The sequence below is a fragment of the Hypomesus transpacificus genome, chromosome 22 (genome assembly GCF_021917145.1).
Source record: "Hypomesus transpacificus isolate Combined female chromosome 22, fHypTra1, whole genome shotgun sequence".
Lineage (NCBI taxonomy): Eukaryota > Metazoa > Chordata > Actinopteri > Osmeriformes > Osmeridae > Hypomesus > Hypomesus transpacificus.
In genome coordinates, this window is record NC_061081.1 from 2800689 (window position 1) to 2908974 (window position 108286).

The 108286-nt window shown below is 47.7% G+C and overlaps 4 protein-coding genes across 13 annotated transcripts; 2 read left to right on the forward strand and 2 right to left on the reverse strand.

The window, feature by feature from the left end:
* Nucleotides 1-39171: 39171 nt before the first annotated feature.
* On the reverse strand, nucleotides 39172-78682 carry arhgef28a (Rho guanine nucleotide exchange factor (GEF) 28a). Of its 4 annotated transcripts, XM_047044436.1 has the most exons (36): nucleotides 78197-78682; nucleotides 75212-75266; nucleotides 69329-69476; nucleotides 68736-69131; nucleotides 65469-65655; nucleotides 64982-65171; nucleotides 64234-64330; nucleotides 62648-62691; nucleotides 62409-62472; nucleotides 59978-60057; nucleotides 59554-59849; nucleotides 59168-59354; nucleotides 58756-58891; nucleotides 57887-57973; nucleotides 57149-57191; nucleotides 55555-55656; nucleotides 54611-54734; nucleotides 53538-53679; nucleotides 53305-53360; nucleotides 52998-53058; nucleotides 52755-52899; nucleotides 52475-52587; nucleotides 52208-52348; nucleotides 51852-52102; nucleotides 51413-51538; nucleotides 51066-51183; nucleotides 50376-50630; nucleotides 49485-49561; nucleotides 48966-49144; nucleotides 48423-48514; nucleotides 48084-48269; nucleotides 47720-47964; nucleotides 46649-46696; nucleotides 45186-45695; nucleotides 43350-43644; nucleotides 39172-39873 (listed from the first exon to the last, which is right to left on the reverse strand). In XM_047044436.1, exons 2-36 carry the CDS (start codon nucleotides 75242-75244, stop codon nucleotides 39698-39700), a joined length of 5430 nt encoding a protein of 1809 aa, XP_046900392.1. In that variant the 5' UTR covers nucleotides 75245-75266; nucleotides 78197-78682; the 3' UTR covers nucleotides 39172-39697. The 4 variants fall into 4 exon arrangements, with proteins under 4 accessions (XP_046900392.1, XP_046900393.1, XP_046900394.1 ...); XM_047044437.1 differs by lacking the exon at nucleotides 57887-57973 and having other exon boundaries at nucleotides 78197-78681; XM_047044438.1 differs by lacking the exon at nucleotides 55555-55656 and having other exon boundaries at nucleotides 78197-78681.
* Nucleotides 78683-82840: 4158 nt separating this feature from the next.
* On the forward strand, nucleotides 82841-88613 carry ankra2 (ankyrin repeat, family A (RFXANK-like), 2). 6 transcript variants are annotated; one of them, XM_047045144.1, is made up of 10 exons: nucleotides 82841-82926; nucleotides 83262-83336; nucleotides 83411-83680; nucleotides 84100-84258; nucleotides 84901-84966; nucleotides 85080-85177; nucleotides 85824-85949; nucleotides 86120-86186; nucleotides 86282-86362; nucleotides 88035-88613. In XM_047045144.1, exons 3-10 carry the CDS (start codon nucleotides 83446-83448, stop codon nucleotides 88088-88090), a joined length of 888 nt encoding a protein of 295 aa, XP_046901100.1. In that variant the 5' UTR covers nucleotides 82841-82926; nucleotides 83262-83336; nucleotides 83411-83445; the 3' UTR covers nucleotides 88091-88613. The 6 variants fall into 6 exon arrangements, with proteins under 6 accessions (XP_046901100.1, XP_046901102.1, XP_046901098.1 ...); XM_047045146.1 differs by having other exon boundaries at nucleotides 83415-83680; XM_047045142.1 differs by having other exon boundaries at nucleotides 83262-83680.
* Nucleotides 88614-88747: 134 nt separating this feature from the next.
* On the reverse strand, nucleotides 88748-92842 carry btf3 (basic transcription factor 3). 2 transcript variants are annotated; one of them, XM_047045149.1, is made up of 6 exons: nucleotides 92711-92842; nucleotides 91665-91733; nucleotides 91316-91429; nucleotides 91015-91216; nucleotides 90347-90403; nucleotides 88748-89206 (listed from the first exon to the last, which is right to left on the reverse strand). In XM_047045149.1, exons 2-6 carry the CDS (start codon nucleotides 91731-91733, stop codon nucleotides 89160-89162), a joined length of 489 nt encoding a protein of 162 aa, XP_046901105.1. In that variant the 5' UTR covers nucleotides 92711-92842; the 3' UTR covers nucleotides 88748-89159. The 2 variants fall into 2 exon arrangements, with proteins under 2 accessions (XP_046901105.1, XP_046901104.1); XM_047045148.1 differs by having other exon boundaries at nucleotides 92657-92842.
* Nucleotides 92843-95204: 2362 nt separating this feature from the next.
* foxd1 (forkhead box D1) lies at nucleotides 95205-98195 on the forward strand. The gene has a single exon (XM_047045035.1). It carries the CDS (start codon nucleotides 96623-96625, stop codon nucleotides 97646-97648), a length of 1026 nt encoding a protein of 341 aa, XP_046900991.1. The 5' UTR covers nucleotides 95205-96622; the 3' UTR covers nucleotides 97649-98195.
* The last annotated feature ends 10091 nt before the right edge of the window (nucleotides 98196-108286 follow it).

Here is a 108286-nt window from a genome sequence, read left to right on the forward strand (position 1 = left end):
TGAAGCCTAGGTGATCTACATCCCACCTCAACAGGCTGTTATTTTCATTCTGCTTCAGACTTTTACCGCCACTTGACCTTTGACCCCTTATGCCCCCATAGCCTGCTGGTGCATAGCGGTTGGACAGCAGCAGTTCACTTGTAGCGTTTAGCTTGTAGCGGCTAGCCGGGCATGTCTGACTTGTGTTCCCATGCCTGCTCTTCTCCATCTCCAACTCCTGGGCTCCGAGCACGATAACGAACAAGCTGGAATTCCTCACCTGTTCTCTCCGTGTCGTAATGTTTCCTGCTACAAGTTCAATCACGCCTTGGGTACACAACCCTCCCTGACCATTCCCCCCCCCCCCCCACACACACACACACATAAACATACACAGATAGAATTCCTGACCGTAAGGGCTTAGATGCCATCTCCCTGCACTAACCAACGCTGTCTCAAACACAGCCGGCTCCCCTTGAGAAGATCCTCCTGGAGGAGAGAGAGCGGACCTGAGGTGATTATAGTCCTCTGCACTCCTCTGCACAGAACACCGGTCGAATTGAGCGAGTGAGACGCAATGTGATGAATATGTTCCACTCACAGATAGCAGTTAGCAGTGGGAGCCAATTCCATCCTAACTGGAGGAAACATTGCCTCGCACAGCCTGTATGGGTTCTTGTGACGATAAAGGATGCGCTGAGCGATGGGAGACTAGGGTTTGCAAGGGGCTGAATTGAACGTGTCCTGTGATGTTTGGCGATGCAACAATATGGATGAGATATTTACTTCATCTGTCTCCCTCTCTGCCTCTCTTGTTATTGCATACAGCAAGGTTCATCACCTGCCAAGGCTCCAACAGAGAGGAGCAGAGAGAAATGGAAAACTAAAACGTACGAGAGGTGTAAATGTGTGATGGATGAACAGATCGCAAAGTGTGTGTGTTTGTGTGTGTGTGAGAGAGAGAGAGAGAGAGAGAGAGAGAGAGAGAGAGAGAGGAGAGGGCAGAAGAAAGAGGAGTCGAGAGGCCTCTCTCTGACGCAGAGCCAGGGCAGGTTCCTGGGTTGAAGCATTCAGTAGTGGTGGACTTCACACAAGGCTCCAGTGTTGGGGGGGCAGGCCCAGGGTACAGCCCAGCTGTCTGTCCAGACCCTGTGAGATAAGCTTGAACCTCCTCCTCCCTCTACCATGACCCCCCCCCCCCCCCCCCCCAACCCCCTCCTCGGCCAATTCACACACAGGACATTGGGCCAGTGTTCAAGGCCTGGGGGCAAGATTGATGGGATAGAAACACTCATACATAGGAGTTCTCACACTCATACATACTCATGCAAGGGGACATACACTCACAGGCGCGCGCACATACACTCACACAAACAAAAAGAAACCATTAGGTGCCCTAACATCATTTCTTACCAATAGGCCTCTGTATACACTATGGTCTCCTCTAGCAAGATAAGCTCCAATGCAAAACCACCCACTTCTTATCATCAACTATATCGTAACAGTCATCACCCAACACCACATTGTATAATTGTGCTGGGCTGTTTCCCTTTCAGATTTGAAGATTTGAAAATGGACTCTTTTACAAAGTCTGTCCACTGATTTAAGAATGAAAAGAAAAAAAGCTTTAAGATAAAGGGATTAATTTGATCAGCCATCTGAATATCTGCACGGAAAGTCTGTCATGTGCTTTATCTGAGGTGTACAGGAAGCAGACCCACACAATCACACTTGCAGTCATGAGTGTACCACGCACATGCCTATGCTACGCACACACACACACACACAATCATGCTTCTCGCACACACACTCACAAAACCTGTCCACCTACATTCAATACTGTCAAGTTGGGAAAATCTAGCCCACAGTCAGGCAACGTTGTCTCTCCGACCTCAACGCCATGCATTTACATGCAGCCCTCCCTCCAAATACACAGACTTTTGAGGTATTCCACTCAATACAGTAGCACCCATTTTCATGCACTCCATGTCCTTAGCTTTCCACATCAGCTCATCTCGCACCGCTGCGTGACACTCCCCGCATCTTGAGAACACTATTTGCATGTTTTTCTCCAAAGACACGTATGTTCTCGCCTCATGAAACGACTTTGGTGTCACGCGGTTGGATGAATGACACGGTAATCACCACGAAGAGATGTCGCAGTGTCGTCCAATCTCACACCTTCCGGAACACGGGTGGGTGTGCGAATGCAGTGATTTTTGTGTGACAATTGAAGCCTGAAGATACTTGCTTAAACCATGACAAAATGCATTCTTCTCTCTGAGAGAATGCGGGCTTCCTGTCCTATCGGTATGCTGGAGGCAAACTGTGCATGCAAACCAGGTGTGTGTGCGCGCGCTTATGCGTGGGTGTGGGTGTTTTCTGTTGTTGGCGTGTGTGTTCTTCGACGGAAACATGTGTGAGCCCCTAACGTTATGGCCCAAGAATTCAACAGATGTTTCTGGAGTGCAAGCGCGGACAAGACGAGAGAATGCGCAAAAGCTTATCGGCAGAAATGTTGGAAACTCCCCCTCTCCACTGGGCGAGGCCATGGGCACAGCAGGGCAGGGAGGGTACCAGTAAACAAGCACACAAACAATCTGTTCTGATTGTGCATGGAAATGTGTGTGTGTGTGATGTCTGCGTTCATCTCTCTCTCTGTTGCGCAGGGTTCCTTATCTCTCATCGGCACGCGGGAAAAGCCCGGGAGAGCAGACGGCCCTTTGAAATCCACCCAGCAGGTTTGTTTATGTCGAGCACTTTCGTGTTTCAGGGATTACATCGTTTCTTTTCTAGTTTCCACTCCCCCCCCCCCCCCCTTCTGTCTCCCAAAATCCCATCCCTCCCTCCACCCATTCCTCCCCTCTCTCCCAATCCTCCCCTCCAGAAAGTGGAGGATGATTCTGGTCTGTTTCGAATGCTAATCATTCAGTGCATTCTAAAACGCTCTTTCTCTGCCTTGTGGCTGGGGATAAGGGGAAGTTAACACAACAATGACTTGGCTAGCAAGGAAAACGTGTGGAAAGTGTGGCAAGAATGCCTGGTGTATTCGACTGAGGCTTGATATACGCTCCAGATGTTCCTGTAGGACTGCATGCTGAAGCTAAGGCATAACAATACCATACAATACAACGCATGTGCATTTTGACAGCAAGAGGGTGAAGCGGATGACTCAAACTCAAGTAAAATGTCTCCAAAGAGGCATTGACAGGTCTCAGTGACTCTATGGTATCGAATTAGAGGCATTGTAAGGGTTTCTTATGTCAACGTTAAGAACGTTCAAAGCTTTTCGAGTGGTTTGTATTAATCCTTTGATTTCCTCCCAGTTCAGCCGCCTAAGGACTGCGGTCCTGAGCTGACAGAGATAACTGCTGTTCCCTGATCGACCAGAGGGGTCACTAGTGGGTAGCCCAAAGCCAGAGGTCATTAAAAGCCGACTGGATTCGGTCCACAGAAATACAGCCTAGATTGGCCACTTCAACCTTTAACGACCCCCATGACTGTAATTCCCCATGTACATCCAGGGTCATAAATAAACCCTCGTCCCTCTCAGTTCATCTCCCTTCCCATCATTACTCCCAACTAGCATGGGGTATATGCTATCGCAGCCCAGTGGAGAGGAAGAGAGATAATGATAAGTCTCAGTTAGCGTCTCCAGCCTGGCTCTGTTGGGGTCTTACAGGACTCAGGGAGTCAGGCTATCTGAGATAACGAGGATTAACTCCAATGCGAGTTGTGTGCGTGTCTGTGTGTGTCTGTGTGTGTTTGTTTGTAAGGGGTGGGTGGGTGGGTGGGTGATGGGTCACGATTAAGCCAGACGACCAGCTCTCATGAATGCATAGCGTGGCGGCTAACTGACCAGCGACCACTGCCAGGCTGATGGGTTAGCAGCAGCATTTGGAGTTAGCATGGCTAGCTGATGAGATAACACCCCCCAGGGCTAATGGACCATTTAGACTCAATGCTGTCTGCGAGGCTATTGTGCCTCGAATCAGAAACGCATTTAACAGACATTCATTTGAGAACCTGGAGAAAGAATATTGCTTATTGGCCTGATAAGGATGGGCAGTTGGATGCATACCTACACACACATTGCAAAGTAGAAGCCGTTAGCATTTTATGACATTCAAGCGGGGACTTTACAATGAATCTATGCTCCACTAGACTGACCAGACTCATCTTCCTGCTAATTGATCTGTGAAATGATTAGCGTTCAGGCACAGCCTTGAGCTTGGGATCTCAGTATTCCCTTGGACATCATTAATGTGGAGGGGGCCTACGAATATGTATTCATTTATGCATTTACTGTAGTACAGAACACCTTAGAATACACATACTCACTACTGAGTTTCAGGTAATATGGTCCCTAATAGAAGACAGTGTTGAAAGATAATTAAGAGCCCGTTTTCAAATATACATTTTACTGTGTCCTATAAAAAGAGAGAGATATACTACATGCTATCAATAGCATGTGCAATAGGCTGTACTACTGACAGTTGAATTGAAACTCATATCTCATGATCTAATATTTACATTTTGAGGCATTTCGTACTGTGTTTTTCCATCTGGAAAAATAAACATTTCCTTGTCTGTAAAATTCCCCCCTTTTACGGTATGTTGATGTCACAAAACAAGAATGTCAAAACATCTCATTCCGAGTCCTTCCGATCTGGAATCTCCCCGCACTAAGTTGTGAAAGTTGTCCTGGGATACCTTCATAACTGGGTCAATTGGAGAGTGTGGTGTTGAGTCACACTATATTCAAAATTATTCATTTAGAAAGTTTGGAAACAATAGAAAATCTGATGGTTCCATTGCAGCTCTGTGTCTTTGTCTTTGGGATTTCCTTCCTTATTCTGCTTCTGCTCTCCAATGACTCAGTGTTTATGGAGACAAACATTTCTGCCAGTTCCCAGTGGTGGTTTCACCGAGACAGAACTTCCTCATCCATCTTGTGCTGTTTTGTCTAAACTAACTCCCAGCCAAGACACATGTGGGAGCTGCTCCAGGCTGTAATACAGGCAGGAAGCCTGACACTATACTGTCTCAATATTGCACAACTCCACAACTTGTTCTCCTTGTTACAATATTCTCAAGTAAACACAACAATAGAACACATCTTGCCTTTACTGCTGTACCTTGATGTTACCACTGGACGTTGTAATAAAGACTAGAGGTTTGTGAAGCGTATCTTGGCAATGGATCTGTGAATCAAACTAGGAAAATGTACACGAGAGCACATCTCATGAACCCTCTAAGCTAAAGCTCAGTCCCCAAGTCAGGGGAACAACCTCATTCGTCCCCAAGTCCCCTCTTCTACTCTCCTCTGCCATGTGTTTTGGATGTTTCTGGTTCTATCCTTGTGGCGCAGGTGTGTCTGAGTACATGCCCTCGAGGAGGGAGATAGTAACAGTGCATTTCTCTTTGCTGTGGGCAGACAGACCCTCAGATAGCTGGAGCTCTGCAGATGTCACACGGCTGCAAGAGCCAAGATAAAAAATGGACTGGCCAAAACATCTCGCATGCTCTTTGCTATGTTGAAACAACCAAAACCATCCTCATCAATGTGAACATATCTTCATGATGTGATGCAGACCCAGTGAGGATGACTTTGCATTTTATTGATTTATTTGATCTCTGGAACGTCTTCTCGTAACCCAAACACAGATTGTTCTGAAGCTCAAAAATGTCAAGATCATTGCTTTGTTTGTTTTTTGATCATCTGCACACTTTGATCTCTCTCAACTGCTGGAAACGTAATGAAAAACGTACAAATCCTTGAAAATGCCATTCTCCTTATGAGCTCGTTTTATAGTCAGTTTTGCATGTGCAATTCTCAAAAACAAGAGAGATAACTTTGCCAAACTAAGTTGCAACAAAGACGGCGCTTTTTAAAAACAAATTACCGTCCCCCCTTGTGTAATCAAAAGCAAACATTCCACTCCTTCAATCCCCTTGATATTTCACTATTGAGCTGTTGGCAGTTTTTATCAATTCTTTTTCCCCTTCCTTTCTTTAATTCTGCCGAATTAGATGTCAAGGCTTCTATAATGGCCCCCTGGAGGCACAGAATGATGAGAGTCAGAAAGAGAGAGTGAGGTAATTACCATCCTGGGCCTCCACCAAAAGCACATTACCGACTTCAAAACCCCGAGCAGGGAAAGGCAAACATCGGGGGCACAAGTACCCCGTGTGGTGGGACTGACCCCAGCTCCCTCCACACACACCTCCCCACTCAACCCCCTGTGAGCTGCTGTGTTTACCCAAAGAATAGCATTCAAGCAGAGTGCTTTTTAAAAGCTGCCTCTTGTTTTCTGCTCCCTTGATCACCGTTGCTGATGGATGCAAATGGCTCATGTGGACTGCGTTGCGGTTTAGACGGAGATGGGTCGGGGACGTTTTCATTGGACCCCAGAACCCACTGGCTAGCCGTGATGTGGTCCTTCTGTGGAACCTACAGATGTTTCACACATAAGAACCATTTGCGACACGGTGTAGTAAGCTACAGTACGGTACTTTACTTTACGTTTAGTCATTTAGCAGACGCTCTTATCCAGAGCGACTTACAGTAAGTACAGGGACATTCTCCCCGAGGCAAGTAGGGTGAAATGCCTTGCCCAAGGACACAACGTCATATGGCACGAATCGAACCAACAACCTTCTGATTAATAGCCCGACTCCTTAACCGCTCAGCCATCTGACCCCTAACTGTAACAGTAGTGTTTTTTTTACTGCCTTTTCCCAGCGACTTGGCCATTGGCATCGTAACAGCCAGGGGGTAACTGTGAGCAGGTTGAATAGTAGAGGGTTAGGGTAAGGGAGGCAATTGTTAGCAATGTGCAGTGTTAGCTACAAAACGGAAACGCCTTTTAGTCTGTAACCTCTCAGTTCATTTTCAGCATCAAAGGGACGTTATCAGCTGGTGCAGACTGAATTGCCTTTGGATGTAATTGGGTAGAATTGGATAGATACAACCAACTAAATAAACCTTGACTTCATTATTAACCAGACGTTTACACTAATAGCCAGGGCCCCAGCGAAGAGGACCCTTTTGACCTGCGTCACATACACTGCTCCTCTATAGGCTATTATTGTCACAAGGCTGCACACACGTGATTGCCAACTGTCAGTCATTAAATCACGTATAGTTCCCAGTCATGGTAACAACAACTCATAGTCGCTAACATCATCAATTAACTAACCTCATAAAACGAACGACGACACTCAACTGAAACATGCACACAACATTAATAAAACATGAATATCTAGCACCCACGATCCCTTGCGCCAACAGCGTCAATGGAACAAACTACGCCCCCCCTTGGGTCGCTACAATATTATACCCGCGCAATAACTGATAAACATTTTTGATTGGCCTGCCCACATTTTAGTCTGAGGGAAGTCCGTTTGAATGGAAGGGTGGCCAGACCTAGCCTGACGTTGTCATACTCATAATTCTAGACAGAATATGAGTCTGAGAACTCTCCGTTGGGCTTTGACTACGGGGCGTGTTTCAAACAAGCCTGGAAAACAAATGCCTCTTCGCTCAATTGGATAGACCTACAACCAATCAGAGCAACGTAATATGTTGTTTGTTGAAAACGAATTTGTGACGTTGTTGATTACGTTACTGTTGATCATCTGTCCATCATCGTATAAAGCCCGCCCTGGCAATTTCATTGGTCCGCCCAGATTCTAGTTTTCTGTAGTTGGTCCCCAATACGAGACCCTCCAGACCCAACTTCCTGACCAAATTTTTTTGGGGGCGGGGAGAAGTTGGGCTGGCAGCCAGGCTAGGCCAGACCTATCTTCGAAAATAAAATATGGGCTCACAGACTCCTCAGGTTCCCAGACTAGTGTTTCCTAGCATGATGCTATAAGATCAGGCAGCAGCACAACTGTAATAGAAAACCCCCGCAGTCCAACACAACCACAGAATGCTTGGAACTGAACTTGGAAAAGATTGTTTTAGACAGTTAGCTATTGACATGTAACTTTGATTACTTCTGAATAGTGTATCTTCTCCGTCGTAAAAACGTAGACACGGGAGGAATACTGGGATATATAATACTGGAGGCTTTAATAGAAGAACTTGGCAAGATACTGACGACTAGATGCAAGGCTCGGTTATTGAAAAATTCTTCAACCAAAGGTGCTCTCGATTTTTTGACAAATTCAGTTGAATTTGTATTTGACGTCAAGAAAGCTTTCCAAAAGTATCTCAATGCCTCATCTGTATTGGTTAATCTTGCATCGATCCAGCTATGCAACCATTAAGACGTTGTTAGGATCGATAGCTCACAGAAAGGCATTCATCAGAAGCTATGATGAGATGATCTCAGACAGTTCTCCGCTGGATCTACCTCTCACTCTATCTCTGTCTCGCTAGGGTTGAAGGATCTATAAACAATGCAAACGTGACCATTACTGATAATCCGATGATGAATCCATCATATTCTTACCCGGTGATTAACTGGAGATTAATATGTCAAACCCACCAAGTTGCACATGAAAAATGAAGGTGATTGATTAAGAACCCCAGTTTGAGTATATCTCAACCCCCCCCCCCCCCCCCCCCTCTCAAACACTCTCTCTCACCTCTATCAGGGTCTCTCTATCTTTGTGTCTGACTCTCTCCAACTCTTTTCACCCCCCCCCCCCCCCTCTCTCTCTCTCTCTCTCTCTCTCTCTCTCTCTCTCGCTCTCTCTCTCAGTGAGATTGGGAGCTGTTCCAGTTCCACCTCGCTGATTTCATTTTCATTAGCCTGAAATTGGAGCAGGAACTGTGGGTGGCAGAATCTGCCAGGCCCTTGTCAACCCCACCTGACCCAGCTTACCCACCAAGCCCATAAAAGCCCCACCGCAGTTGGGGAGACCGCCACACCAACCCCCCTCCCAAGCCCACCACAGACTGGTGCATTGCTCTCTCTCGCTGGTTGAAAGTGTTATAATCCACTGGTAGAACTCCAGGAAATACTGGGAGCCTATGCAGTAAGTGGACCCCTCCTCCTCTTCCTTCCCCTCCTCTCTCTCTCTCTCTCTCTCTCTCTCTCTCTCTCTCTCTCTCTCTCTCTCTCTCTCTCTCTCTCTCTCTCTCTCTCTCCTCCTCCTCCTCCTCCTTCCTCTCAACCTGCCACTGTTTGTTCAGCTCCTCAACTTCTCATTTACTTTTGTTTTACCGGCTCTACCTCTTCCTTCTGCTGCTGCTCCTCCACCTTCTTCACCTCCTCCTCTTCCTCCTCCGTCTCTTCCACCTCATATGCCAGACCTGACCGGAGCTGGGCTCTCCATGTCTACCCTTATCAGAGACCTCCACTGGAGGTTAAACAAACTGGAACCAATGCATTTTTAGGGGGAGAAAATAGAGAGGCAGGCAGAGAGGAGGTAGAAATAAAGCAGATGTATGATAACAGAAGTTGGGTAAAGAGAAAAAGTTGGGAGGTGGAGTATTTATTTTATTGACACCATATTAAAAGAGACGAAGGGGGAAGTAGTTTGACAGGAAGCGATAGGACCTCTTTCTAATTTCCATGGTGGACATGTACAGATTAAAAAGGTGAGACAGTCAGATTGCCAATGTTGACACTTCAAGAACGCCAGCAAAACTCAATATGCACCGGATGACATTCATTATACGCTACGGAAGATTTGCCAAATGGTATTTTAATGAAAAACTGCCAATCAAATTGAGTTCTTCAAGTCTTTCCTGTACTATTATCCATGTCACATATGTATAGTAATATGGTCTTTAATTAGCTGGAATACATCTGGAGTTGGCAAACGTTGACGCTGGAAAACACAGACAAGGATTCTCTCGTTTCAAAAGCAGCAGAACACATGTGGGATATTCTGGATGCTTCTAAATTACATCCAGGAAGAATAGGCTCAGGTCCCCCCATCTGTGTAATCTCACATCAATAAACTGCTTCACGTAAAGCATGACCTCTCTCTGCTGGAGGGGGTCAAAGACCAAAGCACCCAGTTTGTTGTCTTTCCCACATCGCGTTCCCACCCATTAAAAAGGACCTTGTTCTCACTAACATGTGAACGCTGTCCTCACTGTTTATGTTGGAAAGATTCTGATTGGCCAATGGACAGGAAGTAGGCATGTGTGGGGATGTTTTGACTTATTATTTACTTATTATTAAATAAATAATTGCAATAGAAATAGAAATTACTGCAAGTGTGTGGTGCACGTGAATAACAACAGGAGTCCATTCTATTTGGGGATTTCATCATGGTGTGACTTAGATTCCTAACAAAAAACAAAATATAATAGCGTTGAACATTCTCGAATCCTTACATTGGCTCCCTGTGAAGAGAATTTATATTGCTGAGCACCTATAAATCATTGGTTTGGGGGCCAAAATACATCACTGTAACACTTTTCAAATATGAACCCTCCAGACCCCTCAGGTTATCTGTTACCTGCAAGTCAAAACATGGACAAGCAGGATTTAGATACTATGCAACAAATTGCTGGAATAAACTTCCAGAAGATTTGAGACTTGCTCCAACATAAAACCTTTCAAATCTGGATTAAAAACGTTAATGTTCACCATTGCTTTTGGCTATATTCCAAACGTTGCACTTAGATTTTTTGCTCATATAATGCTTAAATTCTTACTTTTATTTCTTAATTAAAGGGTATTTTTTGTATTTTTTTGATATGACATGTTTTTGTGTGAAGTTTATTGAGTCTGCCTCTTGTATGAAATGTGCTGTGTAAATAAAGTGCCTTGACTTGATTTATTTTGTCTTAGATTTTTGCTAACCGCTGCAGGACAAAGACACAGAAACACAGGCCCAGACCAGAAACACAGGCCCAGCCGACAGACACCAGGCCCAGACCAGAAACACAGGCCCAGCCTGCAGACACCAGGCCCAGACCAGAAACACAGGCCCAACACCAGGCCCAGACCAGAAACACAGGCCCAGACCAGAAACACCAGGCTTAGACCAGAAACACAGGCCCAACACCAGGCCCAGACCAGAAACACAGGCCCAGACCAGAAACACCAGGCTTAGACCAGAAACACAGGCCCAGACCAGAAACACAGGCCCAGCCGACAGACACCAGGCCCAGACCAGAAACACAGGCCCAACACCAGGCCCAGACCAGAAACACAGGCCCAGACCAGAAACACCAGGCTTAGACCAGAAACACAGGCCCAACACCAGGCCCAGACCAGAAACACAGGCCCAGACCAGAAACACCAGGCTTAGACCAGAAACACAGGCCCAGACCAGAAACACCAGGCTTAGACCAGAAACACAGGCCCAGACCAGAAACACAGGCCCAGCCTGCAGACACCAGGCCCAGACCAGAAACACAGGCCCAACACCAGGCCCAGACCAGAAACACAGGCCCAGACCAGAAACACCAGGCTTAGACCAGAAACACAGGCCCAACACCAGGCCCAGACCAGAAACACAGGCCCAGACCAGAAACACCAGGCTTAGACCAGAAACACAGGCCCAGACCAGAAACACAGGCCCAGCCGACAGACACCAGGCCCAGACCAGAAACACAGGCCCAGACCAGAAACACCAGGCTTAGACCAGAAACACAGGCCCAACACCAGGCCCAGACCAGAAACACAGGCCCAGACCAGAAACACCAGGCTTAGACCAGAAACACAGGCCCAGACCAGAAACACCAGGCTTAGACCAGAAACACAGGCCCAGACCAGAAACACAGGCCCAGCCTGCAGACACCAGGCCCAGACCAGAAACACAGGCCCAACACCAGGCCCAGACCAGAAACACAGGCCCAGACCAGAAACACCAGGCTTAGACCAGAAACACAGGCCCAACACCAGGCCCAGACCAGAAACACAGGCCCAGACCAGAAACACCAGGCTTAGACCAGAAACACAGGCCCAGACCAGAAACACAGGCCCAGCCGACAGACACCAGGCCCAGACCAGAAACACAGGCCCAACACCAGGCCCAGACCAGAAACACAGGCCCAGACCAGAAACACCAGGCTTAGACCAGAAACACAGGCCCAGACCAGAAACACCAGGCCCAGACCAGAAACACAGGCCCAGCCGACAGACACCAGGCCCAGACCAGAAACACCAGGCCCAGACCAGAAACACCAGGCCCAGACCAGAGACACCAGGCCCAGACCAGAAACACCAGGCCCAGACCAGAAACACCAGGCCCAGACCAGAGACACCAGGCTTAGAACAGATTATAGTTTAGTGACAGAAACAAATTCAATACAGTGGACAAGACCCCAAACACAGACCCAAGCCAAGGCCAAGACCCCAGCAACAGGCCGAGTCCCAGGCCACAGCTCAGGCTGTGAAACCCACACCTCCTGTTGGTTTATCAACTGACTAAGTGCCAAACATCACCTCATTTAAATGCAGTGAGTTTATGTTCCCTCGCTGGCACTCAGTAATTCAATGTCTCATTAGAAATCACATTCCACCTTCTGCTGGTGCCAGTCAGCTAAATCATCCGCTGAGTGGCGGGAGGGGGGAGGGGGGGGGGGGGGTGATAGGTTTGAATTGAGATCTCATCACTACGTTGCATATTGAGTCGTAAAGCGTTTCGTTGCTGGGCGTTTGCGATTCATAAACAATGATGCTTCCTCTTCCAGCATCGTTTTTGCTGACACGGTCGGAAGGCTGATGGAACCCAACATCGAACGTCTCCTTAGAATGATAAATATGATCACTGTGTGTGTGTGTGTGTGCGTGTGCAAACACAACCTCTTCCTCCACGGACAGTCTCTGTACACGCAAACATGGACTAGCCCAAACGAAACTCCCCGCGTACGACCCCCCCCCCTTTCCAACGCCGGCCCCCCGGCCCACTCCGTTACACCCCGGCCCCAAACAACACCGCGTTGCCATAGCAACCGCGTCAACACCAGGGGCCCTGGGGCTAGCGTTGTGTCCGGCCGACCGAGGCTTCTCATCGCCCCAGAGGGGGAAACACCCATGTTGACGTGTTGGGGCCGTCGGGTCACACTCCTCCTCTAATGACAGAGTAAACCCTCTCTGAACCTTCCAGTCACATGGCATCGGCCCTCGTTGTAGCAACAGACCCAGACCCTGTCTTGAACTATCTTGTTTACCAGAAGTGTCTGTGTGTGTGTGTGTGTGTGTGTGTGTGTGTGTGTGTGTGTGTGTGTGTGTGTGTGTGTGTGAAAGGTGTCAAACCTCCCAGGGCGTTGACACTACGCAGCTGTGCAGGCCAAACACAAACACTCCACGAAGCAAACGATGAGAACGTGGACTTACGACCATGAGAGGAGGAGAAGTGGACACAGAAGACCCCCAGTAAAACACTTTCCAGAGCCTTCCACTTCCCCTGCCAAGGAGAGGAGGTCTGGCGAGAACCTTCTTGGTTTCACACTCTGTGAAACCTGTTGGCTTTGTGTTCCACTTCACACTCATTTGTGTGTGTGTGTGTGTGTGTGTAAACATACAGCAGTTGTGTGTGTGTCTACGAGTGGTACAAGGCCATTATCACCTTCCTGTCACTCACTTTGGGAAGGAGCTCAGGAATGGAGAATCCTGGTGTGGTATGTCTCCAGGTGACGTTGGACCAACACGAGATGTTCACCACAGAGGAACGAGAAGAGCTCTTGTGTTCTGTGAGGACACAGGGTCAGGTGTGTGTTTGTGTGTGTCTGTCTGTGGGAGTGTGTGTTTCTTCAGTGGCTACCTGGGGAATAGAAGTTCAGTCTCTTCATTCCAACACTGTACGGTTTTCCATTCTGTCCAAATACACAATCACCACTGCCCTAAACCGCAGCAGCCTCTGCACTGTGGGCTACATTACTGAATGCAATCTAAGTGTTATTGAGTATACGGTTTCATATTTGTGATGGATGGCATTGTTGAGAGTCCTATTTTGTGTTGTGGTGGAGGGATATTAATCATGATTAAAGGCGGTTTAAATGCTTTCCCTATGCGGCGGAGTGATTTAGCCTCCCTGGTGGACATACTGTATATTACTGGAGGGACCTGCTGTTGCTGTTCTACATAATGACGCATTTACTCAATGTGCAGTGTGGGGGACACTGCATTACTGCAAGCTGTTAGGTTGAAAATGTTGCAAACCCTGCTCAAGGGCACACACACCACACACACCAACACACACACACCAACACACACACACAGGTTCACATTCTCACACAAATGCTTGTACACTTCAGTACACATACACACACACACACCAGTAGACCTACCAGTGTCACACACATACATCTGGGACACAATTCAAGTTCCCATTAAATTCTCTCCTGTGTGAAATAGCAGATTGATGGTACACACTCGTTTGGCTACTGAACTGAAGGCTCACACAGAGAATTTTTAACCACGAGAGCACACACAGAAGCACGGTTTAATGAGGTTATCCCCAAAACACACACATACACTGCACACATATGCACGCACACACACACAGGCAAACACAAAGTCGTTTTAATGAGAAGATGACAAGGGAGCAGCTTCAAAGTGACAGATCAATGGAGTTCAGCGCAAATTCGTAAGGGGTGTTTGCATATGTCAGTACATTGGCTCCAGTTAAGTCAATAAGGCACAAGAGATTTCACATAGACACACATCCCCATGCAGACCATACACACACACACATACAAACACACACATACACACACACGGCAACATGAAAGCTACATTTGATTCAAACCCCATCAGCAGATGCAACGGCGATTCCATCACTTATGGTTAGGGGAAGAACGGCTTGTTTGTGCAGAAATGTAATTACATCAACTTGAAAGGCCTCATCAATCTGTCTCATCTAACCCAAGCAGCACCCGGAGGTTAAGGTTTACCGAGTCGTTATTCAGTGTTTTTTAAACCGAGCCACTTTCATGACAGTAAAAGTGGAGACGTGTGTGAGCGATCCACACGTGCTAAGGCCCTCAGAGGAGGAGCCACGCTGTGCTGCTCATCACCGCTCCATCTGCCACAAGAAGCCAAACACTGGAGTGATGGATGCAGGAGAGGAGGAAGACCAACAAAAAAGTGACGTGACATGTGAGCTCAGCACCGAGCAAGTGGTAGAGAGAGAGAGAGACACACAGAAAGAGAGAGAGAGACACAGAGAGAGAGAGAGACAGAGAGAGAAAGAGAGAGAGATATAGAGGGAGAGAGGCACAGATAGAGAAAGACAGAGAGGGAGAGAGAGAGAGAGAGAGAGAGAGAGAGAGAGAGAGAGAGAGAGAGAGAGAGAGAGAGAGAGAGAGAGAGAGAGAGAGAGAGAGAGAGAGAGAGAGAAGAGAGAGAGAGAGACAGATAGAGAGACGGATAAAGAGACACAGAGAGAGACAGAGAGAGACACAGAGAGATAGAAAGACACAGAGACAGAGAGAGAGAGACACAGAGAAAAAGATACAAGAAGAGGGCCTTCTCAGCTGTGACATTGGTGAAGGTCAGTATTTAATGAGCTCAGAACTGTTGAAGTGAGAAGAGAACATTTCCCAGCTGTGAGACACTTCTGAACCACCACAACAACCAACATAGCTGACCTTCTCATACTGCAGACTGAAGGTCACCCACCAGGGTTGACAGGCTGGGTGTCAGGGGTTAGGGAACAAGGGTCAAAAACACTCCCATGGAATATTCCGGGCTGATATAAATAGACCCCATGACACCTGACACCATGGAAAATACCGACGTTTCCCAACCAAAACGCTTTCATGTTTGACTGTAAGATGCACTGCAAAGACTCGCAAAGACGGACATACCAGGTTCTTGTGAATTGTGTTGGTGGGTGTGGGAGCAGCTGAGGATAGGAAGTGCGATGTGTTTGGGATGAAACCCTGTCATGCACGCATTAGACAAATGCGTTTCAGTGAGACCACATGTTCACCACAATCTCCATGACATTACTCTACTCTGACTGGATTGTAGATGTAGTCGCCGTCTGGGGAAAATAACACCAGGCCTAATTTGTCTGAAGTGCTCAATTCAGTCTAACAGTGGAACTGTGTTTTTCCTTAATTGATATTCCAGGCCAGTCCTCTTTGTTTCTCTCTGTGCTCTGTGTGTGTGTGTGTGTCCGTGAGCCACGTTTGATCTGCCTAGTGCAGGGTAATTGCCGACCAGAGGGTGAGTTGGTTCGTGACACAAACCCATAACCTAGCGTCCTGTTATTTCCGCATTAACCCATGTCTCCAAGCCGCGCCTACCCCATCACCCGCACGCCGGCCTCGCAATCCATCATGCTCTACAGGATCACACTACCCTCCCCAACCCCCCCAATCCCGTCATCCAACTCACCCTACTTTACCCTCCTTACTCCTCTGAATCCATCACCAACTGACAACTGAAATTAGTCGAATTTCTCCATAAATAGGCATTCACATTAAGGGGTCGCTGGATGGCAGTGGACCCCTTGCGAGAGTGTGTGTGGGGGGGTGGGTGGGGGTTGGAAGTGATGAATGGCTGCGAGACTGGGTGTTGTGCGCCCACCCCCCTCCCTACCCTCCTCCGGGGCTCCCCCAGGTCACAGGGTTCTAAGGACCCTGTTTAACATCGCCTGCTTCTGGAAATGCTAAGCTGCGGTTCGCTTCCTACTCTGGGTTGGGACTGAAAGAGGAGGAGGGAGGAGGAGGAAGGGAAGGGGGGAGGAGGGGATGACACACAGGGTCAACCGGAGCCGCTGAGTCAGGCCGAAGTTTGGCCTCATCCCGCTCTAAACGTTCATCACGCCGTTTGATTCGTGAATTCTGTCTAATCTCCGTATGTAATAAGCATTGGGGATGATGCTAAAAAGGTCTGCCGTTTGCTGAGAGACAACACGTGGGGTGCTGATAACAACAGTGATGGAGAGATGATGGGAAATGTAGTTTAATGAGACCCCAGAAATGGAGAGATGCCCTTGCAGGTACTGTACCAACCTTACCTGTCAGACTGAGGCAGGCTGGCCAAGGTGAACCGAGCCCTCTGGGGGGGGGGGGGGGTTGCAGCATTAAACTACAGACCATGATCGTTAAGGAGGACTGTGTTGTTGTATAGAGGACAAAATGTCTCCAAGGTCAGCCTTCAGATGGAGAGAACTCTTCCTCCCCTCCTCACTCTTCCTTCCCTTATCCTCTCTTCCTTTTAGAGCTATCCTTGGCAGCATCTTTGTAGGGCATAACATTATCCATCCATCAATCTATGCCACTCTCCTATCCTACGCTCTCAGCCTGAACTTTTCCAGCCCACCCTCCTCTCTCTCCTTTTGTCTGCCTCACACAGACCCCTCTCGAACTTTACACCCCCCCCCCCCCCCCCAACCGCCCTCCACATTTTGACTGATAATCTGTCACAATCTTTAGCGAAGCCTCATCAAAACCTAATAAAGCCTGCCTTTCACACCCCCTCCCTGGCCCAGTCATTCCCCAAGGGGGCAGAGAGAGGGCCTCCATGCTCTCGATCCATCTTCAAGTTGCGAAGCGAAGTGAATAGTTATGACATCAACTTTGAGCTTGATTCATGTGCTGTAAGGAAGAAATGCGATGACGTCATTCCGTATCCCCACGGTTGACATCAGAGGCTAGGCAAACACGGATGACATCATAAGTCAGTCTCTGTGTCCATCTGGCCTCTGGTTGGTCACAGATATATCGGGCATGAATATACTGTATATCAAATATTTTTTTTACAGACGAATGCCTCTTGATGTTGTGTTCTTGATGTTTAATTCATGAGAAATCTTTTACTGCTGTGAATCATCTGCTTCTGATACGCCCATGTTTACTGGAACAATGATTATGGACGCACAGGCGAAATGTATTCTAAAAGGTCTCCCTGTAAAAACAACATGACATCATAAAATGTGGTTTAGGTTATTCACATTTTTCATAACAACTGCTTTGACTGGCCATGGGCCGAAAGCAAACACAACAAACGTTATGCTTCACTTCAAAGCCCAGACGTTGCAATATAATTGCAAGCAAAATATCTAATAAGGCCTGTAAGCATCCTGACTGGAATTTTTTTTTTACGAGCTGACTAGCTTGCAAAGCTGTTAAGACAGCGCTGGGGAGAGAATTTATATTGTTATTACAGTAGAAACTTAAATTCAAGGCGTTTCATAACCTTCATTTAGAAATCCCATTCCCCGTTGGAAATATCCTGCCAGTTTTATTAGCTGCCACCAGTGGCACTCATGATAAATATAGAGACCCAGAGTTCAGCCTATTAGGGCAGGTTAAACCAAAAACAAGATGGACACTCGTTCTAGAGCTGTGGTCAGTGGAGACGAAAACCTCGAGCAGAATGAAGGTGTCGGAAGTTAATATCGCAGGAGGATTACAAAGATAAATCTCTCATCCGCATTAGAGAAGCGAAGCAGAGAGGATAATAGGTTGGGAGGCTAGGAGGAGGCGGGGGAGGTTTGAATCGCTGGAAGACTGGGAGTTAGAATCGTATAGGCTTGAAGATACTGTCGAATATTATCGGCTGGGAGGATGGGGGTTAGACTGATGTGGGCTGGGAGGTTGGGGGCTGACGTCTCCTAGGTCTCGAGGCTGGGGGTCAGAACCTTCTTTTCGTGGGGAGCAGAAGAGGGCCCAAACACAGGAGAAAGCAGGCGGACAGGATCCCAAAACTCAAATGTATCCAGCGGGAACACCGGGCATCTGGAGGACGGAACGAGTCTGGAGGGCGACCCAGGAGGCGGGGCCAACGGAGCAGGGGAACAGAGGCTGGGAGGCTGGGAGGCTGACCTCTATCACTGAGCATCTAGAGCGGCTGATGTTGGGTAAGATGCAGGTCTGTCAGAAGAGATGGTTGGGACTGAGAGACTGAGGTTGGGAAGATAGCTTTCTGATGACTGTGCGTGGAACAGAGGTGCTTGGTTAGAAACAGCTCCAACAGTTGGAATGGCTTCAGCTCAGTGAGTTAACATGGTGATCCCAAATCACTCCATCAGGCAATATGCCATGCAATATTCCATGGGGCAGGGTTCTTTGACCATGTTCCTGGGAGTTTCCATGCTGTATGGTTTTCTCACTCAAAGACTAATCTAGCATATTTGATGCAAAAACATTTTTTTTTTCTGCAGGAGCTGAGCCCTCTAGGAACATGATTGGATAGCCCTGCTGTCGGACAACACCGATGAGGATCTCTACAGGCTCCAAGCAATTCCCCATAAACTCTACGGTCAACAGTCACAACGATTTTCCATATAAAACACCATCTCCAAATCTACATGTGGTCTGTGTATAACAGGACCAAAACTGGGGTGGTTGGATATAAAGCGAGGGTAGGGTCTATTCTTAACTTGGCTGGTGGTTCGGGAACTGTGTTGCCGTGGAACTGTCCGCCCACACATCACGAGAGGCAGATTCCCAGATCCTGCGGTGTGTATGGAACTGGAGGATGGACAGAGTCTGCATACAGCCACAGGTCATGTCAATAGGGAAAACACAACAAGACAAGCTTTCTGTTTAACGCTCTTTTGAGGCCACGGTTCGCTGAAATAGGTATACTTAAAAGAATTTCATATAGTTCTCAAGAGAGAACGTTTGAAATCCCATCACACACAAGTTGTGATTGCAGAGTGTGAGATAGGTTTGCAGACACTGGATGTGTGTTATCGTTTGTGTCTTCTGAATCCTTAAACCTTCCTCCTCTAAGAAGGCAAACTCGGATGTGTGCAACGCACAGTATTTCCCTTTGTTCCTCCCACATCTGGGCTTTCTCAGTCACACACCCTCGTACACACATGCCCAAACAGAACACACACACAGGCACACACACAAAGCCAGAGAGTGTTATGTCCCTGTACCGACATGTGTGGGTGGTTATTGTTGTTTGAAGTAGCTCATTTGAATAGGCAGCTCCTGGCTGAGCTTTTGGGCACGTGCCTTTTACTCACATCATCGACAACAATAACAGCTTTTTTTTTATAGAGCTAGCTTGACTGGGAAAGAGACGATGTTGAAAGCAAACCGCTCCTCCTCGCTTAATAGTTAATGAGAATACTTATCTCCAACAGAAGACAACAACAATCAACATGCACAAAACAAATGAGCGTTCACTAATTACCCTTGCCTGTGACCTTTCCTCTTACGACGGTGCTGTTTCCGATCAGCTGAGGGTTGCCCTTGAACTAAGAGGATCCGGAATGGTCCCTCCGACGGAGGAAATTGCACAATTTAACAACAACGTGCCCCGGAAGAAGCACTTACAGTCAATTGTCTTCAGGAAGAGCTGCAAATTTGTCTCGTTGTATTTGAGATCCTGTCACACCACCGTCTTGTAAGAGACCACAACAACAAATGTGTTATTGTCGCACTGTAGTCGAGATTGTCGTTGTGCTGTGCCTGGTGGCTGAGTTGTGGGTACTTCGCTCAATGCCTGCTAAACACAGAGATCCTTGACTCTGACCACCGAAATACTGTTATCTGTTAACGATGCACTTCTGATCCTTTATCTTCTACTCTACATTCAACATGTACTATTTATATTTCGCTTTGGGTGAACGAGTCAAATGTTCATGTCATGTTAATGAGCTGTGAATCGAAACGTCCCAACTTGTGGGCCCTTTCTGAGAATAGGTGCTGATGACATTTTCTTTAACATTTTTTTCCTCGAAAATCTTGCAAAGTGTCTTATCTTCTTTCAGTAAAACCAGTTTCATGCCACAAATGATGATAGCCTGAGGGAAACCTTCGACCTGGTGGTGACTTCGCGATGGGATCGTGAGAACGAGAGTGGCGACCTGTCAGTTGGCCTCGCCAAACCGCGTGTCCCGGGGCAAATCTCGAGCATTCCTTGAAACAAGAACGCTGGAAGCACGAGCCGGTTTCAGGTTCACCTAGTTGGTACACAGCATATCAAGTCACGGTACAGAGAGCGGGACATGAACCTCGGTGAGGGGTGCTGGGGGATGAGGAGAGGAGGAGCAGGAGACAGGAAGAGGAGAGGGAGAAGGAGAAAGGGTCAAACACAGGAAGAGGGGAAGGAGGGGGAGGAGGAAGCAGCGATGAGGAAGATGGAGGTGAAGACGATGAAGGGGAATAGGAGGAGGAGAAATATCAAAGCTTTGAATCTCTTATCAACAGGATCCCATGACCTGTCACTGCGGCACTGATCCTCCGCTTCATCTCGGGACAGCAGTTCGTCACATGAGAATTCTGGGAGTTGCTGTTGGGTTACATCAGGGCAAAAGTGCGCATACCTGCTCATTTCTCACTGGGGCACATCCGAGGGGGCTGCATTACATTCCTGAAACACTGACACCTCGTCTATGCCCCTGTTCCCTCTGAGTTCTGGAATGGAACATGGCCCAGGTGTACAACCCAGCCAGCCAGTCAGGTTGCTCTTCTTCAGTGCCCCCAGGTTTGGAACGGAGCCGGCACCCTCACAGGCAAACGCCTCTGATTGGCTGCGATTGGGTCATGCGGGAGAACTGTTTGTGATCTTTTATGCAGCGCCTCGCACAGATTGTCATGATGAGGGGGATGAGGAGAGGAAGAAAAGAAGAGAGGGTTGAAAGAACAGCAGAAGGGTTTTGTCTTATTATTTCATCTGGGGCCCTGGAGGCATACAGGTTCTCTGGAGGCCTGCTTCTGTCTGATCGAGGGAGGAGATCAGAGAGATTCTGCCGTGTTTTACTGGGCCGCCGGGGTAATGCTACTGAGCCACACAGCTCAGCGCAGGGCAGAGCACTGCTTGTGACGGACACACACACACACACACATATGTAATCACACATCTCTGTCTGCTTGATTGTGAGCCTGTGTGTGTGTGTGTGTGTGTGTGTGCAGGCCTAGCGGGAGCAGCTCTGAAGCACCCATGAGGGTGTGCCAGGCCTCTAACTGTCTGTTAGATTACAGGGCTGGGCGGAGCCTCTTTGAAACGAGCTGCTCAAATATTCGCAGAGGGAACGCTAATGACAGGCATGGGAATACGTGAATACATGACCTTCCTCATTGTCGAAGGTGGTATATGGAGCCAAACTAGTCCCTTCGATGAAATTATTTAGAAGCGCACACACACACACGCACTCACACACTCGCACACACACTCACACACACACTCACACACACAGACTAGCTTACGGGATTGACATAGTGACTTTGACAAGATGGACAAAAGCATAGATGCACACACACTCCCTCTGTTTCTCTCTCTCACGCACACACAGACAGACAATCAAGGTTAGCCAAGGAATGACTGCTATCTGATTGTGCCCTGCTATTTCTCCAGCCCCTCCCTTGATTTAAAGCTTGTGAAATGGGCATGCACTCCCCTGCGAGACAAGGCACGATAATAAAGTTACCCTCATATCTCATCTCATTGCCAGCCTCGGAAAATGGAATGGATTTATCGATAAATTAGTGACTTATGGATCCTACGTGAGTCATCACCTGGACTTGGGGCTGAAGCATCTCCATCTCCACTCTTCTGGGGTACGCCACGGGAACCAAGTGAACACATACACACACGCTCCGCTCAATCTCGTGAGAACCATTTTCATTTTCAAATGTCAAATTGAAGTCGTTGTTATTCATGAATAATCAGAGAATCCCAAATTATCAGGAGACAATTTGATTTCCCTCGTAGATTGTAGACTGTTTGGTAAGGAAGGTCGAGTGAGTTTGTCTTGAAACAAGGCAGAGCTGTAACATAAAAAGTGGTGGTGAGCTGTGAGACATTTCACAATAATATTTCAAAGGGTGGACACTTATTTCTCGGTGGGTAACGTGTATTCCTTAACTATTGGCCTGGACTAAATCAGAATCAGATTGACAGAGTTTAAGACCTTCTCTCTCTCAGTCAGTCCTGCCCCAGTTCCACCATCGTAAAGTACAGCGAGACTATCCTGTCCATCTCGACAGCCTCGTTAAAATTGAGGAGAAGGCCAAAAGATAACTATAAATTTGAAACGATCAACCTGTTTGTCTCTGTCCGCAGTGATAAGCCTGGAGATGCCTCATCTGGCGTGTTTCAGACAGAAACCCGTCTTCAAAGGAGAAAAGAAAAAAAAAACACCCGTCAGAAGTCGGTTTACACACTTTCTATGAAAACTCGATCAATAGCGCAGGGTTTTGTTTTTCAAAATGTTCTCTTCCTTCAGAGTACGTGTTCTGAGAGCAACAGTGTGAGTAAGTTATTCTTGCCGTAATGAAGACAAGATGACAGGGAGAGGAAGGGAGAGGAGGGATAGAATGGGGGGGGGGGAGGAGGGTGATCTCTGCTTCCGATTACTTGGCTGACACTCTACCTCGGGAACGAGAGAAGGAAGAGGGTAAGAGAGTACTAGAGAAAGAGAGAGAGGGAGAGAGGTCAATGTCTGTCCAACCTCTGGAGCAGAGGAGGGTATTGGAGAGAGAGAGAGAGAGAGAGACAGAGAGAAAGACAGAGACAGAGACAGAGACAGAGACAGAGACAGAGAGAGAGAGAGAGAGAGAGAGAGAGAGAGAGAGAGAGAGAGAGAGAGAGAGAGAGAGAGAGAGAGAGAAAAAAAGATAAAGACAGAGAGAGAGAGAGATGTGAGTCTGGCAGGTCTAACCTCATACTGCCAGAGGGGGGCAAGTCTGTCTCTGCACGGCTAAATTGGCTGTCACTGCAGTCACTACCACTCTCCCCCCCCTCCTCAAAACACAGGCGACAGGCCCGATCATATTTCACCCGTAATATGAACCAGGGGAAGGAGAGAGAGAAAAAAAAATGCAATTACTGCTCCCTTTTCATATGTCATGTCTGTCATGTATGAAAGTGAAAACACAGAACAGCTCTTGTTATAATGTCCTCTCTCCCCCCCCCCCCCCCCCCTTCTTACCTCAAACTCATTTTCCAGCTCCACCATAAGAGACTTGCAGTCTCACATTACAAGCCGCCACAGTGGATGATCTGAGGCGCTCTATATTATCGGCTATTACCTGCTGCTCTCCGAAGCCGCAATAAAAAGGAGCTCTGCACCCCCCCCTCCCCCTCCCTCCCCCCACTCCCCCCACCCCCACTCCCCCCCATGTCCAAGATCCGCAGGGAGGGGAATCACAGTGGCCCAAAGTTCCATGCGCTTCTTCCACTCTGGTCTCTACATCTCCTCGGTTCTAGCTATGCAATGCGACACTTCCTCATCCTCCTTTAACGCGTCCTTCTCCCCTTCCTTCTCCTCCTCCGCCTGCTCCTCCGCTCCTTTCCCACGTCCTCCGTCATCTTCTCCTCCGCCTCTCTCCTCCTCGACCTTTCCTCGCCCGGTGACCTCCAGCGTCACACCAGCCGTGACACTCTGCAGGCATTTATCACGTCAGGTGGCGAATGACAAAACAGCTCAGTCCAGTCGCCGGGTAATTTACGCGCCATCAGCCAATCATCCAGCTCTATGACACGGCAAAACAGATCCGTCCATGCGGGCTCCCTCAGCCCCTGTGACGGCGGTGATAACAACCTCCTCTTATCCCGAAGTGTGTGTCTTGTGTTTGACACTGGCAGCCCGATTGATTGACAGGTGGCAGGGATAACAGGGAGGGCGTCTCGGCCCCTTGTCTGCCCTGCTTTCCTCGTTAGCCACGTCGCTATGACACCGCAGCGGTGATCGATTGCTTGGGCTTGCCATCCTGGCAGGCCCTGCTAGGATTTACACGTCCACGCGCACGTCCACACACAGAGGAGAACCGGACAACTGCGGAGATTTGGAATGCTATCAACAGGGGTGGGGGGGGATGTTTGCTTGGTGTGTGGAAGGGGGCGGGGCGGGGGGGGGGGGGGTCAAGACTAGATTGCAGAGCATACAGCTTGAAGCACATCTCCCCCTTTCAAGAACTCAGGTACTGACAGTCTCTCTGTTCAGACCGGAGCAACCCAGATGTCACTCCTCTCAATGTGACTTTTATTTGCGTGAGGACAAAGAGGGAGAGCAGAGAGAGGAGAGAGAGAGAGAGAGAGAGAGAGAGAGAGAGAGAGAGAGAGAGAAGAGAGAGAGGGGAGAGAGAGAGAGAAGAGAGGAGGAGAGAGAGAGAGAGAGAGAGAGAGAGAGAGAGAGAGAGGAGAGAGAGAGAGAGAGAGAGAGAGAGAGAGAAAACGTCTCTCTCTGTTACAGAATGATGTATGACATCCACCCGCTGCATGCCCCTCATTACCCATGATGCCACATCATTATCACATGACCCTGCCCCTCTATACTGGCCCCCCCAGCATGGAGTCATGACAAGTTGTAATAAAAAAAAATAAAAAAAGCTCCCCCTCCTTCCTTTTTCATTCGCCTGGCAGCCTGACACTATCGCTGAGGTCATCAGCACAATACGCCTGTGCGTTAATGAAGAGGAGAGAGACAAAAGCTGTCAGTCAGCCATTCCAGAATAATGATTGTGTGCAGGCGTGTGTGTATGTGTCTTTCCATTTGCCTGCACTTCTACCCGCCTGAAGGCCTGACGACCTGGCTCTTTGTCCGTTGTATGTCTGTTCCTCCCTCCATCCATCCCTCCGTCCACCCATCCATCTTCAAGCGTCTGAGTGCATTACTCCATCATCCAGACAGATCTACTCAACAGTGGACACGCCAAGGACACAGCACAGCCAATCGGACCCCGGACCCCATCAGGCTGTCATTCCGTCCCCGACGTGATTGAGATGTGATTCACGACTGCCCGCACCTGTCAGCACACGCACACACACACGCGCACACACTTTGTACATGAGAACGTGCTTGGGGGTTGAGACAAGGCAGCGGAGGCCGGGCAGAGGCTGAGGCAGAGGCAGGGCAGGCCTGTGAGGGTGTTTATTCGATCACCTATAAGGCACGAACCAAACACACCAAACTCTTGGTTGGGGGCCATTTCTGCTGGTTGCGGCGGGGCCCGCTCAATAGGCCAGGCCTGGTTCCCTCTGTTCGGGGGAAGGGTGGGTGCGTTGGTCTCTCCTTGGCAGAGGGGGGTTCAGCCCTCTGCCTCTCTGCCAGAAGCTAGCGTCGCTCTGCTAACTCGTCCCCCCTGTGCTGCCCCTCCCCGTCCTTTTAAGCTCCCCCGATGAGAAATCACTCTCAGGTGTGCTCCCTCCAGCTGCGGCTCGTCTGCCAGCCTCCCCCCAGCCCCAGGGGAAGCTCTTTTTGTAGAGTCTGGTGGCTGAGCGGGTAGAGCATCGGGCTAGTCATCTGAAGGTTCCCAGTTCAATTCCCGGCCGGCGGCAACAACGTTGTGTCCTTGGGCAGGGCACTTCACCCTACTTGCCTCGGGGAGATTGTCCCTGTACTTACTGTAAGTCGCTGTGGATAAGAGCGTCTGCTAAATGTGGACTTGTGTGCCGTCGCAGGGGTTTATTGAACGCAAAAGCTTGTTTGCCCCCCGAACACACGCACCCGCCACAGACCTCCAAACCCTCACCTTTGGATGACAATCGCCCAGAAACATGCTGTTCGTCTGGGAAACCATCCACACCGTGTCAACAGGACGGCCTCGGTCTTCGAGTCCATCGCTGGAGGATTACGCCCGACCCTCGCAGTTGCAAATGTATTCAGGTCAATATTTACCCTTTTAGAAACTTGACGAGAGCAGTCGAACAGCCACACGATAAAACCAACCGCTCGGCTCTCCCTTAACCAACAGGGAGCCCTCGGGCTGTGAACATTTAATCCTCTCATGAAACGATTTCAGCAGCTTGCAAGCAGCTCATCAAAGTTTGTGTTTAAATGTTATTGTGTCCGGGATTCCAGAGTGTGTTAAATGTTGGTTTTTTTCCCCCTTGTTAAATATCACAGAGTGAACACTGCTGGGTGAGTCACGCTGTGGGCTTACACCGGGAAGGAGCCTGTAGACTGTTGACCTCTACCGCAGAAACACACACACACACACACTCACAAACATGCAGATAGACACATGCACACGTAGGCCCACCACGCACATGCACACCCACACAAACTCCTGACAGCTACTGTACTCTGAGTCATTCGCTATCGTACCTCCTGACAGCTCACACAAACCTTTACCTGTCAGCCCTGCATCACCCTCCGTAGCCTCTACAATAGCCCAAACATCCACAAACCAACACAACATTAGAATAGAACAGTCAGTTTAGGTCAACCGTGAATGTAACTTCCAATATCCTCCCTTTCACCGACGGTGCATGTTCTTACGTCGATGTCGGAACAGGCAATTAGAAGGACTCCTGTTCTCTTTCCAAGTAAGGACCCGAGCACAGAGGCAGCTGCATGGTAGGACTGTAATTGCCACATCGTGTCTGAATTTGCACTTCACTGCCTTACTGGAGTCTATAATTAAAATTCATCAGGGCACAGTGGTTGATGGTGGCTCGTGTGTCAGAAGAAAATTAGTGTGTGTGTGTGTGTGTGTGTTTGTAGATGAGACTCTGGGATACCCCACCACAAACACACACACACAGGTGTTGTGATGACTCTGTTGACCCATTCTAATGAGATCACAGAGAAGTGAGAATCAAGCTGCCTGAGACACAGTTCGTATCCTCTAATCATCTGTTTCATTGTTTTCGACACACTACCACACTGTCACACACACACATAGGCACACACGTACACACACCCTGTTCAGCAATAATGAGTGGAGCACATGCCCCGAGGTCTGTTCCTCAACTCAATGTGAGAACATGTTGCTCCTTGAGTTAGCCCTAAGTTCAGTCTCTACACAACTGTTGTCCGTCACACACCCCTTCAATAATGAAACCGTTTTCGAACTGACTTTAAATGAGAATTACAGTCGCGAGGTATGGGCTGCGTTTCGCCAAGCCAGGAACCCGGCTTTAGTGAAAGCTTCGTTCCAACCCCCCCCAAAAAAGGGGGGGGGGGTTGGAACGAAGTGTCCAAAAGTAGTATTACTAACACAGGTCATACAAGCTATATCTTTGAAAGCCTTCTTGAGAAATTTCAGAGTTTCAGCCTACTAGAATTGCATTGTGCCCTGTGTTCCCTGTGCACAGTACTTACACGCCAGTTCAGGGGACAACAAACCAAAGGGAACCTACAGAAACACACGAGGCCCATCCCCTCATCTCTTCTACCCCCCCCCCCCCCCCACACACACACAAACAAACCCACCCCTACACGCACACACAACACCCCCACCCATCCCCTAGCAGTAGCGACCCCCACAACGCCAGCCTCAACCCTCTCTCTGGCCAGAGGGGCTGTTCTAACTCCAATGACTCCACATTGATTCAAAGTCGTGAGCAAACTGTTTGTTGGCAGACGATGATTGCTCTCTTTGTTTCCGCGTGCAGGCGGAGAAGTCCACCGCTGGCTCATGTCCCTCAGGCCCAAGCAGATGGCCCACGCCAAGAACCCTGGACCAGCCTCTACCCACAATGCCCGAGTCACCGAGTTGTCACTGTGAAGCTGACAGACTCATCTTCTCCATTGGCCGAGCCACTTTTTTTTCTTTCTTTGTTTTCTTTTTTGGGGCGGTCCAATGTTTATTTTGGCGTCCCACCTGTTAGGACACACAAAACCTCTCATTATAAATTCAGACATGTATCTTGTTCTCTCCGTTTCTCTGTGTCTTTCTCTTTCTCTGCCTGTCTTCATGTCTCTATTTGAGTACCTCCAGATCTCTCAACAGAAGCCGTGTTTTGTTTTGATTCAAGGATGCAGGCTGCAGTCAACGTCTGTTGGGAGTCTACAGAAACATTCAACTAGCGGGATGGGATCCATTGTGTATTCATAGAAGCTACAGTAGCAAAGAAACGCGGAAGATCAAATCTCGTTCCAACCCCAGGAGGAGCAGAGGAGCAGAATGTGAAGCAGAAGATGGAGTGGATGGAGATCAGTGGGATTATGGATTATGTGTAAATGATTCTCTAGTCAGGGTAAATACATTGGCATTCCCTGTATTATCCCTGTGGCGCTTTCACGCCAATCAATAAAGTCTCCCTCCTTCTCTCGCTCTCTTCTTCTCGTTCTCTTTCCGTCTGATGCTGTCTCCGTCTTTCTCTCTTTATCTCTCTCTCTCTCTCTCCCACATTAGCCAGAGCAGAAGCCAGTATGTGTCTCCAGTATCGATCGCTACGCATGGCTAATGAAGCACCGTGAGTTGCTTATTCATGACCCGAGGCCTGTACAGGAGTCCACTGTGATGGATGGTCCACAGTGCTTCACACTCAAATTCATCCAAACATCACCGTCCCACTGCATGCAAACACACTGTGGCAGTTTAGATACTACTGTTAGATAACAAAAGCCAAGTAGCTCAGAGTGACATCGCGATGTGAGGTGTTTTTTTTGGAAGGTTGCGGTGCTCCTGTCTTTGTCTCCCGGGCAATCAAATAATATCATGTCTTTTCCTTTGTAAATCCTCTTTCAATCGTTTAATGAGAGCAAATCCTTTCAACTTGTGCCCTGGCTTGCTGGCTGACAGGAGTTATGAATACATCTGCTGTGAGTGAGTGTGTGTGTGCGTGTGTGTGAGTGTGTCAGGGCAGGGCACATTCTTCTGAGGTTGGTAGCAGGGGGAACAGCGTGTAGTAACTTCCCAGGAGAAGACAACTTCAAAGACTTCAAAGATTTGAAACGGCGGCATCGATATCAAACCTCCAGAGGATCTTTCACCAATCCTAGGATCAAAATCGGACTGTTCTGACCGAGCCGATATCCAATACTCCAGAACAACCCTTGTACTTCATTGTCCTTTGCAGCACAGTGATGCTGTTTCTCCCCCATAGTACTATACAACCACAGACAAGATTTCAGCATAATGCTGTTTTAGCTCCATGCTGTGGGTCTACAACCATAGAAGAAGTAGAACTACAGTATAAATCAGTTTAATCTCCATAGAACTAAACACAGCGACCAGTTAAACCACAGAAGACTGCTGTTCCCTCATCGTGAAACTACAACAGCGGAAGACGACGTAGTAACACGCATGGAATTCCTGGAGAGGAGTCGTTGGAATTACAAACGACAATTGCCAAAGTGTTAGCAATACAAAAAGAGATATGATGGGAAAACAGCCATTAACACAGCTCATTTGGGCTAATTCAACGCCTACAGTATCATCCTCATTAGAGGAGCCCGCTAAATGAGGCATGAAGATCATTTACTGCTTGATGTTTGATTAAGTGCCAATGAAGAGAAGATATGAAGAATATTGAGTGGGGGGTAAGAGATTTAGCTGGAGATGAACGGCAGGGTCAGCTTTAGATGAGCCGTGATGTCTGCATGTTTGAATAGTTACGAGGTGGAGGTATGTACTGATGCTATGTACAGGTGGGGGAGAATGAAGGAGTGTGTGTGTGTGTGTGTGTGAGGACATGGGGAGAGAATGGAAAGAGAGGGAATATTCTGGTGTGAAAACCAACAATTTCCGGTACCAAATGATGGCTCGAGGCAAGAAATACAGACACACACACACAGCCAGAGCTGTCAGTCCTTGTTGCATAACAGTGCTCGTCTATGAATAAGAGACAGGGTGTCACTCGTAGCAGCAGTTCTGGAAATAAGAACCGGGTTCTTACAGCAACACAATGGAACCCGGTTCTCCATGTTTGTGTGTAATAAACACTGATGTACTCTCATGAAAGATGTCAGGATTGATTATACACCAGGAACACTGACTGTCAGACTCAATGTCATTATTCTTACTTCTACTCCACATCTTTCCGTTTGGTACATGTCGTTCTTATCAAGGTTCGAAACTGACAAACGTGCCATACAGTTCACACACGCCACACGGCAACCTGGCGCGTGCACATCCTTCAGCGGCATACACGACTTTGAAAGCGAGCGACCGCTTTCATCCGAAGTGTTGTCGATTTTTTTAAAAAGTCCTTGCACATGAAAGCCAGTGTGCAAAACGAACAAAGGAGACGGGAGAAATGCATGACTGGGAGTTCCAAGGGGAAAAACAAAACAACATTGTTCAGACTCTCTCAGGGAGGATACAATGTGTGTGGGAGTGCTTTTAAGGCACTGTGCAGAGTTCAGAAGGTCCGTAGTGCTGCAGCTGAAACGTTCTCTCCGTATGAGGAGGAAAGCTTTCCCAGTAACGGGGTAGGCGTGTACGTTCTCGGGCGTTCGTGTGTGTGCGTGCGCGCGCGCGTGTGGTTAGGGCTGACCTTTAGGATTGAGGAGATTAAACTTGAGTAGCTTTTCGTTTCCGAGGAAGGGTCATTCAGACACACACACACGGACGGACGGACACGGGGTGCACCGTGCGAAGCAGTCTTCTGACTTTCTGGTAGACAACACCGGTTTGTCATTAAAGCAGTTAGAGTATTGACTACGAGGGCTGAGAGCTGATATCATCTCTTCTGTTGTACGCGGGAGGATGGAAGAGTGTACTCCAAATGGCTTTGGCTCACAGGGTTAACACACAGTTCCTGTCGATAGGACCCACCTGGGAGATGAGGAGGGCAGGGCCCGCGATGGGCCCACAGAACACCCTTGAGGACACATACGGCCCCAGTGGACACCTCCCACACACGACACACGTTGGTGGTTGCGACGCAGATCCCATTACAGGGACGTGTCAATGCACACCCAGACAACTCCCTTTAAACTAGCTTGAAAACACTCACTTCGTAGAATCAGCTGATGACCTGGATAACACTCATGCCATACTGTATTTGTCCCTAAGCCCCACCTCATCCAACACCCACAATCACACACACACCTGCACATTCCTCCTTTACCTCCACCCAACACGAACACACACACACAACACGCACGCTTATATATTCAGCTGTTAATCAAACTTCACCAAACACAGCGAGGACACACACACACAAGAGCGCACCCACACACACACACACACACACACACTGATTGGGAAGGACAAAGTGTTCAAATGAGGGCTTATTAGATGGGCTGGTGAGTGAGTCAGGGTAATGCGTGTTTACTATGGACTATTAGCTCGCTGTTCCACTGTAGGATCATAGGAACAGCATCCACCCTAATCTCTCTCTCTGTTACACATACTGTTGCGGAAATGGAGCCAAATCACGCCATTTCTATAAATGGCTCCATGAGGTTAGTGCTAAGGCTCAAACAGCAAATTCAATTTTGCCAGGTATTCTTTTGTTTGTATACAGTACACGGAGGTGATGCAATCAGAAGTTTTTCCTGTTTTTGTCCTGAAGTGTCTTTGTCACAAGTTCTCACCAACACATCAGTCGTAACAGCGGTGTGCTTTTCATCATCAGACTGCACAACAGGGGTCAACCAAGCTCAGCCACACGAGGTGTGTCAAAGTAGTAAGTAACTGTGGTCGTTGTAACAACATCAATCTGTCACCAGAGCAACATTTTCCACACGTCAAAACAATACTTTGGACTTATACGGCAATATATCAAATAGCCATTACCACACACACAAAAACACAAGCACACTTGCACACACACACTAAAACAAAGGCATACACAGTCACACACAGAGTACACAGATGTACATTTTCTTGATATTGGACAAACAACCAAACCAAAACCAACTGTAATTCCCCTAGGTTTAAAGGTAAACTGAACAGTTTGTTAATATTAACCAAAAATGCTGGAATTGCAGTTATATGAGTCTATGGGTTATATCAGAGCAAGACTGGTCAAAGTGTTAAAAGAGTTAAATGAAATATAAATTGAATTGCTAGTTAATTAAATCAATTACAAGGCAAACATCTTTTACAAAATGAACGTTTTGACTCTAAATGATAAGCGATGCGACAGTAAACGAGGAGTGAGACCCATCAAACAGAGACTCCGTCCTGCAGCTCCAGTCTGAAGCATGTGTGAGGCGGGGGAAGGAGGGCACACACACACACACACACAGGCACATGTTTTGTCACACACACACAATCACAAAGTCAAACCCACACACACACACACGAAACTGAGACCCACTGACACCCTCACCTGGATGTCACATCCCACATGTGCCAACAGGTTTCCTCTCAGGCCATCTCCACACAGGCTAAAGAGCCATCTCATCTCCATTCACAGCCACCAATCCACCAATTAAAAGAGCTATCTGAAGAGCAGCCCTCTGTGCTGACACAAGCACACCTCCCCGCACACACGTGCTCGGATCTCATTTCTTTCGCTTTTGTGAGCGGATTTAAAGTGCCTTGACCTTGCAGCAGCCGGTGGTCTCATGTTAATTCATATCTCTCTCTCTCTGTCTCTCACACACACACACACACACACACACACACACACACACACACACACACACACACACACACACACTCGCAACAATGAATATCCCTTCAATTCCTTTCTATGCATTTAGAATATAAAATGACCAAGCTATTTCTCTAGCTGGCCTTTTAGCTTTATCTTTCTAAACTGTCCATTCTTTACACACACACACACATTTATATACATGCACAAATGCACACACGCAGAAAGCAGGTAGCCTACTCCATTTACTGGAAAGAACCAAGGTCAACACAGACAATACATTGTATGAAAAAAAAAATATATATACGATGTATATTTGTCTAAATTTTTTGCTGTATTTGACATTTTCTATCATGAAAAAGTTATCTTTAAATTATATTTCTTAAAAACATATTTTACAGATTATACAGATTAAAACCAAAGTAAGGAGCCTGGCTTGAAAATTAACGTAGAAACTACAGATATTCGTGTAAAAAAATGTAAGGACTGAAAGTAAAAAGTTAAAATAATGAAGTTAAGTACTGATACCAGAAAAACCAACTTAAGTACAGTAACAAAGGATTGAGAGGGAGAAGAAGGAGAAGAGAGAGAGAGGAAGGAGAGAAATAAAGAAGAGAGAGAGATAGGGAAGGAGGAGACAGAGCATGAGCAGGATAGGGAGAGGTAGATGGAGGGCAGGAAGTGGAAGGCTGTCCTCTTTGAGGCTTCACAGCCTGTCGGACTAATTGACAAGGTGACGGGACAGGCTCTGGAGGATCAGAGACACTCAGGGCCCGATGATCTCTCAGGGAAGAGGTGGCGGAGGGTTGGGGAGTGGAGAGAGGGCGCGAAGGGGGTGACGGAGGGAGCGATTGAAGGAGGAGGGTGAACTAGGGAGGGGTGGCTGGAACAACGGGCAGGGGAGGGAGGGAGGAGGGCGAGGGAGGGAGGGAGGGGGAAGGTGAACAAGGTAAGGTTTAAGAAGAATGGGGCAGGGGAGGGAGAGATGAGGAAGGCACTGAGGCATGAAGGACAGGAGGAGAGGGTTGGAAGGGCAGGGGAGTACACCGTTGGTGGATAGAGAAGCCTAGGAGAAAGAGCAAAGCCAAGGGACAGCGGGAAGGTGGGAGACAGGGAGGGAGATGTACGCCGGGGCGATTGCGGGTAAGTGTTAAGTGTGTGCTGACTCAGAAATGAACCCTCAGGTCTAACCAACGCCCTAAGCTGTCCTCAGGGCTCGTTTGGGGCCTTGAAAGCCAAACTCGCATGCCAGTCAACCATTTCACACACGTCCTCTTTTCAAATGGGAATGAAAAGAAGAACGTCTTTGTTTGGGAAGGTTAATCTCTCGTACCCCAAAGCGACGCGCGGGAACACGCTATGATGCTTCAGCACACAGACGCCTCTCGCCCCTCACTCCAAGTTTCTTTTTTATCTCCCTCTCTATCTTCTGTGTGTACAATAACAATTCAGTTGAACCGCGGATTAACTGATTGCATGTAACATTTGAAAACTTGAAATCGTTTGTAGAGCCAACGTAGCGAGCTTGTCCATTCACGCGATTCTGTGATGCGGGCCTCTCTCTCACTCTCTCTATCTCTCCTTCCCTAATCTGTGTGTCAGGCCTGTCACCTGTCATCCAGTCAGAGAGAGGCAAGTCAACTTCTCTCTGACGCACAACACAGGACTTCCCTGCGGCAGGGCTAAGAGGGGATACTGACATGAAAGAGATGGAGGAAAAAAAGAGGCGGAGGCGGGAAGATTCGGAGAGGGAGAGAGAAAGAGGGCGGGACGTCTCCGAGAGACGTCGATCGTTACATCATATGTCTGGGAGATGACATGCCTTTGCTCGGAGACGTTTGTACTTTCTGACATCAAAGCTAGCGAATGTGTGTATCATTAGGGTGTTTATGGATAAACAGGCGTCCTTCACACAGATCTGTGTGTGTGTCCCTTTCAAGCCAGGGTCAAAGGTCAGGATCAGAGAGGTGGGTGTTGCCCACTAAGCTCATTTATGTCAGAAGTAACAAGATTCGGATGAAGGTCAAAACTCATTTCAGCTAAGATCTCTACTCTTTTCAATCCGTCCGCAGAAATGTACTGTTAATAATTGTTATAGATATTTTATGTCATGGATTTTGTAATATATGTATTCGTAATATCGCAAGTTCTCATTTGGGGTTGGACCATCCAGTTACCATTCTGCCCTACAGGACCAGGACTTGAAGAGGCCTTGATGATGGCTTCAGGATCTCCAGAAGTTTCTCTCAACGCAACTGAGAAGATATGGTGTATAGAGGAAATTTTCCGCAACAGCAACATCTTATGTTCCCAGTAGCTGCCATTTTAAAGTACAATGGATTCATCATGACAGGGTCAAAGACCTTTAGAGAGCTTCTCCATTAGAAAGTTGAGGTAAAGTTTGTTGGTTCTTTAAAGCTGACCCCCAAACCCAGCCTCAACATTCTTCATCCAAACAGCCCAATCCCCAAAGAAATAGTTTGTGAAAGTAATAAAAGTGAAAGATAAACTCGAGGAGGCAAAAAGTAGTTACAGTACACCCAAAGTAGCTCTTTCCGTTTCACAGAGCTAGTGTTTGTGGCGATACACATTTCAGATATACCGGGGTGAGTCTGTCATCATATTTCAGCAGGATGGAAATCCAATAACTTGTATATATGCGGTATATTGTTGGGGTTTCTCATAAAAGAACTGCCTTTTAATGGCTGTTATTTATATTTGGGTCGGACAGGTTTATTTTGCACCCCCACAGAAATCATTACCGTTCCTCCTGGGGATGGAAGGGCGAGGGGTGGAGAGGACGAGAGGTACGAGGAGTGGAGGGAGAGAGGGGCGGTGGTGGAGAGTAGAGGGAAGAGTTCAGATGGGAGGAGGGTAGGGAGAGTGGGGCAGGATGGAGGGTGAGACGGATGGGGAGTGGAGGGAGAGAGGGAGGGGAGGGAGGGAGGGAGGGAGGGAGGGAGGGAGGGGAGGGAGGGAGGGGAGGGTAGAGCATCCCCCTGTGGTGGATGAGTCAGCGCTAATATTTCTTCTCTTTATGGTTATTCCTCTGTGTCTCTCTGTAACCTTCCGAGGGGTCATTAAAGCTGAAAGAGAAAGAGAGTCGTATGAGACAGCGAGACAGAAAAAGAGAGAGAGAGAGAAAGAGAAGTTAACCAGGAGAACATTGCCCTCGTGCTTTCTTTTTACAAGATTCAACAACCATGAAGTTGAAGTTGTCAGCCATTGCACAGGGGTGGGTGAGGAGAGATCAAAGAGAAAGCTTACTCATCGTCCGAGACGATCGATATCCACGCCTACTGTACAGTGTACCTCCAACTAAAACCTAGAAAACAATCACCCGTTCTTAACGATCAATGAGGTCATATCTGTCTATGGAGACAGTGATTCAGATGTTGTATACTGTACAGCTCAGTACATTGGGTCTCACCAGTAATTAAGTCACATAGTGTTCCAGTGCTTTGTATGATGTGGTGTGTGTGGGGCGTGTGACATGGAAAACCCATCTGTATTAACACCCTAATACTAATACAGTGAGACACCAACACATGCACACACCCACATCTGTTCCCCCTTTCACCGCTGTTGCCAGACCCACAGCACCACGGCAGGTTGCCTTGGTAACGCCCAAAAGCCGGTCCCTTTGTGAGTCGCAATAAAAACGTTTACATTTCATGCAACCGTTCCCTCCGAAAACGTCGTACAAAAACGACACACACACACACGCACGTGCACCCGCGTGAACGGACACACACGCACACACACACAGAGGAAGCAGAGGTTAATCTCTGTGTGAACGTCGGAGGCCGGTTCAGGGAACGGAGGGAATTAGACGTTAATGGGCTACCTGGAGAACCGAGGCAGATCAAAGAACAGACTGAACAAGCTCATCAAGGTCAGACCAGACATGTCCTCCTCTCTGCCTCCTCTCTCTCTCGGGAGATTCCACCGAGGGAGGGAGAGGGAAAAGAGAGACGGAGAGAGGGCAAGAAAGAGATCAGCGACAAAAGAGATATATAGTACATACAGTCTACAGTGTACAGCCTGTTGGATGGAGGGTAAAGGAAAAGAAAGCTAGAGAGGGGGAGAAGAAGACAATATATCCAGGAGGCCAGGACCGCTAGACAACTGCCACAGAGTACGTGACCCCCCCCCCTGCCGCCCTAAAAAGAATGTCTCCCAAACATCCATTAAAAGAGAGAGGGAGAGAAAGGGAGGGAGAGGGAGGGGGAAAAAATACAGCAAGCTAGGGAAAGGGTGAAGGAGAGAGAGACAAAGACAAAGAGACGTCCGTGTGCTCTAGACTGACGCTGCTCACCAACGGTTCAACAGATTGTGCGATGCCTTTCCTCCCCAATGAGGAAGCATGAGACAAAGGGCTGAGAACACACACGGAAGGTGCCGGTAGACATCGACAGCAGGAGGTTCAAACCCGGAGCGAGAACCTTATGGAATGAGACGGATACCATTTTAGTGTTTACAATCATGTTTTAATGCATGATACATTTACGCAAAGATACAGGTGATCCATGCACAACACAGCCCAAGAGAACACGGTGAAACAGTCACATTAAAAAACACACAATAAATAGAAACATGACAAAAGGCACTGAAATATACGCATGAATTCACTATCACATCCACTAAACTGACATTCACATCTAAATAAACACACTTGTATTTCTAAGCTTGCTAACCTAGGACAGCAAATTAACCAATCCTACACAAATGTACAGCTTCTACCAATTGAGACATTGGTTATCTACCATGGTGGTCGGTGACAGTGTAGAACTATCTAGTTACACCTTAACCTGACTAAAGCAAAGCTAACTTTACAGGCAATGCCCACAAGGGAACATAACCCCACAGTCATATTTTATCCGACATGAATATTTAAGTGCAATATTTTAGATACAACCTTAATTAGGTGCAGTGCTGGGGGACGGCTAGCACTGTTACAGTTATCCATCTCCCGCTAACAACCTGCCACCTAGCAACCGTATCCGCTCTCATCAACATCCCATAATAAATGCAGCCGAAGTATGTGCTTGGAAATATATATGTGCCCAAATAAAAGTGAATGAGAACATCCGCCGGACAGTCCGTGTCAGAAGGGGCTCCTTTTGTCGTATTTGGTACGCTCGTTTAAAACAAACTCTTTAAATATTCATAACTTACAACCTTTTCGAAAGGGCAGTGCCATAGATTCTAAACTCTACCAAAAGTACACGACCTGTACAGCATGTCACGTAGAGAAGTTTGTCCGGTCGTCCTGCAGCCTCCTCTAGTTCGTCATGGTTCACTATGCGGTTTATTCTAGAACATCCGTGATTCTGGAGCATTAACGATACAGACAACACTGACAGATTGCTGCCCTCTCAGACTCCCCCCTCTAAAATAAAATAATTATCTTCCTCCAACAAAACAAAGTCCTTCAGATGGAAACAAATGATGGTGCGAGCTGAGCCGAGGTGGGGTTGGGTAGTGGTGGGGGGGGGGGGGGGCGGAGGGGGAGGCGCCCTCCTGACCAGAGCCCCTCACCTCATCCCTCATCACTAATGTGTTTGCCGCGTCCCTCTCGCCTTGTAAATAGAGCTTGTCTGATGAATGGGCGGCCAGAGGTTTTATTCTCCCGCCAGACCATCAGCCAGGGGAGGGGGGGGGGGGGGGGGGGGGGTGGGGGGGGGGGAGCAGGAAGAGAGACCAGAGAGCCAGACAGGGAGAGAGACCATGGAGAGATCGGAGCACGCCAGGCAGGGAGGAAGGGAGACCTGGGAGAAAGTGGAGAGTTGGAGGGGAGGGGGGGGGGGAGTCTGGAGAAAGACAAATAGGGACAGTGACCCGAGAAAGTCAGACAGGGAAAGAAGCTGGAGAGACCGGCAAGGACAGAGACTGGACGCCAAAAGGGAGAGAGAGACTGAAAATTGGCCGAAGGGGAGAGAGAGACTGGAGATGGGGAGAGGGAGAGAGAGACTGGAGAGACAGGAGGAGGACAGGGTAACGAGAGACATATCGGAGAAAGGGGTGAGAGCGAGAGAGAGAGAGAGAGAGAGAGAGAGAGAGAGAGAGAGAGAGAGAGAGAGAGAGAGAGAGAGAGACAGAGAGAGACAGAGAGAGACAGAGAGAGAGAGAGAGAGAGAGAGAGAGAGAGAGAGAGAGAGAGAGAGAGAGAGAGAGAGAGAGAGAGAGAGAGAGAGAGGGGGAAGGAAAGGAAATGAATGGCAAACGATAAGAGGCCGGGGAGAACAAAGCAACCTGATTCTGTCACCAGAGGCCTCAGGCACCCAGCCACCCTGTCAGTCCTGAGGTCAGCCTCTCCATCTCTCTCCCCCTCCACCTCTCTTCCCTTCCCGCGCTCTCCCCAAACACACACACACACACACACACACACAACCGCACTCCAACCCACGCACATAATGACTGCCTGTCTGGTCTAGAACTATCACAGTGGGAGAGGAGAGCCTGTTGAACGCCTGCAGACGACGTGCTCGGAGATGAGCGCAGGGGTCTAGCCACTGTCCGCCATCAGCCTGGGTGATGCATGGGGTCCCGTCAAATAACGTTTCTGGAAATCGAATCGATGCTGAGCTTCCAGGACTCACTTCCTGTTTTTTGGGGGGGGGGTCTTAAGTGAAACCGCCCAGTCGCTGCCTACACAATCAGAGGTAAACAATGTTTTCCTCGACGCCCTCCTCTTCCCCGCTCTCCGTCTCCATGGAGACTAGCGAGGTGAGGTCCAGCTGGGGGTCGCCGTCAGTCGCTGCTCCTGGAAAGTGGCCCACTCCTGTTGCCGCGGACGACCAGGCCTCCCTGACACATCTGTGTGTGTTTGCGTCTGTTTGAGAGGCACAAAGGGGGGAGACAAAAACAAGCGTTGGGGACCGTTTAAGACCAAGCAGTGGAGAGTCCCTAGAAGCAGTAATGGTTACCAATAACAGAGACATAACACTGTAACATAACTCTGTTAAAAGGTGGAACGGAGGTTAGCGACAGGGGAGGAGAAACGCTAGACTTTTGGTCACCTACGATTGCCCACGGGTAGACAAACTGCAGTAATCTCATCTTTACGGCTTTCCCCGTTAACCTCAGAACGGACTAGTAATATTAACCACCTAAGCTGCAGGCCCCACACACACACACACACACACAAACACACACCTAAACACACACAAAGGGGAACAGTTTCTGGAGATCCATCATCTCTGCTCCATTTGAAAATGTCTCTTTTGTCATCATTAGGACACAAGGAGGGAGAGAGGAGTGGGGTCTTAGAACAGGTGCATGGTCATAGCCTTGAAACGCAAGAGGAGTAGACCCTGGGAAACAGTGTGTGTAGGTGTGTGTGAGTGTGTGCGTGTATGTATGTGTGTGAGCATGCGTGTGTAGGTGTGTGTATGTGTGTGCGAGCAAGCGTGCGTGTTAGCGAGCGTACGTGTTAGCGAGCGTGCGTGTTAGCGAGCGTGCGTGTTAGCGAGCGTGCGTGTTAGCGAGCGTGCATGTTAGCGGAGAGCCCTGGTGTGGGCGGCGTCCAGCGTTAGGGCAGGTGTGCTGTTGCGGCCGGTGGTAATAGATGGCCGCCTTTATAAATCGGCCCATTGTGTGGCAGCAGGAATGTGTCTGTGTGTGATGCATTGGGCTTGCTTTGTTAGCTCGGCCCCGTTAGCCCCGCGCTAGCCTATTAGCTTTCAGTCAGGCCCCACACCGGGGCTGTGATAGATGGGGTAAGCGGCCCTCTGGACAAAGACTCACTCACTTATTATTATTTTTCCTGAATAGAATGACCTTCAGTGGTAAAGTTTATGTGGGGGGCTCACATAAACCTTACCACTGAAGGTCATTCTATTCAGGAAAAATAATAATATTAATGAAACTGCAAAAAAAAAAGAAAAAAAAAAAAAGCTTGAAAACTGTTTCAGCGAATATAAACAGATACTTAAAGGATGTAACATGAGGTGAGTTATTATTTGGACACAGAACTATGGCAACAGAAGGGCTTAGTGTTTGTGCTGCGTTCCATTGATCTATTCACAGTCTGAACTTCTAAACTGATCAGGATCTCTCCGTTCATCATTTTTCTTCCTACCGGGTAGTCTTCTTTGGGAGTCATCTCTTTAAGCCGCGATGCCGCCGTTGCTACAGAGGGAAAATGTGATTGCTTTCATCTGATCAAAAGTCGTCTCAGGAAAAGTTATTCAAACTTTTTTCTTATTATCACTGTGCGGAAACACATTATGGAAATCCAATGAAAGAAGAATGTGTGTGTGTGTGTGACAGTGCATGTCCCCGTTTGAGTGTGTGTGTGTGTGCGAAACATGTGCCCTCCCCATGTCTGCAAGTGGAGGTGGGAACCAGAATTGCGCTTTGTTTCCCGTGACTGTCGGAAGATTAGCATTTGAAAGAGATTATTCATACTTTCATCCTTCCCTCCATTTCTCACGGTGACGCATTGGCTTCCTCGATGAACAGTTAGCATCACTCAAGTCACCCGAGCCGTCGAGTGCAACGGCGAAAACACGGACCACCCCTCCACTGGGAAACGGGAAGGAAACTTCCAGAAGGACTGTAAGGTACAGCAGAGCGCTGACACCCAGAGGACAGGGAGTCTTCCCGGATGGGGGTAATGTTCCGATGACATCGAGATGACGTCGACAGGAGGGGAAAGCAGAACGGATGCCTGGATGGATTGAAGGGGAGGCGTATAGGAGACAGACGGACGCCAGAGTAGACGGACGGAGGGATAGGGGAGGCGTACAGACGTGCGGTGGATGGGGAAGGTGTCTCATAAACGGATGGAGAGATGGATGGATGGATGGACAGCTGGGAGTCCTGTGAGTTTGGGAAGGCATGTACAGGAGGGTGCGAGTTTGAATCGGAAGGCGAATGAAAGCCACGAAGAGACCTTTTGGACCCGAAAAGACGAGATACATCTCGCTCCCCAGGAGTAGTGCATTGTGAGACGGATTTCAAGGGACCGGAGAGAGGTGCGTTATGGGTAAATGTTGGGTTGAAGGCGACCCTGGCCTCGTCTCCGCCTCGTCTCGTTAAGCCTTGTGTCGTCTTTATTTTCACCAGGGCTCAGGACAGGTCAATACCTTCAGAAAGGTTCACATCCTGATCGATGGCGAACGATCGTCCAGTCTGCTACATGTGGTACACGGTGCAGCTTCAAAGTCCATGTATTGTACGTTCATATCGTTTCCATAGTTACCACAGCGTGCTGGACACAGCGGATTCCAGAGCATGTCTCTGAGTGGACCTGGTTGATACGAGGGGTTTTAGAAGAGGGTCGACTGGACAGGCTGAGGCCTGGGCATTCGAACGTGTGACATGCCCAGACCAGAGCGACACCCAGGCAGACGCACGCAGAGGAATATTTGAATGAATGTCTCTCATTCCGCGTCCCCTCCCCTCCCTCCCCTCCCTCCCTCCCTCCCTCCCTCCCTCCCTCCCTCCCTCCCTCCCTCCCTCCCTCCCTCCCTCCCTCCCTCCCTCCCTCGATGACAAGTCGTGCTGTAATGAGTTCTGTAATGATTTTCCCGATCAATGCTCCAATCAGTCAGCCGTCGGTGGCGAGATGTGATTCACGCGCTCTTGTCCGCCCCGCCGGTCGATAGATAGGGAACCCATTGATTTTGCGCTGCCTTGGCGTTAGGAAGGGGGTAGGGGTGGGGGTCCACGGTGGCTTCTGGCGTGGAGAGGTTGCGGTTGGGGTGGGGGGGGTGGTATTTGTCAGGAGACACTGATTAACTAGGAAAGAAAGACAGTCAAGGTTTCACATCGGAAATGGGGACAGCCTTGAGACAGATGGGCGGCGAGAGAGCGCGCGAGCGTGTGAGACAGAGCGAGAGAGAGAGAGGAGCGAGAGAGGTAGTAAAGGGCACAGGTCATGTTGACATTCCTTCCCTGAGAGCATAACATATGAGCTCACGCTGTGTGTGAAAGAGACAGAGGGACAGAGAGAGAGAGAGAGAGAGAGAGAGAGAGAGAGAGAGAGAGAGAGAGAGAGAGAGAGAGAGTGCAGGAAAAGAAGATAAGGGCCTGTGAAAAAAGTTGACAAAAGGTGTACAGTCTGTAAGGTGTACAGTACAGTACTGCCTGCCTTATGTTCAGAGTGGTTCCCCCTTTGAACTCCATGTCCAACACACAGCAGACTAGCTAGCACCCTTACAGTAGGGTACAATATCACACATAACGCCACCTGTTGGTGACAATATATAAACCCCCCAAAAAGGGCGTCAATAATGATATGGTACAGCATAGTGACACAGACGTTTCAATTCCACTGTAGAGATACAGTGGGTGTCCTCTTACCATTGGGTGTCACCTCAGTCCCTGGTCCCGCTAGTGGCCTATAGAGGTGACCCGTGCCCCGTGCCCAGCCTGGGGGGTCTGTGTGGGGCTGCAGGGGCTTGACCAGGGACGGCTGCCTGTGGCCGGAGCGCGCCAGCAAGCTGTTGAGGCTGTTGTGGGCGCTGGCATCGTCAGCGTAGCCCCTGGCGACGTGGCGGTGGCGGTTGTTGAGCGTTGCGCTGGTGAACGCAGCCTCATTGACAAACACCGAGCCGTCGCCTAGATTGCCGCCTGGCTGACCGGGAGGGGGGCAGTCCTGAGGGAGCAGAAACAGACGGCGTGGCGACGTCAACAAAAGCCGGAACGGGACTAGATCCACATCCGTCGTGAGATCCTTTTGGCGTTTTCGCCAAATAAAACGGAAAGAAAGAGACCGGAGGAGAGCAGAGCAGCCGAGGAGGATGTCGGTGGAACAGGTGAGCACAATGAAGAGTAATAGTGTCGTCGAGTCCGGTCTCGCCTAGCCTAGCCTAGCCCGCTCTGACCAAGCTTGCTCTGGCCTGACTCGCGGACTCGATGGATGGACGAACAACCAATTAGCCACAATGAACTCCTCTTGAGCACATTGTAGACAATGAAGATAACACTGGTAATTAGAGAGAGAGACCGAGGAGATGGAGATAGATGGAGAGAGACAGATATTTACGACAGCGAGAGAAAAAGCGCCTGTCTCTGCTCACTCTATACCCGTCTCACCCTTTGAAATGTCGCCTCTGGTTTAACCACGGCAGGGGAACACAAAGAGCACGCACACACACACTTCCACACAAACTTAGGCCGTCATCGGTGAGGCACAGCCTAGTCTACACCGGTCACGACGGAAAAGCGAAAACGTTCATACCTGCCTCGACATTGTGAAGCTATGAACGTACAGCAGGGCAGGAAGCAAGAGGAGGGACAGTCAAATTCTAGACCTCATATTCATCAACCCTCCCAACGGGCTGAACACACACACACACACACACTCGCACTCCTGCTCTTCACAAACACCCCCCCCCCTCCCCACTGCCTAGTACACGGCAAGGTAAAAGCCGGATTCAGTTCACTATTGACGTTTCTGCCTCAGCGTCTCTCTCTGCATGAAGAGGCAAGGGGCAGGAGGAACACTGTTCCCTTTATCCTCCTCTCTTCCTCGCCCCCTGCCCCTCCCCCCCTCTCTGCTGCGGGGGACATTTCACCATGCCGCTTTTCAAACAAAGTGTCGATTTGAATAATTAAAGTCCTTTTTGGAGGCGATTGATTGGTTTTCCACGGCGTGTGCGCCCCTGGTTTTAATTATTTTGTCGGAGGTTTTTATTCGCTGCAGTTTAATTATCATCAATCATGAAGTTGTTTATTAGCGAAGGGGAGCCCGCCGAGCACTAAGACGAATGACGCTGAAATTGCTCTCATTATCACGGGTCATATATCAAGGACTGGACTGCGCGGCGGCTCTGTGTGACTGAGAAGGCCACCGTAGCTCAGGCTCCTGGCACTGTGTGTGAGACAAGGGGGCTTTTCTCATTAGTGGGTGTACAGTACATCCAGGTCTACTGTGCCCTTGGTCCACACATTCCCACGCACACAGCAGTTTCGCTCACTCTCATACCGTACAATGGGAAAGCAGCTTTGGGAATGCAGGTTCCGTCAGATACTCGGCTTTATGGGGTCCCCGTGGACATTACAGCAACACACAATCACACGCACGCACGCAGGCACACGCACGCACGCACGCACGCTCCACCCACGGTGCGAAAACTCTCTGGACCGACCTCCCCACAGACCTCCCCTTTTTCCGCCGCCGCCCCGCGCACGCACCTGCAGGCCGTCCAAGGGGATGACCATGACGGGCAGGCTCCTCTGCCGGCTGTGCCTCCAGCTCTGCAGCAGCTTCTGCTGGGTCTCCAGCCTCTCCCGCTCCCTCTCCACGCTCCGCTGGCCCTCCCTCAGCCTCTCCAGGCTTTGCTGGTACTCCTCCAGCTGCTCGCGCAGCTCCTCCCTCTCCCGGCGCAGCCTCTCCGCCTCCAGGAGGCAGTGGCTCTCGCGCTCCTCCAGCCGGCCCTCCAGCTCGCTGTGCCGGCTGTGCCGCGCCTGGCACTCGCGCTCCCAGCGCAGGCGCTCCTGGCGCAGGCGGCCGTGGAGGCGGGCGGCGGCTGCCGCCTCCTCGCGCCGCTTCTCCAGGTTGCGCTGCTTCTCCTGCTCCTGCAGGGCGCCGGCGCGGGGGCAGGGCGGGTGGGGCGCGCCGGCGCTCCGCGGCGGCGAGCGTTGGGCCTCGAGGAGGAGGAGCCGCTGGACCTCGTAGCAGCTGTCCTGGATGGTCACGGCCGCCTGGGGGGGGGATAGGGGTTTGAGGGGGCTTGTTTTCGCAAGAATTTGCCCCTTAAAAAGGGTGTGTTCCACCGGCTTTGCGGTGTGGGTGTGACTGAAATCAAGGGCACCGAACGTATTTCCTATTAGCTGCTACGTTGAATTGGAGTTAGGACCGGGCAGAATTCAAACTGAGAGGACGGAGACCATGCAAATAAAGTGTGGTTCAACCGTCTCTGGTTGCATGTGCTCCCAACATGCCCCAGTTTTTTTTGTAAGGGGCATGTGAGTATTTGACTACAAAATGTAAGGGTATCATTGTGCTTTACTGCACAGGCACTTCGGAAAAGTGTGCACAGAAAAACAAAAACTACACTTACACACGCACACACACACACACACACTGTATGCACGTCTATTATAGAACGCTTTGCACGTGTGACTAGGTAGAGGAAGGAGGTATTTTTGAATATGAAAATGGGTCACTGAACATGTGAACGCACACACACACACACACACGCACAATGTGCACAACCACAAACATCCAGGATATTAACCCAATCTCGATGAAACAACATCCTAGGCACAGTGAGATAAAAGCAAGCCCTTGGTCTCCCACTAAGAATAGGATCATTGGGTTCCTCTCCGGCAGCTCGCATCCTACAGCTTCAGACAATGACGCTGATTGTTGGAACCCTGTTTACAGAAGCTGCGGTGCAGGCAGGCAGGCAGGCAGTCGCACACACACTAAGCCTTCATCTGCGGAAACCTGAGCACGCCTCTAAAATAGGAAGTGTTTGTGCCTGCCAAGGGCTGAGAGGGGTTGGCGTGGAATTTAAATGAGTACCTGAGTGGTGGGTGACAATGGGAGCTGAGGTTGTGGAGAGGGTTAGTGCATGCGTGTGCATGCATCTGTTTGTTGCTTGCCGTTTGTGTGTGTGTGTGTGTGTGTATACTCGGTGTGCTGTTCTCACCTGTAGACTGTACAGCAACTGAGTCAGGCTTTGAACACTTTGAGCAACCTGTTATTGAAGGACACACACATACACACCACCCATACACAAACACACACACACGCATCAGGTAAACAAAATGAATCATCAACGCCAGTTTCTGGTTTCACATAACGCCATATAATACCCCAGCCACCATCCTCAAAATATCCCAGAAATTCTGGCTCCTTCTTCAATCTACTTGACTATCGGAATACTTCCAGTTCATTTCTTCGAGGCTGTGCATCGCTTGTCTCAGCGATAGAGACGTGGTGTGTTCAGTGCTCTCTCCTCTCAAACAGAGCCTACTTCAGTCTATCGTTCTGGTGACTGTAAGCAATCGCGGAACTACAGCTCCACCTACAGGCCAGATGGTGTCACTACACTTGCCACACAGCACACAATCAAAACGACCTCGCTCTCTCTCTCGCTCTCTCTCTCTTTCGTATCATGCTTCTTCACCTTACACGCGGCACCGAAAGCTGCAAAGGATAGCACAAATGTAGCATGGGGGGGAAATTGGGGCATAACTCTCTATATCCATTTTTAATAACACGGCACCCTTGAGGATTCAATTGCCTCCAACTTCATTACGAGGTCATCAATAATTCACCACATTAAGACCGAAATGCAATTCTGATAGAGGATAATGAATTATTCACACAACTAGTGGCCATGGCGCCCCTGTGTCAGCGAGGCCATCTAGCGGAAAACAAGGTTTTGGGGAAGTGAAGGCTTGGAACAGCGACGTGTTCTGCTGAGAGGGAGCAAACAGTAAACCGAACACGACATCGCCAGCCGATCTACCACGGATACAGATTCCCAAACACAAATCCCATACCCGTCATCACCACACGACACTACAAATTGTTTGACGAAGGGGGTGCCTCCACAACCGTGACTGCTCCTTCAAGGGCCTGCGATGACCTCACGATACTGTCATAAAGCAGTAACTAAACGATCGCCGAGACCGTTTACATAAAAAACGAAACGTGATGAGAAATAGAGAGACGGATGTGCCGATCTGTATCCCAGACGGAGGGCTTTCTATACCTTGAGGTTGATGTTACCGCTGTCTGGTGTCTGGAGGTGGCTCAGAGACTGCAGGACCAGGACTTCGGAGTCGGTCCAGCCCCCTTCCCTGACCTCGTGCTCCCCAGGCGAGGGCTCTGGGTCCGAGAAGGGCCCCAGGGGCGAGGACGGGCTGCTGCCCAGGGATAGGGGCTCTGTCTCTGGGTCCCTGACGGGGCTGGATGGGGAGCACGTCCTGGAGGTGAGAGTGGCTCGCAGGCGCTCAGCTGGGGAAGACAGGGAGTTAAAAGTGGGTAAGATAGGGGGCGTGTGAGTGTGTGTGCATGTGTCGGAGCATGTGTGTGTGTGTGCTTGAGAGGGGCCCGCGCGCGTGCGTGCGTCTCACCCTCTCGGAGCGCGGCCGTCAGCAGCACCGCGGCCTGGGGCACCTCCTCTGGGTGGGGCTGCACCAGGAGGCGGGGCTTGGGATGAGGCTCCTCCCTCCTGGCGCTGAGGGCGGAGAGCTGGGCGTAGAACTGGAGCTTCTCCTCCAGGCTGGAGCAGATCTGCTGGTCCTGACTGCCCAGACTCTCTGGAGATGTCACACACACACGCACATACAGACACACGCACAGCGTGAACAGACACATCGATACACTCTCATAGATACATACACATGCATGTGCGTAATCACACAATCACAAACGCACACGAGCAGACGAAGAAAAAGAGCAGGAGAACGGACCCTGCAGCTTGGTGATCTTTTGGACGCGGGCCTCGGCGGCTCGTTTCTCCTCCTCGGATTCGCTGGTGGTTTCCTCCTCTTCCTCTGGACAGCTGAACACAACAGGTATGGGTCAACACTGGAGCCATCACCGTCCGCACACAGACAAACTTGACGTGCCTGCTTATCTACATCTCAACGCTCACCGTGTCTCTCTCTCTCTCTCTACATTTCTTTCTCTCTCTAACACTCTCCATTTCTTTCTTTCTCCCTGTCCTGTCGCCTGCCCTTCGGTATACCTAGCTCTACAACCCCCTCTTTTGATTTCTCTCTGTCTCACACAGCCACGCCTCTATCGATCTCACACACACACACACCTCTCTCAATCAGTGTCTGTCTCTCCCACACACCCCTCTATCTCTCTCCATCTCTCACACACACATACGACTCTCTCTCCCTCTCTGCGTCTCTCCCACACCCCTCTATCTCTCTCCATCTCACGCACACACACACACGCGCGCGCGACTCCCTCCCCCTCTCTGCGTCTCTCCCGCACACACCCACCTCTCCACCGCCTCCCTGATGAGCCTCATCCAGGTGTTGCGTTCCTCCTTGGAGGAGGTGTGCACCTCGTACATCTCGGGGCCCGCCGTCGACGCGCTGATCAGGAACAGGCCCCGCTCCTCGTTGGCCACCTCGCGCACGATCAGCTTCTGCAGCGAGATCACCGGGGGCTTCTGGTCCTGGGGGACACGGGGAGGGGAGGAAGGGGAGGCCCTATGAGGGTCGGCCATCTTTGTTTTCCGAGTCCTGCTGTGTTTACTTAGGATTGTTTTCAGGACTATTTTTTCATACTGTATAGGATTTAAATGTGAAAATATACAATGTATATACTGTATATCATTAATGGGTATTCATATCAGGAGATATGGCATCTCGAAAGGGGGTCATCATTTGACGAGCGGCTGTTATCATGCAGCACGACTAGTCTGTTGGAGTCATCGTTTAAGTTTTCTGTGCAGCTGAGAACTAAGTAGACCAAAGGGTGACCATGTTAACAGTGGTGATTCATGGTAGGCGTACCACTGCTGCAAAGATGTACTTCTGGTCTTTCTCCTGTAGGAAGATGATGATGTCTGTGAGCAGGAGGGCCAGGACATCTGAAGAGAGGGAGGAGAGAGTGCGAGTGAGTTCAGACACCAAATACAGAAGACGTTGGAGAAAGTACTAAACTTTCGTCTTTTTTCTTTCTTCTTCTTCGTTCGATTTTTTCAGTTTTATGGCAGGTGAAAACCAGGATTAATGTGCATTACTGCCAATGTTGAACAAAAAGAAACTCAAAGGATTTAAGAGGCGCTGGGTTATTTACACAGTATTATCATATTCATGTTTCATGTTTTTCATATTATGGTTATCTTCAATACTGGCATACCGCAACACCCCGACTTGAAAGTCAAAAACTCAGTGAAGGAGTAGACAAATCCAACAGTGACATGTTTTTTTTTCCTCCTTCAGCTGTGGATACTTTACAGTCCCTTTAAACAGTGAGTGAGTGAGAGTGGGAGAGAGAAAGAGAGAGAGAGAGCAAGAGAGAGAGAGAGAGAGAGAGAGAGAGAGAGAGAGAGAGAGAGAGAGAGAGAGAGAGAGAGAGAGAGAGAGAGAGAGAGAGAGAGAGAGAGAGAGAGAGAGACAGGGAGAGGAAGGGAGAGGGAGATCTATACTTAGCTGACACTCTTTACCTCTGGAACAAGAGAAGGAAGAGGGTAAGAGAGAACTAGAGAAAAAGAGAGAGGGAGAGAGGTCAATGTCTGTCCAACCTCTGGAGCTGAGGAAGGTATGGGAGAGAGAGAGAGAGAGAGAGAGAGAGAGAGAGAGAGAGAGAGAGAGAGAGAGAGAGAGAGAGAGAGAGAGAGAGAGAGAGAGCGAGCGAGCGAGCGCGATGGCATGTGCAGTTTGGGTTCCTGCTTGTCGGACCTTTGAGCCGCCCCGTGGCCGTCTTCCACAGCAGCGCCCCCTGGTGTCTGAGCGTGCGGCCCGGCCCCGGGACGTCCTGCCTGCGGAAAGTGGAGCCGTTCTTCAGCTTGGCCGAGCTGCGGTTCTCGATCCTGCCGAGCACGTCCTGCAGCCTCTGGTCCTGCTCGTACTCCCTGACCCGCAGGTCCACCGCAGCGATCACCTCCCGGATCCCAACCAGCGCCTGGGACAGGTCCGCCTGCTCCTCTGTCTCCTCTGACATGGAGAGAGAGAGAGACAGAGAGAGAGACAGAGAGAGAGACAGAGAGAGAGACAGAGAGAGAGACAGAGAGAGAGACAGAGAGAGAGACAGAGAGACACAGAGACAGAGAGAGAGAGAGAGAGAGAGAGAGAGAGAGAGAGAGAGAGAGAGACAGAGAGAGAGACAGAGAGAGAGACAGAGAGAGAGACAGAGAGACACAGAGACAGAGACAGAGAGAAAGAGAGGCACAGAGAGACAGAGAGAGAGAGACAGAGAGAGATGAGAGAAAAAGAGAGAAAAACAGAGACAGAGAGACACAGAGAGAGGCACAGAAAGAGAGAGAGAGACAGAGGGAGATCATACAGATAAGCATGTGTATCAAGAAAACAAAGACAGAAAGCCTGGTTTCTTCCTGGGGACAGCAGGGGGCAGCGGAGAGGCAGACTCACCCTGGGTGTACTGCAGTATACGCTCCAGCAGCACTGGGTACTTTGTGATTCGCTGGGTGACCAGCAGGATGCATTCTGGGATTTCTCTCCTCCGGGCCAGGGAATTTATACTTTGTTGCTGGAAAAAGTAAAGGGTTAAGGGTTGGGGTTAGGGTCAAGGGTTAAGGGTTGGGGTCAATCAGTCTTACACAGTAGCCATAATATGATCCTATTTGTGATTGTTTCCATTAGCAACCACCAGGTAAAGTCTGTGGGGAGTGGAGCGTCATAAATCCTCGGAAAATGATGTGAAAGTTCCAGAAGGATCCAAAAGGATGTCAGGTGTGTTCTAGAGGGGGGGGGCACACCTTGATGAAGAGCTGGAAGCGTTTGTTCTGCTGCTGGAGCTCTTTGAAGAAGCTGACCGCCTCGTTGTGGTGGCTGCAGAACTCTCCGTACACCTGTTTCATCCGCTCGGCGTTCTCCTCGGAAAACTGCGCGGGAGCAAAGCCACCATACGCAAGTTTAACTCCGGTATCGACATCTTTTTTTTTTTATATATACTGTATTTCCACAGTTGATGCTTTTGTTTACTGAAAAAAAAAGATGCAATTTCTCTATTACTGTTTGTAGTAGTTTGCTTTGTATTCTGGCGAAAATAGGACAACAATATAGGTCACGTCACAACAACAAAGATCTCAAATATGTCGTTGCGGTGGCCTGACTAGTCAAAGCGACAACGGATGCTTGTTTACTTTCCAATCAATTAAGACCGTTCTTCCGAGCATTGCGAAAAGCTCCGCCCACCTGCTGCATCAGGACGTCTCCTATGTGCTGGATGAGGTAGTTGCCGTGGCCGCGGGGGTGGGCGGAGCTACTCTGGCGTTCCCTCAGGGCGCTGAAGAAGCCGTGGTGGAAGAGGAGGAGCTCGTCCAGGCAGGGGAAGACCCGGCCCACCGCCTCAGCATCCAGCAGCACCTCCTCCCTCATGCCCCGCCGGAACACCTCCGCCATGACGCACAGCGTCTGCAGGTGGTGCAACTCCGTCTGCATCAGCTCTGCGAGGCGTCCACACACACACACTGTGAGCTTTCGTGAGCGACTGACCGTCTGCCTTCGTTCCCCTCCGCTGGCCCGCTCGGCTTCCCTCGCTTCCCTCTCACCGTAGATGACGTCCTGCCTCTTCACGACGCGCTTGTCCTGCTTCTTGCAGAACTTGTGCTCCACCGTCAGGCTCCACGACTCGGCCTCGTAGTCCAGAGCGTCTGCCGCCAGGTCGCTCTGGAGACAGGCGTCCACGCCGTCTACAGGGGAAAGTACAAACATCTCGCGTGACGAATAAAGTTTTTTTTTTTCTCCTTTGTCTTTTTACACTCGAAATCGTATTCCTGGCCGGATATGGCCCCTCCGGGCTTCCGTCCCTGCTGTACCTTCACCGAGGGAGGAGTCAGTGGAGGCGGAGGATTCGGTGGTCTGCAGCAGCTCCTCTGATTGGCCAGACATCCTCCAGCTGTCGTTCTCCATCTCAGGGCTCTCGCCGAGCCTGTTGAGACGACACGAGACATGAGTCACCACCGCCGTAGTCCTAAAAACTCCCCGTCGCCCTCCTCGCTAGCCTTAAAACGAATCTCAAGACAACGTTGCGGCTTTTCTAAAAGGGGACCTCTCAACCGCGCGCCAAACGTCAAACAGCGGGGCGAGCTGTCTGACCTGTCGGTGGCGCTCCTGGACAGGGGGCTGGGCAGAGAGCCCAGCAGGGAGGGGGCGGGCTCCCGTCGCTCCTTAGGCGTCATGACGGGCACGGAGGCAGAGGTGGGCATCGCCGTCGGCGACGGGCTCTCTCTCACCGTGAAGTCTGGGGAGAGGAGGGGCGGCGGTCACGCTTCAGGGGACAACAATAGCGGGGGGGGGGGGGGGGGGGGGCGGGGCTTGGAAGCGTGTCACGTGACTTACTCTGCGGGAGGGAGGAGGTCCTGCTCTTCGCCGTGGTCACCGCGTACTTGTCGTGGAGTTTCTGCGGGGCGGAGGGAGACAGAGAGAGAGAGAGAGACAGAGACAGAAAGAGGGAGAGAGACAGACAGAGAGAGAGATACAGAACACTGTGACTTTCAGGCACCAACATGTGAACAATGCATCTGGAGCAGTCGACACGGATATTATCCGAGACGTTTCCGCTCGCACGGCTGCCATTCACATGCACACACAAACAAACACACACACACACACACACACACCCATACGTGGGTCAGAAGGGACTTGCCTTCAGACATGGCGGGGCCGACTCCTTGCAGCCCTTGTGAACCAGAACGGTGCAGCCTGATGGGGACAAAGGTGCACAGTGCGCACTTAGTGGCTATCAGTGGCAAACCAGAGCGATACGACACCAAATTCAAATGACAGCGTTCTACTTTTGCGTTTCTATTTTCGACCTCAGTCAAAGGAGGATCGACGCGTCCGCAGTCGGCGGTCATAAAACGTGGCGGTGTTACTCACCGGCGCAGTGGAGCAGGTCCTTCCCCGGCGCCGGCTTGTCGCACACCAGGCAGACGGTGGGGCCGGCGCACGCCCCCGAGGAGAAGCGGTGGCCGTTCAGCAGCCGGTCCTTCCCCTCTCTCTCCTTCTCCTTTGCCTTCCCCTTGGAGAACCAGGCCAGAGACATGACAGGGGGAAACATTGTCAGCGAGCAAAGGCGCGCTTCACGCAGGAAACACGACGCAGGCGCGGGAGCTAGGCGCGAATGTCGAGACGGACGACGCTCCTGTCCCTGAGTGAACACACTACCTCACAAGAAGCACAGTGACGGATTCCACGCCTTTTTTTTCTCCCTTTCCTTCTATGCCTTCCCCGCCTTTTTTCCCCCCTCTACGCCTGTTAGGAAGTTCAGCGCTGAGGAAGTGGATGGGTGCATCAACAGCTCATAAGGGGGGGTGGGGGGGGGGGGGGGGTGGAGGGACCGACGGGGAGTTTCCAGACTCAGACCTGACTCATTCCCCTCCCGCGTCAGCGATTGAAAGAGGAGGGATTTCGACTCAAGGACTCTCCGCTCAACCTTCTGGAAGATATTTTCCCCAAAACATTTCCTCGTTGTTCTTCCGGAAAAACAAACAGGCCGTTCTGGATCGAGGGGCACGCTCTTCTGGAGGCCCTTTTCACTGGACATATCCTCCATTAAACGGCCTCAGGTGCGGCCTGGGTCTAAAGGTTATGATCCTCGCTCCATGACTAACAGGACGTGGTGCTTTACGATTGACTTTTACAACCCTTTTTCAAAAAGGCACGCCTATTGTATTGTGAAGGTCAGAGCGGACTTGGATCTCACACGCTACGAAAACAAACAAGCTGCTCGCAGTGTATGTGTGCGCGCAGAGTCCAACGCCGTATGGATGTGTGCGCGTGCGCGTGCTGTGTTGATACTGTTCTTGGATGTCGTACTGAAACAAACACTGTGTGTCAGCATGTTATTGTTCTTGGTTTGCATGTGCACACACCGTTTGGGGGGAAAGTGAAGGTGCGACATGTTTGTGTGTGTATGTGTGCGTGTGCACGTGCGTTGCGCTGGCGTTTACCTTGTTCTTGCTCCGTGTGCTCGACATGCGGCTCTTCAGGAAACTGAAGGTGCGGATCACTTTGTACTTCTCCGACTCCACTTTGGATGGGATGCTGTAGTTGTCCCACTCCTCCTCCTCGATCCTGCACATGCACACGCGTGTCAGGACGCCTGCGCGCATACGGCACAGTACGGCACACGCAAATCACATGCTACGCAGGTCGCAAACGGTTAGACGTAGACACACGCCGGTGACATTAGAAGACACGGAAGGGGTCACACTGCTGACAAACTGGCGGTCGAATCGTTAGTCGCATGTTTGTCTTCCGACAAAAGCTCATGAGTAACTCGGGGGGGTGCAAAGCTCAGGCGCGGTGCGTGTCGTCGACATGGCGGTTAGTGGGAAGTGTTGGTGGGGGGGTCACAGCCCACATGCAACAGGAAGCTGCATCGCAAGGCAGACGTCTCAGATATCAGACGTCTCAGATCAAGACTGTCTGTTCGAGGCTAGACAGACACGCCTGTCGCCCCGGGTCAGGATGCTGCTGGTCAGACACCCGAGAGAGAGCGGAGGGCAAACAACAGGGCAGGACAGGACCTGTCAATAGGACCAGACAGAGTGTTCTCAGTAGTGTTGTTGTGTGAAGATTAAACAATTACAGTCGGTTAGAGCGGGTGGACAAGGTTTAGTTAGGCACGCACTTAAACACACACACACACGTATGCCCTACATTCAGTGATCCGGTAGAAAGCCAATCATGGTTAATGAACATATACGATAGAGCATCTACACTGGGAATTTCAAAGGGGTTAATCGTGAAGAAGTTGTTTGTGTTGCATTATGGGTAGTGGAGTTCAAAGGGAGTGATTAGACGTTTACAGCCAAATGGGCATGGCTGGGGGGGACTGTAAGGGAAGTAGGTGGGCACGATGAGGGTTTTGGGGGGGCCAGTGCCCACGTACTCTTTGAGGAACTCTGAGAGGGTGAGGTGCTGGAGGGATTCTGCCAGCTCAACGCTGCCCTCGTCGTCTGCCGACTGGGCACGCTTCCGAAACTTGATCTCCCTAAAGGAACACAGCACACACACACACACACACCCTTCAATGTCCCGATGTGGAACGGCAGACACACGACTTTAGGATCAGACGCACGACACACCCGTTGACTTTTGCGAGGACACAGGCAAAAGCCAAACGCACTTTAATATCGACGATGAGACCCACACACAAACCTGTGGAACAATACAACACGCGCACACATACACACACAAATAACACATACATAAACACGCACACACATTTCTCCCACACTCTCCCTGTTTCCCCAGCAGGGGGGGCTGTGTCCGTGTGTCCGTGTGGTTAAGATGCCCTGCCAGCACATGAATGGAGGACAGGACCGAGCAGCTGGCACTTTGCCTTAAAAGCTCTCAAACAACAGGAGCACTCGGAGGCAGGAAGTATAAAGGATGTGTTCTCTTTGTTCCTCCCCTGTCTTTCAGAGGGCAGTAAAATCCTACTGGCCTGTGTCTCAATGCAGCGGGGGGGGGCAACTCCAAAACAAAACACGAAGCATTGTGTGTTCGGAATTTGTTTTGAACTGCGTATGGAAAACCAAAGCAACTGGGTTTTTTTCTTCCATTTCCATTTGTGCGTTTTTATTGGATCGTGATTGATGATCACACACACACACACACACACGTAGGGGTCTTTTGAAGCAGGTATCAGTGTCCGTGCGTCACGACCGGGCTATTCCGGGCTATTCCGAGCGACTGATCTGAAACCCGCCTTGAAGGCCTGACACAGACAAAGGAAGTTTGACGAAGAAAGACAAGCGTGAACTTCAGAACAACGCAGAGCCAGAACAACGCAGGGGGTCAGATGGCTGAGCGGTGAGGGAGTCGGGCTAGTACTCAGAAGGTTACCGGATCGATTCCCCGCTGTGTCAAATGATGTTGTGTCCTTGGGCAAGGCACTTCACCCTACTTGTCTCGGGGGGAATGTCCCTGTACTTACTGTAAGTCGCTCTGGATAAGAGCGTCTGCTAAATGACTAAATGTAAATGTAAAAATGTAAATGTAGAGCCCTCGCTCACCGAGCAACCGGGTTGCCATAGTGACCTCTCGCCGCTCACAGACCAGAGACAATATCAACGGGAGAGTCTGTGATATCATAAGGTAGAGTCACTGCTTCTCACTCTGAGAGAGCAACAGTAAAGACCAGGGGAGAGCAAAGGACCTAAGAGTCAGCAAAACAAGTGTTTACAGTATCAACAAAGGCTCAAATGACTCATCTTTCAAGATAACTTTCCACAGTGCGTGGAAAATACAAAGGCGGTTTTCCAAATGATACATTTGATTCAGATGAGCGTTAGACCTGTTGGACCATTCTTTGCAATCATGTCGGAATAGACATGTATATCGGACTAGAAAACCGTCAAGAGAAGGATTTGGAAGATTTCCAACGAATCCTGTACCTGTGCTCGTTACAAATGGCAAATCAACTCAAAACTCGTGAAAGGGAAAACTGGTGTGGTCCATGTCGGCGAATGAATGAGTACCTTTTATCTTGTGGAGGGTCAGTCAGACTGGTGGCTCGTTGTTCTGTGGACAGGAAGTAGAAGGATAAAACATCGACCACACGTGATAGAACTCAACTATATTAACCTTTACACCAACACATACTCTTAACATGACATATACATGGATATATTGTAAATTGAACATGGATTCTTTTTGGCATGAAGCCCCCCCCCCCCCCCCCACCCCACTTGGTGCTTTACTGAGCATCCTAGACAGCATCATCAGCCATTTCTATGTGAGGATTCCTGTGACTAAATACACACTCTTCCTGGTTCTGAATCGGTTCGAGAATTTTCACACACAGCCCATACAGTCAATCAAGCACTGAAGGACGCAAAACAGACACACAACAGAACACAGACGCGCCACAGACGCAACACGAGGTGGAAATTAAACGAGAGCGATAGTCCAGACAAGCAGACATGTGATCACTAGCTCTGCCACCCTTGGCAGAGGGCCGTGCATGGCCCACCCGGAGCAACCATGCTGTCTGTCCCCGTTTGATGACATCACTGCCAACACCCTCCCCCTTCTCACTCACTCACTCACTCACTCACACACGTCACTATGTGATGACACCCCCCTGGAAGGCCGCAACAGGGTTGCCCTGCGATGAGACGGAGACAGCCAAGCCAGCGCATGCAAGAGGTCAACACACACACACACACATGCCATGCGCAGCCTTATAGGCTGAGGACTAAAGGTGAAGTACTTACTACCGGGGTGGAGCAGAGAGAGAGATTTAGACAGAGAGAGGGCCTGCAGGAGAGATCGGCTGTGGCAGAGGTTGTGGAACACGCCGTCTACAAGGCAGAGTGGACACAGAGCTCACTGCAACTGGCACTGCGAGACCCCCCCCCCCCCTCCTTTCCTTCCTTGGGACAAGAACCGGTCTGACTTGAGCGGATTGGTGTCAGCTGGGTCGAGGAGCGCAGGCCTCCGAACCAGCCGCCCAGATGTAGATCAGGGGTGGCCTCAAGGGAGGAGGAGGGTTGGGTACACTGGGCAAGCGAGGTCACACAGCACCAGTTCATCAAAGACAGGCTAAGAAAGCTCATCAAAACACACAGTCCAGTTCAGTCAACATCTGATAGGTTTACTCTGGATTTGGAAAGTGTTGCTATTGGGTGTCGTCTTATCGGTGTGGTGTACTTTGGGTTTTGGTGAAATCGAAACACATAGCATACGGACGAATGCTAAATGATATCCATTGTGAACATATCAGGGTTGAGTGTGTGTAGTATTAGTGACACAAACGGTGTTGTCTTTAGTAACTTCATGAAAGAAGACAAAACTACAAGTCGAGATAAATGTTCACACTACCCCCCACCTCCCCGATGGCCACCACCGTATCCCCTGCCCCTGGTCGACTCACTCTCACAACAACACACGAGTTAGAAACAGGAGCAGGCTTCACACAGTTCAAAACAAGCGTTTTCCCAGGGAAGTATTCTAATAATAAAAAAATAAAAACAGGTCAAAACAAATGAGACGTTTTCACCGTCGCAAAGGGAAACCCCCCCCTCACAAGACTAAGTTAACAAGGCCGAGCACATTTTCCGACGGTCGTCGTGCCGACGCTGACCTGAGCCGGGGTTGGCCGCTGCGTTGGAGGAGGAAGAGGCGGAGGCGTGCTCTCGGGAAAAGTGGGCGGGGCGCAGGAGGACCTTGGGGGAGGAGTAGGAGTAGGAGCGCAGACGGATCCCCGGGTCGCCCACGTCCTGGAACGACACAGACACACACACACCTGGCCCTTCTAGAAAGCTCTGTTTGTACCCATGCTGCCTGCGAAGGGCTGAAAGACCTTCAATTTTTTCTCCCCTTGGGAGTTTTTCGGGGAGATTTTCCTTGTCTTCCTTGAGGGTTTAGGTTGGTTGAGGGGCAGTTCTATGGGCGTATGTGAAGCCCTCTGTGACATGCTTGCGTGTAAAAAGGGCTCTACAAATACATTTGATTTGATTTGAGGGGAGCTGCGTTGAAGTCCCCTGACGGGTTACCTTGGAGGGAGCCGCCTCGCCTGCCGAGGAGCTGGAGTGCGAGCGGGTGCAGGCCAGGTCGGGGGAGGGGTCGACGGCGTCCCTCTCGTCCCCGCTGCTCCGAGGGTCCGAGGGGAGGAGCGAGAGGGGAGACACGGGCCCCGGACCCTCGTCCTCGCTGTCCACCTCCAGGGAGACCAGAGTGGGGCTGCAGGGAGACGAGGGACAACGGAAAACGTCGACACACATGACAGACCCTTAGACACACACACACACATACCGAGAGGGCCAATACCTGCGGCACTGGATGTCAGTCGATCAGGGGATAAGCCCTGACCTCTTGTTTTTGAACGAACCCCTATAGATGTCAGTGACAGGGCAACGGACCAATAGGAGGAGACTTCTACCTGAGGTCACAGGGCTCCGAGGGCGTGGCCTCCGCGCGGTTGGTCGGGTCAGAGTGCGAGATGCTTTTGAGTCTGGCGAGGGCCTGGTCGGCGGGGGAGGAGGAGGGGAGGACGGGGGTGGACATCGCAGGGGCCAAGGGCTGGCCGTCGTCTGATTGGAGGTCGGGAGGTGGCGGGGGCGTGTCTGTGGCCTGGTGGAGGGATTCGGCGTGCACCGGGTCCCACGCACGGCTGTCTGTCCCAGAGCTGTCCCTGGTTACCCCGGCAACACTGTTCATCCCATACACATCATTCCCCTGGAGAGAAAAAGGACATATGGACAGATAGAGACAAACAGACAGACAGATAGAAGAAAGAGTTGAATTTGATGAGTTGAAGACTAATCTTTTCGAGAGAAAAAGGCTGAAAAAGACCGCCTCTGCACCTGAGTCATTGGCGCGCTGACCAATCGGGCGGGACTCCCTCCGTTGGTCATAGACACAGCAGAGGCCATCTGGCCCTTCACTGTAGAACACACACACACAGTGTCAGCACGGTTCATCTCAGTGTTGTCCTCATCTGTCCTCGTTCTCCGTGTGCTCTTCTTGTGTGCCGTCAAGCAGGAATGTGTTTTTATTGGCTGAGTGATTTACTGCCAGAGCTGACGTAGGATAGAGCAAAGCCCCTTTTGATAACGGTACATTCACCCTGATGTCTGTCACATGCCAAGACCCAGAGGACCAGGAACAGAGAGGAAGAGAGAGAGAGGAAGAGAGAGAGAGAGAAAGAGAGAGAGAAAAAGAGAGAAAAAGAGAGAAAAAGAGAGAGAGGGAGACGTTTCCAGAAACGGAGATAAACAGATGTAAAAAAGCTTCACAGAGACGGAGAGAAAATACTATGAGAGAGAGGCCAGGGGCTGGAGAGTTTGGGGGGGGGGGGGGCTGAGGAAAGGGGAGCGAGAGGACAGCACGACACATCGGAGAGAGAGAGACGGCAGACCACAGAGCTAACGATGCCAGATTGATGGATGCGAAAACGCAACCTGCAGAGACTGACAACGCTAGACTGTACGCCAGGGAAAAGAGATTAACGATTGCCAAACTCCAGATGCAGGAGCATTGCTCAAAAGAACGACAACAGTTCTGATGGAAGCAGCGTGCCACGGTGAAGACGGAACGGTTCAAAACAACTCCAGTTACTATATTCCCTAATGGAGCCGACCAAAAATATGACTACAACCTTGTTCTAGTCAGTGTAGGTAGGCATGTGCGTGTGCGTGTGTGCGTGCGCTTCAATGGCAGGCTGTAGAAAACCTCCTTTACGACCTTTAAAGGTTTGTTGTCATAAAACCCTTCATGGAGAGGCTCTGCACACACATCATGGTTAACCCTTGACTGCTCAGCGTCGCAAAAAGCAACAAAGCCAGGTCGGGTGGGTCTCAATAAAACATGATCCATGTATTGCTTTATTGAACGAACCTTAGAGTGCTTTTAGACAATGTCATGCCAGCTTCAGCTCTAAACAACGTGTCCAGTACAGAGGGTGCTGGTGTTCTGATGATATAAACACCAGTATTTCCCAATGCCGTGACATTAACAGGGTTGCCTTTGGGATCATCTCCAGGAGCCAGTCCTGCTGGTTGGAAGTTTGTTTTGATGAGCTTTCTTAGCCTGTCTTTGATGTCTGGGCTAGCCTAGCCTAGCCGGGCCACGCCCATGGCCTAATGTAGGGGAAATCCTGGGCATCACTCAGGCATTTCCTGTTCTCTGTTGCTAGCCCAGCTCACACAGCTGAAGTGATACTGGAAAACTCACTCTACTCAGCACATCACAGGGGATCTGTGCCTCGGCCGTCTTATCCCCCAACAGGCCTAATGCAGTCTGTTCTGTCAGTCCCTGTGTGTGTGTGTGTGTGTGCTGTGTTGTGTGTAAACCTAGCAGGTTTACAGGCATCTGTCTGTCAGCAGTACCAGACTGTAGTTGCTGAGTTTACAACAAACTCTCCATTCATAGGCTTCTCCCCTGACAACGCACAGGAAATTAGCATCTCCTGTAACCACAGCAACCCCCCTGAACCTCCCAGCATTCTCCACCTCACATATTCTTTTGCTCTACTAGTAAACCAATGTGTGTGTGTGTGTGCGCGTGCGTTGTGTCAGGAGCAATTCACCAGGTTACAGCGTGGGGATCCTCTTCAATGTCAGCTTTTGTAAGCCTATGACATTTGAGCTTGTTAACATTCCTTCCTTCACTTCAATCACAGAAGGCCACTGTCCAACCCACAAACTTGGGGGGGAGGGGGGGAGGGGGGGGGGGGGTAGTACAGCAGGGCAAAGGGGGGTGCATAGGGGGTGAGGGGGCATCTCCTGGTCGAGACCAGCCTGTCCCCATTCCCGCCTTTGTCCCAGTGACAGAGCAGATTCCTGCCGTTCACAGTCTGAGTCATTGTGAGGTTTCGGGGTTGGGAGGGGCGGCGACACAAACAAGCCCCCCCCCCCTCTGAAAAGAGGTCCTGGGAGGACAAAACCTCCATCAGCCTCAAAGAGACGCGGTTCGACCCGGTCGAAACACAATTGGGGAGTTTAAATGAAGGTGTGTTCCGGAAAGCCCTCTGTGTCGACAGCAGTTACTGCAGAGCATTTTCAAAGCGTACACCAGGGTTACGCGGGGCGAATCAGCAAGACGCTGGCAGACGACAGGCACATCCGAGTTGCAGTTCATGCTGTGAACAGCAGGGGGCGGGCCAAATAAAACATGCCACTGTGGTGGAGAATGTCTCTACCTGAAGCACGTACGCTTCCACAGGTCTTCAGCGTGACACATCCAGCAGGAGGAAGAGAGAGAAATAAATAAAGAGAGAGAGAGAGAGATACTCACTCGTTATTGATGGCTGAAGCTCCTCGTCGTCATCCAACGAGAGAACGAGCTCCTCTTCAAAAACCTGATTGGCCACCACAGAAATCACACGGCCGAGACGTGAGTCAGCAGGTGGACAACACACCCATGCGCGCATGTTCTCTCTTGCCCTCTCTGTCTGTACACGCGCGCGCGCGCAACAGCACGAACTTCGACGTACACACACAGACACAGAGGCAGGACCGGGAGTGCGTACTCACGTTGTCCAAAGCGAGCTGGTCCACCTGGAGCTTCCCAGGCCCACCTGAAAGCAGAGATACTGTGAGCCTAAAGACGACAGCGCCACAACACGCCTGACAGCCTGACCGACAGTGAGCAATCAGTGAGCCCACCACCCAAGCAGTTAGGGCATCACATGTGGGGGAGGGAGGGAGGGGGGCGGGGGGGGGTTGATTTGTTGTAGAACAGATATAGCATGCTCAGTCCAGCCAGGACGGGGGGGGGGGACGAGATCAATAGCAATGTACGCATCCCGTCTCCTCTGTTGACGCGTCGATATCAAGCCCATCGTCGCTATGGTAACCAAAACCGGGATGGGTTCAGACTGAAAACCGAGCGGTATATCTTGCGTGTGTGTTAGAGCAGCGTAGTGGTGTGTGTGTGTGTGTGTGTACTGTGGAGGTCCACAAACACACAGAGCTCTTTGTGAGGCAGGCTGATCGTTTGGGACACACTCCCTCTCTACTGGGAGGGATGCTTGCTTGTTCGTGGCAAAGCTCCCACACAGAGGTATAATCACTGGATAGACGCTAACACAGCACATACACAATCGTCCATGGAGGCAAACACATGACACAAGACATGCCGAGTTCGAAAGTGAGCTAGTTAAAGAAACATAGGGAGACAGAAAGAGAAAGAGAGAGAGAGAGAGACAGAAAGAGAAAGAGAGAGAGAGAGAGAGAGAGAGAGAGAGAGAGAGAGAGAGAGAGAGAGAGAGAGAGAGAGAGAGAGAGAGAGAGAGAGAGAGAGAGAGAGAGAGAGAGAGAGAGAGAATACAGATAAATATGGGCAGCACAGAGGCCTCAATGTATTCACAGACCCACAGTGTTTCAGACACCTCAAAAAGTCTGGTGTGTGTATGTGTGTGTGTGTGCGTGTGTGTGCGTGTGAGGACCTATAATCCCAGTCATATTAGGTCATACAGGATCTGGTCCATACATGACTGAGGGAGGCCCACGAGACGGCAGTTTTCCCATGCAGACTCTGGACACACACATTCCACACACTCTTAACATCACAAGCTGTCTTCATCTTGGCTGGCTCGAAGAAGCCCGACTGAGTGCGTGTGCTCTGAGTGTCTAACACGCACTCTTAATGCTTTTTCTGTCCTTTTTGTTCCGTTTTTGGCCACACACCTACTCTCTCGTACGCGTACAGCTTGTGTGCTCTGTCTGGTTCATACGGAGCACACCCACACACACGAAAGACGTGTGCTGGGCATGGTGTGGCCTGAGAGAGGGACAGATCTTCTCAGGCCAGTGCATCGTGGGTAAACAGCAGTGAGCCACCTTTTGTGTGCCTGAGGTAACTAGATCCTCATTAGGATCCTGGCTGGTACACAAAGCTATTTGTGGACCGAGGTGGACCTGTATGGAACACTATGACCACCCCCAGTGGCTCCTCCTACTTCCTGTTTGAAAGGGTTCATTAAGAACTCTTCCTTTTAATCTGGAAATGGATTTCAATTCGGAATTAAAAAAAAAGAAGTAAATTCTGAACTCAAAAAGTTTCAATTCCCCAAACAACAGCACGTGATATGACTGCATGGTCTGAGAGGCACCCTCACCTGTATGACTGTTCTCGTCTCTGTCTCTCATTGTGCTGTGGAGGAGCTCCTCTCGGTCTCTGTGGTTCAGCCGAGCCTCACCTCTGAGCTCGGTGATCTGGAACATGGAGGGACAACACGGTGAACATTCTTTAAACCCACGAGGATTCGTTTGACTGATGATGTCATTGATTCATTAGTGACTCGTTTGAAAATTCCCTTTGGGTTCAACTTGCTCATATGCTTTTTTTAAATGACATTATGAAATGGATTCAATCCAGAAACGGCAGCGAGTCTTGTGAATAGGAATATGACACATTCAAGAGGTATTAAAAGTATTGAATAAACTCCTCTCTTCTTGTGACATTTTCTTCAGGCAGCAACTCTAACAAAGTTCTAACAAAACTGTCATTGGTTGCAACTCAGTTACAACATTATTCAACATGTCCTCCGCACGGATCATAAAAATGTCATCCTTTCCGCGTTCCCTCTGATCATGTTGAAAGCGTGTGGGAGTATGTACAAACGTGACAACCTGTAATTAACTCCAATTGACTTTTACAATGCATGTTCCTCGCGCATGAACACGCTTATCCTGTTCACAACGGAATAACAAATGACTCCCACCTTTAGCTTAAGACACGTCTTCCGATGCATGATTGGATCAACCAAAGATTCCCATACGGGAGCGTCAGGTGCCACAAGTCAGCAGACCCGTCGACATTCTACAAACCCACTGACATCACCCATCAGACAGAGCCCTGATCACCTGTCGGGCGATGTCCTGCTCCGTCCATCTGTCCCTGAGGAACTCCACGGCGTCCAGAGCGCTGCCCGCCACCGCCCGCTGGGCCGTGAGGGTCAGGGCGTCCGACCCGGGACAGAAAAGCAGGGCCCGGGAGCTGTCGGACCACACGCAGGTCACCCCGACGGGAGGGGCCGCCGTGGAGATAGGGGGGCTGCCGGACCGGGGGAAACAAAGAAAAGGAGGGGGGGGGGGGGGGTTGGGTTGGTTTAGTCTCTGTTCCCTGCTGAAGCGGAAATAAACGTAACGCCTCAGCACTTGGTCCTAGATCCACACGCCTAGACAGAATGCTCGAGATGCATTATGGTTAGTCAGGACACGAGAACGTTTGAGCCAGTCTCGCTTCTCGAATGACGACCTTGGTTGGTCAGAAACACTCTTTCACTCTGTGTGTATCATCTTTTGACTTGGTGTTCTGTACGGGTTTGTGTTCTGTATGGGTGAGACTCACATGGCGAGCGCGCGGAAAAGGGCGTGGTCTTCCCTTCTCTGGGCCAGCTGAAGGGGTGTGTCCCCCTCCAGATTGGGCAAGGTCAGTGCCCTCTGACCCCTGGGCTGTCGAATAAGGAAGCGGGAGAGATGGAGTAGCCCGAGTCGGACGGAAAGATGGAGAAGGGTCTCTCTGGGCTGGAGGTCAGCTGGACAGGTAGTACAAAAAAGAAAAAAGAGAGAGAGGAAAAAAGAATGGAGAGAGAGAGAGAGAGAGAGAGAGAGAGAGAGAGAGAGAGAGAGAGAGAGAGAGAGAAAATGGCGAGAGCAAAATATTTAGCCAAAAAACAACAGCACCATTTAACATTTAGATAAAAGTCCCCCAGATGACAGGCTCCTTACTTTGACTGTTTCAAACTTAAATCATATTGACTTGCTCTACCGTTGACTAATCACACCACACGCACTGCTATTTACTTTCCATGTTAAACATCGTCTCCCTAGATATAAGTACAGTCTCGGCAGTGTCTAGTGTGTAGCTAACTGTACATGTTCAAACAAATCTATACTAATAACACACCAACTATTATTAATGATGTGCAGCACACGACATGGACGTAACACGTACGTGGGCCCTTCAGTCATATGAACAAAACCATAGAAGGAGAACATGAACACCTGATAAATACCAAAGACACACACAGCTTTTTCATAGCTGGCGTTTATGCGGGGAGTGTTCTCCTCTCGCTAACGTTTACTATGACACACACACACACTAATGAGAACAGGTTGAGCGACTTTGGTCCATGTGTTAAAGAGGGGGCAGGTGGCTTGAACAGCATCCAGCATCCACGTGGCCAGCCCTGGGTTTAGAAGCACACACTGGATGACTCGAACACCCGAGCAGGACACGTTGGCCTCGCCATCAATGATTCCCCGAAGGGCTGAGAAAAAGGGATAGCGTTACCATGGTAATCTGGTATCTCGCTCAAATCCTGCTGGAGAAATGCTCTCTCTCTCTCTCTCTCTCTCTCTCTCTGTCTCTCTCTCTCTCCCTGTCTCTCTCTCTCTCTCCCTGTCTCTCTCTCTCCCTGTCTCTCTCTGTCTCTCTCTGTCTCTCTCTGTCTCTCTCTCTCTCTCTCTCTCTCTCTCATTGTCACATTCACTCTGGTCCCTTCATCGCTTTCTTTTCTGTATCCTTACTTCTTGGTCACATTGTCTCTGTTACCTCCCTCCCTCTCTCCGGTTTGTGATTGAGGCATACTTGTGTTGAAAGGCTGTGTCAGCCGCACAATGCCACACGTAATTGGGACCCAGTTCGAATCACGACGTGGATGAGAACACAACCGTAACTGTGTCAGAGTTCAGCGGAGAGGAATTTTCGCTGACAAAACGTCCCGCAACATTGGATAAACCCGAGTGTCAACCCGATCGTTTTCATCTCGGTTTGTGTCAGTGAACATTGTCCAGTGTCTCAACAGGGGAGGCTGCGGAGTTAAGAAAGCTGAGCTGGCTGTCCTCTGATGGGAGGTGACACCCAGGCACACGGACAATAGGACACCTCTACAGTGAGAATTGATTGTGGTGATTTCGCTAACACAATTGGCCCTGCCGCTTACGCAAGAAGCTTGGGGTTCACTTGACGGCTGCCGTCGCGAGAAGAAACTCTCCCCACCTGTGCCCCTCCTCTCCATGTGGCTGCTAGCCAAAGCATCCCTGGTGAACAGAACTTCCAAAGCTGCAAGATGTACTTTCTGTGCTTGCATTTGTATGGCTGGAGGAGTACAAGCCTCATCTGGCCTTCTGCCAGCTGGTTCTGTTTGGCAGGGAGGTGACATTGTGCTGTGGTCCTGGTTTGTTGGTTGTCAGCAATTTCTTGCTGACTATTATCACCAATGCAACAACCTCTTTCATAGCCACTATTTGCAAATTTCGTGGGATTTTTGGGGGGGTGGGCATTTCTGAGATTTGGGGGGAATTCATGGGAACATAGAAGAGATGCAGACATAAATCATTAATATTGGTTTCATTAAACAGGCCATTAAACAAGTTTACATTATGAATACTCCACAACTAAGATACTAATTCAAGATAATATTCTTGTTTAACAGCAATATACTTGCTAATGTTGAAGAAGACTAGCAATACTAGCAAGCTAACAGGGAAGAAACTAGATATATTATGCTAGGTATAAATGTTATCAACAGATATATTCACCTCAGACATGAAATCAATCCTTCAATAGTGACAGTTTCTACAGAATTCCCATTAGATGGGGCTACATTAACTAGGCTGTTAGCACTCTTTTTGTATGTAAAAAGGTCTAAATAAAAGTTTACTGTTGCAATGTTACACATTTATTAAATATTAACTGAAATAAAATAAAAAATGATTTGGCGCAAAATCTCTCCAAAACGAACAACGACAAAAAATTCTGTGAATTTTCCACCCCTTTGTAACCCTACACAACAATGCAAGAAAAGGTATTTTCACTGGAAAACATACACCAACCATGGTAGTTGGTATGTGCAGGTGGTGGTACAGTGAGTAAGTGTTCCCGTAAGTCTACGTGTGTGTGTGTTCAGGACGAGATGAAACCAAGAGAGACAGATGGGACCAGAACACACCACTCAGAGGCTGAGCCATGGCACTGGGCTCATCCTCCTGTCCATCACTAATGGCTGTCATTTCCACTCCTCTGACCCACGTGCACAAATACATACACACACCTTGTGGAACACCTGCTCCTTTTACGATCACCCCTCGCTCGACTGGACACGCGCGTCGGGTGACACAAACATGTAGCTAGATTTCAGGACAGTACCCCTAACTATAAATATGACAATACTGGGACACACGAAACAAAGTTTCAACTTGTCTGCCACGCACAGCCAAGATTCTACTGAATATTACAATTGTCATTATATTTCCCTATCTAATCTTGGATAAAGCCTTTCAGACTATCTCCCTTGTCCACTACTAATTATAATCTATATGACTGATAGAGCTGAGTGGAAGATTTCGCTTTTTGAAGTGTCAAAAGGAATCAGAAGAGCCTGGTGAACCTGGAGCGACTCCAGATTCAGAGATTCAGATTCAGAGATTCAGTCCACAACGGAGTCGCCATCTTTAGCCTCCCTCAAACCAAATCTGCTATGACTAAATGTAAATAAAAATTGAATCACATTCCGATCCAATTAATCCTGAATATCGAGTGTCGACCTCTTGCCTGAACTGGTTTTGTGATTTAGAGCTGTTGTATTATGGGATGGGGAAGGTAGATGGTTACCTTCTCTTGGCTGGCTCCCCATGCTGCTCCACAGTGGAGGATGATCCATGTTAGCCATGGCCAGGGTTATCCTCTCGTCCATCTTCCGGAGCGTAACTTCATCCTCTGGGCTACATCCATCCACCACAGGCCTATCCTCCTGGTACCCCTGCCCAGGACAAGGTTCCCCCCCTGGGCCACCAGTCCCGTTCTTGGCTCCACCCTCTTGTGAGATAATCCGCAGGACCTCCAGGTAGCTTTGGTGATCAAGATGGTCGCCATTGGTCACCAGGTACTCCACCACTTCCTGCACCGTATCCTGGATGTATTTCAGAGAAGCTCTGCCTTCACATGGTTTGGCCAACCCTCTGGTGTGGCAGTAGGAGGACACAGAGACAGCCTCTGGGAGGTCGTGACCTTTAGAAGAAGAGACCTGTCAGTCATGCCTGATGTACTGTTATTTGGTTTTCAAATTAACCTTGAATTCATAGGAAAGCAAAAGAAAGGAAAAGCAAAGGTCAATGACCTTAGACGGTGTTCTTAGTCAATGACTTTGGTCAACACTCCCCCTCAACCGATTCCTTATCCGAGGCGACCGAGCCCGAGGGACTCACCTGGAACCGTGAAGCTTAGGGAGGCTCCATCCTCTGTTCTCTTGGCCACGGTCACATGGGTGAGCCTGGAACCTTCTAGAACCACATAGAACTCGGCCTGTTCTTCTGCATCCGGAACCTGCAATGTAGCACGGGCCTCCACCTGGCCCTGGAAAGAGAAAGGGAAAGAAAGAACAGGATAAATAACCTTCGTATCATACAGGCTTAGTCGACTACGATGCAGGGAGAGGTTGAATGGGCCCAAGGAGGTCAACAACAAGCCTAGCCATCCATACAACCAACCCAACGTATACCTCAGTCCCCTCATCAAGGCCGCCATTGAAAAGCTCCAGTCTCCACACAACACCAGAACAGAGTAGCTACATGTACAAAAAGTAACAGAACACTTTCCTGCTTGAGGGAATAAGGTGTGTCTGAAAGCCACCCCCTTTAAAAGGCCTTTTACTATTTCCAGTCTTTCTACAACCCTTCCTGTGCTTCCTGGACTGTGAGGGGCCCTTCAGACTTAATGGTGGAGAGAGGAGGGGAGGTGGGGGGGGGGGGGGGTTAAAGAAATAGAGCCCCACACTCCCACCCCAAGGTCCTCCACTGTGGGAATTCCCCACTACACCTTTCTCAGTCCCCGTTTTTCCGGCACCATCCATCCACCTCTTCAGCCGACACTCAGGGATCGGCATTTCTTTACTCGTACCTCTCTCGCCTCAGCCTTAATCCTGTTCCCGCTCCCTTTTGACCCCTCTCTTTCCTTAGAACTCGGTCCCCCCCCCCCCCCCCCCCCCCTTCAAATGATTTTCCTCGTAATCCTTACACCGGTTCTTCTCCCCCCCCCCCCGCCCCCCAACAACCTTTCACTTTCTCTCCCCTTCCCCCCGTGTCTTCCTCACCCGTCTCTTGATCACTCCTCCACCCTCTTTCCCTCCCTCCCTCCCTCCCTCCCTCCTTCACATGAGGGATTTGGTTCCCCCCCACCCCACCCCCCACCCCCCCACAATTAGTGCGGCTGGAGGCTTCTAAAGACGAGAAGGGTGGGACACAGATCACAGCGGCGACCTGATCCATGCATGAAAGGCGGCCAATCAGACACTGCTTGAAAAGGTGAGGAGAGACGGATGAAGGGAGGGAGGGATGGCGGGGAGGAGATAAGGATTGGGTCAAGGGCGAACACAAGGGAGTGGGTAAGAGGGATGGCTTGACAGAAGGGCAGGAGGGAAAGGAGTAGCGAAACGGTGGAGGGATGGAGATGGAACCAGGGACGAATGAAGGACTCGGAAAATGGAGACGCGGAGGAGGATGGAGGGCTGCAGGGATGGGACGTCACAGTCAACCTCACTGTTCCTGCTATGAGTGACAAGTGGCAATGATTTAATGGGGCGTGAGACCCCAAACAACATCATTAGAAGTGCAACAGGCCTCCAGTGGGCCTCGCTTATACCACACGACTAATCACCAATCCTGAGGGAGCAGGGGAAGAACTGGGAGGCGATACAACAGCAGAGCACTGTGTCCTACTGTACAAGTACAGGAAGAGATAAAAAAACAGGAGCTAAGTGCCAGAGTAGGAAAACCCCCCTTTAGAGAAAGAAAAATTATTATTAAAAAAACAAACTTTTTTAAACCATAAATCTCAACTGCTGTGACGCTATCAGAAGTCAGATGATTAACAGCCACCTAATCATCCACGTGGTCGTTAGGGAAGCAGGTAAAAGGAGAGTGAATGTCACAGGCTATCTCAGACAGCTCGAGAATAAACCTCTCCAGATAAGATAGCAGAACCACCCACCTGGTCTAAGGTTGACAAACACCGAGGCGACACTACGAGTCACAGGTGTAGCTGGTGAAGCCTGAAGGGGGAGAGGCTAGGAGGAGGGGGGGCAGGGGGAGTGGGGGGGGGGGGGGGGGGGGGTTGTGGTAAGGCATGCTTGTTTGTGTTTTGGAGTGAGCAGGTCACATGTCAGGCTGATTCATGGGTCTTGCTCCAGGGCTCCCTTGGCCTTATTATTTGACTCAGTGACTCTGTGACTGTGACACGGTGACGCAGTTGGATCGAGTGACATTTGAATAATTCACTTTGCGGTGAACTTCCATGGGAAAGGTGTTAGGGTTGAAGAGCTATTCCCCAATGTGCTCATTATGGAACATGGTCAATGACTTGATGCTTATCTCTTTCTCATACCCTACAGCGTATAGCTGTTGTGTTTGGCTCAAATTAATCTAAAAGTCTATTGTTTGAAATTAGACCAAAAAAGAAAGAGAGAGAGAGAGATAGAGAGAGACAGAGAGAGAGTGTGTGTCTGGGCTATCTGGTGTGATCTCCTGAGGGACCCAAACAGGTGACGTCATGGGAACCACATCTACCGCAACAACAACAACAGGCTGAACAACAGTAGGTCCAATGAATTAGGTACAAGACTGGTGTAGCCAAGAGAATGGAAAAACACAAAGAATATTGATTTCCAACCGTTTTTCTGTCCCTCTCTCTCTCCATACAGTCACATTTGTTTTTATTGACTTTGACTCACTGTTTAGTTCTTTCTCCCTCTCCCTCTCTCTCAGCCCAACTTGAGCTCATTAAATCATGCATTAGGACTACTGGTCGGGTTTCTTTGTGCACTTTGAAGTTCAATCAAACTCTGTAATCCTTTTAAGAAATAAAAACATGACTGCTACTGATGGTCCTTAATAAAAAAAGCTAATGGATTTATAGATGTGCTTTGATCAAAGATCACGTGGGCAGATTTTAAACAGTTTGCTCACCACTGACCAGGTTCTATAGGCACTGATAGAAAGGGAATACAATAACTTTCCTTTCATCTCACTTGTTGGTCATTGTGAGAGTCACCTAACTTGGTTCCCTGGAGTCTTTCAAGTATTCCAAAGTGAAACAGGTCACAGAGAAGAGGAAGACAAACCCGTCTAAACGCTCAGTGTGCCGGAACAGAATTATTGTACATCTGAGCCTTCAGGGTGGTTGTGTGTGTGTGTGCATGTGTGTGTGTGTGTGTGTGTGCCCTACGCTCTTCAGAGTCACATACCTCGTATTCAATTTAGTGGACTAATGGCACATTAATGCATTTCTGAAAAACTGTCACTAAAACCTGCGTCGCATCCATACCTCTTTCACATCACAGAAGACCGACTCTCAGGATAGATTCCTGTTCCATGACGAGCTTAAAGCGAGACCTCAATTGACAGACAAGCTTAATGTATGTTTAAGTTCAACCTTTACACCGCATTTACACCTCAGGACTGGTAATTGGAAGTTATCCCCACAGAGACCAACGTATAGGCTATGTATGCGCATTTGATCATGTTTGCTCACGTCAACCCCCTAACTCTCTCAGGCTTATCTCGTAGATACAAAGAAATGACGTACCGTGGCTTTACCACTCATCTCACTTTGGTCAAGCCAGCACGGCAAATACGATTACCTTAGTTCTCGGACAACAAAAGATTTGAATCATTAACCCACTCGGGCAAGATAAAAGGCGCCCTTTCAAGCTCATTCAGCAGTTCCCACCAACTCTATCAGTGCTACGCTGGCACCTGTTGGCCTTCTTGACTAGCGGCTGCAGCCCAATCAAACCCCCATTTGGATCATGTTCATGATGATGTTTATTCCACAGGTAAATACAGATGTTCTTTTTCCGTTTTGGAAAAACCTAGTTCTGCACCACTGTATGACAAACGCTCTATCCACGGAGGGAGCACATCAAGCTGTGGGAAGTTTGTAACGAAATGCTTTGAAATGCAGTGAACGTTCAGGCGTACCCCGGGACAATGTGTGAGACTTCTGCCATCTCTTAAAGCACGTCATTGCACTGATATGCAGCTTGACCTGTATAAAAGGAATGTTTTTATTGTCTTCAAACAGCTTCAGACAGCACACATTCCTTTCTTCTCACCCAAAACACAAACCAAAACTATTCCTTATAGCCAAAATACCATTCCAAACCCGGCAGAACATAAGGACACAATCTTCTAGCAAGTGATCTCTCAAAGCCAGAGTGGCACAGAGCCTGATAACCCCATACACACATTCACACACACACACAAACACACCCACACACACACCTGGATAAACTGAGGCTGACACACACATTAGTGATTTCTCTAGGGGTGAGAGAGAGAGAGAGAGAGAGAGAGAGTGAGAGAGAGAGAGAGACAGACAGACAGACAGACACTTGAGCTCATTCAAAAGAACTCAATAAATCATAGTTCTTTTTCCCCCCCTCCACGGCTCAAACCACAAACCACCTCTTCAGACACAGCCAATTACACACGGAGCGCTGGCTGCCGATGCCTACCACTCAAAACGACCATTTGTCAATTGTTCTGCGCCGCCATTTCTGATGCGAGCCAGACTCCGTGCCGTTTCTGCACAGGCCCTTCTTAAATCTTTTAACAGGCCCGTTACAATAACACTCTCTCACTCACACACACACACACACACACATACATCCACTTTGCAGTGCACACACACATCCATGCATAAAGCCTGGCATTGAGGCCTGGACCTCATTGACGAGGGAGTGTGTCGAGTTGCTGTGTAGTGACCCCATAGTGGCAGGGTGGGGCACACATGCCTGCACCAAGAAGACCGCCAGAAACCAAACGAGGTGTTACATCTCACTGATCGTACGTGAATATTAGAGGTTATTTATTGACTTGGTCTGCGCCTCGTTCCCTATGTGAAACCCCATTGGTTGAAGCCTTAATGACCTCTGGTTTTCCTCGAGGCTCGCCCAATCTAAACATGTGTAGCTGTGGGTGTGTGCGCAAGACAATAAATATACCAACAGAATTCGAGCAAATGGTGGCTGCAGGCACAGACTCGAGAGGTAGGTTGAAGGTAAACAGTGTTGTAACCAAACACGACTTCAACAAAGAGGGAGAGCTAGGACTGTCCGTAAAGGCTTCAATCTATGACTTCTCTAAGTTACGCGTGCGTGACTCTGGTGTGCAGTCACCTGCGGTCGGCTCACTCTCCGGGCATTCTGAAACAACCTTGAAAGAACGGAGAGCGAACGTCTCCGGGACCCCCTCCAGAACTGATGACAGAGCTAAACAAACAGACACTCTCTCCTGCCTGCAGAAATCTGGCAAAGATTCAGTGGACGGCCCACCCAGGCTCCGAGCCATGAGACGGAACACGCACACCTATACAGTATCCACTCAGACGGACGGAGACGCAGGGAAAGAGAAATCAAGACACAAATTCAATCAAAGAGAGTGAGAGAAATCCGATACAAATGAAAAAGAGAAATTTAAAGAGCTATTTTGAACTCAATTGACATGAGGCTCCTAAGACAACCACACTTTGATTAACTCTACAATAGGAAACGTACCGTATGGATTGACCCACTGAAGAAACATGACTTATTTGGTCCGGGCTTATATTCTCAGAGCCAATAAACAATAAATGGACCTTTCATTCCTGTAAACTCACTCTCCCGCTCCCTTTCTAGCTCCTATTACCAACCCCCCCCCCCCCCCCCCCAACACACACACACACACACTCACTCCTACATATAAGGGCAGATTCTGGCTGGGCAGGAGCATGCCTTGCCATCTGGTGTGCAGGCGGTGGAAGGGTGAGGGGGATCTGAGTGGTGGGGGGAGGGGGTCCCAGGGGACAACACACAGCAGGATACAGTTTCACCTGAGCCCCACTCCCACACACACACACACACACAAGGACAGCCAGTCAAGAAGCTGTAGAAAGAAATGGGGGGGGCGGGGGGGGGGGGGGGAATGGTAGAGAGGGAGTGAGGGAGTGAGAGAAAAGATGTAGATGAAGTTGAGATGTAAAAGACGGAAGAAAGATGGGAGACGCACGCACAAGAGCAAGGGCAACTTTTCTGCACGGGGAGAGGTCACACTTACATACAGAGGCGCCTCTCTGCGGTCCAACTCCATCCTCTGAGCATCTGATGGAATTCTGGGAAGAAAACAACAGCCACATACTAAGTTCTAGTACTTTCTGCAGAGTAACTTCTCTGCGAACCTGCCCAGCAATAACGCTACCAAGACATGCAGTCCCAAACACGAGGAAGAACTTGTCCTCTTCTGACATTGGTCATCCAAGCCACTGATATTACATCTGACCTGCTCTACTCTCATCGTTGAGGAAAACTGGCAGAATCACAAGACTCTATGTGTGACCCCGTCTAATCCTCTCTTCTCTCCAAAGTATTTGGGTACACAGCGTCTTAAGATGAAAGACCATCATCCTTGTAATATTCTTCTCTGGCATTCATGTCGTTTCCATGGGAAACTCGAGAAAGCTGATGGTTATCTGAGAAATCAAGACTTGTAAACTACTTTGAGTGTGCCTGTGTGTGTGTGTGCCTGTGCGTGTGTGCGTGTGCGTATCTGCAGCGACAGGAAACAGCCATGACTGTCTGAGTCCTGCTGCTGTAACTGTAGAGAGCCACGAAGTGCACACACACACACTGATCGGCTGTGACCTCACCCTGGTCTGTGAATACTGCATGGACAGCCCCACATAGCAGGGCTCAGTCTAGTCTCTGACGGCGAGAAAGCCAGCACTCAGAAACTCCCGTCACCATGACAGGTTGGCATCCCTGGCCTATTGATTTGATCTGATCATTTAGGTTGGAATAGGCTAGAATCTAGAGAGAGGGAAACAACATGAGCTACCGTCCTCCTTAGCTGGTCAGATGGCTGAGCGGTTAGGGAATCGGGCTACCAATCAGAAGGTTGCCGGTTCGAATCCCGGCCGTGCCAAATGACGTGTCCTTGGGCAAGGCACTTCACCCTACTTGCCTCGGGGGAATGTCCCTGTACTTACTGTAAGTCGCTCTGGATAAGAGCGTCTGCTAAATGACTAAATGTAAATGTAACTTAGCTGTTTGATAACTCTTGCTGCCAACATGTGTGTGCGTTCAATAAATCCACTGTTTGTGTGACATGAGTATATATTGGAGCGTGGAATGATCTGGAAAAAGGCTACACTATTATATCCAGCATCTGCTGATGTGCTTCCCAAATTTGCATGCTTATTTTCCTATGAGGAGCAGGGTTGAAGTCCAAACCTTTACACTCTCCCCACATTACAACCCCAATATAGGCTGAAGCCATTACCAGTTAGGTCCCAGGGGTTTATACCCCTGCATCCACAACTAAAATGTTTATGTCGACCAGGATGAGTGGGATATGTGTTCAGCATGTTTCTGAGAAACAAGGTAAAAAAAAAAAAAGTGACAGTTCTAAGGAAATACAAGGACGTAATCCGAGTTGATAGACCTGGGAGCCTTTCAATGGTTGAGCTAGCGAACAAGCTAGCTAGCTGGTTGGCATGTTCAAAAGGCAGACAAAACAAGTCCAAGGTGCGTGTGGGGGAAGGTGCAAAGATGAACATTCTCAAACATTCAAAGTCTTGTTTCACCCCCAGACTGCTTCATAAGTGGAGCCTTTAGGCTAGCTATAGCCAGAGATCAAAGGGTATGACGTGACAAGCTCCTGTAGCTTCGACATCCAGAATGTCTCGTCTAGTCACTTAGGTGTAGAGAGGTGAGCCCACGTGTGGTGACCCCTGACCTTCACCAGTGTCTACGTCAGAATAAATGACCTTGGCCACTGGCCAGAGACTCAAGGACACAGGCTGAGGAGACAAACTGACCGCTGACGCACAGAGACATGCACACACACACACACATCTTAAACATACACAAACAGAAGGGGAGAACACCATCAAAACCAGAGGAGGAGATCCCCCCTGACATATTTACCCATCTGGTCATGTGCCCCAAATATTTTCAGCCTCCAAATGTGTCCAAGTTCTCTTTTCTTGAGGTCTTTGGAGGTCACCTGTGAATAATCCTATTCCTCTCACATGGCCTAACTCGCTTCAGTCACCCACACCTGGCAAGGCTTCACTAACCACACAACTGGCATGAGGAGGCAATGTACTTTTCTTTCAGGGCAATCTCAAGGACATGGGTGTGGTGCCTGTCAAATATCCTCAGGAACACCCAGCTGAAATGTTCAGCCTAGCGTTGGAGGGTGATTTACGGCTCCTGAGAAAGTGATGCTTGGGTGGAATGACAACCATCCCAAGGAGCTGCCAAGAGCAGTACGGCGCTGCAATGTCTCATTCTCAGAAAAACGAAACCATTTAAAATCCAGATACCTGAGCAGCAGGTGAATCTTAAACTACAATAGATACAGACACGTCTCACAGACGCGCCAAGCATGTTTCTCATATCCGCTTATCAATTTGTAGCAAGCCAAAAAGCATACTGAGAGAAGGAGATTATTAAGGGATTATTCTCACTGTGCATTTCACACCTGAAGGGATTATGATGAACCCAATTATTCACGTTACGCCCACCCTTCCTCTTTGTCCAAAAGGACTAAACTTCTGGGACTTGGCCCCTAACAGGATATCAAGTCTCATACAAGGAAGTGAGTGAGCTCTCAGATAATAAGCACACTGGCTTATCAACGACTCTCACTAGTTTCAATCATTGATCCTTATCGTGGACTAACGGGAAAATGACATTTATTGAACAATTGAATATTCACTAACACTTGCCAGCACTATCATAAGAGTACGCTTATTGTTAAACAAAATTCTATTCTTAAATACTCCATATTTATCTTCCTGAAAACAGTGTTAACGCCTGTAACTTTCTGTCAGTGCTCATACAAGGCTTTTGAGTGTTTGAGCAGAAAAAATGATTCAGGTGTATTATTCATGATATCAAGAGACGTTAGGATAGGCTACATTAAAATATTCAACACAAGATTCAAAACAAGCATAAGGCCTACGGGATCACACACAAGGAGAAAAGGTTGTTTCTGTTCTAAACTTGTCAAAGCATGGCAACAAGTGTTTGACGTTACCTGTAGCCCGCGCGCACTGATGTGAAAGCTGCAAGTGACGTGCTGCACACAAAATAAACTGCGATACTTTCCACTGTGCGTTTCTTCTAAATGACTGATGGTTTTGGATCGCACATATTCGACATAAGACAGCTGTCAAGTCACTAAGCCTTTTGTTTTCAGCTCCGTCCGTCCATAGATGTGATGAGAGGCAGACTGAGCTTAAAATGTGCAACGACTGCCGCTCCGCTTCTGCTCTGCTCTGCTCGAGCCCCGCCTCTCGCTTGAGCGGTGGCAGAGCAGAGGTCTCCCTCGCGGAGGGACAATAACATCGTCACGTGTCCACGAACTGGTAAAGATACGAAGTTTTTTTTTTGCTTAAATATTTGGTTGACATGAGCCTTCAGAGGAGAGGTAAAATATTTAGTTCATCAATCATGTCTCGTAGCATTTGGAAGTACAGTTTTATTTAGATTGTATTTTATCAGGTTACCTACTTTCCACGTCACGTCTGTTCGTCTACCTATACTAAAACACTACACAGTAGCCCTCTGTCCAGAGAGCTTTAGAGAGGAAATGGCATAGACCAAATGTAGTGACCCACCCTTCCTGCCTCATACCCACTAACTCTGAAAGTGTGCAAATAAACAGAGCACGTCTTTAGTTTGCAGACATAAAGTAATCATGCATCATGGTAGTTAAACAGCCTGGTCCCACTGAAGCAAACCCTAACCCTGCAGCAAGCCACCACTGAGCATGGCGTGGAACACACACATTGCCGCGGCAGTTACTCTACTATATGAATGAAGAAATATGTGCAATGTAGGCCAGAGGAGGGGGCTTGGGCAGCTCCAGGATGACTGGACTCAGTTCACAAGGTAGCAGGTGAGTCTGAGAGAGTGACGCCATCTACAGGCACAGAACACAACAAACATCTCCCATAAGCATGGCTATTAATCATGAATTGAAATGAGGCTATATTGCCATCATGTGGTCAATATTGGACATTACATATGAAATATGACTAGAATAAAAGAAACAGTCTAATAGTAATTGTACTACCTCAATGATTTACATGGGACAGACACGAGGAACAAAAAGCATGAATATTTCTACGCTATGTGGTCTTTGACTGTACAGTAAATATGCATGACCAAACCCAACTGTGTGCATTTTCACTTGTGAGATCCCCCCCCCCCCCCCAAAAAAAAAATTGTATGGACTCACAGAGCAAACATTTTTTAAATATTTTCAATGTGATTATATAAGGCCCTGCCTCCTAATGAGAGAAGTCAACACACACACACAGGGCTGAATCCTGGAGATGGCGTGAGCAGCATGAGCCACGGACGCAGCGATGCGGAGGGGCCTTATCACGGAGACGAGGCTCCCATGCTCCCGGAAACAAGGCTACTGAGACCGACGGTTGCGTGTGATCTTGACATAGATATTAGGAGTGAGGAGATTTGCTCAGTGCAAATGACCTGGAAGCTTTTTATTCTCCGGACCCCCCGGTGCCTCCACTGCGGCAGGGAGAGGCCGCAACCCTTGACCTCCTCATTAGAGACTCGGGAAAACAAACAAACAAACAAACAACGAAAGCACAATAACAACGGCACAATGGGAGCCTTCTGGGGACATAAAGGCCTCTCTCGATGCCTAGCTCGGCTGTGTTGTGTGAGGTCACGTCATGGCCCACGGTCTTCCACGGCCAGACAGCAGGAGGCAGAGCCGCAAGCACGGGAGGCACAATGGACCTAGGCTCCATGAGCGGCCCCGCGGTGTCCCTGGCACCCGGGCTCCGGAGCCGACTGTTGGGGGTTTATGGACTGGAAGAACCGGCAGTACCATCCAGGAGTCTCCCACGTCAGCCCACATTCAGCCTTTTGTTGCCCATCCTTCAGCAACCCTCTCCAGTCCAACACCCCCCCCCCACACACACACACACACCACCACCCCTCCTTGTTCAAAGGCCCGGGTCAACCAAGGCAGCATCCTGCTCAAAACAGGTGTTTGAGATGGCATGCTGCCGCCCCTAGGGTTTTGGGGGCCCTAAACAAAAATAGAGTATGGGGCCCTTTCAATTGCCAATTATTTTAATGTTTTTTAATGTTTTTTGGGGTGAGGGGCCCTAAACCAATCGTGGGGCCCAAAACAAATGTTTGTTTATTGGGTCGGACCGGCCCTGCTGCTGCCTGAACGGCAATATAAAGCCTACCTTCTAATCACAGCAATCTGGTTACCTATGCTATCTTTTTGGAAAGGGACGTTCGTTTTCCAACATAAAAAACATCAACATTGCATAAATGTCTTGTAGGTTAGAATACCAACAGACCTGCAAGACATTCCCCTCACAGATTTGACAAAGGTTTTTGTGACGAGTCAAGAAATAGGTTAGCCTACTGTATGCTTGATGATTACCTTTTTCTAAGATGCCTAAGAAGCATTAGTCATGGAGGTCACATGTTTGCTTAACCTCCTGTGAGCTGTCACCTACTTTGGTTATGAATTACCGCCTCACAACTCTGCATTAGCTGGAGGGTAGCCTGGTCCAAATGTGAGGCAAGGCGATTGCTTGCAACATGAAAGGACAATTATGTGGGTTTTTTGTTGGTGAAAGCAGAAAGCAGATTAAACCCAGCAAACAGGTTGCTTATGCCAACTCCAGAGATTATAGGACTAATGAACTGCATAAATGGTCAAGGGATTTATCCAACAAAGCCTAATAATGTTGTTAGGAAATCGCCACTTTGCAGCTTGGTAGACATATGTCGATAAGCCTTACACAGTCACCTCAAAATAAACAAACACTGGAAGCCGTAGGGGGAAATCAAGTCAAACAAACAATAGATTTTAATCTATAAAATCTACCAACAGTTACAACACATTTCATCACATAAGGTTCTGAATCATAGCCAAAGGTTCAAGTAGGCTACAATGCCCTCCATGTTTGGGACAAATATTTGTTCTGGATTTGGACATTCTTAGGTTTTATTAAAGAGTATTTTCATACATTTTGATAGAAATTACAACACCATTTATACACAGTGCTCCCCATTTCAGGGCACAACAATGTTTGGGACACAGCAATATTATGTTCATGATGAAAGTCATGTGTAGTATATTGTTGCAAATCGTTTGCGTGAAATGACTGCTTGAAGTGTGTGACTCAAACATCATCAGATGCTGAGTATCCTCTCTGGTGATGCTCTGCCGGCCTGTGGCTTCCTTAACTTTCATTTGTACAAATCTGTTTTTCATTATGACAAACAGCAACAACACACTCCAGAGGTCAACAATAGCCTGGAATGAAGATGCAATGCGGAAAGCTATCTTATACCTGCAACCTATAAGCGCACCTGACTAGTCACAAAGTCGCCTGCGAATCCACTTCTTCTAAACCTTATGGTTTCTTGAAACGGGGTGTGGTGACTGAATAAAAGGTGTTGCAATTTCGACATGTTGAATGTTTGATACAAATTTAAAACTGTGGAAGACGGAGGAAAGTCACAAAAAAAAAGTATTTGTCCCAAACATTATGGAGGGAACCATATCTATAGCCTAATGCATGTGACATTCTCATGCTATGTATGAAGCTTTTGACTTTCAAACGTAAACACTATTACGTTTCAGGGAGCATAATACCCTGAGAAATGTGTTTGAGGACTATGAAGAGCTCTGTCGTTCAGGTTTTCTGTTGTCAAACTGTTCACTGTGTCTCACTATGTTGCAACCATAATGGCAACATTCATGTTCAACTAAAAACCTGAAAAGAAAAATAATTGATTGACAATCGATTGTTAAAAAGTCCAGAAATGATGATGGGTCAGGATTATAACAATACAGTTTATTAGCTAAATAGGGTTTTTAGGGTGCCATAAATGGGTTTGCACCATGAGTCGAAAGGTCTGGCCTCAAACTCCTTAATCTGGAAAAGATTCTGTAAAAACAAACTGAAAAAATAAATTATAATAAAAACAAAACTGAAAACAAGCACACAAAATGTTTTATGCTCCGTAGATCCCTCTATAAAAGGACTTGACAGCTGATTAAGAAATATTTGCCATATCCCCCTAAATCAGATTAGCATGTTGCAACTTTGACCAGTGAAGGAGAAACCCCTTCAACAATGAGTGATTCCAGATTATTCATGCAGAAGAAACCGTTTCAGAAAGAGGCATGGTGGTCAGATGGATGGACTTTGCAGCCATGAACAGCAGGCCTGTATAGGGTCTGAACTTGAAGTCTTGACTTTAAGTCAAGTGGTGTTCCTGTTTAACCTAAACATAAAACCTAAAACCTACCACAAACCTTTCCCCAGTACGGACTACACTGTTCCCAGTATGGGCTACACACTAAAACTATATGTTATTGAAAATGTATTGAATCGTTCGTTTTAACGGAATTGTATAATGTTATAACAACATAGTTATTGTTTACTAACGAGCTGCGTTTCCCATTGCAAGACAGAAGTGACATTATACAGTTATGAGTTATATTAGAATCATGGCGATAAAAAAACAAACACAATTGGTGACTATGCATTCAATGAAGGCTTTTGACGTCTATGTAAATTGTGATTGAACAGCAATAAGAATAAGAATCAGAACAATGAGAATCCGTTTAAAATCCGTCCCAAAAACATTGGACGGATGCACGTATTGCGCATGCGTTTTATAGTACAACAGTCAAAACAAGACGAGTCTACAAATCTGTGCACAACAACCCACAGTAAAGGTCATACAATATGAGTTGAGTATGAAATTATTATTTACTATATACAGGTTATTTATAATGATGGTCTTGAGTAATGGTCATTGAAAATGTAGTCACAAAATATTGGTTTATTGGTGACAGTCAGTGGCTAACGTAGTCTAGCTTGCGTGACCCGGCTAAGCTAACGCGTTAGCTCTAGCAAGCTAGCGGGAGATGTTGCTGCTTGCAATGTGTAAACGCTAGCTATCTGTTTGATAATGTCTGCTTTGCAGTGTTCTGGTCTAAATACAGTACGTGTTAACAGACTGATATAAGAAATTAAATCTAGATCTGTTTGCATGCTAACATAAGTGTATGTGTTCTAACCTAGGCTTGCATTGACAACACAGACAAGCTAAAGGATAGTCATCTGATGAGTAAACGGAGTAACCAGGCCACAGACAGAGTACGTTTAAAAAACAAAAAAACAAAACACCGTTCCTCTTGTGTGGCCAGTCATGGATACGGTCTCTGGCCCAGACAGGACTGCTGAGTGCCCTCTCGTCTCAGAGGAAATGGAGTGCGTGATGCCTGACATTACCACCATAAAGACCGAGCACCCTGGCACTTCGGACACGGACGACACCGGCGGTGCCCAGAACGTCGCAATGGGAATCAAGTTCATCCTTCCCAACCGCTTCGACATGAACGTCTGCTCGCGTTTCGTCAAGTCGCTCAACGAGGAAGATAGCAAAAACATCCAAGACCAGGTTAACTCAGATCTGGAAGTAGCGTCTGTTCTGTTTAAAGGTAAGCTATACCTACTTAAAGCCGGTTCATCTTTGAATTGTAGCCGCTATATGTTTGTCGTTGCTTCCTGTCCTAAATACGCAAATAATATGATGCTCTTTGTTAGTACTTCATCTTTGTCTTGAACAAAACAATGATTGTCTAACGACCAAGGAACCTTGCTCCATGTCACTTGTTTAAGGCACAGAGGAAATAAGAAACTTAAATGCCCCGAACGTAATTTTAAAAGCGGACACATCCGCTTTTAAAATACAACAGCAGGCTGTCACCTACATCCTACAACACGTGCGCACACACACACACAATACCAACAGCACATGCACAGACTGCCATCAACCAACTAATTGCACACAGCATGTGATGGTCAGTATGTTCAAACAGTAGCACGTGACTAACCTAAAGCTTTGTTTCGGTTTCAGCTGAGTGCAACATTCAGACCTCTCCTTCTCCAGGGATTCAGGTGCGCCATGTTTACACCCCCTCCACCACCAAGCACTTCTCCCCCATCAAACAGTCCACCACACTCACTAACAAGCACCGGGGCAACGAAGTCTCCTCCACGCCTCTGCTGGTGCACTGTAAGTACATGAGCGGACACCTCAAGGCAAACGTGAAGCTCTGTTATGACATGATGTGACATGGTGGAGCATGTTTGAACCCAGATGGGCTCAAGGCTGCTTGTAGTGCAGTTGAACATTCCTAGGCCCCGTTTTGAATGTCTAGAAATGTATCGTTCCTCCCCTCAGGGAAATTGCCCGAATGGACATAATCGCATGGTAAAGCTATATATAGAGGGAGTCAGATGGCTGAGCGGTGAGGGAGTCAGGCTAGTAATCAGAAGGTTACCGGATCGATTCCCCGCCGGGTCAAATGATGTTGTGTCCTTGGGCAAGGCACTTCACCCTACTTGCCTCGGGGAGAATGTCCCTGTACTTACTGTAAGTCGCTCTGGATAAGAGCGTCTGCTAAATGACTAAATGTAAATGTAATGTATATAGAGAAGCATGCTTTCACCTATCCATGTTGTATCAGAGGAGCAGGTTTTAGAGAGGAGGAGAGGAGAACACTTTTGTGCATACAATTGGAACCAAACCCTTCGGTTGTCCTACCATAGCTGTTGAGCCAAATCCCTCAGGTCTTCCTTGAATCTATAACTAGTATTAGAAGGAACGCTGCCTTCAAAAGTGCACCCATGTAGAGTATTTGTATCTTTTTCCTAGCCTTGTCCATCCACCAGCTGGCTGCCCAGGGGGAGATGGTGTTCCTGGCAAGCAGGATAGAACAAGGTGATCATCTTGTCTGGGTGCTGCTCAAATGACCATTGGATGTTAGGTCATTGCTTGTTCAGCATCTACTGAAGGTGTGTGTGCGTGTGTGTGTGCGTGTGTGTGTGTGTTAGAGACTGTGATCAACCTGCAGGATGAGGAGGGTTTCACTCCTCTGATGTGGGCTGCAGCACATGGTCAGATTGCCGTGGTGGAGTTCCTGCTACAGAATGTAAGAACAGCTACACACACAGAAAGGTCCCCAGCCATGGTATAGGAATACACATCTAACCTTTGTTATAGGGGCTTCACTAAAGTAACTTGACACAAAAACACCAAAACTCTTAACTGTGGACTAAAAGTTGCATTTGACTTCAATGCCATTGAATGCTATGAAAACAAATATGATAAGACATGTTAATAGTTAGAAATGTTATAATGAATTAAATATAGGAATAGTGACAGAGCAAGCTCATAGATTATGCATTTATGGATGGAGAGAAAAGATGAAAAGAGACACCTACTGTGGTCAGTTTTCATGTCAACACCACATGAAGCAGATAAAAAATATCAAAAGTAAATAAATCGCAGTGACAGTGGAGCCACTAAAAACATTTTGGCCATTGTGACTAAACAGGCAAATATGAAAAATGCAATTTTACAACAAAAAGACTATTACAATAGAAGTGAACAAACCAGGTACAAGAAATAAACTCAATCGATCTGCTGTAGTTCAACCTGTAGTTATGTTCGCTCGCCCTTAGAGTTTTAATTGGTCAAAATGAAAGACTGCCTTCAGATTTTTCAGTCATAAAAGAATGATAAAAGACATATGCTATGGACATGGCCGAGTTTTAATGCTATCGTTGTTTATCCAGGGAGCTGACCCAAACCTTTTGGCCAAAGGCAGGGAGAGTGCCCTGTCTCTGGCCTGCAGCAAAGGATACACTGACATAGTCAAGATGCTCATCGACTGTGGGGTCGACGTCAACGAGTACGACTGGGTGAGTAGGTCGACGTCATACGGTTTTCCCTTCCGATCGACAATGCACCGCACACACGCAGGAAACGGATCCCGCGTGACGTTTCAAGGAGTTAGAAATGAGATTGCATTGGCGCGTGTGAAAGCCTTGGCGGTCGGCCTTGTCGTGACGCAGCGTTTGTGACCTCACAGAACGGAGGCGCCCCCATCTTGTATGCTGTCCACGGGAATCATGTACGCTGCGTGGAAATCCTTCTAGGTGAGGACCTGCTGATCGTTCCCTCCAACACCCCCCCCACACACGCGCACACACAGACAACCAACAGTCATCTCTTTGATGTTTCCCCTGCTCAGAGAGCGGAGCCGATCCCACCATGGAGTCCGACTCGGGGTTCAACGCCATGGACATGGCCGTGGCCATGGGCCATCGGAATGGTAGGAGGAAACCCCGTGGATCTTTACGCTTCCCTCTGCTGCTCTTATTTACATCCTCAACTACAACCCCAATTCCCAAAAGTCGGGGCGTTGTGTAAAATAAACTACAAAAACGGAATACAATGATTTACAAATCTCATAGGCCCGTCATGTTATTCACAATAGAACATGGAAACGTGTCAAATGTTTAAACTGATGAAATGTACGATTTTAAGGGAAAAATAAGACGATTTTGAATTTGATGGCAGCAGCACGTCTCAAAAAAGTTGGGACAAGGCCATGTTCACCACGGTGTAGCATTCTATCTTCTTTTAACAACAGTATGTATCTGTCTGGGAACTGAGGAGACCAGTTGCTGGAGTTTTGGGAGAGGAATGTTGTCACTTTTGTGTCAGGAGTCTTGCTACTCAACGGTCCTGGGTCTTCTTTGTCATATTTTTTGTTTCATGATCCACCAAATGTTTTTAACTGGTGAAAGGTCTGGCTGCAGGCTGGCCAGTTTAGCACCCGGACTCTTCTATTACAAAGCCATGCAGTTGTAACAGATGCAGGATGTGGTTTAACATTGTCTTCCTAAAATATTCAAGGCCTTCCCTGAAAAAGATGTTGACTGGATGCAAGCAAATGTTGCTCTAAAACCTGTGTATATGTTGCGTTTCCAGATGTGCAAGCTCCCCATTCTATAGGCACTAATGCACCCCCATACCATCACAAATGCAGGCTTTTGAACTGATTGCTGACAACAAGCCGGTTGGTCCCTCTCCTCTTTAGTCCGGAGGACGCACGTCCAAGGTTTCCAAAAATAATTTCAATTTGTCTGACCACAGAACAGTTTTCCCACTTTGCCTCAGTCAATTTTAAATGAGCTTTAGCCCAGAGAAGATGGCAGTGATTCTGGATCATGTTCACGTGTGGCTTCTTCTTTGCATGATACAGCTTTAATCTGCATTTGTGGATGGCACAGCAAACTGTGTTCACAGACAATGAGTTCTGGAGGGGTATCTGAGCCCATGCAAGGATTTGGATTACAGAATCATGCCTGATTTTATGCTGTGCCTGAAGATCACAGACATGCACAAGTTATTTTCCCCATTGTCCCTTACACATAGAGATTTCTCCAGATTCTCAGAATAATTGTATTATATTATGCACTGTAGATGATGATATATTCAAAGCAATTTTACGTTGAGGAAAATTATTCTGACATGGTTCTACAATATGTAGATGCAGGTTTTTGCAGATTGGTGAACCTCTGCTCATCTTTACTTCTTAGAGACTCTGCCTCTCTAAGATTCTCTTGTAATACCCAATTATGTTACTGACCTGTTTGCAATAAACCTAGTTGGTTGCAAAATGTTCCTCCAGCTGTTCATTTTTAGTAACACTTACTTTTTCCAGCCTTTTATTACCCCCGTCCCAACTTTTTCGAGAGGTTGTTGCCAATTCCAAATGACCATATTTTTTCCTTAACATTTTGAATTCCCTAAGTTGCAAGTATTTGACGTTTTCAATGATTTCTTGTGAATTACATGACTTTCTGAGATTCGCAAATCATTGCATTCTGTTTTCATTTCCATTTTACACAGCGTCCCAACTTTTTGGGAATTGGGGTTGTACACCTTAGAATATAAAATGAACGTAAAACAAGAAAACCTTTCTCTTCTCTGTTCAGTTCAACAGGTAATGGAGGCCCACTTACTGAAGCTGCTGATGGGAATAAGAGAGTAACAGTGGCTTGTCTCCGAGCACAGGGAAGATACTGGTGTCTCTCCACGAGGTATCACTGGGTTTCTGGAAGGATGCCAACACTGGGGGTTTGGGCCCTGGACAATCGTGCAATGACTCAACAGACCTGCTGGCTTATCGAAACTCATGCTTGGATGGTTTCGATGAAGCTTGTCACAATGTGAATATGGATGAATTTCTAAACAAGGATAAACACCTGAGACATGTAGCTTAAGATATTTTCCGAAACTCTTTTGTCAATTTTTGTTTCTTGAAACGCCAACTTCGGGCTGAATATCAACATGACAGAGCTGATGTTGGGAATCAGTCCCAGGCAACACGTTTGTGAAATGAGTTGACCGACAACGTTCTCAGACCATGTAAAGTGCTGTGTGTGGATTCATTTTGTGTTTGCAGTAACGTTTTTTATTTTTTACAATATCTGAAGTGTATTGTATAATTGTGGTGCTACTTATTAAATTATAATAGATTCATTTAATTAATAAATAAAACTGTCTTTAACTTAGTGCTGTTTGAGAGGTGCTTTGTGGAGGAATCAGTCTTTTCACCGAGGCTATTGTCAGATTTTACTAGTTACAGATGCAAACATTGATACTGTGTGACTCATTTTAGGATATATTTCTTGATTTCAACACTTTATTCCTTAGATTTCAACACTTTATTCCTGATATTTCAACACTTTATTCCTTAGATTTCAACACTTTATTCCTGAGATTTCAACACTTTATTCCTGAGATTTCAACACATACAGTTTTGCTTTGCCAACATTCTGTTGAAAGGAGAGAAAGATACAAGTTCTAAAACCTTTAGGCAATAGAAAGGGTTTATTTCAGATACTGTGGTTATCAGCCAGGCTTCAGACAACAAACAGTTTGGTAACGGACTTAGTTCATCCCTTAGAAACGGAGACCTCACATGGGTACGACCTTTCTATGACCTGGACACGGACAACCCCGGAGCACCAAAAATATATAGATATATCTATATATAAACAGAAAATATATTCTGCCCCATCACCCAAGTGTTAAGCCTCTTCAACAACCCCCGTCCTTTAGATTGCCTCCTCCTTGGAAGCCTCATCAAAATTCTCCACCAGATCTGAAATGAAAAGAGATTTGACGGTGAGCTGACTTGAGTCAGGCAGGCGGGTTCATGAGAAACCAGAGCCAGGTGTAATTTCTTCCCTGACCTATCCCCATTCCATCTCTCTTTCTCTCTCCTCTGAGGGTGAGCAGTGCTCGCTAAGAAACTGAGGACCCCGCTGAACTGCCAAAAAGCAGCTGTGAAAATCTTGGCAGCTGGGATCAAAAAGAGGGCCCTAATTGCTCAATGAAATCTGATCAATCTACCCTGTCCATATTGGGCTCAGAGGGGGTTATGGGTTCAAATGGAAACAATTCAGAGGTTTGAATATAATGGGAGGGGGGGGGGGGGAATGACAAAAGAATGCAAAGTACAAAAATAACACGATGGCATAGGCTGTTAACCCTGTGTCATCAGGGCTTCGACTGGCCACCCTCGCAGAGAGTGGACGTAATCATTTGTTACGTTTGAAAGAACTTGGGTTACAGGAAAAGGAGAGCCCAGGGACAGGCAGATGGAATTGTAATGGCAACCTCATGTGTTTGGCCCCGTTCTCCTCACAAAGAAAAGCAAACAGGCCTTTCAGAACTCATAAACAACGAACAAAAGTTTCAAACGCTAAACGCTTCGTTCACACCACCCACTACAGTCACTGATGTACTCCCCCCCCCCCCCCCGCCCTCCCTCCTTAGAATGACCCCTTCCACTTCCCAAAAGAAAGCAAACCTGTCTTGGTTACATTATCTGAGAGAAAATACGAACCCAGATGTAAGTTATTCAACAGTCACACAAACTTGCGAAAGGGTATAAACTACCACATGTAGTCATTTAGCAGACGCTCTTAGCAGAGCGACTTACAGTGAGTACAGGGACATTGCCCCGAGGCAAGTAGGGTGAAGTGCCTTGCCGTAAGACACAACATCATTTGGCATGGAAGGGAATCGAACCGGCAACTTTCTGATTACTAGCCCGATTCCCTAACCGCTCAGCCACCTGACTCGCTATACTCCCTATACCACAGTATGAAATAACATCAGAGGAGAAAGTCAGAGAGCAACTGGCCTGTACTATAAAAGAACAAATGACAATTAAAGACGGTGCCGGAACTCGACTGAACCATCATTATAGGGACTATTTTTTTACACCATGACTCACCTGGAACATCATCATCCTCTTCCTCCACTGTGGCAATGGATGCTTTGCTATCTCCGGCTAAAAGACAGCAATACTTCAGTTAGCAGCCAATTAAAGAGTGATAGAAGCTTGTGCATTACTCAGCCCAGCTCGCCATCAATCATGCCTTCATGTGCCAATGCACATGTCAAACTTTACAGTGGGCAAGTAAATGTGTATGTTTCAAAATCATGACATGAAGTGGGAAAACTATACTGAAATAACACAGAAAAGGTTACATGAGGCAGGTTAACTTAAAGTTCCATTAGAATTTATATAAAAATAGATATAGTTATGATTCTCTGGTACTAGTTTCTGTCTTAAATGGCCCATCACTGGTCCAGTTAGTTTGAATCTATGTTCTACAGCTGAGTGTACTTTGAACATTTCGATTTGTGTAGTACATTGTCGACTTGAAAGAAGTATAAATGATCAATATTGGGTTTAAGTGCTCAGGCCTCATTTAGTTTGTGTGTTCTCACAAATCACCGGAGACCTGTTTGAGTGCCTACGTGGAATCCATCAGTCTTCCTTCCATCCACAGCACCAGCAACAGGACTTCTATTCAACCTAGGGTTTCCTTCTATTAAACCTAGGGTTTCCTTCCATTCAACCTAGGGTTTCCTTGAAGCCTACTCCAGTACGCGTACCCGGTTTGGGAAGGGATTCAGCCAGTCTCCTGAGGCTGGTCAGGCTGTCAGCTCCCAGCTGGTTCAGGATGCTGGGTAGCATCTCTGTCAGCTGCTTGTTCTCCGCGTGGCCAGTGATGGTGAAGGTGTTGGCTGCTAGAGAGGCCTGCACTTTGGGGTTGTTGAAGTGGATTACCATCCCCTGGTTTGTGAACATGTTCACCTGCCAAAAGGTGGATTATGAAAAGATATTGCCCACAGACAGACGTGTTTACAAAGTAAGGCATGACAAGAGTGACATGTTGGAGGTGCCATAACCTACCTCTTCAATACCAGATATGTTGTTGACTCCGAGTTTCTTAAGGGAGAACTGAAGTTTCTTGTCATCTGCAGAAGCTGTTCTGTGTATGACCTTCTTCTTTCTGCGAGCACTGCCCTAAGACAGTGACAAGAACAAACATGCTTGAACAAAGGCTCTCCTGGGGCAGGAATACAGACAAGGAATGTGATTATTGACTGTTCCCAAGGCAACATTCAAATAATCTCGGTTCAGTACACCTATACAACATATTTGTGTCAATACTGCATGAACCAGTAAAGACTGATACATTACTGACAGATGTATAGACTGTAAAATATATTTTACAACAAAGTTAATTAAACAGTCTTACCTTGCCCCCAATGCGGACTTGTGCCTGAAGTTTGGCAAGTTTTTCTTGATTCATTATAGTTTCTTTCATCTGAAACAAAAATGTCAAATAGCGGTTGGAAGCACAGTCCTTTCATTAAGTAATTACAACCCATATATAAAGTAACAGTAGTTTCTGTAACTGTGTTGGTGTCGTTTCAAATTTGTGAAGGGCTTTCAAACAACACATTCAAAGTGAACCAAATGTCCAACCGTTAATTGTCGGGCAGGGCGGAGTAGCCTATGCCTGCTGGGCGATAAGCGGCCTGATAACAGCTAGACTGACGTCAGTCTCACATTGGCGTCCTAAACATCACCAGCTATTGTAAATGGGCTCAGTTCATCCTTAGCTAACCCTAGCTAATTCAGTGATCACAAGCTACTGGCGTTGCGTGCCAGTTAGCAACCAAATCCAAACGAGTTCTGTCCGAACAGAAACATTTTGGTATGACAATCGACCTAGTTTTACCTTTGCTGATAGAGGTACACAACATTAGCTAGACATATTAAATAGTAAGCTAGCTAACATACTGGCTGAGTAACAGCTACCTACAGCTACACCTTGTGAGTTCAGATAGCATTTAAAAACAGAAGGACCAACCATGCTATGGACTCGCTAGTACACTATAACGTGTACTATATATCCTACGTTATTGCCTAAAATACATCATAACGTACAGTATAACTAACGCTAGCATAGTTAAGTTCACGACACAGCAAAATGCTGACGGCGACTACTGAACATTTAGCTTTGGGAATTTAGATACAGACAGTAGGTTAGTACAGTTGCAATAATAATTAATTAAATGTATATTGGATACTGCCAAGCTATACTTAGAAAATGCTCGCAATGCTATTATTGGTAGCAACTGAAGTACTAGTAGTGCTGTCAACGTTAGTGCTGCAGTTAAACTCAAAAGTTTCAGCTAATAATTGAGGGCCTGTCACCCCGACACTTCAATTTCCAGAACTCACCGTTTACAACGATTCAGGACCTTCTACCATCGTGCAGACAAGGATTTTGTTTACCTTGTATTGCTGGTGCAGGGAAGTACAAACACTGCGGGGAAAAATATATTTAGGAACTCCTCACTGATCTACACATAGACGTAAGGAAAGAACTCGCGGGGAACAAGATGGAGCGAGAGACGCTGGGGGAAGTGACGTGCGTGTACCACCGAATGAAGCAATTACCTTTTTTTCAGAATAGTTGAACTGTCATTGTATTTGTATACATTATTGCAAAATAAAATCATAAAATAACAATAAATACATAACAAGCAATTACCATTCTTGGGGCGCCTACTTCTGCCTGGTCTAAGGTAGCCAGCCAGGCAAGTCACCGCAGTGAGAAAGATTAGTTAATCATCTCAAATCATTTGATTTGTCAGTATTATTCTACATCACAGGCTTTTTAAATAAACGTAATTAGCTACATAGCCTAGTTAATTATCTAAATATATAAGTGATGACTCCTATCACTTCACTAGTTTACCTGGACATCACGTCTCAAAGCCCAAATGTCTGAATCAGACCACTAGCCGGCTCATGCAAAAAAGAGGCGCATGCATACACCCACACCCACTTAGAGAGAGATAAACGCACGCTCAGGGGCTCATCCGTGCAGCAAAGTAAACCCGCACGCATACAATATCTTATACCGGCATTTTCTTGTCTTTTATGCATGTGATACAGTGTAATCCCACGCCTTAAATCCCCTGAGACGAACTGTTTTGGTGACATTCATGGGATTTGTCAGAGCGAGAAGCAGGGAGGCAAGAATTGCGTTCAGCAGCTAAGTGGTTTCTTGGTACTCCGTGGCACGGAAACACCCTTCGATCGCAGAAGGAAATTTAGAAACACTTTAGAAGTGGTTAACCACACATGAAAGATTTGCTTCAAGTGTCAGCTCAAAAATTCACCCTCATTTAGCTCCAGAGGGCCTTTTGTCAAACAAATAAATCATTTGTGGGAATTACTGATTAATAATAGGCCTTTGGGTTATTGTACATTTGAATGAATCAGCTAAATGATAGGCTATATAATTCGATAGGCTGTAAGATGAAATCATAGACTTTCACAAATGGCTGATATATGTTTCCAAATATACATGAAGGGGGCTAACACAAGTATGTGGCCCTAATCTGCATTAGCCCTACACGTGGTTTAAGAAAATGTAGGCTATACTATGCCACAATTGCATTAATTGTTTTAACAATTCACATATTTGATAAATATCAAATAAACTTAAACTAGGCTAAATGTATAGCATAATTCTACGCTACTGAATAAACAAGGCCAATACCGGTCACCAAACGGTAAGTCACAATTACAGGTAGGGTGATTTTTTCAAAACAATACATTCATCATCTTCATTTGAAAAAGTAATTCGCTGTTGTAAAGTGCAGCAGGATCTCATTATTTATTAATAAGGTGTAAATAGTATAGCAAATGTGGCAAACAATGCAACACCTAACATATGGCAAACAATTCAATGCATATTTGTTCCTGTAGACTATTGGTTTATTTTTCTAAATGTCAGGTAGTTATTATTTCAAAATGTTTCTGATATATTTTGCCGTCACTATGATATCGTGGAATAGGCCTATAGAAAACAGTCCCTATACCTGTTGAAGGTACAGGCTAATTGTAGAGGAACAGTCCATCTATAGCCACACCTACAGACAGACAATGGCGTGGCTTCATAACGTAGCCCCTTTATAATAATGTGATGATTTTAAGAAACAACAGCCTCACACATGTCCCAAACCTTTCTGAAGTTGAGGGATAGTGCCCTGTCTATAACGTTCTAGACGCTAGGTGGCGCTCGTCAGACGAAAACGTTTCAGAATGTGTCCAAGGTAGGCTACACAATCAAATTGACCCACTGAAAGATAAGCAGATATTTTTGTTTATTACCTTTAAACTGCCCAATGATTGGGTTCCAACATATTGACAAAATTCTTAGTATTTCAAGGCCATTTTGCCTCCATCATAAGGGACCTGTGGGCTGAGAAAGCAACTCAAAGTGGGCTCTGCTGATAATATAATTTGCAACTTTTTCCCACATAACATGTTCCCATACAAAATTAAGTATACATTTAGGATGAAAATGAACTGTGATGTTATTTTAAAAAAATATTATGAATGCACTTTCTCTTTTACTTGGACATTGTTCTCAAAATGTCCTTAAATTCCACATTGCGACAGAAATTACCATGAGTGTGCGCCATTGTAATTAAGTCTCATACCATTTAAACATATAGCCTAGCTATATGTTTGTGCAAAGTTTGGGAAATGTAGGTCAAAAGCAAACTACGAAAGCACACTTTTGATAGGCTATAAAGTTTCAATTCAATTAGAAGCCGGTCACCGGTTAAGGCTTAAACCGCAAGGGTACGGGTTCAAATCCAGCCCGGGCCTTTTCCTGCATGTCTCTCTCTCTCTCTATTTTCTATCGTTCTTCACTATTTATATCCAGATGAAGTGCAAATGGCCTATATTAAGAATATTCAATTTCCCAATAAGTGAAATACCTACCTAATAGCCTGTATTAAATATGTAGATATTTCTCTGTGGATTTAAATATACAAAATTTTGACATTTGGAAAAAATATACATCCTGTTTTAAAGCTAGACTATAGACCTTTGTGAGGTAGGCTAATAGCATCCATTTTCAGGATTTACCAAGACCATTTCCATTAAGAAATTAAATAGGATGACATCTGAAAAATGTGTTTATATCATGTGTTTGTTTGGTTGAATTGAAGGCCTATACCTGAATGATAAAATAAACGAGAGTGCTATGCGTGAAACGAGTGCGCAGAGCAGATAGGCAAGTTTTTAAGGTTGGCACTCTCTTTTGAAATCTCTGTCACGCAATCAGGTTGTATCTTCCACTGCTTAATCCTGCCAATTTGATGCCATTAAAATTAGCCACACACATTTTTAACAGAGTACCCTAACCGTTAAAACCCTTCATGACTGTCATATAACATAAAAATCCTAAACAGCAGACTTATTGGTACAAAACATAAAATACTCAACGCAATAAAGTCTGCATAGCAGTGGCCCTTATTTCTCGAGCTTGCATGCTCTGCTTGACCCGTGACTGATGCGAGTTAACAGCTGACTCTTTTCCATTACAAATGGCTCGCGGATAATCTAGATAACTACCGGATCACGCAAACTATTAAGCTTGGATAGTGTGCTTGGAAGTATCTTGAATCAAACTCACCTAATAAACGCACGTCGTTGAATTTGATTTTAAGATGCAATTACATGACGTATGCTATTTTATTATAAATATGAATAAGACAATAACAGTCTAGGCTGCTTTGTAGTTTGAGTTCAAATCTAAAATAAAAGTCCGCATTTCGGCTACGTTATTAAAGCCCGCTATCACACTAAATTACGATCTAAAAGGGATGGGTCCTACCATAAGCTTTGTTCTGACGGATTCTTTTTATCCTCTGGCCTATTTAAAGTAGCCCATCCATTACTGAGTCAAAAACTGAAATGGAACGGGAGGTTCAGATTAGCCATGTGTGCACACAAAATGACCACTAAAAAGAGTAAAGGCCTTACCAAAACTTTTTAAATCGTCCACAGTTCTTTTTGAAAGACCGTTTCTGTATATTTTTTTCGTTTCTTCATTTATGCCATGGTGACGTCCTGTGGCCATGTGATCAGAGCGCTGGTATAAAGGACGAGGGAAGATCCGCCCTCTTTATGATTCAGGTTTGGCCTTTTCCAGGTCCCGTGCGCACTCTAGACTAAGGCATCCGAATGATGTGTGATCCACAAAAATAACGGAAACCTATGGAAGTGGCGAAAATAACGGGACAGCATCTCTCTCCACCGGCGCGCTCCTTTCATTCCCTCATATGAGAATCTCATCATCTCCGCCGTAGCTTCTGGGAGCGCAAGCAGCCGTGAGTCATGACTCTGAGTTCCGAGATGTCGGATGCCTCCATCCTTTCGGAAGAGACCGACATAGACGTGGTCGGCGAGGGAGAGGACGGGGACAGCCAGACGCGCTCATACGTAGATGAGGTGGCCCAGATGCACGACGATATCCTCCTGGGTGGCTCCCCGCCATGCATGGACAATGCTTCTTCCCGGGATTCCTACAAACCAGCGAGTAAGAACACTCTTGTGAAGCCCCCCTACTCCTACATTGCCTTAATCACCATGTCCATCCTTCAAAGCCCCAAAAAGAGACTCACCCTCAGCGAGATCTGCGACTTTATCAGCAACCGTTTCCCGTACTACAGGGAAAAGTTTCCAGCTTGGCAAAACTCCATCAGGCACAACTTGTCCCTGAATGACTGTTTCGTGAAGATACCGAGGGAGCCCGGGAATCCCGGTAAGGGCAACTACTGGACCTTAGACCCGGAATCGGCTGATATGTTTGACAATGGCAGCTTTCTGAGAAGACGGAAACGCTTCAAACGCCAGCAGACGCAGGATTTGCTTCGGGAGCACAACAGTTTTCTCCCCGCCGCTGCATACGGCTATGGACCCTACGGCTGCGGCTATGGTATCCAGCTGCAGTCATACCACACACACTCGGCGCTCTTTGCGTTTCAGCAGCAGCAGCAGTCCAGGCATTCTCACACGGGAACCATTATCCCTGCACCTTCTTTGATGCCTACTTCCACAGACTTGGCCAGGACCCGGTTTTACCCTCAGCTCAGTCCCAGCTTGTCCTCCCCCATACAGACGGCAGCGAAGTCCATCTCGCCTGTCCAACGGTCTCCCTTCTCCATAGAGAGCATCATTGGGGGGTCGTTAAGCACCGCGCACACTCACTGTGCCTCGCGGACTTCTCCTGTTGTTCCAATGTTATCGTCCTCACTTGGGCCACATTCGCCCAACCTTCCACCGAGCGTGCACCAAGGAACTGTTTTACACACAGTCGAAAACTTTCCCAACAGAATTGTGAACGGCACTAGTGGCTGTTAAATTTCTTAACTTCAAAGTTTTCGACAGGCACAAACCCGCCCCTCTTTGAAGGTAGGATTATTTTTGTATGTTCATTTGATAACACGCAGCTGAATGACGGACATAAACACTATTCGTGCCTATATTCATGCTGTAAAAGGTAGTTGGGCCTATATTTATGTTATAATTTTTAGTGTGAATTAATTATTTTCACGAACTTTTCATTTTCATGAAGTGATTCGTTCAAGTCACTGTGTAGGGTGTCTCAGGATGACTTCTGAACAGTTTATAATGGTCACGTGTCTAAAACAATGTATTTTGTGTCAAACACACCCATGTTTTTAGTTTGACAAATTGAGACATTTGAACTGTTTTGGTTGATTTTTTGGTTCTGCTTTGTTTTGAAAAGACACAATGAGAGAGAAATTCATTTATACAGTATGCAGTGTGTGTTTCTTTCAATAATAAAACATTGTACATTCGTTGGCAAGTATTGTATAATCGGAGTGTGATATTTTTACACGATTTGTTTTTCAATAAGAATAAATATCGTTTTGCAAAAATGAAAGATGGTTTTGAATTAACTTATTAAAATATTTATTCCAAGTTAGCAATAAGTTTGGTATTGTGCAAATAGCTATAGGGCCTTATATAGCCTATTTTTAATACAACGTTCCACTTTAAATGGCCTGCATAGAAGTTAGCCTGTAAATTATTGTTTATGAAGTTCATTTGATTTATCTACTTTTAAATAACTACTTAAAAGGAACAGGCCGAATAGGTTACATCTAATAACAGCTAATAACATTACTAGAGCTTAACAAGAATAGTTTATTATACTATATTAATGGTATTAATAATACAACTAATAGCCTACTTGAACATTGTGGGATGTTCAAAAATAGTGATACAACTTACAGTACAATGGGCTATTTCAAATGGGTACCAAATTGCCATATTGTATACAACATGTACAATTAAACATAAACATGAAATACTATCCATAAACTCTGTGTAAGCCTGTGTGTGTGTCATAAACAACATACATTTATTCAGTAAACCATGCAGTCTATTCACTTCGCAATTTGCTCCCTTTTGTTGCTATAAAAACAGCATTACACAAACACATGATAAACACTGTGATAAACCTCGGGTCTATGTCAATTTGCCCTTTCCCACATTCATCCTCGTAATTACAAATTGCTGGACAGCTCGGTGTCGTGACAGAAACTGTATTTTGCTACCTTCAGATTAGTGATTATCGGTGCTGATTCAAGGCAGATGTCCCTGCTTGAGAAAACAGTCGTCCTTGTCCGTTTTTTATGAGGTCATTGCCTATTGACAATTAATAGGCCTACGCATCCACGTCAACTGCGTTACGGTCACAGCATGCGTGCTCCTCTGATAAACTGCGGAGATGCGTGTAGTAAGCTAAAAACCCATCAGCGCTCAGAGACAGTTCACTAGGCCACAGGAGGACAGCTCTTGCGTGATGATGTAACACGCAACCAAAGAGAGCTTTCTCCGACTGCAGTCACACACGAACTCAGGTCGCGACCCGCAACCAAGGTCACACAAGGCCGGTTTTTTTGTTCGTTTTTTTAAGGGAGTAGGGGGAATATATAATTGTAATAAAATACAGAAGCTTTATAGATTCTGAGACATAGCACTAGGTTATAGAACCTATCCATATTCAGCAGGTAGAATGCAGTCACTGACCTGCAAATGGGAGTAAAAAAACTATTGCCAAAAGTTAAGTCTGTTTACTAAGTCCATATTTTTCGAAGACCATGTTTTAGCTGTATTGGTCTCTGAAAAGCGTAGGCGTATGGCTTTCGCGAGGCTGTCGGATACAGAATAGTAGACAAATAGCTACTGTTTAAAAGGCTTTCGTGTCACTTTAAAAACACAAGACTTAATAATGTTTCAGTTTTAAGGCATGGCTATTTATTGTTTTATACGAACTGCATTTAGGCTAGTTTATTCAACACACACACACGCAAACGCACACACACACACACACACACACACACACACACACACACACACACACACACACACACACACACACACACACACACACACACACTGTTACTGAAAGACCTATATGCAGAAAATTCCTGTAGGCCTACTCCTTTTGGACCTATAAAATATTCTATCGAATCAGATAAACTCAGATTAAGACGACTTCATCGATATTGAAACACATGCATTTGGGTGCAGCCGGTTGCCTGTTTGACATTGTGGCAAAGTAGCCTACAGCCTAATTTCTCATCAAAGGTACAATTTCGGCCAGGCCTACAGCCGTTGGCTGAACGGACTATGTTGTGTTACTGATGATGCATCAACTTCATTGATTAGGCTACTTGATCTCATTTCGTAACCTACCTTTTTGGGGTAAACATGTTCCACATATCTCCACGATTTTGACAATGCGTGAAAGGCCTGGAGCTTCAGGTAGGCTATTGTTTGTAGGCTAAACTATTCTGGAAGTGTACAGGGCTACCACATTTTTTTCTTGGCTGGAAACAGGCAAAAATGTAGGCTGCCAATTTAAGTTGGACTAATTAAAAAAAAATTAAACCCTAGGCTACTGCTTTTGCTTATTTTTGTTTGATATGATCTGGCATATTTGCATTTTCTACGCCCCCTTCCCAAATACAAATATCCCTAAACGTAGCCTATGTCTTTGTCATTTTTAATTTGATTACAATTAATAAATAAATAAATAGGATAGGTTACATAAATACATTCTAACAAAATAAACATGGCGGCGCTATGGTGACTAAAGTAGGCTAAGCATAGTAAAAAAGAATTGTGAATGAGGCATCCCAAAATCTACCACAACAGAACCAAATAGTATGGAAACATTTCAGTGCTTCTTGGACAGACCTGAGAAAACCAGAGGTGCTCCAACGGTTGATAACCGGTTTGTCCAAAACGTCACCTAACATGTGGGTATCACGTTCCATGAGCGTGGCTGAAGCTCCAAGCTCCGCTGTATATCGACGATGGGTCATAGGTCAGGAGGAGCGGGGCTGAACTAATACACTCATCCCATAAAAACAAGTTAACAGTGCAAGTCAATTGGTGCATAATAACATCAAACATTTTTTTTTTAAATGTACACATGAATTAAATACAGATTGACACAGAAACTATTTTAAAACGAAATTACGTTCTACAGGTTGATATAAATCATAGTAGATTATTTAGCTAAAAGTCATAATTATAAAGGTAAACAAAAAACTATTTAATTGAAAGGGATATTGCAGAATTTCAATACAAGTATGAGGTGTAGCATCAGTGCAAAGATGAATTTGGAGAGTACATTTGATCTTGTGTTTAACACTCTGACCTAAATTAACAAAATAACAATAATATTTGTGATAATAATTAAACAAATCAACATTTAGCAGAATATACTCGATACAGTGTGCTGAAAACTTTCCCTACTCTCATAGATATGTGTGCATTTATGTGTCTGTTTCTCCCATTCTAAATGTGGGAACAGGCTTGGAATAAAAAATCGAATACATTTTGAGTCATGTAAAAACATTTAAAATGTTGATCGTTGATACTTTCACAATAATTCCTTTTTATTTCTCCGGTATTATACAGTTTATGATCTTTGGGGTAAATGTATTACAAGTGAGCTCATGTCATGAATTCATTTCATCACAGTAATGTGCTTTAGTTTTTAAACAATTAATTTGTTATTATTTCAATTAAAAAATATATAATATAGATTTATTTTCTAGACTTCAATAGATCAGCATATAAAATATAGATTTAGTGGAGATGTCTCCTCTTTCTTTTTTTCCTCCAGGAGTTATACATAACTCTCTAAGTTGTTTACTTTTTAAGTGAAAGTTCCCCTCGCTCTTGATACAAGTGAAATGCAAACTAATTCTGCGAACATTTAGAAGTTGGAACCCGTTCCTCCTTCCTGTGTCAGCATCGTTGAGTTTTATCATTGTTTTGATCAAAGTTTTTATTTGAGTCATGTGTTCAAAAGTTACATAAATAAAACAGATCCTTTGTAGGAAAATAAAACTATCATTTGAAGTCACATGCTGTTAATCTCTTTTTTTGATGCATCTCAATATTTGCTAAAAATCCAAGCATAACAAAATGATGGTTGTGTCTCCTACACTTTGTGGATAGTGTCTCACTTTTTCAGCAATTCAGGGAAGCAGAAGAGATGGGTATGCGTACAGGGAGCAAGTGAGAGAAGGAGACAGATAGAAAAAAGGAGGAGCAACAAAAAAAACATGGTGGGAGAGGAGAGAGAGGTACAGAGATTGTGGGCCTCCCAGGGAGGTGTAGAAGCCCTCCATCTGCTATTCAGTGTATGGAACACTCGCTACACTTATCCCCTCTCTTTAAAAAGAGCTCCGCTTTCCGCCCCATTAAAAAGTTTGGGAACTAAACGTCGCTCCTGAATAGAAGCCTAATTAGAGAGGTGCCCAGCTTTGCAAGGGCCCAGTTACACAAGAGAAGCTATGGATGTGGATGGATTTTGCCTTTTCCCTTTTGTTATGGCAATCTCTCTCTCTCTCTCTCTCTCTCTCTCTCTCTCTCTCTCTCTCTCTCTCTCTCTCTCTCTCTCTCTCTCTCTCTCTCTCTCTCTCTCTCTCTGTCTCCTTCTTAATGCCACCCCCCCTCTCTCTTTCTTCATGTTCTGTGTAGAAAGCAGGGACCCATAGCTACATCTAAACAGATCTTTCATCACACAAACGTTTTAGTCTAGCAGTCTTATCCAGATGGACTATGATAATATGAATGGTGTCAGTCTCATTGGAGCCACAGAACACAACCAATGCCCTCTTACGCGGTCACTAGCATTGGTTTTGGTAAAGTTTCAAAAGTGTAAGATTGAACAGAGAAAGACAACATGACGTCATTACACAAATTCATAAAAAATACATTATAGTAAGAAATGTATTTGTACTCTTCTAGCACATTATTGAAAGAATAGATACCTTTCACAATAATGCTGGATAAAATGGATAAGGGGATTACAGTTTTTAGAATGTAATAAACCGCCATACCATGACACTACTCAAATCTCTGTTGGGAATTTCCTGCATGTGGGAATAGGAAGTAATGGTCCCCCTCCTCTCCTCTACCCCCTCCATCCATTTAGTCCATGACATCCCAGAACTTTCTTGCATCTGACCTGTCATAATAAAATGTGGGCAGGGTTTAACTCCAAAGGACCAATGGACTCCCTCCCCTGTGACAGCATGGTTGGGCAGAGCTGTGAAGGTTTTGTAGTGCTGCCCAGTGGGGTCAGGTCAGTTTTAGTTACGCATTATGAGATCCATTCAAGAAGTGTGGCTTAATCAACTTAATTGCAAAAGGAATACACAGGGGCTGGCCTTTATTAATAAACCGAACAGTGTTGATTAAAGGTATGCTAATCCCCTTGTGATAATCCCTACTAGAATTGTTTTGCAAAATGGGGTTTTATATCAGGTAGAGGAGACACATACATGTTTATCAACAACTGTGAAGCAGCGGATGTGATGATGGGATGAAAGACCTTGGCGTTGTGCCATGACCCCCCTCCCCCCCCTCCAACCTACCCTGCCCCACTCCCCCTCTCCCCCAGCCCCCACGTAATCCATGTCAAAACCTCTGCTTGGTCCGTGCCGCCATGACTTCTCCAGACGAAGAGTTGGAGGCGTGTTTGTGTTTATCCTGCATCTCCGCCGTCTCACCCCAACGTGAACCCCCCCAATCCAATACCAGATCCTCAGCAGAGTCATGTTGCTGCCTCTCAGTGTCGTTTTCCCCCCCCACCCCCCGCCCCCCCTAGCCCCAACTGTACCTGTTTGCTTTGGCAGGGCAGCCTCTCGTACAAACACCCGCAGCCCATAGCTTATTCATCACGCTTGCGCAGAACTTGATGATAAAATAACAGGCGTGCTGAAACAAACCATTTGTTACAGACGCAGATTTATTATGCTGTCCACTTGAAACAGAGTACAGAGGCTTTCCAAGGCATCTGCTACTTAGGCTGCAACAACAAATATAAGCTAGCAAGGTCGGCTTGGCGCGGCCACAGCTGCCCCCGTAGCTTGGAAAGTCCCGCGTTCCTGGTCACCCCGAGAAGAGTCATAGCCACACAGATCGGCCCAGCCGCTTTCCGACATCTTAGCAACCTATCCGCCCCTGACGGTTTGCGTCCCACACATCATTAAGCATTCTGCATTACGGGGTTCAGAGGGGCCGGCTGGAGAGCTGTATGGCTCCTGGCTACCAGCCTCAGACCTGGTTAGTTACATGCAACAACACCACTGAGCTGTAAACACTTCAGGGAGCGCCAGCAGCCCGTTCATCATAGTGACACCCAAAGGTAATCGACACCACAGGCCTTAGCTGACAGTAAGCAGGAGCTACAGGCTTCTCTCAGACCCCTAGACCCCCATGACTGGACCAAGACCCAGACTCCTAGACCCCTAGACCCCCATGACTAGACCAAGACCCAGACTCCTAGACCCTTAGACCCCCATGACTAGACCAAGACCCAGACTCCTAGACCCTTAGACCCCCATGACTAGACCAAGAGCCAGACTCCTAGACCCTTAGACCCCCACGACTAGACCCAGACTCCTTGACCCCTAGACCCCCACGACTAGACCCAGACTCCTTGACCCCTAGACCCCCACGACTAGACCCAGACTCCTTAACCCCTAGACCCCCACGACTAGACCCCCATGACTAGACCAAGACCCAGACCCAGACTCCTAGACCCATAGACCCAGACATACATCCAGACTCTTAAGCCTAGACCTACAACCCATCTCTTAGGTCCAGACCCCCGGGTCTAGAGCCAGACACCCAGACCTTTAGACCCAGAACCAGATCCATAGGTCCAGTTTATACGGATGGCTATCAGTACTTGAACTGACCAACGTAAACACACATGGATAGAAATGTAAAAAAAATGAAAAGTTGTTGCAAGATTCAACAATACGTGTGAATTGGTTCTAAGCGTAGCAACACAAAAAAAAAAACCCATAACAGTCAATTCCTCTGTGCGTGATTTGAAGTTCACATTTGAAGTCCGCGTCTGCACCCACTGCACGATGTCATCCATTTGCTTTTTTTCTCAATGGCGACGCCCCTGTCAGTCAAAAGAACAACATCAACATTGGAAGCCACCCATGAAGGCCGACTCCCTCCGCCTGTTTTTCTCTCAACCGGCAGCTCCCTTTCTCCTCCCGCTCCCTGACTCTCCCCTCTCCGTCCCGCCTCCCTTTTCTCACTATATCTTTCTCTCCCTTTCTCTTGCTCTCCGCCTCATTGACTCGACCACAAAGTGTCTGTTGCAGATGCCCCAGACCTCTAAAAGGACTAGCGAGACATCAGAGCTAAGCATTTAAGTGGGTTGATTCTCCCCCCCCCCAACCCCTTTTTCTCTCCATGCCTGTAATGTACTGTCTATCCTCACCGTAGTTTGGAGTCTTGCCCACAACTGTCTGGATCCTGGATCACTATTTGACAAGCGTTCCGTTAGACGGAGCCACAATGAGATCCAGAGGCGTTCTGATACAGACAAGCCCCCTGTCTCGGACAGAGCCCCTGCCACCCCCCGCCCCCCATCCCCCCGCCCTGCCAAAAAAGGAGCCACATCAGAGGCAGAGCCCGCAGGCCCTCTGTAACACATTATGGAGCTGGGGCTTTGATTTTTTTTCTGCAAGATAGTGATCACACCACCACGAGTTATGTATGGGATTTTCGAGGTGAGGGAAATCCCTCAGAACGACGTGTGCCTCGCTAAGTCATGACAATGTGATCTGAGAACGGCGCAAAGCTCTTGAACCAGCTGCCTTGCACTGTTCAAAACGAGCTTGCGATCTGCTCCGAAGATTACAAACAACTTTGCACGTCTTCATTTTAAACCACGGCCCAACGTTCAAAGTGATCGTTTCCTCTACCTGTGTGTGTGTGTGTGTGTGTGTGTGTGTGTGTAGGGCAGGTTCCACAGTGCATCGTGTGTGGCTGCATCTGGTCTCACAGTGACAGACAGTGGCAGGCCCAACCGTACTGGGGTATTGTGGAGATGGATTGAGGGAAGAATTTCTCTCTCCTTCCCTTCTTTCCCCCGTGTCTGTCTATCCCTGCGCCATCCCTCCAGAGGTTAGGTCAAAGGATAACAACAAAAAAAGCATATACCTAGCGAGCAGCGTCAACATTGACTGAGTCGGAGGGAGGCCATAAAAACACGTTTCCTAGCGAAAGCAGCCTGTCTCAAAGCGGTCTTTTGTTCGACCCCACGCAACACAGCTCATCTCCCCGTCCGACGGAGCATTACGAATCGGTGAGAGGGGGAAAAAAAGAACGGTTTTATCCAGAGAGATCGCGCCAAAGTGGAAAAAGACGTTGTTTGATTTGATACTTCCTCCCACCGGTGGCCGACACTTCCTGTGTCCCGTCACAACATTTCGGCAGTCAGAGTTCAGCCTAGTGGTGTGAGGGAGGGTGTGTGTGTGTGTGTGTGTGAGGGGGTACAGTGGGTGCTTCAGGGTGGTCAGTACAGCTGATTTTGAGCAAATCCCCGTAGGAGACGTAAAGGGGGCTCCACAGGCAGGTAACTAGATATATACTCACTGCGGGAAGGGGTGCAGCGCGCCTGCTGAACCTGAACACTATTCCACTGTTAACAGGGCTACGTTGACCTCGGCACCAGCTGGGGATGAAAACGCAGCTCTTAAACTCTTTGGTTCCTACGGATTGCATTGGTTCACAGAGTTGTATATGTGCATGTGTGTGTTTGAATCTCTCACGGTCTTTCCTCCCACCAGCTTTTAGTGGCTCACTTATGGTCTCATCCTGGCTTCTCTCGCATGGAAAACCTGAAGAGGCTTTTGGCTTTTACACCCCCCCATACACACACACACACACAAACACTCTCACACACACTGACACAAACACACACTTTCACCCCCTCGACTCTTCCACACAAACACACACACACTCTCACCCCCTCACACACAAACTCTCACCCACCCACCCACACACACATTTGCACACACTACACACACACTGCACACACACACACATACACACTCTCTCGAACGGACAAAGCAAATGAATGCACAGAACCAAAATGGGAATCCAGCCACCGCACAGGCAGACTTCTACAGATGGTTCCAAAAGCCCTCACATCACCACACATGTGGCGGTTGGATTCACTGCCGATATCTCAGAATAAACCAAATTGTTTCCAACAAATGTCTGTTATTCGTCAGGTCATAAATGCACCATTGTGTCACAGCACAAGCGTCCTCTATCAAACCTTGATCTAAACTCTGTTGGATTTAATTGACTTAGTGCTCCCACCAGATGAATGAACTTGTTCCCGAGGCCTGGTGTGGACCTGGAGTGTAACTGAAATGAAAGAAACCATGTCTGAATGAGATTAAAGCTCAAGGGTCGGAGGTCATTTCACTCCCGTCCTCTCAAGACCAGTGTTTGGTCAGGTGCTTACTCACAATCTTGTGGGAGTGCACTGAGCTCTGACAGTGTGTGTGTTTGTGCGGTGTGTGTGTGTGTTTGTCTGCATTTTGTTTGCTGACAGAGAAAGAAAATGACTGGCATTGTGTGTTTCCAAGTGAATGTACAAACTAAACAAATATTTAGTTTCTGTATCTGACAGGTTTGGCAAAACACATGCTGGGATTCACTAATTGTGGTCCACAGTATTCGCAGCCTAAGACAACAATCTCTGAAATTTGTTTCAACTTGGTGTTTGTTGGTTTAGCCAGGGATTCAGTTAGCCTCAACATACTCTAGAAGGTTCCTGGGTGGACCCAAGCGGCTGTTTTTCTTTTACAGATTCATGGGCTCCCGTATGTTTTTGCCAAGTCAAACAAGACAGAATAATACATTTGGAAACTTTCAACAAAGCTCGGAGGGAATTAAAAACTGCTCGTGTTTCAGTAGAAATTGATTTGATGAACTTACCCATCTATAATATTTCCACAGATTAGTATAACATTGCAAAGACCCGACATTGTACATGAGCATGTACACAGACTCCTAAACAGGCATGGATCAAAATGGGCAAACTGACACTCAAGCTAAATTATGCTTTCACACACACACACACACACACACCTACACGCACACACACACACACACACACACACCTACACGCACAGACACAAATACCACTACACAGAGATGCAATCAAATATATGTGGCAGTAAAAAGCATACATGTACAATTAGAACAGGCAGGCCAGATGTAGGAAGCCCAACCTGACCGCAGAGGAAAAGACTTCTAAAATAATTACCCTGGAAAAAAGTGAAACATGCTCAGCAAGTGCACTCATAGGAGCATAGAAGACATTCAGAGAGCGCCCAGGTACTTGCGGTTAGAGGATTAGCCAAACCGTGTGAGAGTAAAAAGACCATGACGAAGGCGAGATGTCATATGCACGGTACACAGACAAGAGCTATGTACGGTGCATGTGAAGGTTTCAAACCCTTCAAATACGATATCTGGTGTTCGACATTTCCCAGATGGCACACACACACACTCTTACTCGCACACACACGCATGCAGCGTTTGTTGGTAAAACCAAGACACAAACAATCAAGCAGCTTTTGAAAGAGTGACATTCGAACAGGGTAGACCGGCGCA

What these genes read in the sequence shown, in the direction of transcription:
- ankra2 (XM_047045141.1), top strand. An exon ending in GGCAAGCAGGATAGAACAAG is followed by an intron (nt 84,967 to 85,079) that starts GTGATCATCTTG and finishes TGTGTGTGTTAG; the next exon opens with AGACTGTGATCAACCTGCAG. An exon ending in GGCCATGGGCCATCGGAATG is followed by an intron (nt 86,363 to 88,034) that starts GTAGGAGGAAAC and finishes TTCTCTGTTCAG; the next exon opens with TTCAACAGGTAATGGAGGCC.
- arhgef28a (XM_047044436.1), bottom strand. Translation starts at nt 75,244, where the DNA reads ATGGAGTTGGACCGCAGAGAGGCGCCTCTGTAT. An exon ending in GGGGAGCCAGCCAAGAGAAG is followed by an intron (nt 65,656 to 68,735) that starts GTAACCATCTAC and finishes CTACCTGTCCAG; the next exon opens with CTGACCTCCAGCCCAGAGAG. An exon ending in GCGAGGCGGCTCCCTCCAAG is followed by an intron (nt 58,892 to 59,167) that starts GTAACCCGTCAG and finishes GTGTCGTTCCAG; the next exon opens with GACGTGGGCGACCCGGGGAT.
- btf3 (XM_047045149.1), bottom strand. Translation starts at nt 91,733, where the DNA reads ATGAAAGAAACTATAATGAATCAAGAAAAACTTGCCAAACTTCAGGCA. An exon ending in ACATATCTGGTATTGAAGAG is followed by an intron (nt 91,217 to 91,315) that starts GTAGGTTATGGC and finishes ACCTTTTGGCAG; the next exon opens with GTGAACATGTTCACAAACCA. An exon ending in TGAATCCCTTCCCAAACCGG is followed by an intron (nt 90,404 to 91,014) that starts GTACGCGTACTG and finishes GCTGTCTTTTAG; the next exon opens with CCGGAGATAGCAAAGCATCC.
- foxd1 (XM_047045035.1), top strand. Translation starts at nt 96,623, where the DNA reads ATGACTCTGAGTTCCGAGATGTCGGATGCCTCCATCCTTTCGGAAGAG.